At 44.0% G+C, this 142,786-nt stretch overlaps 5 protein-coding genes and 1 long non-coding RNA gene across 8 annotated transcripts in view; 4 read left to right on the top strand and 2 right to left on the bottom strand.

The window, feature by feature from the left end:
- The window catches only part of LOC148214104 (complement C2-like), a 22,876-nt gene extending 5,885 nt beyond the window's left edge, over positions 1–16,991 (top strand). Inside the window, 8 exon segments of the mRNA XM_088128581.1 lie at positions 211–308; positions 548–659; positions 3,960–4,110; positions 5,267–5,346; positions 9,765–9,856; positions 11,577–11,709; positions 13,335–13,384; positions 15,944–16,991. Coding sequence (XP_087984707.1) covers positions 211–308; positions 548–659; positions 3,960–4,110; positions 5,267–5,346; positions 9,765–9,856; positions 11,577–11,709; positions 13,335–13,384; positions 15,944–16,132 — 905 coding nt within the window. The 3' untranslated portion in view covers positions 16,133–16,991.
- Positions 16,992–20,917: 3,926 nt separating this feature from the next.
- LOC107326787 (complement factor B-like) lies at positions 20,918–56,136 on the top strand. Of its 2 annotated transcripts, none has more exons than XM_088128605.1 (18): positions 20,918–21,355; positions 26,111–26,320; positions 28,202–28,387; positions 28,923–29,096; positions 30,156–30,251; positions 32,881–33,017; positions 34,421–34,559; positions 38,761–38,913; positions 39,434–39,535; positions 42,342–42,479; positions 42,758–42,855; positions 49,880–50,000; positions 50,184–50,331; positions 50,777–50,856; positions 52,338–52,456; positions 53,926–54,058; positions 55,143–55,192; positions 55,820–56,136. In XM_088128605.1, exons 1-18 carry the CDS (start codon positions 21,298–21,300, stop codon positions 55,994–55,996), a joined length of 2,319 nt encoding a protein of 772 aa, XP_087984731.1. In that variant the 5' UTR covers positions 20,918–21,297; the 3' UTR covers positions 55,997–56,136. The 2 variants fall into 2 exon arrangements, with proteins under 2 accessions (XP_087984731.1, XP_087984730.1); XM_088128604.1 differs by having other exon boundaries at positions 20,920–21,355; positions 26,108–26,320.
- Positions 29,002–34,594, bottom strand: LOC148214103 (uncharacterized). The gene is made up of 3 exons (XR_015793498.1): positions 34,558–34,594; positions 31,014–31,116; positions 29,002–29,067 (listed from the first exon to the last, which is right to left on the bottom strand). It is a non-coding gene; the product is annotated as an uncharacterized LOC148214103 (long non-coding RNA).
- Positions 56,137–67,860: 11,724 nt separating the features above from the next.
- LOC103054626 (complement factor B-like) lies at positions 67,861–99,291 on the top strand. The gene is made up of 18 exons (XM_088128606.1): positions 67,861–67,968; positions 72,864–73,070; positions 74,839–75,024; positions 75,755–75,928; positions 76,844–76,927; positions 77,411–77,532; positions 79,342–79,480; positions 81,724–81,876; positions 83,658–83,759; positions 85,661–85,798; positions 87,387–87,484; positions 92,634–92,745; positions 92,947–93,091; positions 95,222–95,301; positions 96,000–96,118; positions 96,432–96,564; positions 98,598–98,647; positions 99,063–99,291. The coding sequence occupies exons 1-18, from the start codon at positions 67,911–67,913 to the stop codon at positions 99,237–99,239; spliced, it is 2,277 nt and encodes a 758-aa protein (XP_087984732.1). The 5' UTR covers positions 67,861–67,910; the 3' UTR covers positions 99,240–99,291.
- Positions 99,273–115,815, bottom strand: NELFE (negative elongation factor complex member E). 2 transcript variants are annotated; one of them, XM_088128608.1, is made up of 11 exons: positions 115,662–115,815; positions 111,247–111,342; positions 110,062–110,134; positions 109,810–109,955; positions 109,644–109,718; positions 108,422–108,456; positions 107,248–107,489; positions 106,248–106,392; positions 104,136–104,190; positions 103,728–103,830; positions 99,273–103,263 (listed from the first exon to the last, which is right to left on the bottom strand). In XM_088128608.1, the coding sequence occupies exons 2-11, from the start codon at positions 111,319–111,321 to the stop codon at positions 103,190–103,192; spliced, it is 1,023 nt and encodes a 340-aa protein (XP_087984734.1). In that variant the 5' UTR covers positions 111,322–111,342; positions 115,662–115,815; the 3' UTR covers positions 99,273–103,189. The 2 variants fall into 2 exon arrangements, with proteins under 2 accessions (XP_087984734.1, XP_087984733.1); XM_088128607.1 differs by lacking the exon at positions 115,662–115,815 and adding an exon at positions 115,379–115,538.
- Positions 115,816–116,192: 377 nt separating this feature from the next.
- SKIC2 (SKI2 subunit of superkiller complex) lies at positions 116,193–141,375 on the top strand. Its single transcript, XM_088128603.1, is given in 30 exon segments — positions 116,193–116,358; positions 116,960–117,078; positions 117,838–117,947; positions 118,215–118,332; positions 118,928–119,042; positions 119,344–119,418; positions 120,089–120,142; positions 120,568–120,791; positions 121,524–121,578; positions 121,581–121,666; positions 121,763–121,908; positions 122,821–122,967; positions 124,385–124,469; positions 124,857–124,963; positions 125,978–126,124; positions 127,112–127,211; positions 127,456–127,668; positions 128,149–128,259; positions 128,471–128,582; positions 129,174–129,292; positions 130,111–130,248; positions 130,973–131,110; positions 131,801–131,905; positions 132,924–133,086; positions 133,558–133,684; positions 134,787–134,997; positions 136,152–136,262; positions 137,644–137,862; positions 137,971–138,111; positions 140,643–141,375. Coding segments are annotated over 30 exon segments (3,816 nt in total). The 5' UTR covers positions 116,193–116,339; the 3' UTR covers positions 140,844–141,375.
- The last annotated feature ends 1,411 nt before the right edge of the window (positions 141,376–142,786 follow it).

The raw sequence follows: 142,786 nt of genomic DNA, 5'->3' as shown, positions 1-142,786 counted from the left end.
TCTAAAAAAAAAAGTGAGAAATTTTGTCACTAAACCAAGTCAATGGGGGCCTTGGGACGGAAGGCACATTGTGTTGGTGTGCTGAAAAAGTGATAGGCGATGTAGAGCTTGAACATCTGTGTAGAAAGGATACAACCCAGGGTGGAAAATGTCACGACTGATGATCATCAGTTTTCCCCCAGATTTGTTAATTTTCTAACCTAATCTTAGACCCCAGAGATTTGGAGGACATATGTGGTTTGGCAAACTACTCTGACAGCGCAAGATGGGATCAGAAGAGCCCGTGGCACGTGCTTCTGCAAAACACAGTGAGTACAGGGGATTCTCCATCGCTGCCCCCCAAGCCATTGTGATCTCTTTCCTCTTCCCAGATTTCTGTAGGGGCTTACAGGAGTGTGGCCCCCCGAGGTTAACTAGCTTTACCCCAGATAATTGGTCCCGTTGGATGGGTAAGGACGGGAATCTGAAGGGCCCCCAGATCAAGGAAGGCTGACCTACAGCACAATTCTGGGATGTTAACCTTACATTGAACTAATTTTTGCTCTAGCATCGTGCGGATTCTTCTTGCCGAGGCGCCTTGGTTTCAGACACCTGGGTTCTAACAGCTGCTCACTGCTTCAACAACCTGAATGACATATCTAGTTGGACGCTGGTTCTGGGTAAGATGCTATGGGGAAAAAACCAAACATGCATTCTATCATGGTTCTTGGTTCCAGCATAGTTCTGGGGTCTTCCCTTCTTTAGTGATTCTGAGGCATTGCTTTCCTGCGTTTAGCTGGGAACAGAATTTCGAAAACATCCATTCCATGCAACTATGAAATATTGGACTCCAGCATGATTTGTATGCTGCGCCCTCAACATATCTGGGGCCTTTCCAGAGAACAAGAAAACCCTAACGAAATAACACTCTAGAATTTAACTAAGAAGAAATAACAGAAGGAAGAGCCAGAGGGTCGGAGGGAGGAAACAAAAAAAGATGTAGTCCTGCTTCAGTGATGTTTGCTTGATGCTTGATTATAGACAGAGGCTTAGGGCCAAGCCTAACCATAGGTGGAGCAAGAAGCTGTGTATGATGGAACAGTAGTGGCCCTTGACTACAGGTAGTCTTCATCTTATGACCACAGTTGGGACTGGCACTTCCGTCGCTAAGTAGTATGGTCATTAAGTGAGATGCCCAATTTTAGAACCTTTTTGCCATGGTCGTTAAGTGAATCACACAGTCATTAAGTGAATCCAGCTTCCCCCATTGACTTTGCTTGTCAGAAGTCCCCTGAAAAGGTCACAAATGGCGATCATGTGACCCTCAGGATGCGGCAACTGTCATAAAGACACGCTGGTTGTCAAGCACCCGAATTTTGATCATGTGACTGCAGGGATGCTGTGGTGGTCATAAGTGCAAGGACTGGTTGTAAGTCACTTTTCAGTGCTGTCATAACTTTGAATGGTCATTAAATGAATGGTCGTAAGTTGAGGACTACCTGTATTTGTTTTGAATCTCCCCTGGCTTCATCTACCTTGGAAGACAGAGTTAGTAGGTAAAGCAACATGTCTTCCAAAGCTGACCTGCTACCTGCCAGTGCATTGGAGAAAGAAAAGTGCATTGGAGAAAGAAAGAGAAAGTGCACAGGGGTGAGCAGCTTTGGAGTCTGGAAGCTGCACTTAATGTTTTGGGGTGGGAAGAGGCTGCTGGCCAGACCAGGTGGGGCAGAACTACAGCACCAGTGTGGGCAGAACCAGAACAATTGGCTGTTGGGTGCGGTCTTTTCTGGCACAGTTTGGTTCTCTTTTTTCAAAACTCTATTTAGCATATTTGGGAACATATCCTAAAGTCTTCATGGGTTTTATACATGAACATGTTAGGAAATCACCCTGCTGATGTTTCCTAACTGCAGTGCTGAAATTCAGTGATGCAACTGGATTGAGGCCTCGGGGCACGAAAATCAGGGTGTTGGGCAGTCCTTGTACGATAGCTGGATCACCTGCGGTAGTCAGTGTTAACGTAAATTCTGGTTGGGTTCTGTAAGTCAAGTGAGGTTAGGGGTTGTGGGTGCGCCCTCTTTTTTCCAGGCAGCAAAATGTCCTGGTCCCACTGAATTTCTGGAACTATCTACTGTGTGTAGACATGATCATGGGTTTGTTGTTAGTTTTACCAAGGCAGGGGTTTAAAAAATGTAGCCCGTGCATCACATTCAGCCTCCTGTCATCTATTCTATGGGCTATGGAACCTTCCCAGGGTAGATAGGATCAACTATTCCACCCCCCCCCCTTTTTTTGGTGCGTTTTTTAAAGAGTCAGGAGATTCCGTTCAAGCCTTAAAGCCCATTTTACCCCTTAAAACCACCAGAATCCTGGCCCCGCCTACTTTTCTAATGCACCTCATCGCGCAAAGCCCAGTGCAGCCCTCGAACCCGCGGAAAGTGGTTGCAGGCCAAGAGAAGGAGGGAATGGACATTGCAGAGGTATTCAGTAGCTGCTTCCTTGTGGCAAAGTCCACCTGGATGTTTACTCACCTCCCTGTCTCATTCAGCAACGCTCCCACGCTTTCAATCTGGTGTATTGTTTCCTGTTCCATTGGGCAAGGGATTAATGATGAAATCCTGTGGAACGTATTTGTTTTCTTCAGGATGTCTACAGTCCGTACTTCAGTGGCTGCCCTCCGTTTTATTCTCTTTTGTTCGGGTGGTGGAACAAGGGGGAGATCACGCAAGAGCCATTAAGGGAAAAAATGAAAGGCAACTCAGTCCTGGGGAAAGGGGAGGCATGAGAAGGTGACTCAGAAGAACTCCACCATGACTGTGTTTGATTTAAGAAATGGCAGAGGTTTTCAAGATTCAGTTATTATGTCTGACAAGGATAAAGTAGCATTCCTAGAACCTTCCAGCTTCTTAACCCAACCAATCTCAAAGGACAAGTGGTGGCCGTCTCTCTGAAATGCTCTAGCACAGAAAAAAGCAGAAAAAAGGAGGCTCGCGAAATGACCCCAAGATCCCTTCCAACAGAGCAGAACAGCCAGCAGATCTTGGATGGATTTTTTTTTCCCCTGCAGATGCAAGGCATTTCCAGATTGAGGGCTCTCAGTCACAAAGCATTCCAGAGCTATTCTGTTTTTCCCTCGTGAACAGATTGTTGGGAAAACACTGATTTGGAAAATCAATCTGGACTCTGTGTATAATTCTGGGATGGAGGTAGCGCGAATGGAAAAGAAAAGTCGTAGCTGAAAGCATTTCGCTATCATAAGCAGTTTGTTCACGTGACATCTCAGCTAGAAAGCTCAGTTAGCAAGCATGCACAGAGCGCCATTTTAGTCCTCCCACATAGGGTTCTTCCACCTGAGATGATGTGATACTGTAGGGTACAGCCAAAGACCTGGTTCACATATTCCATTAAACCATCATTTGAATAACCATGATTTCTTAATAAAATACCATACCGTTCACCCAAGGACATGTACATGTAGAGGATGAGGTCAGGGTGGAAAATCAAGGTTGATATTTTCTCACTAATAGTCAAAGTCTGGGACCTCTGCTCTGCTTCACCAAAGGGGCGGGAGGCAAAAGATGGACACAGAGCAACTGAAGTACAACTGCATTAATTGGAATGTAGGACTTGGCCCTCAGATCAGTATAAATTGATTGCATTGCAGTGAAGAGTCCATCTTGGGGCCCCCAGCCAAAAGGTTTTTTCCGTTTTGTTAAATGACATTCCTTACAAGGAATATGAGTCTTGCATCTAGGGCACGCAAAGCAAGGACCTGTAGTTCATCCATCCATCTTCCTCCTACGAAAAAGGTTGAGATATCTTGGTGACCAGCTGGGCCCCTGAGAGTTTGATGCTGGCTGTCTTCTCATCAGCTCCAGAAATGGCAGGAAAAGAGTGAGGCAGTTCTTCCTGAAAGCAATGCAGTGTTTTACCGGAGAAAAGGTATGCGGAAGATCACTTATTCTTTCTCCCCTTCGCAGGAGGACAAACCAGGCTGCGGATAAAGAGGCGGATTGACCATGAATTATACAACATTCGGGCTAAGTCAGCCCAGGGCATCCAAGAATTCTATGACTATGATATCTCCCTCGTTGAACTGGAGAAACCTGTATCGTTTGGGGGGCGAATCAGGTATCGCGTCTCTTTGCCAGGGTCCTAAAGCTCATCTGGCATGTTCTGAACCATTTGTTGATTGACACTGATTATGCTGTTTGCACATCCCAACTGAAGCCTTGTTAAAGGAATCCAGTTCTGTTTTGTCTGCCAAGGCAGGGTCTTCCACTGGAAGCTCCTTTGCATCATGCTGTTACAGGTAGTCCTCATTTAGCAACCACCATTGGGACCGGCAACTTGGTCATTAAGCAAAGCAGTCACTAAATGAAACTGCAACTGTACTTATGATCTTACTTCAGCTTTCCTTTGCTCTACAAGCCTGCAAAGGTCATCAGGGCGAGGACTGGCTGCAAAGTTATTTTTTCATCTCTTTCGTAATTGCAAACAGTCATTATATGAGGCAGTCGCTAAGCGAGGGTGATGAATGATGAATGAGGCTTAATATTTTTGTGACCTCTTGACTCTCTATGTTTATTATAGTGAATGCTTGTGTTCTCATGTTGATTGTTTATTACTGACATGCTGCTGTTTTAATTACAATTTTTCTCTGTATTGCCTGTGCTGGCAGAAAGGCAGAGAAAGCCCTTTTTAATTTTTTAAGTAAATAAACAAACAGGTACCGGCTTTGGTGGTGAGCACTGTGGATTCTGTATCCCAAACAACAAGTGTGGCCAGTCAAGGGCCATCTGGCCACACTCCTTTGTGGTCCAAAGAACCCCCTTTGACTACAGCTTGGAATTTTTCTGGCCCAATTGCTGAAAATAATTTCTAGCCATTTTGACACAGAAACGGTAGCAAGAACCATGACACGGGCTTAACTGAGTTATAACAAACAGAAGATCTAGAACCCATCTGACTTCAAGGCCAAAAAAGTTGGAAAATTCCAGCTGGCCCTTGTTGTTGTTGTTTAGTCGTTAAGTCGTGTCCGACTCTCCGTGACCCCATGAACCATATTGCGCCAGGCCTTCTGGTCCTTCACTGCCTCCCTGAGTTTGCTCAGTTTCATGCTCATTGCTTCAGTGATGCTATCTAACCATCTCATCAGCTGGCCCTACCCAACTCAAATTACCACCCTGTCCTCCCTCATTTCTCTCGTCACCCACCCTGCTTACTGACACCCCCTGGATTTCTCCTAATGGTAATTGAATTAAACAGATCCATCTTTTCTTTCTAGGCCAATCTGCCTCCCTTGCACCGAAGGCGCCAACAGAGCCTTGAAGAAGAAGCCCGGGACGATGACATGCAGAGATCATGGTAAGGACACCAGGCTTCTCCAGACCTTGCACTGAGCTCCATTAGACCCTTGCTGAGCCAGTGTGGTATAGTGACCAAGATGTTGGTTCACATCCAACCCATGAAACTAGACTTAGCTCAGCCTATCTCGTACGGCTGTTGCAGTGGGGACAAAGTTGGAGGAGAAAGTGTTATCTCTGCTACTTTGAGCTGCTGGAGGACAAGATAGACACCATCATCATCGTTGCCATCATCATCATTTTTATTTATTTTATTAAAGTTACAAGCCATTGTGACACTGGGTGGTATACGGTATACAGATATTGAATGTGTATTGATTGCATTGCATGCGATAATGGGATGCTCAGAATCCCTACATTGAAACAACACTGCTGTATTTGGTAGAATAGCACTATTGGAGTGAGTGGATGGCTACAGTTTTTCTCCCAAATGTGTGGGGATTTTACTTTCTGTGAAGTTCAATAGTTGGGGGAGCCGTCAACGATAGTATCTCTCCGTCCTGTGAAGGTGGTACAACCCCGCCTTACTACTGTAGAGGGTTCATTCTACTGCATGTGGAAAATCTTCACGATGTGGAGGTAACACAACAAGGTTGGGAGTTATTTTTCAAGTGTGTTGCCTTTCTCCAAAAGAATAAACAAGTGGTGAGGGAAGATTTCTCTTCCTTGGTGGAAATATTTCTCACGTTGATGATACGAAGGCAGCAAGGACATCCAGGGTGGGGGCATCAAGGGCTTCAAGATGGCGGCTGCAACTGTGCAACTGAAGCCTGTTTTTTATCACGTGCGCCATATATAAAAAGAGGCAGGGCTTCTACTGCGTTGTGAAGGCCACTATGTTGCCTTTTTGACATTCCTCCCAGGGACACCCTGCGTTAGGAACTAGAGCTGGGCTGTTCTGTCAATATCAGTTCCTCACTTTTACAAAACTGCCACTATCATTCCTTCCCTTTTTGGAAATCTATTAGTATCAGTTCCTCTCCGTTTCTCAATTTTTGCAAATCTGTCACATTTGGCGTGTTATGCTTGCTTTTTATTTTTTTAATACGTGCACTCATTTGCCATGTGCTTTTGGGAATAGTTCCCCAAATATGCAGGTTTGGGTTGCAATTTTGTGAAACAGGCACGGGTTTTGCAAAACTATTTCTTCTCAGTTCATTATTTCCGTGCATCATTCTCATGAACGTGTGTCCTTTTGCTCTGATTGTCCCATAGAAACCTGCAAATTGCAGATAGCCAAGTTTCACTTTCTTTGTTCATTTGAACATTGAAATTAAATAAGTTCTTATTCCAATGCACTGGTTTCCCATCTCTAAGTAACAGCAAACAGTCTGCTAGCATGAGTTCTTCAATCTGCATGAAATAATATTTGCAAAAGGTGCAAAAAAGTTCAAGTGCATTTTAAAAAGAGCGTGCATATTAGGGAGCATTTATTTGTTTGTTTGTTTGTTTGTTTATGAGATTTAGATGACTGCCCATCTTATATGCCATAACTCCGGGTGGCTCACACCAAAAACAATAGGAATGTTAAAGAAACCTTCAAAACCAGCATCCAAGAAACAACTCAGGGACCCTAAACCAACACTCCCTAATATATAAACAACCACAGTCACTGGCTTTTTGTTGTTGTTGTTCAGTCGTTAAGTCGTGTCCAACTCTTTGTGACCCCATGAACCCCATCGCGCCAGGCCTTCCTGTCCCTCGCTGCCTCGCTGAGTTTGCTCAGTTTCATGCTCATTGCTTCAGTGATGCTATCTAACCATCTCATCCTCTGCTTCTAGCTTCCTCCTATTCTAACGCTTGAAGGCTAGAAGAATAGAGACCTGCCAGATCTCGGAGGGAAGATGTTCCACAGCAGACCAGCACTGTCCAGGGGCGGGCTACCCATCAAGAGTCAAATATGACACCTTTCCAGTTCCAAGGGGGCCAAAACCCAGGTCCATTCCATCTTGCTAAGGTTGAATTGGAGCTGGTTTGCCATCCAGCTCCGATCCCTTTTGATTCCCCAACCAGCTGTGACTCATGAACCCATCTTGCTAGGGTTGAGTTAGAGCTGGTTTCACAGCCAGATCCTCACAGCCTCCAGGCATTGGGTCAATGCCTGAATAGTATGACCTGCCCGGCCAAAGGTGAAGATACATAACTGAATATCACCCATATACGGATGATACCGCACCCTATGCCACCGAAAGACCTCACCCAGCGGTTTCACGCAGATGTTAAACAGGAACAGTAAGAAACCCAAGCTCTGAGGTTAAAACACTTGTTATTTCAGAGGAAGGATGAAGAAATTGTTCAGGACAAATATTGTAGAGAAATCACACACACTGAGCACATGGGTCTTGTTAGCCTTACAAGCAACCCGACCAGTTTCATTAGAACAGTGATTTTTTAATCAAAACCAAATCTTGCATCAGAGCCAGTTCTTCAGAAGAACAAGTTGTTTCTTCAAAAGGGGAAATTGTTCCGCTCTAGCTGCCTTTCTCCCTTCCGTTTTCTGAGGGCAGAAAATGAAAATCTGCTGCTTACTTTCTTGTATCATGTTTCTTACTTTCTTCATGCAGGAAAGACAAAAGCGTTTGGGTTTTTTTTGTTCGGGGACAGGTGGCAGGAGGAGGTATTAAAGGGAGAATGTGAGAAATGGATAAAAGTTACCCAGGGTAACAGGATTTACTCAGAAGTTACCCAATGAAAACCGTCTGGTACGATGGAGGATAGATGAGAAATATGTTCCTTCCTAAATAATGTTTTAATGAGTGATTTTTTTAAAAAATGGCCTGTAGGGATCAAAGGCTTTTTCCTGCTGTGTTCTAGTTGGAGAAAAAATGTTTTAAAGGGATAAGCCTACAAAACTAGCATTTTCCTTCAGGGTTCAGAATTGGCACCCAGCTGAGATTCATGTATATTGAAGCAGGATGCTAGTATTGAGAGTCAGGTGGCATACAAATTTAATTTAATTTAATTTAATTTAATTTAATTAATTTAATTTAATTTATGGTATGGTATGGTATGGTATGGTATGGTATGGTATGGTATGGTATGGTATGGTATGGTATGGTATGGTATGGTATGATTATACTGTTATGTTATGTTATGTTATGTTATGTTATGTTATGTTATGTTATGTTATGTTATATATTAATTATGACTCCAGTGACTACAAGTCATGGTCTTAAATTTCCCACAGTGCCTGAGAAGTGTTGCTTTTAGCTGTTCTTAAAAATGTTGAAAGGTGCTCAAGGCTACCCAACGCTTCTACAAATGATCCCATCGACAGAGTAGAGACAAAAGAACCCCCTCAAGTTGTACTGTGAAAAATGACTGATGATGATGATGATGATGATGATGATGATGATGATGATGATGATGATGATGATATGTCTTCAAATCACCGTTGACTCTTACTGACTTCATACATAGATTTTCTCCAGGATGATCTGTCCCCAGCCTGTTCCCTGAGGTCTTCCATCAACAGTCCATCCATTGCCACCGTAACGGAGTCCATCCACCTTGTTGCTGGTTGTCCTCTTCTCTATCTTTCCACCTTTCCCACCATTAGAACCTTCTCCATATGTTTTCCCCTCATTGGTTTGGTAATGGACCTCGCATATCTCCGTGGAGGTCATCCTCCATTAAGATCATCCTCTACATTTGTCCCCATCTCTGCCAGACACCTATGCTCCTCTGAGTCAACAGTTCCTTGGAAACAAACATTGGGCACATTTAAGAGAGCATTCAAACTTTATCTTTTTATCCACCATGCTGACTTCTGTTTGCATGGAGTTTTTGATGTAGCAAAGTATCAAAAGTTGAATCTTCCACTTGATCAGGATAAGGGGATTAACTAGCTAGCATGCCAGAATCCTGTTCATTACCCCAACTGCTCCATTTACAGCAGGGCATGATCAAGGAAACAAGAATGACTCAGACTTCAATAAGAAATTTTAACTCAAGAATCAGACATAAAGTACTGAATCTTGGAAACAGTGATAGATATCTCCAACCCTCTTTTATTGGTGAATTCATTAACGCAGAGAAGTTCCTTGAAAGTTTTGAATGTCTTCTCCCAGGACTTTCAGCAACCTGGACTGGGTATTGCTTAGCGGATACACCACAATTGTCTAGCGATCCTCTCGCTTATTTCTCAGCCTCACATCTCTCACATTTAGCACACAAGATTTCACTATCATGAAAAATCTTTCATAGCTGAATTAAAAGCTGGTTGAGTGTTAACACATTTCAGACCATGATGATGATAGGTTTGATTACTTTTTCTTGGATCCTGGGTGCCTTATTCTCTAGATGTATGCAAGAGGTATCCAATTCTAGATCATCTTTCTTGCTGTAACCTACTAGGTGCCTGAGCCCAGACATTCTTCTATCCAAACCCATAATTATATGTCTCTTTGTGCTTCACAGAGCTGGAGCTATTGAGTTTTGAGAAGGTGCCTGCCCAGTTCGTATCCTTGGATCACGAGAGAATGAATGTGCAGATCAAGACCAAAACAAGTGTAAGTGTTTGGTTCCCTACTCATGGGATTCTGGGTAATAAGTATCTGAAAGGGGAGAAGAAAATGAAGGTGGAAATGTATCTGAAAGGAGAGGGATGGGCGAATGTTCTTCCATGTCCCACCCCTTAGAAAATACCTTCCATGTCCCAGCCCAAATGAAAATTTGAAGATAGTTTTAAAGCAGATTTTTATGATGATATTGCTGCACTCATGTAAAAACTCATGCAGGGGCAGTAAGCTTAGTTGTATTCCAGATTTTGCAACATGTGGGACGAGTAGAAGCCTTTGGTGCTCCCAAAATGTGGTGGGAAAGCCTCTCTTCTCAAAGGTTGTTGCTTTATCATCAGAATGCTCCACCTTTTTCATCAGATGAAAGCAACTGATTGCTATGTACAAATGCCACGCATACACACCCACAAGTTATTCGGGAAACAAACCAACAAGAGAGAAAGCTGAGAAGTTTCTTCTGTTCAAGTTCACCTTTTTTCTGAATCCCACTAAAGCTCATTATGAAACCAAACCAAGAATTGTGGGTTTTTCAGATGCAGATCTGGCTAAAGAGAAAGTAAACAAAATTTGCCTTATACAAATAACTTCCAGGTATACAGTTTACAGGAATGGAGACAAATATAAATGCATATATTAGCTATAGTAACTGAGGGCTTTCCCCATTTGCAGTTAACCATGGCACAAACATATTCTGGAAATCTCATTTTTCTGTCCCCATGACATGCATTCATTTCATCCCCGGCCTATTTGTGAGACAGACTTAAACTGTCCTTAAAATCATATTTCCCCTCCTCAAGCTGACAGCATTGAAAGGCACCCTCAAATTCAATAAAATGTGTTAGGCTTTGTGGCTGTTACCTTGGAGGGAAGCAGAGGTCTATAGTGACTGGGAACAGGCAAGAAAAGGATGGGCCATGGGGCCAGTACATTTATGTTGACAGTTTTCTCTGACTCGGATGGATGGAGAACTCAGCAATTGTCAGCTTTAACAGGTAGACCAGATAAAGTAATTCTACTTTATTGTAAAGCTACATTAACAGAACCTTGCAAGTCTGAAAGCACAATTCTCCTCCCATCTCCTTTACCCTAGAGAAATTAGGGGGGGTCTCTTTTGAGCCTCTTCCCCTGCCCACTATCCAGTTGCAGGCTATGCTGCCACTTATCTGACCTTTCCCCATGCAGCATCTCTTCGCCCTGTTTCCCAAGGTCTTTCTCACATATCATTACAGCAATGAGGAAAATCTTAGTAGATGCCATAAATCATTAGTGAGGAACCTGCAGTGGGAAAAGGCCCTGAGGCACATGGATGGATGGATGGATGGATGGATGGATGGATGGATGGATGGATGGATGGACGGATGCTCTGTCCCCAACCTGGCCCTTTGGGTCTTCCAGTCAGTGTTCCCATCACCAAGTTCAAAGCATCAGTACTCTTTCTATTCTGCTTTTTTCAAAATCCAACACTTGGCTTTCATAGCAGGTCACTGGGAAAACCATATAGCTGAATCTTACTTTATTTCATTTTAATTTGGGTACATATTTTAAACCCACTCTGGCCAAGTTGCATGGTAAAGCGGGAGCGCCACCCTCTTCTCCGCACTGCCAAACAGCTTGACAGCTCCACACACACAGGAATAGGTGGAGAGCACTTGATCCAATGGCCTGACTAGCTATTCCAGCAACAGATCTGTTAACCTGTTGCTTCTTGCAGGGTCCCACGTGTATTTCTGGAGCTATTCAGAAGGGAATGATATATTCCAATGTGTCCAATGTCGTCGAAGTGGTGACAGACATATTCCTGTGCAGTGGAGAAGATAAGTCGTTGGAAACATCCACTTGCAAAGGTTATTTTACCTGCAAAAGAAGTGTGACTATATCCTCATTGTGTGTATAAGTGTGTATGTCAAGGAGGCAGGGTTACATTCTGGCAAAGCTATTTTATCCAAGTTGGAGTCACTAGACAAGGAGTGTTTGCGCCATTTCCACTCCCCAATCCTTTACAAATAGTTTGAGGCTGACCTGGGATTATTTTCATGGATGTTCTGATAATATCATAAACCAATCAGTGATCCCTTCAGTTACGCAACAGACAGAAGAAAGGAGCCAGGAACAGGATGCTGAACTTTGGATAGAAGAACTAGCAGGACCCAGCTGGATTGGACCCCTGGCCCATCTAGCCAGCAGTGTGCTTTCACAGTGGCCCACCAACCGCCCAAGGAAGCCCACTAGTCTCCCAGCAGATGGCCTTCGGAAGTAGTCCCATGGCCATCCAGGCTAATAGCCAGTGATCTCAGAGATGGGGACAAGGACCCACCAGTGGGATAATGGACCACTGAGAGATTCTACAGAGCTGCAGCATTGCAGATGGAAAAGCCAACTTTGCCTCAGGTTCAAATAAACCAGTGCAGAGCCAGGTGGGTAGGTCAGCAGTGGGGGGAAGAGAGATTGGAGGCATCATGTGGCTGGTCCCAGCTGGGCAAATATTTTCTAATAACAGAAGTCTTTCAGTCCAGGGAATTTCCTTACCACACTGAATCTATTCACTGATATTATGGCAACTTGCACTTGTATGACTCTTCCCCTCCCTCTCCAAACTTTCTAGTCCTTGCTATGAGCTGAGTGCCTGGTTCAGTGCCTTGTAGGTTTCAGACACCCAAAGGATCAGATGGGTGTAGGAATAATGCACATTTCCTAGCAGCTATGTAGAAATTTTGAGGGCCAGTTTGGTGTAATGGTTCAGGGCACTAGACTAGAAACCAGAAGACCATGACTTCTGGTCCTCCCTTAGACACAGAAGCTAACTGGTTGATGTTGGGGTAATCAGTCTCAGTGTTAGCCTGGAAAGTCAAAAAACATGTATCTACCAACCCACTCTGGACCAGCATGGAAGATTACGGTCCATAGCCTTCATCCTGCAGTGGATTGATTAATGAGGAGGAGGAGGAATTACACAATGCTTCCTCCATGGATCAGCTGGATGCCAGTTGACATAGCTTGCATCTTGATAACCAGAATAAACTTTACAGCTACTTTGCTATTTGGCTTTATCAACCACAGGATATCAACTGGCATTTCAAATGAAATAGTAGGAGCAAAGTTACCATGTTTAACCCAGAGGGACGAATTCTAAGAAGTATAATCTATGTGAGATAATCTGTTTTCATTTCTTTTTTTAAAAACGAACTATCAAAGGCTAGTGAAAAATAAAAATTGTCTTCCAGATTAAGTCAAGACATTAGGTCTGTAGGTTTAGAAGTTCTGTATCTTAACTGTCCCTATATGTAAAGATGGATCGCTGATTGGGAAAGAGAAAGAGATCTTCTCCTTCTGTTGTTCATCTAATCAGCAGTTAAGCATTGGCCAGTTTTGCAAGGTGTGAAAACAACATTTGAACTTTTCCTCCTGAAGGTGGCAGGAGGTGGTGAAGCTTGTCCCCTGTTTAAATTCCTTTCTTCTCCCACTTCTGCAGGTGAATCAGGCGGATCACTCTTTGTGGAAAGGAGAGAAAGACATTTTCAGGTAATGAATCTCATACTGGATTTGAATATGGCATGTACGGTAGCTGGAGATAGTAGATCAAAGCTCTCTTCAACTGGGCTCCACCCAGTCACACCTCAGATCCTACCTGTCACTAAGCCAGGATTTTTTAAATTGATGGTTTATTGAACAAGCCACGGTGGTGTGGCTTGACCATGACAGTTGTAACTTAGTTCAGTATGTAAACCTAGCCAGAGTCCTGCAACCTTCAGGGTGGTGGCGGTGGTGGTGGTGATTAGGTGATATACGGTCAGCCTCGCGGGGCAAACCAGATAGAAATCACAACCAGATGAGCTAATTCTACTTTTATTGTAAGGTTGCATGGACAAAATCTTGCAAGTCTGAAAGTACAATTCTCCCCTGTGTCCTTTACAGCCTGAGAAACTAGGGAGGGTCCCTTCTGAGCCTCTTGTCCCACCCGCTATCCAGCTGTGGGCTAAGCTGTCTCTTATCTGACCATTCCCTTGGCAGTGTCTCTTTGCCCAGTCACCCAAAGTCTTTCTCACATACCATTACACATACGTGAGGATCTCTTTCACTTTATCTCCATGATAGCATTTGAACCTCACTGCTGCTGGAGGGATAGGCCATAATTTTGTTTTCTCATTAGATTTATTTTACCCCCACTTTATCTCCACTGCTGCTAGAAGGAGTGGGTGAGGTTTTATTTATTTATTTATTAGATTTATAACCCTGCTGAGAGAAAGGGACTGGCCCAGTCACTCAATGAGTTTTTATGTCCGAGATGAACTAGAACCTGGGTCTTGTCATCAGTCCTGCACTGCAGGATTGTTAGAGTGGGATATGGAATAATCCAAAAATGAGACCAATGCAAAATGTGAATATAATTTAATGTTATTAAAGGGGTGATTATTTATTAGCCATGTTTCCTAGTGATCACTCATACAGTGAAAGAGGTTGTCTCTCTTTTGATGATGGACTTCTTAAGAGATCAGAGCTTCCATTGTGAATCCACACTTCAAAAATACTTCCTGATGTTGGTCAGCTTAGATCTTCCTTAGGACTCACCTTCCTGCTCTGTACTTGACAGGACTTTAAGTAAATCCTTTAGCTAATGGACAACAAGCCATTCTCTCAGAGACCTCAGTGTTCCCGTTATCTCTTTTTTTTGTAACCTAGAGTTAGTTCTGATATTCAGCTTTCCAGATGGGCAGCAAAACAGGTCTTAACAGGGCAGGCACAAGCTGTTCTCTGCTGTCCTAAATTCAGTGATCCAGAGAGATGGGAGGGCTCCTTTCATTGAGTGTCCTCAAGCAGAGGCAGAACAAGCCATTCACTTCCAGATAAATTCCTGCAGTGAAGAGGAGAATGGCTTGATGGCCTCAAGAGACCCTCAAGGATTCTGGGGTTATAAGGAAAGGGGCTTGGAAGGGAGAAGGGAAAAAATCTTCCCAAAAGTTGGCTTTGGAAGACGGGCATTCGGCTCTCTGGGATTCCCAGATGGGCACTCTTGTTCCAGCTTTAGATGCTGCAAGAAGAGTTTTTGCATGAAAAAAGGCAAAATTCTTCAGGCTGAGTGTTAGAAAAATCCTCCTAATAAGCCGGAAGCAGTGTTCAACAGTGAAGCCCATGAGATGGAAATAACAGGCTCCCATTTCCTGGATGTGTTCAGGCAGTGATTAGACAGCCTTCCATTGGATTTGCCTAACTTGGATTCTTGCACTAAGCAGAGGGGTGGTCTTGATGGCTCTATGAGCTTATTTCTCAAAACAGGGTTTTAAAAACTATTTATTTATTTATTTATCAAATTTGTCACCGCCCATCTCGTTGAAACAACTCTGGGCAGTTCCCTTTTTTTGACCTCACTCTTCTTTATTCTCCCGCAAACATTTCCCGTTCACCCCCCATTCATGCTTTACAGTGCTTAAAGTTAAGGTAAGTCAGGAAGGCAGAAGTTACAATAACAATGATCAGCCAACATCGGTGGTTGCAGAAATAAGAATAAAAATAAGAAATAAGGTAGGTATTGTATAGGTGATTCATTACAGTCACCACAGGCCTAGTGCAACACTTTATCCACTACACAACACTGGATTCTTAGGAGAGGAAATGCAAATGTGTATCTGGAGGAGGCTATTGTGTATCATATAGGCTATGTTTTAGAGGAGAGATGGGATGAAAAAGTCTCTGCAAGGGTCATTTTGCCCCTACTTCCACTACCACACGTTCAATTCATAAGTACCCATAGGGAAGCAAGGGGAGCAAGTCATGAACAGTTCATTATGACATCACAGTGTGAACTCTGCCTTGGACATGCATGGGTGTGATGTCACAATGGAAGGGTGGAACTTGCATATGATATCATGATGCACATGTTGACATCATGGTGGTTAGGAACGAACACCAATGGGTGTACCTATTGAAGATGGAAGCTTCCTTGATAAGATCCATCCCAGCTGAAAGAAAACCATAGTGAGATCTAGCTTGGCCAACAGCATTAATAACAACAGTTAGTGACTGACAGGATCAGATCCAGGTTATCTAGTTTAGTATTTACAATTCCTTTGTCTTTCCTGATAGGTGGGTGTGATCAGTTGGGGCACGTATGAGCCGTGCGCACAGAAGAAGAAAGATGACAACATGGAGATAATACGAGATCGTCCTAGTGAAGAACATAAACCACGAGATTTCTATATCAATCTCTTTCAAGTGCAGAATTGGTTAAGACAACATCTGGGCAAATCCCTGAGATTCATTCCCATGCAATGAACTTACTCTTAACCCCTTTCAGTATTTGCCAAGCCAGCAATCTCCATAATCATGCTTCCTAAAAATTACCTTGATGACCTCTGGTGATTCAACTATTTATATTCTCAGCAGAAGGATCCAGGCCTAATTCGGTGCAAAGCTCATCATGTCAAAGCCTTGAGTTCCTCCCACAGACATTGCAAAAATGCCAATCAGCTGAAAATAGAATTAAGCCAGCGATCACTTTCACAATATATTGTGACCTCTGTTTATCTTCTTCCAAGATCCTTGTATAATATTTATTCAAAAGTGAATCCCATTCCCCCAAAGCTTTCTCCTTGCTCTTTCTGCCCTGTTTATTATTACTTCTGGCAGAGCGCAGCAGCAGGATTACTATTAGATAAACTAATGGTCAATGGAGTAGTGCGTCTGACTCTTAATATCAATTCTTGTTTTCCCAGACAGAATGTCTGTCTGCATATAGTGCCATTAAGTAGTTTATTTTCATATGTTCTTTGGGTTATGATACTATTACTTAGCATGATGTATTTCATCATTTCCAAAGTGGCTATTGAATGAGAAGAGAAAGAACTTTGAGGAAACCAGTGAATCAGGAACTGATGCTAAGAGGCCACGCATTAGAAATTCCCAGGAAGCAATAAATAAGTCTGAAACAGGAAACAGGATGCTTTTAATTCAAAAGTTCTGAAGTGCCAGGAAGGTTTTGCTATTCTCTATCCTGTTCAGGTCAGCCTCTGTGGAGAGGGGCACGTCTTCTGACTCTGTGATCATGGCTGCCATCTTGACATGCACACGCACACACACATTTGTGAATGTCCTTGTTTAGCATCATCATTCCATTTTAAATTTGGACATCATTTAAGAAAGCAACACAAAATGAAGAGAAACGTGTCCCAGAAAACCTTAATGCTCTTCTTAATCAGTGACGTCTCTGAATTCTTTCTAAAAATAAACAAATAACCCAATACAGCCATTATGGATTTTTTTTTTTCCATCCAGGATCTAGTCTTGGTGCAAGTGAAGCGAGGTGGTATGTCTGCATATAGTTTCAGCAAGGAGTTAAGGGAAAGATGTTGGCAATGATTTTATGGTGGCATAAAGCTCTAATAAGAGCTTTCCATTTTTCCCCACCGCTGAGTAGAAGTTCTACTGAGTGGAAGTAGTATTTTCTTCTATGAGCAGAAGTTCTCTCCACCCATCCCTGAGTCAGCAGAAAAACAGACTGGCATGAAATTTGTTGTCCTCACTGCCAGTTCCGATCCTGGTTGTTTCATCACGCAACTTCCCTCCAAGGAAGAGATTTGAGCCACCTCAAGGCTGCCTTTGGATGGTGTTGGAATAAGAGGAAATGGATACCAGGACAGCTAAGGATGATTTATACCTGTCTTGTGGGCTTGGCATGATAAGAAAGCAACCTCAGGGGACCCAACTGAAAAAAGAAATTGCTACGTCATGCTTGTATCCTGAAGTGCTAGTGAGGAAAAGCTTAGAAGCTAAATTACAAGTATGAAAGATGTCCCTTGTGCTTGTTGCCCCTTTCCCTCCTCTTTACCTATGAAGCCAAAGGAAATAAAGGTTTGGGAACTGAATAGAAGTGGGTGTGCTTGCTGACAAAACAATGAGTTAGAATCATCATCCTGCTCATTCTTCAAACATGGACAGCAGTTGGACTTGGGACCCAGCAGGGCCAGGAATATCAAGGACAGGGACTGAGAAGGACCCACCATCTTGCCCCAAACAATGGATTCTTTCTCTTTTCTTTTAAAGGATAGTAAAGTTATACATTCATCAAATCATAGATAAAAAATACCAAACAAACCAAATACAATTAACTTGCATAAATAAAATTACACACCACACACACACACACAACAATGGATTCTAGATAGAGAAAGGCAATGGATTATCTGTAATAGTAGGGTCTTTGGCCTGCCAGAAGTTGTCTGAAATAGTTCCATCTATTTGGGATTATCCAGACCTAAAAGGTTTAGTTGGGAATGCTTTGTTCTTCAAAGCGCAGCTAAAAATCAGAAGTCTGGTAGTACCTTTTCAGACCTAGCAAATAGGATTAAAAATTATAAACAGGAGTATCCACTGGGTACGTATGTATGTATTTATTTATTTATTTATGGACAGTGAAGAAAGTTAAGGACAACAAATTCAACAACCCAACCCATTACATCTGAGGGCACAACAATTCCAATTTATAAGAAAACAACATTGACCCACAGAGATCACTTAACCTCTTGGCCTGAATGTCTGGATGAACAGCCAGGTCTTGTGAAAGGCTAACGGGGTCAAGGCCATCCAGATCTCTGGAGGGGTGCTGTTCCACAGGTCAGGCACTGCCTCAGAGAAGGCATGACTCCAACAAGATGACATTGTACAATGGAAGGGACCTGCAGCATTCCCTTCCTGTCCGATCTGATGGGGTGAGCAGGGAAGGTTGGAGATGGGACGAAAATTGTCCAGATTTGCTAGGTCCAGCAGTGGGCTCTTGAGAAGGGGGCAGAAAACTCTCTCTTTCAAGGTGGGCAGAACCAACCCCATCCTGCAGTGAAGCCACTGCATGGACCCAACCACATGTTGCCTCCCAGGAGACCCTAATTAACCAGGAGGAACATGGATCTAAAACCCGAAAGTACAGCTCCAAGGGCCCTGTTCATTTCATCAGTGCTAAGAGGTTCAAACATTTCCCAGATAACCAGATAAGGCCATTCCTCAGACAACTCCATAGGACTTCTACAGCCAGATCCCAACTTTAAGCAAATCTGAATGACTGTATCTGATAGATGCCTAGAGAAGTCCTCACAGCTGCCCTACAAGTCTTCCCCTTGTAGGAAGGAGTACCCAGGAGAGACTGAGTTATTCTAAACACAGCCATTAGTTGGTTCGCTGCAGATGCAGTATGATCAAAAAGTCAAAATGGTAGCCACGACGGTGTGATCAAAGTTTTGCATGTGCAACGCACATCAAAAATAGGTAGAACTTCAATCATGCCATCATGGCTGCCATCCCTGTGGACATCCCTGGGCATAAGCTTTCATGAATTACAGCTCACTTCATCAGATGCAACAGAAGCATATCTGTTTATTCAATTTGGATACCTGCCAGTTCCAATCAACTCTTTTAATAAAATGGGTTAGTCTGAAAAGGTGCTACTAGACTCCTCCTGTGGGTGATATAGACTAACAGGGCTCTCCTCCTATAAGGCACAGCTGGTGAATTATGCTGTAAGCTCAGCTTGCCTGGCTCTTAAAGGCACAATCTGGCTTCTTGACCTGGCTTGTTTTAGCTGGAAGAATCTGCTCTGGATAATTTGGTAAATAAGGCTTATAGCATAGAGGTTGGTTCAGCATCTGAACGTACTTGGAGGTCTACATGTCCAGAATCCTGCCCATAGCAAATTTTGCTGCCAGGCTCAGATTAAATTACAGTTCCCTTTATCCTTTGACACTTTTTTCATCCAAGTCTATAAACATACCAAAACAAAACTGATATCCTGACTTTTAGAACCTGGTTAACCTCAGGGGGCTAGCTATAGATCAACTCTTCCCATTTGGCCCGCTACTAGTTTCATGTTGCCAATATTTGATAACAAGGTCACGGTTTGGTGGTCCAATTATTTGCCAAGGGAAAAAGGAGAAAGTGGAAATGGTGTCGTGATAGGTCTTTGCAAAATGCAGCTCACATCCATTTCTATCATATCATTTAGCTCTAATACCACTAAATCCGCAAAAGGAAAACTTGGGAAACAATCTTATCCTATGGTATCACCTGCAAGAAAAAAGAAGAAGAAATTGCCCCCAGGTCTGAAAAGTTTGCTTGCTCCTCAACCTTGGATTAATTAAATGCAACATTTCAATCTCAGAAGTTCTCACTTTCCTACACGTATCCCAGCCAACCCTAGATCAAACCATTTTTTTTTTCCTTGTAATGTTTTTCAATACTAAGGTAGGTAGATTGTCTCAATCCAACTCATCTTTTCACCGGTAAGTGTCAAATACCATCATAAAGAATGTGTGAATTCTGTAGATTGTTTGCAGGTCAGCAGCACCATCTGTGGGGTGTACGTGTGTCTGCGTGTGTATGTGTGTGTCAACCTGCAATGCAAGCTCCGCAGCCTTTGAACTTGTGTGTGCAGAATCCATGGATGTACAAAAGGGGTAGGCCTTGCACGAGGCTCTGTCCTCTTTCTGATTTTGATGGCTTCTCCTTTCCCACCCCATCTGTCCCATAGATGCTGCTACAAGTTGGATAAAAAAAAAAAAATCAAATGTTTCTACGTTTTCATGGAGAATAGGAACGGAATTATGACCAATGGGGAACCATCTAATCAGCAGCACGTTGACCTGCAGTCATTAGTCGCACCGAACGCTGCTGTGACATTCTGTGTTTCTCGTTGAAAAGAATTGGTTCAGACCATGTGTCTCTCCTTGCCTTTGTTGCACTCCCTACCCCCAGGCAACCCTGAGATTAAGCCTTTATCAATTATCCTGATTCTAAACCAATTAAACTTCTTACTGTACTCAAAGTCCATACTGCTGAAGAACAGTCAGTCTTTAGAAATCATGTTTGATCTTCATGTGCCAGAAAGGAGCCATTGTATTATAGCTGGGCTTGATAAATACTGGAGCACTAGAAGAGCAAACAAGGGGGATGGGTGGGGATGGGTGGGGATGGGATGGGAGGGGATGGGGGTGAGCCTGAACCATGCGTCTGGGCTCCAGGTTAGCCCCATTGCTTAGCCATAGCAGAGACCTGATATACTCCAAGCCTCCAGTAACCCTCTGGCATAGTCCAGATTATAAAACTTTCCTCTGTAATGCATTCAAACTGGGAATTTCCCCACCAGCCTTTGCTCCTTTCCTGCCTCGGAGACACAGACCTGCCCTGAGTGTTTTCCCAAAAGCCTTGGGGATTCCTGTCCACCTGCTGGCCAACCTCTTCTTGCCTTCACCCCCTCCCACCCAACTCTAGAGTTGCTTCATGGGCTGTGCTATTTCCCAAAACTCAGCTGCTTTCTCGGGGTGGGGTTAGCCAACGACTCTTTGGAGGAAGGAAAATCAACATTTCATAAGCAGCTGCCCCACACTGGGGCGGTCACCACATTTGCAAAAGCAGCAGTGGAGAAGCTGAAAGACCCACCGAAAGGAGACGCAGGAATGCAGAGGCTTCACCCGCTCTTTTACATCGTCATCACCCTCGGGGCATTTGGCAGAGGTAAGCGAAAGGATTCAAGAAACAGCTGGTGAGGACTCCAGATGCCCAGGGCAGGGTTGTGCTTCAATGAAGCTAACGGTGCTTGAAGCCTGAAATGTCTCAGACTTTGGTTCTGTTGAAAACGATGCCGCAACGGCGTAGGAGAAGAATTATCACATAGAACGGCTGAAAACCATCCAGCTTTAAAGTTTTTTCTGGTTCCAATGTTGATACTATTTGCTATTTTCAGACTCTCCTCTTCTCCATTCTTAGCTACCTGTATTTTGCAGAACTGCTTTTTGGCACCTTAAAAATAAGGGATGGATGATCGGTTTAATTTTACCTGCTAAAAATATTCACTGCCCAACATTGGAAAACTCTAGAGAAGGTCACTGCCGAGATGTGATTTAACAAGGCCTCTTCCATTGCTACATTAGAAAAAATCCCAGACCAAGTTAAAATAATGAGACATCGGAGGCAGGAACCATAATTCTATCAAATTTGGATAGATTTTACAGTTTATCTCAATAGCAATAGAGTACAACATGGTCATATTTTATATATGATAAATTTGTGTGTGTCCAGGACCTGCCTCTTTACTGACTTTTTAGCAGAGTTTTTGTATTTTTTCTAATCTTCTTTGCTATGTATCTTGGAATCATCATGTTTGTTAATCATAGTTCCATAAAAATATTATCTCCAGCTGCTTTTTGACATGCAAAAGTATCGGATGGACGCCTCATAACGGTGGCAGCTGACAGGCAACGTTATGTGACAACTTCTCTGCTTTCGCACGTAACGCTTGTGAAAAGCCATCAAGCGATTGTCACGGAGAACTTTGGAATTGTGAGTCCAAGGCAGGGAGAAAGCTTTCAAAATGAATTCTGAGTTTTGAATTCATTCTCATGTCCTTTCTGAACTGCAAAATTGGAAAGGTCTGTTTCCAAATTTATTCTGATGCCTTGGATATATTTTAAAATGTTATGGGACTCATTTTAAAATATGAGTCTTTTACACAGGTGTGTATATTTGGTGCATACGCGGTAGGTTCCAGGGTTATTCTTACAAGGAAGTGTTTTCAGTATAAGGCATTTGTCGTTTTTGAAGCATGATGTGATCCCTTGGGGTTTTCCCTTTTCTTAGTACATGAACAAGCGATATACAGGCAAAGGCTTAAATGTTATTTATTTAATTAATCTTTTTTATTTAATTAATTTATACGGCCACCCATCTCAAATATACGACTCGGGGTGGCTCGCAACCATTAAAAACAAGATAAAACCATTATAGTCCTTCTTAAAAATAATTGCAGAGGAAAAGCGTAAGGTCGGAAAGACAGGTTTATAGTCTAGCTCTTTTCCTGATTTATGTGAAGATTTCTTTATCGGCTTCTGCACTTTAACAGCAGCTTGAAGTGATACAGGCCAAGCGTATCTCAGTAAGAATTAGGCTGAGACTTTACAGAAGTAAAGATAAAAAGTGGAGTGGTTATGTCCTTTTTCTTACAGACTGTAATCACTTTTTAAACCATTGATAGTGGTTTTTGTTTCTTTGGTCTCCTGTCGGAAACAAGACAGCGTAGGGCGTAAAAAGCTTTCACCTGTTGGCTTGAGCCTTACGGCCTTTCAGAACGGTCCTTCCTAAACAAAATTGGATTAACCATTAGACTAAGTACACTAAATTGCACGGTTGTTGACAGACCTACACCCCCCACCTGGGAATTTCCCAATTTGAAGACTGTATCACTGTTACACCATCCCTTTCTATGTGTGTGCGCACCGTTACATACACGCCAAAGATAAAACATCACTTGTATCTCGGGTGCGTAATCCGCAGCCCTCCAAACATTGCCGGACTTCATTTCCCAGCAGACCCCGGTGTACATGACTAAGGGTGAGGGATGCTGGGAGTTAAAGTCAGCCACACCAAAGGGCTGGACTGCTTCTCTCTTAAAGGGATGTACAGTAGTTGCTCACACGGGAGTCTTACCTCGTAATGCTGTCAGGGAAAAAACCACATTAAACACGGGAGGCAGACACACCATAAAACAAGTCACTTCAAAGTTCTAAAAGCTTTATTAAATGTTAGTTCAATAAGCAAGTAAAGTTCAACCAATAGCATACACGGTACCCCCTTAGATTCACATTGCAATGCCGACCAACTTGACCGCGCTGTCAGGTAGACAGCTTGACCAAGTGGGCACCGACCCCCTCATTGCAATCCTTTTTATCCTCAAACCACAAACCACAGACATGACTGCTAGGTTTAGCAACTGAACCATAACTTCCTTGGTGCTAATTTTACCATACTTTCCTGTTCTATTCGTCCCTGTCACGTCTTTTCCCATCAGCAAGTTGCTTAGTCTTGCATTTGACTTTTCCTGTCATTGCCCTACCGGTCACATTTTAGCTAACTTGGCTTTATTAAATGCATTCAAAACTATCATTAAAACATATAGAAGGCTACTAATAATTTTCCTCTCACAATGCATTGCGCTCCCAGCCTGCCCTCTCCATTCCAAACTTCACTGTGCCAAGCAGGGGCACCACAGCTGCCATCTTGACTTTTCTGAGCCCGTCCCCAGTAGATGTCTGAGGCCAGGTGGCAAGATTGCATCTGGGCCTCTCCTTGCAGTCTTGCAAACTCCAGCAGACGTTTGTGATTTTGGACAGCAAGGGAGCAGGGAATCTTGTCCCATGGAGCACATCCCATAGCCAAGGGAGAAGGGCAGGCACACGGGGCGGGGGCATCTTTCTTTCTGCAAAGTTGGGGCCCTGGTGCATTTTGCAGAATGTGGGGTTATAGAGCAAGGCTAATTTTGGATTGGGGAGGTGGGGGTTCAAATGCAAAGTGAGCCCACCCTCCCCCAATACAGCTCCTTGCAAAGAAGTAGGGAGACCAGTTCCCAGATTCCCAAACTGGTGTGACTCCAGATTGCCTTAGTACCAAGCTGCCTGAGGTAAAACAGCCCTGGGTTTCTTCTCCTCCCATGCCCCTTTTTCGTGGAGAATTCATAAAGGCAAGGTTGATCCGGAGCTTGGCGTAAAAAACGTAGCTCCTTGGGCTTCATGGTGAAGGAAGGGTGCCGGGGTTTAGTTACGGTAGATGCACCCGGTATATAACACCGCGACCCTCAGATCTTGGGTAATATTTTACAAAACCCTGAGCTGAGCTTTGCTTTTCAAAATAAGCTCTAAGGATCGGTTTTGCCTCAGAGAATGCCCCCAGCTCACAGCAGTTTTGCAAAGACAAACAAGGAAAATGATGTGAAAATCCTCTCATATGGTGGAACGTTGCAATGGGGCAGGACAAGGCCTAGAGTCCCTGGCCTAGCTCCTGATGTCCTCCCAAGGGAGTCAAAAAAGTCAAGATGGTGGCCACAGCCATGCAGTCAAACCCCGTCCCTTTTTGCAATGTGAGGAAAAAAGGGCTTCAATTGCTTCAGTTGTGGCTGCCATCTTGGCTTTTTTGACCCCCTCTTTGCAAACATCCCTGCCTTGTTGACAGTGTGTTGCTGAAGAATCTAAAGGAAGGAATCTTCTCTATAAACATTGGCTCCCTAGATGATTTCAAAACTTTTACATAGCAGTTGTGTCTGCACAACACACTGAGATCTGTAATCAGTTCGTGGGGTCCCCCATCACCATTTTGTCCCGCCCTTCACCAAATTACTGGATCAAAGCCCTGCCTTTTGCACATAAGAAAGGAGCTTCAGTTGTCCAGTTGCATCTGGCATCTTGACTTTTTTGACCCCCTTGGGGGCCCCTGATTGGCAGTTTAGCATTGCATTAGCTGGAATCTGAAACCAAGGCTTGTGGCTGACTTCAAATTCCGATTCCTCCAGAACGTTTCCCAGATTTTTAACCAGTCTTAAAAAAAAGAGTAGAAATGGAGAACAGTTACAAGAAGGAAAGAGGTTTTAGATGAGGAAGCCACAGTGATACCTCCCACCCCCATCCTTTGGAAGCTCCACAAGGCTGGTGACCGAGGCTCCTTCTTGGTGTGCTTAGGAACAATAACACTCATTCAAATGGTGTTATCTTTTCTGCAGGGACTGCTAGGAGTCAGGACTGGAAGCCACCAGGGAATCTGAGACAGAGGACAATTTCCTGATGCCAACAGCAGCATCAAAGAAACAATGAGAAGTTCTGTGCCCATGACTTCACCATATTAGTAGTGGACTACAAGGAGTTTAGAACAGTGTTTCTCAACCTTAGTGACTTTAAGACGCGTGGACTTCAACTCCCAGAATTCCCCAGCCAGCATGTTGGCTGGGGAATTCTGGGAGTTGAAGTCCACACATCTTAAAGTTGCTAAAATTGAGAAACACTGGTTTAGAAAGTCAGTTTGGGGTACTGGTTAAAAGTGCTAGACTAGAAATGCTGGCTGGGGAATTCTGGGAGTTGAAGTCCACACATCTTAAAGTTGGTAAGGTTGAGAAACCCTGGTTTGTTTAGAAAGTCAGTTTGGGGTACTGGTTAAAGGTACTAGACTAGAAACCATGAGACTGTGAGTCCTGCCATAGCCATGAAGCTAGAGCTGGGGGACTTTGGCCCCATCCCTTTCCCTCAGCCCGAGGGCAAACCACTTCTGAAAAATGTTGCCAGGAAAACTGCATGGACTTATCCCTGTAGTTGCCAGGAGTCAAGATTGACCTGCAGTCATCAAAACCAAAAATAAAATTCATACAGCCTAGAGGCTGGCCACTCAGGACGTAGAAAAGAGGTTATCACTGGAATCCTTTTAATGTTCTCTTGTGCTTCTTCCCACCAGAAGACGTGGATGCTGCCTGCGATGTCACAAACCTCACACCATTCAACATTTTAGGAGGCAGAACAGAAGTGCTGGAGAACGGCACAGCGCTTCAGTATATATGCCCGAATGGCCAATACCCATATCCTACCGAGTACCGGATTTGTAGTGGAACGAGATGGAGCACCATGAGAAACATAAATAAAATGATCGTCCACCAGGCCCGTTGCCGAGGTATGAGGGCATTCATAATTTCTAAATGAAAAGAAAGACCCTGTCAGTTGGCCTTGAAAGCAATGATACACTGAGGGGATGTCATGTTCTGGAGCTCATAGTTTTGGGGAGTTCTTCCAAATCTGTGAATCTAGTGGTGCCCTGAAGCCTACCGGAAGCTTATTTCTGTTACCAGGGATGCTGGGCATTTATTCCCAAGATCTGCCCTAACAGCTCTACCATCAAAAAATGGTATCTTCTCATGATGGAAATCTTTTTCCTCATCAAACTTTGTCTGACATCAAAGGAAATACTTTCTATGTGTAGATATAAATTGGATGGCCCTTATTGCCAAGTCCTGTTCTACCTCCATAACAAGGCCAGAAAATGTGTGGTCCTTTAAAACCACCATCTGTGACTCTCCTTAATGGTGGGATTGGGATAAGCGGATGTAAGTGGCTGCTTGAACGTGTATTGAGGTGCCACCAATGATGTGGCAGCCACAGAGATGCTCTACGCTTGTTACCTGTCAGGCTGTTCCTGAACACAACTTAGGTTGAATGCCTCTTTGAGAAAGGGGTGGTGCTCCTGCACTGAAAGAGGTAGTGGTGTGTTTATTTCTGAAGAGGTCATCCTTTGGTTCAGCCATTCTGGACAACTTCTGCCCCGTTTCCAACTGTCCCCTTAGGGGGAAGGTGACAGAGATGGTGGTAGGGTGACAACCACAGAAGATCCTGGATGTTTCCTAAATTCCTTTCAGTCTGGGTTCAGGCAACCCCATTGGTTGCTCTGATGGATGACCTGCAGTATGGCCTGAATGGAGGAAGTACAGTCTTGCTTCTCCTGCTCCTTGCTTCTCCTGTTGCTGGGTCTCTCAGTAACATTTGATATCATCAACCATGGTATCCTTTTGGCTGCCTGTAAGGGTTAGGGGCAATGTTTAGCAATGGTTCTGCTCCTTCAGGAGTGGTAGTTCCAGTTTGAGATGGGGGTAGAAGAGGTTGAGCCCTTGACCACTTCACTGTGGGATGCTTCATGCTAATCTCTCTCCATTCTTTTTAATATCTACATAAAACCATTGGGGGACATCGTCTGTCGATTCAGGGTGAGGTATCATCAGTACAATGATGATAACCATCTGTACATCACTACCCATGGCCATTGTCAGCCCCACTACAGCCATGCTGGGTTACTTCCCAGTTCCAGATTTGCTTTACAAAGGCCCATTTCAACATATTTCTCTCATCAGTCCTAGATAAGAACTTTTCGAAGCATTAATCCACTACTGGTATCTGTCCCTGTGACTATGGTGCCTTGAAACCCTTGACACATGTTTTCCTAGGCTGCATCTTCCATCGGGATATAAGGAAGGAATTTACAGATCCACTATGTTGGAGATTCCCAGGAAGAAATTATTTACTTTTTTTAAATTGCTATTAAGTCAAGGGCCCAGTTATTGTTAATGTAACCACCCTGACTATGTTAAGTTAATTGTATTTGATACTTGGGTACAAAGTATTTGTTGATTGACTGGCTAAAGGCAACAGGTAGATTACATGTATGATCTGGCAGTAGGCTATCAACTGTTTTACTTGGCTTCATTTTTCTTTCTAATGAAGATTTGTCTCTAGCCAAGCCACAACTGTGAAATTTTGGCCAAGTTCTGGCCTAGGAACCAAGTCAAGCCACGGAAAGTCTGAAGGTCTGTGATAAGGTATTGAGTTCCAGTTAGGGGAACTTGTCAACACCTCTGCCCATTTTCAGATGTCCACAGTCTTAGGACTGAATGCTCAAATAGCTCAAGAAGGAAAGGAGAGGATTAATTTGTTGAGATGGGGTGAGTTACAGAATATGACCATGAAGTACTCCATCCTACTTACTGATGTCTGCTATTCCTTTCAGATGTTCGTTGCCACAGGATTTTAGAATTTGAAAATGGTGACTATGAGCCCCGGCAGGCATATTACAATGTAAGCCAGAAGATCACGTTTACTTGCTACTCAGGGTACTCCATGGGGGGGTCTGAAGTCCGCACCTGCCTCCCCAATGGGAAATGGAGTGGAGAAACAACGATATGTGAAGACGGAAGTGAGTGTGACAGTTAATTGCATGCAAGACCTGCCAATCTTCTCACTTTAGACTTCCTTTTCTTTTTGGTCTTTGAAAAGACAGCGTCGGCTTTTGTCTTCCATCAGCTTCTATACTCAGTTGGTCACCTTACACTTAGCCAGAAATGAGCTCTATCTTAATTTGCTGAACAGAAGAATTACTTGGAGAATTAGGATCTCTAAATTAACTAAATCAGCATGCAAGAATTCAGTTCCTGGTCCAATTGAGATACTACTTAAAAGAGAAACCTGTCAATCAGTTTATCCCGCTAGATAGATTAAAAAACAGGCAATCTCTGGATGCTTGAAAAAAATAAGAAAAGTGTAAGTCATTAGCAACTTAGAGAATTCTTAGCTTTAAGAATGTAGCTTTAATTCTTGGCTTTTTGAGTTCTGACAGATATTTTATACATACATAGCTACATATTTGCTGTTATTTCATGCTGTTACATATTTCATGATGATAAATTGTCAAAATGACCATTTATAATGGTGTCCTCTCTTCTCCTACTTAGGTGGCCACTGCCCTAACCCAGGTATTCCGATTGGTGGCCAAAAAGAAGGCAATGAATATCGGATAGAGTACCGGGTCCGCTACCGTTGTGCGAGTAGTCTCATTCTTGTGGGATCCTCTGAACGGACTTGCCAAGAATCAGGAATCTGGAGTGGAACAGAACCAGAGTGTCGGCGTGAGCAAAGGGGATGGAATATCTGATGGGAGCTGAAAATTAGGGTTAAATGCTGAAAATGTGAACCCTGGGACTGTGAGAGGGGTTCCTGATTACCAGATTTATTGTGTAGCGATACCATACCTTCCATACAGTTTGGTTTCGTCGTTGCATTCAGGGGGTGGGTCAGAGGCAAGCTTCAGAGATAATGTCCAAACCATGGTTGGGTGACCATGAATGGATTTCTCTCTTGTTTTACTTGCTTTGTCATCCTCCTTACAAAATTCTTCCTAGCGTATTAAGACCTTTCTATTTCACAATTAGCAGGAAGCAGGATTTAAATGAGATTTTATGTAGTAGCTTAGAAAAAATGTGGGAAAAAATCTGTGGGGGAAAAAATAAGCCACAGATTTCTGTTGAAGCTAGTTGATGAACTTCACCCTAATGAACACTGTGGTTTCAACATCAAGATTGGGACAAATCTCAGAGCCTTCAAAACCAGTCAAAAATTCACAATAAATATCATTTTAGAGAATGTGCATCTGAAAAATAACAATTGTCTGAAAGCTGAATACAAAACCAGGGAAGAAACTTATCCTGGGGAACTTTCTTATACATGTATTTACAGTCAGGGGAATTCATTTAGTGTTTTATTAGATTTGTGCTATCAAAGAGTCTTTTGATTGTGGTGGATATCTATCAGATAAATAAGCAGGCAAGCTTTATGTAAAAAAAAGGACATCAAGAAAATGGGAGTAGAGAAAATTGTCTCAAAGAACATTTCAGTAATAACAGGGTATTTTTGCTAAAAACCATAGAGATTAAATGCATCACTAAAAACTGTATAGAACACTAGTATATTAATTACATATATAATGGCATATATAATGTCCATAAAATGGACCAGACTGATAGCACCAGAGAGTCTTCTATGTTTGTCACAAAGGGTCCCAGGGCAGCAGAATGTGCAACTTCCCTTCCTAATATTTTAATTGTGGTTTGCATAAAAATCAGCTCTATTTTTGTGCATCATCTTTTGATGTTCTGTTGCTAATTCAACCTCCTCCTGTTCTTTCCCAGAGCCATTTAGTTTTGATAGCCCACAAGAGGTTGCCTCCAAGTTCATCTCATCTTTGACGGAAACTGCTGAAGCTGCAGATGCTAATAGAAATGTCTGTAAGTCTTTGTAGATGGAACAGGCTTGGATCACTATAATTTTCCTCCTAGCATAATAAGAGCACAATTATGTTGTTAGATGCTCTCAATTCCTCTGAGTAGTAAAATATTCTAGGGCAATTTAATGGAATTTCATTTCAATATGGAAAGAGAGTGCGGAGGGCTTTTTTAGAAATTCCCTCTTCTTTCCATAAACATTCAAGGGAGTTGACCAACAGAACTCCCTTGCACTGATGATGTTACCTAGTTGGGTAATGAAACGTCTGCGAGCAGACAGCCAAGCTCAGAGAGCACCAAGGACTCTACAGTTCAACCCTGAGCTACATATATTCCCTTCTATAAGAATTGTTAAAAGCATCACCATTAAGACATTGTGTAATATTTTCCTGAATATAGAAGCAGATCACTAGTTGAGCAAAAATGGAAGGAAATATCAGGTTCCTCCAAGGCAGAAGATTCTACCCATAGTATCTTGGGCACCCCTCTTTCTCTGTGAACCCCATTTTCTCTCTGTGGATGTCTGTCAGACTACCAGTTGCTATTATTCATAGATGTATCTGTCTTCTGTCTTCTACCCTCATCAGAGTCTTACGCATGAGTTCTTTTTGTGGACTTCAGCTCAGAATTTGATACTATTATTCCAGAAATCCTTTACAACAAACTGATCCAGCTTACTGTGCCTGGCCCTACCTGTAGGTGGATAATCAGCTTTCTAACAGATAGGAAACAACACGTGAGGTTAGGCAAAACTATATCTAGTACCCGGTTAATCAGTACAGGTGCTCCTCAGGGATGTGTGCTCTCCCCGTTGCTTCTCTCCCTCTACACCAATGACTGCACCTCAAAAGACTCTTCTGTTAAAGTTCTGAAATTCGCAGATGATACAGCTGTCATTGGTCTCATTCGAAATGGAGATGAGTCAGCATACAGACGGGAGGTTCAACAACTGGTCTTGTGGTGCAGTCATAACAACTTGGAACTGAATACACTCAAAACTGTGGAGATGATTGTGGATTTTAGGAAGAACCCTTCTAATTCCCCTCTCCTTATTATACTTGACAGCCCAGTATCAGTAGTAGAGTCCTTCAAGTTCTTGGGTTCTATAATCTCCCAAGACCTGAAATGGATGCTTAACATCACAACCATCATCAAAAAGGCACAACAAAGAATGTTCTTCCTGCGTCAACTTAGGAAGTTTAAATTACCTCAGGAGCTTTTGGTACAGTTTTATAGAGGAACCATTGAGTCTGTTATCTGTTCCTCTATAACTGTCTGGTTTGACTTCACAACCAGATAGAGACTCCAACAGATAGTTAAGTCTGCAGAAAGAATAATTGCAACCCGCCTGCCTTCTATAGAAGATCTGTCTACTGTGAGGGTCAAAAGGTGGGCAGAGAAGATATCTTCAGATCCCTCTCATCCTTCTTCCCTCAGGACAGCGCTACAGAGCACCGTATGTTAAAACATCTAGACATCGGAACAGTTTTTTCCCTCATGCCATTGCTCTGCTGAACACCTAATTAATGCAGCATGACAAAGTGATTGACATTGCAAGATAAGATATGACTGCTGAGATGTGACTGATAATGTTCTGTTAAATGTGAATATATGCTAGACAATAGCTTCTCCTTTTAAAAATGAATATATGTTAGTCAATAGCCATAGTATTATTCTTCCTCCAATTCTCCTCTTCTGACTGCATAGTTTTAGTATATAACGTTATTACTTTTTATTATTCGTTATTTCCTGATGTTATGCAAACACATTGAGAGCTTATTGCACCGAAGTCAAATTCCTTGTATGTCTCATACTTGGCCAATAAAGTATTCTATTCTATTCTATTCTATTCTATTCTATTCTATTCTATTCTATTCTATTCTATTCTATTCTATTCTATTCTATTCTATTCTATTCTATTCTATTCTATCCTGACCAATACCACACTCTTGAAGCTCTGGGTAGAATCTCACCCCAAAATACAGAGATGTTACCAGATGTCAAGGGAATAGCTTCTAATTCTAGTTTCCATCAATGAAACTTGCACCAATATGTTGTAGTGCAGAGTGCTAATTAGCTGTACCTTCTTCAAGGTTATTTCATTCCAGTAGCACCTCCACCATCATGTTATAGTTTTCCCCTTCAGTGTTAAGCCAGTGTTTTGTATGTATTAAGCATGCTCAGTCATTGGGGTGCGTGAATATAGGGAGAGAGAGACTTGGCCATCCCCATTTTCGTAAAGAGTGTTGCATTTTTGCATATCTTGGCATCTTCATAGTCTGATGACTTGGCTCATCAAATGGACAATGCCACTTGGGCTACAGAATCAATAACACACCTGAGCTTCAGAAATTAAAAAAATGAATTGGGGCCTCAGATCAACTATTCCAGTTGATTGATTGATTGATTGATTGATTGACTGATTGATTGATTTGATTTGATATTTATTTATATTTCAAATTTGTCACTCCCCATCTTACTGCAGAGTGACTGTGGGCAGTTACAAATTGATTGATTGATTATATGCCATCAAGTTGCAATTCCTTGATTCCCTAGAAGGAATGTCCAATATGTCAAAATTGCACATAATTGGGGAAACAAGACATGAATTCTAGTTCTTTTCATCTCCCAGCCTCTACACAGAAGCGTAGGATTGTCATTAAGAAAGGCAGCACAATGAACATCTACTTTATCCTTGATGCCTCAAGAAGTATTTCTAAACAAAATTTCAAGGACACACGGAATGCTACAATCAAGTTGATTGAGAAGGTATGGAAAAGTCAGAAACTTTCTTTGCTCAGTGCTGTACCAAGGGGGCCCTGATACTAGTTCTAAACCAGTGTTTTTCAACCTTGGCGATTTTAAGACATGTGTACTTCAACTCCCAGAATTCCCTAGCCAGCATGGCTGGCTAGGCAATTCTGGGAGTTGAAGTCCACATGTCTTAAAGTTGTCAAGGTTGACATACAGTGTCTAAATGATGAAATTAAGGCAGGGATAAACAACATTTTAGATCAAGGGCACGCTGGAAATGTGGGGAGCCACTGAGAAATGACTGCTGCCCATTCTGGGCAGACATAAAATTCTCATTTGCTGGATGAATTAACTTCACAAAATATTCACTACCATCCCATAGGGACCTTTGTAAAGCTGAAAGCCATTCTGGCAAATAAAAACGAGGCTAAAGGCTAGTATAGTCTGCTTTGCAGCATGGCAATTTCTTTTTTATTATTATTTAAAACATATTTTTTTAGAAAAAACAGATGAAAAAGAGACAGTCTAGTGGAAACTAAGGGACATCCTAACCCTGAATTAAGGTCTAATCTCTTGAACAGGATGGCCAATATTTGAAATAGGTTCTGGTCTTTCTGTGGAGGTTTGAGAATGAAGGAGCAAAGTCATATGAATATGTGGAAGGGAAGATATGAACAGCATCAGATTTAAAAAGAGTTAGTTTTTAAGCTAAAGATCTTTGATCCTCCTTGCAGCACCTCTTGGTACTCTTTTTGATGATGGCTGCCAAAAATTGTGGCAAGGTTCGCTATCCTTTTGAGGTTTCCTTAGTCCTTCTACCTACTTGTCAATCCCTTGATAATTCATAGTTGCTCTTCGGTTATTTTTTCTTAAAACAAGAACAGTCAGATGGAATAGATTTATACTGAGGTATGTGCATCTCTAAGCAGCCTTCAGGTGGTTGAGGGGCTGAATACCAGACTAACATTCTTTATTGTTAGCTTCTCTGCTCAGATGGCTTGACTGCTGTTGTGCCTCACCAATGTGGCAACTTCGGCAAAGCTCTAGAATAGGGTATTGCAGGTTACAGAACGGAATGGAATGGAACGGAACAGAACAGAATAGAATAGGGTATTGCAGAAGTTACAGAACAGGGCAGTCTAGAACTTTGCAGTTCTAGAACAGGGCATTCCAGAACTTTGTGGATGTTGCCACATGGGTAAGCCTAAGTCAGTGAGAATAGGCCAGTGGGAGAGGCCTGGGATTTATAACCTTCCCTCACCAGCAAATGCTTGGGGGTGGGGAGACTTTGTGTGCCGAAGGGGAATAATGTCCTTTGAGAGATTCTCACATTGCCCTTGTGACTGGATGTTAACAAACTCAGGTGGAGAATGCAGTGTGAGTCATGCTTCTTCTTGCCTCCTGGCTTTCTTTTGTAGATTTCCAGTTATGACATCTCCCCCAATTACGGCATCGTCACTTTTGCCACCCACAGCAAAGAGATTTTGAACACAATGAATCCAAACAGCAGTGATGCGGCCTGGGTGATTGAACTAATGGAAAAAGTCAAACTTACCGGTAAGGCATATTCCTGATTTTTGCCAGGGAGATGGTTATTGTGTGGTCTCATATCCTTTCTATCAGAATTGTCCCAAATACCTACCCAGGGACACTTAATAAACCAATCCACCTCTAGTTTTTGCATTTTCTCTTGTTATCTTTCATTCTGTTTAGGGGAACCATAACAGCATTCTTCCAATTGACAGGTGCTGTTTCAGACTTCCTGCAATGAAACAAGACATTCCATTAGCAAAACGCGTCCATATTTTTACAATTCTCCAGTTACACCATCTACACCTGCAGCCTTACCATTTTTCAGCATTCTCACATTATTGATGACTTCCATTCAATGAAGTTTTTTTTTTGAACAGTAACATTTATTACATTCATTTCAAGTCCACTCTTTGACATATCACAGTCATACCACATGAAGCTTCAGTATAATCTTCCAGCATTCCTCCCTTCGTTTTCATCCCAAATCATTTCATCATTTTTTGTTTCTAATCACATTCAGGTCCTTGTTTAGAGCTCTTTACCCATTCTCCATATTTTCTTTGCACCAAAATTGCAATTCCTCTTTTAATCTTCAATATTCCTTATCATCCTTAACCATATTACTTGCAACTATTTTTTATCTCTAAACACATAATAAAAGAGCTATCTCTCATATTCATTTTTACAGCAATCATTCTCTAATACACATTTTTCTCATCCACAACCTTTTTCATTTCATAATACCACTAAGAAGCCTTTTTCATACTTCCAGTAAATAACTTCACACACTTACATGGCACTCTGTAACATTTTCCATTCTATTCCAAGTGGCTTCTGCCTCCTTAAGTCTTTTTCCTTACATTCCCTTTCCAATCATTCTACTGGGAATTGATCTATTTTCTAATTTTTGTATACACCACTAAGATATGATCTGTCTCAAGTTCAGAACCTCCCATCCCCCTTGTATCCTTTACAAATTATCTGCTTTTGTCATAAAAATGACAAATGACAAAAATCCCTTGGGACAGGATCGCGCCTGTGCATCCTCTCTTGGCCCATCACTCCCGGCGCTCCCCGTGGTTCACGGAGGAGTTGAGGGAGCTGAAAAGGGCTAAGAGACGGCTAGAGCGCCGCTGGCGGAAAACCCGGGACGAATCAGACCGAACACAGGTTAGAGCGGCTATTAAGGCCTACCTAGTGGCGGTAAGGGCAGCGAAACGTCAATATTTCTCCGCTCTTATGGCATCCTCAGAGTGTCGCCCTGCAGCCCTGTTTAGGGTCACCCGGGCCCTCCTGGGAAAAGGGGGGGTGGGGGACTACTTGCAGGATTGTGCAGAGGAATTTGCTGAACACCTGATGGATAAAATTGCTCAGATCCGTTCCCAGTTGGAAGCCAAGCGTGGAGTAGGTCCAGAAGAGTTGACCGGGGAGCGTTCTTGCCCAGTTATCTGGGAGCGGTTTGATCCTGTTGTCCCTGAGGAAGTGGACAGGGTCCACGGGGCTGTCAGCGCGACCACCTGTGATTTAGATCCGTGTCCCTCCTGGTTGGTTAGATCCACCAAGGAGGTGACCCTAGGGTGGGTCCTGGCAGTGGTTAATTCATCCTTGCAGGAGGGGGTGTTCCCGAAGCCTTTCAAAGAGGCTTTGGTCCGCCCTCTCCTCAAGAAACCGTCGCTAGACCCCACCCTCCTGGACAATTTTCGACAAGTCTCCCATCTCCCCTTTTTAGGGAAGGTGGTAGAAAAGGTGGTCGCGCGGCAGCTTCAGAGGATCCTGGAGGAAACGGATTATCTGGACCCCTATCAGTCAGGATTCAGGCCCGGTTATGGGACAGAAACAGCATTGGTCGCACTTTTAGATGATCTCTGGCGAGAGCGGGATGGGGGGAGTGCATCCATCCTTGCTCTTCTTGACCTCTCGGCGGCTTTCGATACCATCGACCATGGTATCCTTTTGGGTCGGCTGCAGGAGTTGGGGTTGGGTGGCACAATGCTGTCCTGGTTCAGCTCCTTTCTCCAAGGCCAAACCCAATCGGTGTTGATAGGGAGTGAGAAGTCCAGCCCCTGGCCCCTACTGTGTGGGGTGCCACAGGGGTCAGTGCTTTCACCGCTCCTATTTAATATCTACATGAAGCCGCTGGGTGAGATCATCCGACGCCATGGAGTGAGGTATCATCAGTATGCTGATGATACCCAACTATACATCTCCATCCCTGGTGCCTTAAGTGATGCTGTGACTACCCTTTTGCGGTGCCTGGAGGCTGTGGGGGCCTGGATGGGGGACAACAGGCTTCAGCTGAACCCTGGTAAGACGGAGTGGCTGTGGATACGGGGAGCCTCAAGATCTAGGACTTTGTCATCTTTGGTTCTTGACGGGGTTGCACTACCCCAGACAGACCCGGTGTGTAATTTGGGGGTTCTCCTGGACTCACGACTCCTGTTCGAAGAGTAGGTGGCAGTCGTGGCCAGGAGGGCCTTTGCACGACTTCGTGTCGTGCGGGAGTTGCACCCCTTCCTGGATCAGGGGGACCTCCGCACCGTCACTCATGCCCTGGTCACCTCTGGGTTGGACTACTGTAATGCGCTTTACATGGGGCTACCCTTGAAGAGTATCCGGAAGCTACAGCTGGTGCAGAATGCGGCGGCGCGGACAGTTCTTAATGCCCCTAGGAGGGCACATATAACACCGCTGTTGCGCGAGCTGCATTGGTTACCAGTTTGTTTCCGGGTCCAATTCAAGGTGTTGGTTATCACCTTTAAAGCCCTTCATGTCACAGGACCAGGTTATCTGAGGAACCGCCTCGCCCTGGTCACTTCAGCCCGTCCCACTCGGTCCAGCAGAAGGGGCAGGTTGCAGACCCCACCGGTCAGGGAATTTCGATTGGTGGAGTCTAGGCAGAGAGCCTTTTCTGCTGTAGTGCCCGCCCTATGGAACATCCTGCCTCCTGAGGTCTGGTGTGCCCCCTCCCTCATGGCCTTCAGGAAAGGTATTAAATCCTGGCTTTGCCAGAAGGCCTGGGGGCCAGAGGGGGGCTCGCACCTGTGGAGATGGCTGGTGGGATGATGGGTTGCCCCCCCCCCCCCAGCATCTTACAGATTTTTATAGGGCCAAAATTAGAGGAGGTTTTTTATGGTATTTTAATATGTTTTTAAATTATTTATAGTTTTTAGCCATCTTGGAGAGAATTGTATTTCTTCGTTTTTATTGTGAGCCACCCAGAGTCACCCGTGGGGGAGATGGGCGGCATACAAACCGAATAAATAAATAAATAAATAAATAAATAAATAAATATCATCAAAGTGATGATTTTACCAAATCAGTCATCCTCTGCACTGTGTATGCATGAATAGATTTACACTTCAACCATGTATTTGAAACCAACAGAGTTTTTTCTAAGATCACTCTTCTCGTTCCTTCTTGGATCTCCAAATGACCTAATAACATTTTCTGTACTCTTCCCTCCCCTTCCCACCAATACACTGATATCATCTAGCAGAAAAAATTCCGCCCAAATTGGATGCATTCAGAATATTGTTCAATTTTTTCCCAGAGTCATTCCTGGATCTTTCATTATCACCATCCACTGTAGTCTAACATGGAACTAATATCAGTCTATGATTCCTACTTTTATACTTATCCACAACAACCTAGAAGACCTGTTGCCCTTTTATTGATAGTTAAATCTACACCTTTACATGTTTACATGTATTCATCAACTGCACTCCTTAACATAACACTTTTTAGTAAGATAAAGGAGGTGTAGACTATGTTACCAATGTGGTTACGTGTCCATATGCAGCATAACCTAACTGTAAGACCAGAACTGGTCTGTTTTGGCATGTTTTGGCCAGAATATATCAAACTTAACCCAAGTCAAGCATGGTTTACCTCAAGTGTTTTCATGCAATTCTATGCAAGCTAGAATCTCTAGTCTACTTTATAGACTATTTTGGAAGCCAAGATATTGTTGCCTACATCCTACGAACTAGGAAGTATTAACACGCATTCAGAATGCTTAATAGCATAAGAAATCTTGAGGATGAAAAAAAATTCAACACTGAAGAATGGCAGCTGTTGATGTTTTTCTGAAGCGGGGTCTGAAGACCAGCTAGGTTATATTGCAGCTGCATGTGTAGCCTGAATACCGAATGAGATCTGCCAAGGCCAGCCAACTGCAAAGAGTGTATGTTCATTTTTCTCCTTCTCCTCCTTCTTTATTCTCTAGACCATAGGCAAAAGCCAGGAACCAACATCAACAAAGGCCTGCAAGCTGTCTATGAAATGATGGTCTCTCAGGAAGCTGATGAAAGGAGACGTAAATTAATCCCTCCTCCTATTTCCAATTCCACACGCCATGTGATCATCCTCATGAGTGATGGTAAGGAAACACACACACACACAAAACCTTACTTTGCTGGTAGGGTAGCTATTTTTTAATGTTTGTTTGAAAGAACTTTTATTATATCTATCAATATAAGGAATATATTCCCTACTTTGCAGCTTAAACTAGATCTACAGAGTGCTCAAATATTTCTTAGTATGTATATTCAGAAGAACTTGCTTTATATTTTTATCCTTTCCCCCTTCTCTTTCCCCTCATCCTCCAGAGTCTACTTACATCCCAGATTCAAGCCTCTTCCTATGTATGTAACCTCCTTTTTAGGTCAAGATCTCTACTTGGTCTTTAAATGATACATAAAAAAATGGTGGGGCTGGGAGAAATCTACGACTGGCTTAATTTTATTACAACGATTCAAATTCAGTTGAGTTGAATGGAGTGAATTATTTCTACAGTTCCATGGAACCTTTGGAATTGCTGTGGGGCCACATCCAAGGTTTTGAGGGGTGAATTGATCAAACACTACTGCCGTATAATAACTCATACTCTCATCCTTCAGGTGACTACAACATGGGTGGTGATCCAATTTCTGTCATTAGGGACATTAAGGAGTTCCTCAGGATAGGGAAATCCCGTTCGAATCCCCGCAATGAATACTTGGGTAAGTCCTGATGATGCATAGATTGGGAAGGAAATGAGGAGAAAAGTGCTTTGAACCATCATCATTACACAGCCAGAATTTCACAATGTTTTAAACCTTAAGCCACTGGCTTGTTGTTGTTGTTTTAATTCTATGATCCACTTCTTGCATCTTAACCCAAGGAACAATAGAGAGTAGATTATATCACAAAAGCAATTTCTGCATTCCCAGTTGAATATAACACCAAGTGAAATTAACACACAAATTGAATATAGTAGATTTGCCCTGAAGAAGGCCTCAGGCCTAGCCCAAGGAACTCCAAGAGACAATGCAAATTCAGTTCAGCTATGTTTATTAGCTACAACCTCTAGCAAGAATCTTCCCAGACTGAAACCCCAGTTCCCAAGTCAGCCAGTCACAACATGTGAATTCCCCAGGGAGGTGCCAGTCTCATCCTCTTGTAGCTCCCACGCTTCTCCGGCGAGCTAAGAAAATGTTTATCTCTCTGAGCCTTGCCTTCATAATTCCATTCCATCACAGGATGACTCTTCAGAAGAGTTCATTCCACTCCCTTCTTCGTAGCATCTGGAACAATTTCAGGCAGTGACAAACAAACCTTATTTGGGTGAGGAAATGATCTGACCTTGCAAAGGACTCAGAGTAGTGTTCTCATGTTCAGATAACAAATCAACTACTGTGAGGCAAAAATTAGGTCTAGCATATTTATCAGGCCAGTGATTAAACAACTCGGGACCATGGCTGCCATGGATGGTATGAATTATGGAGTTTTCCTAGACCCCAGACCCAGGACAAGGGAGTAGAAATCCCCCAGCACCAGTAGTTGGGGAGAGGCCTACACCAACCTAGTGACAAGATCCAGCTTCTCAGAAGCTGGGCTTCTGCTGGGCTGAAGGGTGGGCAGTACCCACACAGTATTCCCAACATATCCTTACAGCCCCACTTCACACAATGGCACTGACACCCTGCCACCTGTAGAGCAGTCACAGCTAAGGTTGGCACCACCTCCTGTCCCTGCCCACAATGGCAACCCAAGAACAAGGTCAACAGCAATCCAGTTTTCTAGGTTCAGGAATGCTGGATCAGAAGAAAGGACTCCATACAGAGTCTTATGTGGATGTGGACATCTATATAAATTAGATAGCTAGATGATAGATAGATGATAGGTAGGGAGAGGGAGAAGGAGAGGCAGGGGGGAGAGAGAGAGAGCCTTGCTGCCCCTTCAGTGCAGTTCATCTTGGCTAGCACAAACTCACATACAGTATAGGAGTATATTTGTCAGAGTGAGAGTCAATTTGGAGTAGTGGTTAAGGTACCAGCCTAGAAACTGGCATATCGTGCATTCTAGCCCCCACCCCTCCTTAAGCACAAAGCCCCTTCTCTCAGCCCTAGGAAGAAGGCAGTTGCAAAGCACTTACAAAAACCTTGCCAAGAGAAATGCAGGAACTTGTCCAGATAGTTGTCAGGAGTCAAGACTGACTTGAAGGCATACACACTGACACACAAATTGTTAGAGTACATCAGGAATGGACGAATCTGGAGTTTGCATAGAATTCAGTTCTATACATTACTCTCATAAATATATCATTTTTGTATGGACCTTTTTCCTAAAATATACTTTTTATTGTTGGTGAACTGCATTGCAGAATTTGGGGAACTGCAGATTTCAAATGATATTTGAGAATTTTGGTTCATGTATGGAAATTTTGGGGACGCGGTGGCGCAGAGGCTTAATGATGCTGAAAGTTGCCGGCCAGAAATGGTCGACACTTCAGCGGTTCGAGTCCAGCCTTTGCGTTAGCAGGGTGAGCTCCTGTTTCCTCCCCAGTTCCTGTAAACCCAACAGTTCAAAAACTCACGTGAGTAGATAAATGGGTACTCTCACTCCGGTGGGAGGAAAAATGCTGGCGGTGCCTTGCAAAAAGGAGTGGGGAGCAGTTGCCGGTAAGCGCGAAAAACCGCGCATGCCCGAAAAGGGCGCGAAGCAACGGAAACCCCACCTCCTGCGCTCGCCAGCTGGGCTCTGCTCTAGGAAGGAGGCATTGGCAAACCACTTCCGAAACACCTTGCCTTGAAACCTGCAAAAGGACTCGTCCAAGCAGTCACTGCAGAGTCGGTAACGACTGAGTGCTGATTAAAAAAAAAAAAAAATGGAAATTTTGGTTAAGATGTGTAAACCTCTTTAAGTTTGCATTCTGTGGAAATCTAAACAGGTTTGTCCTCCATCCTTCAAGAGGGTTACTACTCTTGTGTTGGTCTCCTTGCCGATTAAGAACGCACATAATTGCCTTGTTTAAAAGTATAGTGATTGGTCAGTGAGAGAATTCTGATGCTAGATTAAAACTCCTAAATGTGGGTGTTGAGGAGAAAATCAGAAGTTTCCAGGCTAGAAGTGAACATCACAGTTTAACAACCACTTGACTTCAAGGCCACCAAATGCCCTGACCAGTATCAGTCAATTCAGAAGTTCAGAAGAAAGGAGCTATGGGTTTAAACCCATACAAGTATAAAAGTAATTTACATCTTTGAAAATGGCAGCGGGCAACCAACTGTTCATTTTTGTCTTCAGTAAAGATTCTAATCTAGTCCAGCCAGGTGGGAGTCTCCTGCCCAAGCTAGTAGCTGATGAGTCAAGATAAGCCATAAAAGGTCTGGAGATTTTCGATTATAGCCAGGTTCTAGTCAGGAAGACAACAAAGATTGCAACACCTTGTTAAAGACTCACCACTACAAACTGCTGTTGCCTGTTTTTAATCAGGAACATTAGTATTTCTCTACTAACCTATGTTTCATCCATGCTTCCCTGCAGATATTTATGCCTTTGGTGTTGGGAGTATGGTCAACATGCAAAACATGAATGCTCTGGCATCAGATAAACCTAAAGAGAGGCATTTCTTCAAACTGAAGGACTTTCCAGATCTGCAAGAAGCCTTTGATAAAATGATTGGTAATTTGAATCTACATTTTGTTGATTTCATTGCATGCTTCTATAGGGCATTTAATCCTTCTCAGAAAACCATTGAGCTTAAGGACCTTCCCTCACAGAATTCTTCCCACTTTTCCTGTGGAGTGTGACTTCCCATTGCTACCTATCCTCTCTCTTTCCCTTCTCAACCTTCTCAAGTAATTCTTGGGTCATAGTCTCTTGCCTAACCTCCAGGCCATTATGCCCTCAGCTTTTATAGAAAATTCAAAGATTTGAGAAAAGTTCCTTTCTATTCCCAGATGAGAGTGAAACTTTGTCTATGTGTGGCTTGGGGAAAGAGCATAAAACAGCAGACGGTCAAATGAAAAATCCCTGGAACACCAAAATCACCATCAGGGTAAGGCTGGTCTTTGGAGCAGAATCGAGCTCAAAGAAGTACGCTTTCTTTAGTTATTATCTGATGAAGATTTGGCATTCCTCATTTCTTATGGGCTTTGTCCAGGATGTTTAATAGATTTTACATGTCTCGAAACTGCCGTTGGACAATATTGGAGTAAGGATGAAAATACTACTTTAACACCAGCATATGAAGCATTATTTAAGCCTGTCCTATCCATGGGCTGGGGATGAGTTGGAGGCAACTTGATGGGGACGTTGCAGAAAAAAGATGTGAACTGAGAAAAGAGAACCTATGAAGCTCAGGGTTGCATTGTGGAGTCCTTGGGGTTCTCTGAGCTTGGTTGTTTTCTTGCAGACGTTTCGTTACCCAGCTAGGCTAGCTAATTAGCCGGGTAACAAACATGTCTGCAAGAAAACAACCAAGCTTAGAGAACCCCAAGGACTCCACAAGATGTTAACTGGAATACAAGTGGGGAAAGCCTCTTAGACCAGCACTAACCAAATGAGTTTGGACAGCAACATTATTTTCCCCCCAAGGGAGCAAAACATTGAGCCTATAATTATACTTCTCCCAATTTTGTAAGCATTGTGAGCACAGCATGGCCTATTCAGCCATTACATGGGATTTATAAGGAAGCCAATGGTATGTGAGAGAGTCAGGTTTAGGTAGGTGAAATCCATTGAAGCAGAGGAGTCAAAGCAAAGTAGGCATGTTTATTTATTTATTTATTTATTTATTATTATATTTGTATACCACCTATCTCCCCCAATGGGTGACTCTGGGCAGCTCACAATTAAAATAAAAAACTCATAAACAATTAAAAATACCCCATAAATAATTAAAAGTAACGAATCCATTAAAAATCAAATGTAAAAACAAACCCTATACATAAATACTAAAAACATTCAAGATGATGGGGGGACAAAGTCAATTACTCCACAAGCCACCTCCACTGGTGCGAGCCCCCATCTGGCCCCCAGGTCTTCTGGCACAGCCAGGATTTCACCCCTTTCCTAAAGGCCATAGAGTGGGGGCACACCGCACCTCGGGAGGTAGGTTGTTCCACAGAGTGGGGGCCAGAGCAGAAAAGGCCCTCTTCCTAGATCCCACCAGTCAAAATTCCTTGACTGGTGGGGTCTGCAAACATGCCCCTTCTGCCGGACCGAGTGGGGTGGGCTGATATAACAGGGGCAAGACGGCTCCTCAGATAACGTGGTCCTGTGCCACAAAGGACTTTAAAGTTCATAACCAACACCTTGAATTGGACCTGGAAGCAAACTGGCAACCAATGCAGTTCGTGTAAGAACGGTGTTATACAGTCAGGTCCAGAAATATTGGGACATCGACACAATTCTAACATCTTTGGCTCTATACACCACCACAATGGATTTGGAATGAAACAAACACAATGTGCGTTAACTGCAGACTGTCAGCTTTAATTTGAGGGTATGTACATCCAACTCAGGTGAACGGTGTGGGAATTACAACAGTTTGCATATGTGCCTCCCACTTGTTAAGGGACCAAAAGTAATGGGACAGAATAATAATCATAAATCAAACTTTCCCTTTTTAATACTTGGTTGCAAATCCGTTGCAGTCAATCACAGCCTGAAGCCTGGAACGCATAGACATCACCAGACGCTGGGTTTCATCCCTGGTGATGCTCTGCCAGGCCTCTACTGCAACTGTCTTCAGTTCCTGCTTGTTCTTGGGGCATTTTCCCTTCAGTTTTGTCTTCAGCAAGTGAAATGCATGCTCAATGGGATTCAGGTCAGGTGATTGACTTGGCCATTGCATAACATTCCACTTCTGTCCCTTCAAAAACTCTTTGGTTGCTTTTGCAGTATGCTTTGGGTCATTGTCCATCTGTACTGTGAAGCGCCGTCCAATGAGTTCTGCAGCATTTGGCTGAATGTGAGCAGATAATATTGCCCGAAACACTGCAGAATTCATCCTGCTGCTTTTGTCAGCAGTCACATCATCAATAAATACAAGAGAACCACTTCCATTGGCAGCCATACATGCCCACGCCATGACACTACCACCACCATGCTTCACTGATGAGGTGGTATGCTTAGGATCATGAGCAGTTCCTTTCCTTCTCCATACTCTTCTCTTCCCATCACTCTGGTATAAGTTGATCTTGGTCTCATCTGTCCATAGGATGTTGTTCCAGAACTGTGAAGGCATTTTTAGATGTCGTTTGGCAAACTCTAATCTGGCCTTCCTGTTTTTGAGGCTCACCAATGGTTTACATCTTGTGGTGAACCCTCTGTATTCACTCTGGTGAAGTCTTCTTTTGATTGTTGACTTTGACACACATACACCTACCTCCTGGAGAGTGTTCTTGATCTGGCCAATTGTTGTGAAGGGTGTTTTCTTCACCAGGGAATGAATTCTTCGGTCATCCACCACAGTTGTTTTCCATTGTCTCCCGGGTCTTTTGGTGTTGCTGAGCTCACCGGTGTGTTCCTTCTTTTTGAGAATGTTCCAAACAGTTGTTTTGGCCACGCCTAATGTTCTTGCTATCTCTCTGATGGGTTTGTTTTGTTTCTTCAGCCTAATGATGGCTTGCTTCACTGATAGTGACAGCTCTTTGGATCTCATCTTGAGAGTTGACAGCAACAGATTCCACATGCAAATAGCACACTTGAAATGAACTCTGGGCCTTTTATCTGCACATTGTAATTGGGGTACTGAGGGGATATCACACACCTGGCCATGGAACAGCTGAGAAGCCAATTGTCCCATTACCTTTGGTCCCTTACCAAGCGGGAGGCACATATGCAGACTGTTGTAATTCCTACACCGTTCACCTGAGTTGGATGTACATACCCTCAAATTAAAGCTGACAGTCTGCAGTTAACGCACATTGTGTTTGTTTCATTCCAAATCCATTGTGGTGGTGTACAGAGCCAAAGATGTTAGAATTGTGTCGATGTCCCAATATTTCTGGACCTGACTGTATGTGCCCCCCAGGGGCATTCAGAACTGTCTGCGCTGCCACATTTTGCACCAGCTGTAGCTTCCAGATACCCTTCAAAGGTAGCCCCATGTAGAGCGCATTGCAGTAATCCAATCAGGAGGCGACCAGGGCATGAGTGACCATGCAGAGGGGCTCCTGATTGAGGAAGGGGTGTAACTGCTGCACAACACGAAGTTGTGCAAAGGCCCTCCTAGCCATGACTGCCACCTGCTCTTCAAACAGGAGTCATGAGTCCAGGAGGACCCCCAGATTATGCACCAGGTCTGTCTGGGGTAGTGCGACCCCCACGAGAACCAAAGACGACAAACTCCTAGGTCTTGAGGCTCCCTGTACCCACAGGCACTCCATCTTACCAGGGTTCAGTTGAAGCCTGTTATCCACCATCCAGGCCCCTACAGCTTCCAGGCACCGCGAGAGGGTAGCCACAGCATCACTTAGGTCACCCAGGATGGAGATGTATAATTGGGTATCTTCAGCATACTGATGATACCTCATCCCATGGTGCCGGATGATCTCACCCAACGGTTTCATGTAGATGTTAAATAGGAGCAGCGAGACCACTGAACCCTGAGGCACCCCACAAGTAGGGGCCTTGGGTTGGACCTCTCACTCTCTATCAACACCAATTGAGTTCGGCCTTGGAGAAAGGAGCTGAACCAGCACAGCACTGTGCCACCCAGCCCCAACTCCTGCAGCCAACCCAAAAGGATACCATGGTCGATGGTATCGAAAGCCGCTGAGAGGTCAAGAAGAGCAAGGATGGATGCACTACCGCCTTCCCACTCTCGCCAGAGATCATCCAAAAGTGCAACCAATGCTGTTTCTGTCCCATAACCGGACCTGAAACCTGACCAATAGGGGTCCAGATAATCCGTTTCCTCCAGGATCCTCTGAAGCTGCCACACGACCACCTTTTCCACCACCTTTCCTAGAAAGGGAAGGTGGGAGACTAGACAAAATTTGTCCAGAAGGGTGGGATCTTGTGATGGTTTCTTGAGGAGGGGGTGGACCAAAGCCTCCTTGAAAGGCTTCGGGAACACCCCCTCCTGTAAGGATGAATTGACCACCGCCAGTATCCACCCTAAAGTCACCTCCTTGGTGGCATTAACTAACCAGGAGGACAAGAATCTAGAATACAGGTAGCCACACTAACAGCCCCGAGGACCCTGTCCACTTCCTCAGGGGCAACAGGATCAAACCGTTCCCAGATAATTGGGTAAGAGTGTTTCCCAGGCAACTCCACTGGACCTGCTCACGCTTGGACTCCAACTGAGAATGGCCCTGAGCGATTTTATCTGTCAGGTGTTCAGCAATTCCTCTCCAAAGCCCTGTAAATAGTCCTCCAAGCCCTCCCTACCCAGGGGGGACCAAGTGATCCTGAACAGGGTTGCTGGGCAACACTCTGAGGATGCAATAAATACTGACATTTCGCCGCCCTTACCACCACTAGGTAGTCCTTAATAGCGGCTCTAACCCGTGTTTCGTCGGACTCATCCTTAGTTTTCTGCCAGAGGCACTCTAGATGTCTCTTAGCCCTTTTCAGCTCCCTTAACTCCTCTGTGAACCATGGGGAGTGCCAGGGGCGATGGGCCAAGAGAGGTGCGATCCTGTCCAAGGCCCCAGCCACCTCCTACTTCATTTTGCATGAAGTAGGTCAAATCCCATCACAGTCAAAGAATGTCAGGGTTGGAAGTGATCCTGAAGTTCATCTAGTCCAGACTTTACCCAGTGCAGGAACCCACTATGACAGCATGCCCAACCAATGGCCATCCAGCTTCTAAATGCCTCCAGTGAAGGATAGTCCACCCCTTCCCAAGGAAGCCTTGTGTCCCTGTTGAAAAGCTCTTACCATTTGGAAATGTTCTTGTTGTCCAATAGAAACCTGTTTCATTATAATTCCAACCCATAATTTCTTGTCCTGTCTGTTGGAAGAACTCTGAACAATTGTACCCTGTTTTCTACATGATCGCCCTCCACATATTTGAACAAAGCTATCATGTCTTCCTACAGTCTTATTTTCTCCAAGATAACATGCCCATTGGCTCCATCCGTTCCTCATCTGGTTTTCCTTCTTATCATCTTGATTGTTGACCTCTGGACATGCTGCAATCTGTCATAGTCCCTCCTAAAATGCAATGCCCAGACCTGGATGCAGAATAGAGAGGGATGGTGATTTTCCTTGATCTTGCCACTGTATTTGTTGGAGATGCAGATTCAGTGGCATTGACTCAGCAGCTCATGACCTCCCAATCACCAGGGACCAAAGAGAGAGTTAAGGGTTTACTTTATGTTCTCTCTTTGTCTGTAATTCTGCTTGCTCTTGGTCTAAGAGATAGTTATCTCATGTCGCTTCCTTCTGCATTTGCTCCCAGCACACATACATAGAGCACATGCTCCTTCTGGTAGGATGTACTGTAGTTAGCTAGGTGCTAGGCTTCGCTTATCCCTACCATATCTTTCTTGTCAATAAATCTCCTTTCTGTGAAGTTATAAAACCTGCTTCCCACATCATTGCTCAGGTCAAATTCCTGCCCTGAGGAACGCTATCCTGCACACATGGAACACTTCAACCTCCAGCAGGTTTACGAACTCTAGCCACTGAAGTAAATATTCAAAAGGTCTTTAAAGGAGAAAGCGTGAGTCTCCTGTGCAGCTAAAGGAAGTTCAGTAAAGTAAAGAAAGCAAACTTTAAGGAATGGAGTCAGGAAAGTTTCAGCCTGTAGAGAACCTGGAAGGACCAGAATTTTCCAGTCCTCTGATCATTTAAGATGAAAATGCCCCTGAAGTCTCAGTGAATTTCCTTTGTGCTGGACACAGAGAGATCCACGGGAGCAGGCAGGAGCTAAGAACCTGGGATCCTGCAAATGTCCAAACAGTCGGGATGACCTAGATAGCAGTGACTGACTCAATTATGATTATTATTGTGGGCAGAAAACTCTCTCAGACTTTTATAATAAAAGATTCACTGCTCTAAAGTGCATCTTTTCAAAAACTAGGCAACAAGTCCTTGCAGGAGTGGGAGAATCTAAGTCTGCATATAAATTAAAAAAAAAAAAAAAGACACTTCACATCAGCCTGAGAGACAAAGCATGTCTATAAAAGAAGAAATAAACGGGCAGAAGGCTGAGTGGCTTCATTTGTGTTTTGGCATCTGTCCTTTTGGAGAAGATAAAAACGGTCCATCTTGTGAGAAGTCACATTGTGGGGGACAGAAGAGAAATGCAGGTCAAAAGAGGCAAGGACATGGTGAGAGAACACCTAGCAGTTTTGAATAAATTCAAGTCCCTGGGACTGGATAAATTATACAAGTTCTCCAAAGCTGTGGAGGTGGAGATTTTGCCCTCTGCTTTTGTGGATGCTAGCAAGATCACATCTTCTGCATCCAAAATTCATCTCTGTTTCTTTCTCTTTTGTCTTAGTTCCTTCTGCCCCCTGTTTTTTTATAGGCTTCGAGTTCCATCTTTCTTAGCTAAGCGGGGTGGGGATGGTCTCTTGTTCCCTTGAAAAGTCTTAAAGAAGAAACACGTCCAACAATTTGTTCCCATGGAAGACCCCAGGTATTAACTCTCCCTTTTTTCAAGGCTAAGACCTTGGCGAAATATTACCTTAGGACAACTCTCCAGACAGTTACTATTTATTAAAAGATAGGAAACTTGTTTGGATTTAGTAACCCAATCAGATTTTCCAGACCTTTAATAACAGGATATATTTTCTACATCCTTGATTCTCTACTAGTGTGATTTTTGAAAGAGCATTACCCAGCAGTTATCCAAGGACCTGTAAAAAGTGGAAAAAGGCAGAAACTGTTGTAGCTGATTGCAACTGTTAGAGAGCAATCATTGCTCAGTGTATGGTACAGTAAGGTGGACCTAAGGCTATCCAATAGCACTTATAGGAAGACGTAACAACACTTCTTATTGAGTTAATGTTGAATATTGACTAGTCCTATTGAAAAGAATGGGATTTACTTCCAAGTAAATGTACATAGCATTATTTTGTGAATTATTCATAGTGATTTTTCTCTTCCAATCAAAGCGTGTTGGTGGAACAGGATTTGAGCACTGCAAAGGAACCCTGGTTTCCGAGTACTATATCTTGACAGCGGCTCACTGCTTCAGTATTGATGATGCAGCTGAGCAGATCACAGTCTCAATTGGTAAGCACAATTCTCTGTCAATAGGAAGCTAATAGGGTAGTCAGCTGACCAGGAAAAGACACATCTGGCTTGCTGTTTCAGAGTAGCCGATGGGCAGAGATCAGCTGAGGATCTCATCATCTGGTGATAAGCTATGCAGCCCAAGACAGCAGAAAGTCTATGTCTCATCTTCCTGTTTCCTAGGCAAAGACTACTTTTCTGTGGCTGCAATCGAAATCCACCCTGAATACACCATCGGAAAACTACGAGATCATGGAATCCCTGAATTCTATGATTATGATGTCGCCCTGATAAAACTTGGTAGAAAAGTTAAGTTCAGCATCTTTGCAAGGTGAGATCTTGCATGGACAAAGAGAGAGAGAGAAAGAGATGGCAGAGTACTTTCAATTCTGATTCAAAGGAATATTAGAATCAATCATAGATGAGATATTTGTTTTAATGTAGTTCTGTAAAATGTGAGTTTTTTATCTCTGTCTTTTATTGTCAAAAACAAGTTGGTTGTTTCATATTTAAAAGGCAAACTGATGGGGTGGTATGTTTTAAGTCAGTGTTTTTCCAACTTGGCAACTGTAAGATGTGTGGACTTCAACCCCCAGAATTCTCCAGCCAGCATGGTGCTTCCTGTCTTATTTTAGTTTGAAAGCAATTCTCACACCATTGTGGCCACTTTGCATAGGGAAGAAGCAGCCTGAACTTCCATTAGACAAGATGTGGGCTGAAGCTCAAGAGTCATGATGAGGTACAGTTGATGTCTCTCTGGTGCTTCTCCCTCACAGGCCAATTTGCTTACCATGTACACAAGGAACATCTCGAGCTCTGAGGAAGCCCCTTGCGGAGACCACATGTAAGGATCACGGTAAGAGAATTCTTTGTTTTCCAGCAGGAGCCAACGTGGGGCAGAAGGGCAGTACGTTCCATAGGCACCAAACCTTGGGTGCTTCCCCCAAAGGCTTGTGTTGTGCTGTTGAGCTGTCTCAAGATCAGTATCTTATGTGGGGTCCATCAAATCATTATCTTCCAATGATAACTCCACCAACCCATAGAAAATTCTGAAATGAGGGAAAAACACTGTCTTTTGATCGGTAGCTCTGATGGAATGACAGTCTAATTATGAGACTGGGGAGTGGAAGGCACACCTGTTAAGGGAGAAGGTTCCCCAAAAGACAATTAAGTCCTGGGAAAGAGGAAAGTGTGAGAAAGAAACTCAGAATAACTCCGCCTTGATTTTGTTAAGTATAAGTAGAGGTAGAGAAGGGCTTTGATAGGCTTTCAAGATTCTGTTACTGAAATAAAAATCATTCCCGAAATCCCACCAGTTCCAGTTTCCTGACCTTGCCTATCCAAAAGCTCTGACAGTAGCACAAGGAGACGTCTGGCTGGAAGCACCCATTTTTGCTTGCTTCGTGCCATCGTTTCAGTAGGGCGGAGTCGGTTCTCCAATAACATGGGGAGGTATATACCACCATAGAAAACCAAACGAAAGAATCTTAGACAAATGGCTTCTTAGCCTTTGCTCAAACCCATCTAATGAAGGAGAGCCCACCAGAAATGGTTTCACTGTTGAACTGTGTTTACTGTTAGAAAGTATTTTCTAATAGTAAACTGGAAATTAGCTACCTATCACTTAAATCCGTTAGTCCATGTCCTGCACTCTGAGGCAAGGGAGCACAGGTCTTGCAGAATATCCTTGCAGATGTTGTAAGAAGGCCTATCCCATCTCACCTCTTCCCCCAATTATTTTGTCTCAAGGCTGAACTGTCATGAGGTCTGTGAGAACAACCTTGGGAGAGAGGAGGAAGAGCTGCAGCCTAGACAATGGTCTGAGAAGAGACATCTGAGTCCAAAGAGGGGTGGGGGTGGAGAAAGCATCTCAGAACGGATCCTCCCTAGTTCTCTGGACAGTCAAGGCAGGGGAGGGGAGAAGGGCTTTCAGACTTGCAAGGTTTTGTTACTGTAACCTTACAATAAAGGTGGTGTTAGTACTCATGGTGTTGGTTTCCTGTCTGGACTACCTTGAAGGACTGACATAAATACTCAGCTCCTTCCACTTTGTTCATAGTTCCCTGATCATCTTTATTGCTCTTCTCCGAACCCGTTTTCTGAATTTCCCTGCATCGCTCTTGTAATGTGCTGCGCTGCATCCTAGAGTGATTCAATCTCATATGTGAATGGATTAGACGTGGGGCAAACTTGCTTGAAACCATTGTTGGCCATTGCTGGTCCATGGGATTGCTGATTCTTCCAGCACCTTCCCGTTTCTTCTTTCTCCCCACTAGATGTTCCTTTTCCCAGCCTTGGCAGTTCACTAACATCATTGCATATTGTTTGCTTTAACAGAGAATGCATTGCTGCCTGTGCGAAACGTTCTTTCTTTTTTTGTAACTGACTGTAAGTACAGAGATCAAGACACCTATGGGCTACTTCGCAGAACTGTGCAAATCAAGAATAGTGAAAAGGTAAGAGTTACTTTTGAGCAAGGAACCCTAACAAGATTAGGTGAAGTGAGGCTCCCTTAAGTCAAACCCAACTCCTGAGAACTTCCTTCCTTCCTGCCTGCCTGCCTGCCTGCCTATGCTGTAGTTGTCATAAAAATTACCAGAAATAATAAATAACAAAAATCCTGTAAAACATGAGTGGAGATAATGACACCCTCCTGCCATCTTGGCCTTTGTGACTCTTCCACAGACCCTGGTGGGAATACCATCATGTTATGAAATGGTAGGGGGGACAAAAATATAGAAATGAAATGCCAAAATTGCAGGGCGATCTCCCCGATCACATCAGCCCATTCCATTAGATCTGGCAAAGAAGGTGTGCTATGGGTTCCATCAGCCAGGGACTTGCATTTGGTGGGTCCGAGGAGGTGGGTCTTCTCTGCCATGGCTCCCTCCTTGTGGGACATTCTCTCCCCTGAAGTGAGGCTAGCCCCTTCCCTGCTGTCCTTTAGGAAGTCCCTCAAGACCTGGTTGAGTCATCAGGCTTAGGAGTCTTTGGGAACTGGAGACCTTCTTAGATGGCTCCATTATGATTGATATTCTGCTCTCTCTGTGGAGTTTGTATATTTTCAAGTCTAGATTTTAAATCTTTTTTTAAAATTTGTGATCATGTTTTTATTCTGGTAATAATCTTTTTATCTTTTTGTAATGCTTGTTTTTATTTACTATTTTATTTTAATAGTTGTACGCCACCCAGAGTCGCTTTGTGGGATAAATGTATCAATCAATCAATCAATCAATCAATCAATCAGCACCCCATAGTATTATATAGCCTGGCCTCACCTGCCTAATTAAAGTCATTCTTTGCAAATTGATAATTGGTTTGAAATGACCGACACCTTGGTTCTAACAGGATGCTAAAGCAAGGATGGCTAAGAGCATCCCTTAACATTTGCAAGGGCTGAGGGCCATGGGGGGGGGGGCAGTGGGATCATGATCCCATGGAGCAAGCTGTTCTTTTCTGGGGAATTTGGAGAGTTTTCACTAATAAGCCTAATTTAAGAGTTACCTCAGAATCGCTTGATGGTTGTGGTCTCCAAATGGTGGGAAGATGCTGTTACGTCAATAATAGACAGAGGGGGCTCTGAGATCTACAATCCCAGCCCTTGGGAGCTGGGTCTGCTTCTGGGACTGTAGGCTACCCACCTCTGTGCTTACCCTAAACTGGGACTTATTAAAGATTGCATTCACACAATCCCCAGTCCATCAAGGTATGGCTAAATGTGATGAGTGTATAATGTTCTTTTATGATAGTCTTCAGTGCAGGGTTTCTCAACCTCAGCAACTTTAAGCCGTGTGACTTCAACTCCCAGAATTCCCCAGCCAGCCATGGTTGGAGTCCACACGGCTTAAAGTTGCTGAGGTTCAGAAACCCTGCATTAGGGATATGTTCTGTTTTAATATTTCCTTTCCTTTTTTTTCCCCCTCAGAAAATGGCCTGTGAACAAGATGCTAGGAATGCCAAATTCTACAAAAACATTACTAACATCAAAGACATAGTCACTGACAGATTTCTCTGTACAGGGGGACAGGAACCGGTGCTGGACCCCAACACTTGCAAAGGTGAGGAATAATGGTCCTCTCTACCTCCTGGTTTCTTATCCCGGTAGGCCTCTAGAAACCAAGTCACCTCCAAAGCTTCCTATGAACCGATCTTGCAAGTCACAGTAGAGCAACATTTGCAGGAAGAAAGGGAATTGTTTATTCAAGATGATTAAGAATAGAAAAGGCAAAGAGATCCTTTGTTGGCAAAGATCTAGGAGAATGGCCTTCTGTTCCTTTTGGCTCTGTGCCCCACTTGCAACGTAGAGATACCTGGGAATAGAAAATTGCAGTTTGTACCTGTAACATTCACATGAACACAACAGCAGGTGTTAACGGATATATTCCTGTCTGAATATATATTTCCAGGCCTTTCAGTGTGAATGCAACAGTTTGTTAATATAACTATGCCCAAGAATTTAGAAGCAGCTTTTCTGATCCAGGCTGGTTAGTCTCAGATTGCACCAGCTTATAGGGATGGGTCAGCTTGAATGACAGGAAGTAGCATCTGGGTGAATTCCAAGCCATCCATGCGGCAGACAATCTGGGAGAATTGTTCATATTTGCAGCGTCTTTCCATGGTAAGTTATGTATGGTTCTTTGTATCATATAGACAGACACATCCATATATTGTAATATTCCAGTTCAGTCTTTCTCAAGCTTGGCAACTTTAAGATGTATGGACTTCAACTCCCAGAATTCTCCAGTCTGGGAGTTGAAGTCCACACATCTTAAAGTTGTCACAATTGAGAAACACTGTTCCAGTTATCTAGGAAAATCTGGAGAGGACTGTTTCTGGGAGAAGTTCTAATGAGACTCAGACTTCCCAAAAATTCATAGTCGTGCTGGTTGAGTTGGTTTATGCAGCTTCATAACCCATCAAATGTGATCATTAACAAGCTTTAGAGTATCACCAATCCACCCCTTTCCTCTAGCTTTTATGTTATCCTGTTTAGGAAATTAGAACCATGTCACTGCAGACCTGCATTTTGATACAGTTTGCCTGAAATTTTCCCATGAGTCGGATTCCCATGTTGGTTTCAGATCTGATCTCTCCATGCCCAATCGGCCCCTTGATTAAATCCCTTTTCCCTTTGGCTTGCAGGTGATTCTGGTGGTCCGCTCATTATTCAGAAAAGGTTGCGTTATATTCAGGTGAGTGGTTACCTAAGCTAAACTGCTAGACCACAACAGATGTGTCTTAATTGCCCTGATTAAACCTATCAGCTTCACGTCTTGTCCGTGATGAAATTCTTATTATCTTTATGCCATGTATAAGTCGACCGCATGTCCCCCAATTCCAAAAATTATCACAGAGGGTTCACATTGAGTGGAAATGTCAGTATGCAGCCATAATTTCATCATCTCTGATAAAACAAAGGAACGTAAGAGTTTTTTGTTTGTAGAGTCCTTGGCGTTCTCTGAATTACTCTAGAGTCCTTGGGGTTTTCCAGTTGTTGAGTTTTTTGTTTGTAGAGTGAAATAATACCTTCAAATCTTGTAAAGTACATTCTGTGTTAACAATGGCTATTAAATACAACTGTATAGAAAAACGTTCAATGTGATATGTGTTAGCCCTTTGTTTGTAGAGTTTTTTATTCGTAGAGTCCTTGGGATTCTCTGAATCACTGTAGAGCCCTTGGGATACTCTACAGTTCAACCCTGAGCTCCATATATTCTCTTCTATTAGTTTTTTGCTTATCTGATGATGGTTTCTTTCAGCGAAGCCTGTCAGACCCCAGCATCAGGTTTCTCACTGCTTTCCATCTCTTCCTTCGATAGGTCGGCGTGATCAGCTGGGGTGTAGTTGATGTCTGCAAAGGCCATTCTGCGACATGTGAGAAACCCTACGAATTCCAGAAAGGGAGCCCCTCCTTTGCCCGGGATTATCACATCAACCTCTTCAGAGTTATGCCATGGCTCAAAAAACAGCTGGCTGAGGAACTAGAGTTCATCTAGAGTAGACTCATTCTTCCCAGCCCACTAAGATGCTCTGTGTAAATAGAAATGATACCTTCCAATCTTGCAAAGCAAATTCTGTGCGAACAATGACTATTCCATGCGACTGTATAGAGAAACATTAAATGTGATATGTGTTAGCTCTCTGTTGATCTCCTGCGTTGGAATGGCTGGGTTTGGTGTCCTGGGCAGAGGTATCTGCAGGGGGGTCAAAAAAATCAAGATGGTGGCTGTGATTAAGGCCTTGCCCCTTTTGTATGCGTGGCTTTCCCTTCTGTGGGCATGTCTTTGGAGGATGGGGGGGGGGGAAGGACATTTATTTGTAGGTTTTCATTTGCAGGGGAAACTTGGCAAACCTCTTGCTGATTTCACCCAGTTTAAAAAAAAAAACAGAAAAACGGAACCTGTTTGAGAAAAAAAGAAACAATCCATATTTGTTCAGTTTTTCCTATCCTTGGTTTTTTTATTTGCTTATTTGTTTGTTATTGGAACCATTTATACGGCTGCCCATCTAGCAGAAGGGGAACGTGACAGGACTCTTACCAATTTTAACCACCTAAAAGGAAAAAAAATGGCGGCACGTCACCATTCTGCTGCAGATCCTCTACAGCAGGGTTTCTCAACCTCAGCAGCTTTACGATGTGTGGACTCCAACTCCCAGAATTCCCTGGCCAGCATCCACAACACTATAATAGCGTCTCCAGACAATATAACACCATTAAAAGGTATTAAATGCAATATCAGTGGGTGCATTGATGAAAAACAACTGAAGAAAATAACAAAATATTGTGCTTTACAAACTGAGGTTGAAAGATTATGAAGGGAAAAAAACCCAGCTGTCATACCCATTGCTGTCGGAGGTCTTGGTGTAATACCAAAAGGATTCACCAAATACTTAGATGTCTTAAGCTTACTGGACTAGATCCTACTAATTTTGCAAAAGAATACGCTACTTGGAACAACATGCATTTTATGGCAATATCTCCATGACACTTAGGTCCTTGGCTGTTAAGACCCAGTGGATTAGACTGTGATATTCATTAATGATAATAATAATAACAAATTATTATTTTCATCCATGGAACAGTGTTACTCATAGAGGCAGTAGAGCAGTGCTTGATAATCTGGATGCAGTTGACTTATTATAGGTACGGTAGTCCTTGGTTAACAGCCATTCGTTTAGCAACCATTCGAACAATGGTGCTTAACAAGGAGAATTATGACAGTTCCTCGTAGTTGTGGTAATTGCAGCATCTCCATGGTCCCCTTAAGCTGTACTGACTTCAACTCCCAGAATTCTGGCTGGGGAATTCTGGGAGTTGAAGTCCACCCATCTGAAAGTGGCCAGGTTTGAAAAATGCTGATCTATTGAAGCCCTCAGCAATGTGCAGGGGAACTAATTCAACCTTCCATGGGAAGTGGCTGTCAGCCTCTTCTTAAAAGCCTCCAGAGATGGGGAACCCACAATCATAAGTTGCATGGAAGGAGGCCTTCTCTCCACTCTCCTGGCCTCTCCCCTCTGTGGCAGAATCCACACAGGAGGTCAAAAGAGGCAAGATGGCAGTCAGGGCATGGTGATTGAAACCCAGCCCCCAACTAGTGAGACTTTGATCAATATCTGCAATTGTCATCTTGGCTCTTTTGACATCTCCACCCCTACCCCAGTTTCCATGGCCAGTGCTGTCCGGTCTGAGCCATAAACTGGCCCAACAGCAAATTTGCAGTCTGTCACTGCCTCCCCTAGGACTGTACGGCCTTGACTCTGCCTTTTGCGCCCAGTGTAACTTCCGGACTACACCTAGCCATTCATTGCTTTAAAGCAGTGGTTCCCAACCAAGGGCTATATGGCCTCCTGGGGCCCTAGGAAATTTCAAGGGGGCCACAGGTGAAAAACATGTAATGGGGGGCCACAGCATGTGCTGAGGGGTCCACAGGAAAGCAAAGTGTGCCATATGCAAATACCGTCCTGTTGACGCCAGAAAACACACCGGTTACTGTCCTGTGTCTATATCCAGCAGTGGGACCTGAGCAGGGAAGCCACAGGAGAAAAACAAGGTTGGAAGGGGAGCCACAGGTGAAAAAAGTTTGAAAAGCACTGCCTTAAAGCATCACACTAAGAATGCATGATGGCAGTCAAGGAATGAGGTTGTCAGCGTGAGTCACGGTGACTACTGCACCTTGGCCCAAAGTGGCTCACAGCCTTGATGCCAACCAAGGGTCTGGAAGCTGGAGGGCCAGGAGGTTCTCTGAACGCCCCCAAACTATGCAATGCCTGATATTAATGCTCACATTCTTTTCTTCTGATGGTATGGAAAAATATCCAACCATGTTTTTCATAGGAATTTTATGAAAAGTTTGAAAGAGAATCTAAACACTAACACAAACTCATACAGAATAAAGAAAACGAAGGGAGAAAAAGAGAGGGAAGAGAAAAAAGACAAACGTGCAGAAAGAAAAGATAAAAAGAAACAGAAAGAAGCTTCCTGATCTCCTTTGCAGCAAATACTAAGTATGATTGCAACGTTATTGCTACAGTTGCAAAAAAAGCTCACTTTTTTCTATTATCCATTACTATTTTTTTCTAATCGTCAAAACCACAAGACAGAAGTGCATTTTTTTCTGTTTCATGCAAAAAGTCTCTAAGGGGTTTCCAGTCAGCCATAAATGCAGATATTGTCTTTTCTTTAATCAAGGAAGTTAATTTAGCCATCTCTGCAAGTTCCATCATCTTCACCAGCCATTCCTCCATTGTGTGTAATGCCGAACCTTTCCATTTTTGACCATATAACAATCTCGCTGCAGTTGTCATATATAAAAACAAAGTTCCATGAAAAGAAAAACCTCTGGTTTCATCTGTACTTTAGTCTTTAAAATCTTCTGAATTACTGTATGTATTTGTGTCCAAATTTTTTTGGCATTTTTACAAAAAATATCCAACTGTAAAAAAACAGAAGTGATATAGCCCAGATAGTGTTTTAGCACTTCAAGAAAACCAAACCAATTCAAAGAAAGGTTTAATATGGATAAAAAGACAATTGGAATTGAAGAACATAAAACAGAATTTGAAACTGGATTGTGTACAAATGATGAACAGGTAATAGCAAAAAAGTATAAACTTTTGTTAAAATTCAAAATAGAAGAAGAACACGTTAAAGATTGCATGACAAAATGGGCTACTAATTTTGGATATAACATAGAGATCGACACTTGGGGGAGAATGTGAGTAACTGGTATTAAATTTACACTGTGTCACAATTTAAGGGAAAACTTTTATAAAATGATGTACCGCTGGTATATGACACCAGGGAAATTATCAATAATGTATAAAAGGTATTTCAAACCAGTATGGGAAATGTGAAAAACATGAGGGGACATTTTATCATGTATGGTGGATTTGTGACAAAGCTAAGAAATTTTGGATACATATAATGATGCAAAGGATCTTAAAGATTAACAGTGCTGAGAAACCAGAACTTTTTTTTATTGGGACTTATGGACAATGAATTAGAAAAGAGTCATGATAGATCGGTATTCTGTATGGTAACTGCAAGCAAGGTTATTGCACGCACAATGATGGAAGAATCATGAAATTCCCACAGTGGAGGAATGGATTGTGAAAATGGCAGAATTTGCAGAAATGGCAAAACTGCCCTGTTTGGTCAGAGAACAAACAACAAAAACGTTTTTGAAAGGTTGGGAACTTTATATGGACTTTTTGCTGAAAGAAGAAAAAACTGAATGGATGCTTTATGGATTTGAAGATTAAGAAAGATGGGGACTAAACAAGAGGATGAGGGGATTTGTAAAATATTTAAGGGGAGAAATAAGAATGTAATTATCTATTGAAAAGGAGGTTGGAAGTCACTTACATACTTATTAACTTCACTTTCCTTTTTCTTTCTTTTTTTCCTTGTACTTTGTTTTTCTTCCTTTTCTTTTGATTTGTCTTTTATTATATGAACATTCTTAATAAATATAAATTTTAAAAAAGAGAACCAAACCAAGCACTTTCTGGTAATCTGTGTGTGCACACGTGTACATGTTGTTTGTTCTGCGCATAAAGGTAGGATAATCACTTAACTGTACACATTTTTTGCATTACAGTTTTCCCCAAACCAGAATAATATCTCAATACAGGGGGGGGAAATTTCAAAATTATTGCCCTGAGAATGTCAGGAAACGGTGTAATAAGGGGAGGTTGGATAAATCATTATCCAAGTACACAAAACCTTCAGGTCACTGCCACCCCTGGAATCCTTGCCAGGATCTAAGAATTGCCTAATTTGAAGATCATCTCAATAGTACAGTTCCTTTCTTGGGAAGAGATGCCAGGGGGAATCATAGCCATTCACAGGGAGACAAATGAAGAAATGTTCATTGTAACGCAACTCTATGATTCACAGGGAATATCAGGAGTTGCATCATTTTCACATCGTTGCAGTTTGTATGAGATGAAAAGGGGGCATTTGGATTATAAATCCATAGGATTTAAGTTTTGCCACAGAACAGATTCTGGAAAGTACCACTTCAGCTTACAAATTGGGATAATATTTACGAAAGCTCTGACCTATAGTCAGAATCTCAGATGGGGCCAGTGTGTGAGAAATTGTGGGGAGGCCAACACTCAACACTATGCTGATGACACTACTAATAACTGAAAATGCAAATGATTTGCAAGCTCTAGTAAGGAGAATCAAGGAGCACAGTGAAAAAATGGGATTGAGATTAAATATAAAGACGATCAAATTAATGACAGTAGGAACAGCAACTAGTCTTGGAACTGAAAATGGAATTTTGAAGTGGTGGATAGCTTCTGCCTTTAACCATCAACAGTAAATGAACCAACAGTCAAGAAACACGTCACAGACAAGTAGTTGGTAGAATAGCCACGGAGGATTTGGAAAAGATATTGAAATGCTGGGATATGTCTGTACCTACAAGATCAGAATCATGCAGGCAATGGTTTTCCTTCTGACACCCTAGGGAAGCAAAAGTTGAACTCTGAAGAAACAAGACAGAAAGAATATTGATGCTTTTGAACTTTGGAGTGGGAGAAGACTCCTGAGAATACCATGGACAGCCAAGAAAATAAACAAATGGATCATTGACCAATTCTCACCCAAGACACAAATGACCAGATTCAAATTATCCTACTTTGGATATGTGAAGACCTAACTCTCTGGAGAAGGCTCTGATGCTAAGAAAGGTGGATGGAATCAGTTATAGTGGTGAAGTGTTGGAAGACATGAAGGCCCAGGTTAGGGACAGAGAAAATTTATTGATGTGGTTGCTATAAGTAGACACTGATTCGATGGCACATTATCAATCAATCAATCAGTCAATCAATCAATCAATCAATCAATCAATCAGCATTAAAGGGACCTGAATGAAAGAAATCTCTGTAGTTCTTGCTTCCTTGATCTTGCCCAGCTGTGTGGGACTTAACATAATGAGATTTTCCCCCTGCAAATGCTTATGATTGCACTTTGATGGCCCTGGGATCCACAGCTGTGACAGGGGTGTATGGCAGGTGTGCAGAGGTTAAACCTCATAACATACTGTTGTTCCAGTTTAAAAAATTAATTTAATGATGTTGAACGAATTAGTACAGGAATCATAGACAGACACAACGGTATTAACGAAATAAAATTACATCAAAATTAATAATCGTCATAATAAAAAATGAAAGAGGAAGGAGAAAATGATGCAAGGCAACTGTAACCACCCATGTTTAAGATCTTCAAAGGCTAATGACAACAAGGAAGAAGAAAGGTGTCAGATGGGAAGAGATGATGGGGGGAAAACAGAGATGGGATGTCTAGAAACCAAACCCAAGAGAATAACTGCCATAAAGAAGGAGTGTCCATGGAGTGTGGGTCAAAAAAGTCAACATGGTGGCTGCAACAGGGCAGTTGAAGCCCTGCCCCTTTTTATGTGTATTATTAAAAAGGGCATGGCTTTGATCATGGGCTGCAGGTACCACCTTAGGGTTTTGGTTTTTTTTTTAATTTCACCACCATCAGATGCCCCTTTATTCATGTGCTTGAGACACTTCAGACACAGGCTTGCCAAAGTAATCAAGGAAGTAGGCTTTCCAAACAAGCCATTGTTGTCTTGAACCACGGCAATTAAGCACTTGGAAATCCAAGTGATTATAGTAAGGGTGTGTGATGGCTGCGTTCACACGCCCCAATCAATTTTCCCTTCGGCTAGCCGAAACAAACAGGACCAACCCAATGATCAGAAAGACGCTCAACTTCTAAATTACCAGGGATTGTTAGCACTTGCGTCGATCCAAACAATAGCAGACGTCTACAATGACAGGATTAGCTATTCTGGAAGGGTTCCTGGGCTGGAAGACATTATATCCTGTCTGTTGATGCCTAGCCAAGTAGAAAAGCATCTTTTCCATGGGGTTGTTTCAGTATCTTATGATACGGCCAGGCTAACCTGTGAATTTACTTTTGTCGGTGCCCATCTCAGAACATAAGATGAAGGGGAGGTGTCACCCTCTCATTTAAAATCTAAGCTCAGGAGTTGAGAATAGAGAAAATACAAGTCTGGCTTTGAATTTAGTCGACAAATTCCTACGGCTGTGCAGGGATCCAGACCTCCAACTGAACTGGAGCACACATGGATGGCCACGTGACACCGGTTCACTTTAAAGTGAATTCATCTTCTCCCAGGTTGCATGGCAGGTCCATCGATCAAGGGTGTCCACAGGGAGGGCCAAAAACAGGTCAGGATGGAAGCCATGACCTCACAATCAAAGCCCCACCTCTTTTCTGCACCCTTGGCACCTGTGCAAGGGCAGGATAAGACACTACTCTTTTAAGGTGTTCCTTAAAAGGTAATACGTGAGTATCAACACACACTCCAAATTACTCGGCCTTTTGAATTTGCATCTCTGCAAAGGCCCCCTAATTGTTCTCAGGGCATAGGTAAACAGGCAACAGCGAGTGCGGCCAGAAAAAGGAAAAGCAATCCGCCTTTCCAAAATAAGAAATCTACCAGGTCATCGTTCTTTTAGATCAGGGTCCCTCAACCCTGGCAACGTGAAGACGGGTGGACTTCAACTCCCGGAATTCCCCATCCAGCTTTGCTGGCTGGGGAATTCTGGAGTTGAAGTCCACCCGTCTTCAAGTTGCCAAGGCTGAAGAACCCTGCTTTAGATTACTCCCTCAAGCCAACACCAGTGATAAAAACGAAGGCTCTAAAGCCGTGTCTCTCGGCCTTGGCGACTTTAAGATGGGTGGATTTAACTCCCAGAATTCCCCAGCCAGCCATGTATCTAATCACGCAGGCAATGCTTTTCCTTCTGACGCTAGGGAAGCAAAAGTTGGACTTTGAAGAAGCAGGATAGGAAGAGCATTGCCACTTTTGAACTTTGGTGTTGGAGAAGACTCCTGAGAATACCGTGGACAGCCAAGACAGCAAACCAATGGATCATCCAACCAACCACCCCAGAGTTCTCACTCCAGGCACAAAGGACCAGGCTCAAATTATCCTATTTCGGACCCACGATGTGAAAATCCAGTTCTCTGGAAAAGGCTCTAATGCTGAGAAAGGTGGAAGGAAAGAGAAGGAAAAGAGGACCAAGGGGGGAGGGACTCAGTTGCACTGGCAACAGGGGCACCCTTGGGAGACTTGAAGGACCAGGTTAGGGATAGATCGTGATGGAGAAAACTTATCTATGGGGTTGCTAGGAGTCGAAAGCAACTTGGCGGCCCGCAATCAGTCAAATTTTCAAAAAGCCTATCTGAGCAAACCGATTTCTTATCAAGAGAAAGAAGGTTTATTTCAGCCAGGCGTCAGCCGGCGTACCTTGGCAGCTTTTTCATACTTGCATTTTTGTCATCCGTAAAACTGGTTTGAGTTCTTAAATAAACACACGCCTGTTTCCTGAAACTATGGGATTCTGGCCAAGATAGCGGCAAGTGGGGGGATTAGTAGGACAACCGGGGCTGGAATGTAATGCCTGCAGTAGAAAAAAGCCTTCTATTCTATTCTTCATTCGTTTGGCTTCCCTGTTTGCCCTTCGTAAAAGTATTGGGTGGATGTGTAGATCATCCCATTTCAGTTCACACTGTGAGGTAAATATGGAGCAAAAAAGGAACTTAATCTTTACATGCTAATTTCAAATCCAAAGCATTGGCCAATTCGCACAATATCAGGAGTATCGTGGTCGAAAATGTCAGGAGGGCAGCTACCATGGGGCAAGCAAAGCTCTGCTTGTTTTTTGCGTGTATCGTAGAGCTTCGATCACACTGTTGGGGGCGCCATCTTGACTTTTTGCCCCACTCTGCAGACACCCCTGGACCTTATCCTGTTTTCTAAAGCAACAAAAGGATCTGGATTTATGGAACATATTAAGCCCCAAAAAACTTAACCAAGGTTAACAGTAACAAAGGTCAACATGTTGTATAAAGATAGCCTCTTAACTTTTACTGAAGTGTGTTGTGTGAATCTAGCTGAAGTGTTACACTGTGTTGGAATGAACTCTTACCAAGTTTGTTTCCAAGCTGGGAATAAAAACGCACAGCCAGTTGCTTGGAACAGAGATGAAGTTTATTTCATAACTGAGTCCATCAGTTGCTGCTGGTCATCTTCTTCTCTTTCTTTCCACCTTTCCCAGTATTACTGACCTCCAATTAGGCAGACAGGATACAGGTTGTCCTCGCTTAACAACCATTCATTTAGTGACTATTCAAAATTACAACGGTGCTAAAAAGTGACTTATGACTGGTTCTCACACTTACGATTGTCGCAGCATCCCCACAGTCACGTGATCAAAATTTAGGTGCTTGACAACCAGCTTGCACTTATGACGGTTGCAGTGTCCTGGGGTCACTTGATCGCCATTTGCAACCTTCCCAGGGGGCTTCCAACAAGGAAAGTCAATGTGGGAAGCTGGATTCACCTACCAACTGCGTGATTCGCTTAACGACCATGGTGGTTCACTTAACGGCCACTGCAAAAAAGATTGTAATATCAGGTTTGATTCACTTATCAGCTGCCCCACTTAACAACCAATTTTCTGGTCCCTACTGTAGTCATTAAGTGAGGACTACCTGTACTTTCTATTCCAAATTTCTTGCATGTTATCCAGACTTCACCCCAATGTAGTTGTTAAAATCTTAGCATCAACATTTAACATAAATACTGGGCAACAGCTTGCACACTGGGCAGAATCCTTTCCAGTCTACAAAATTATAATAATATGAAGCAGGCAGGACTTTATTTTTATCAGATGTCTGAAATATTTCCAGAAATTAAAAAAATCTATTTTCTCCTTAATTTTTAAATACCATTTTACATTTATTCCATCTTGTCCAGGGATCTTTTCAGATTTCATAATACCAGTATCATAGATATCCTGTGAGATTAATGGTGCAGCCAGCTCACCTGAGTGTACGTCTGAAATTTCTGAAAGATTTATTACATTTAAAAAAGCATTTGTCTGCTCATTTGCTATATCTACAAGTGCAGAACATGTTTTTTCTAGAATTCAGAAACCTGAAGATTAATTTCATTATAATTAATGTACTTTGTTCCTGAGGAAGGTCTCATTAAAGGTATTATTTTACTTCACTGCAAAAGTCTCAGATGTGAAGTCAAACAGTTTCCCTGGGTTTTTTCCCCCGTTCCCAAAACTTTTGTTTCACTTGTTTTGAAAAAATATATTGCATAACCAAAGCACAGAATTGGCCCAATTCCAGCTTGGTAAATCCGAAAGTGGTGAGACGCTCCTAAGCAATTTATAACCCAATCATTTCCTTTCAGCTGTTTCTGCTAGTAAAGAAAATAAATCTTTGCCAGTCTATTCAAAATAGTGGTTTCAGCTGAAAGAGGCACTTGAAGGAAGGAAGAAGGACTTGAAAGAAGTATTTGATCTGGCAGACTGTTTTACTATAGCAGTTGATACCAAGAAACTTCTGATTTTTGTTTGCTCAAAGATTTCCAACAGAAATCTTTTGGAATAGAATTCTTTTGCAAACCCTAACCTGAGTGTGCCAACTACCAACATCAAAATAACGAGAGCTTTGAAGAGTAAACCCTTCAACAAATAGGTGTAGCAAAGGGGCTACACATTCTGTGGATAGTTGTGATTTTTTCCCGATTTTTAGTAGATTTATTTCTTAAATCTACATCCTGTTCCACTTAAGAGCAATCCTGTGAGTAGGTTGGGATGAAGGAAAGGGACTGACCCAGGGTCTCCCATGGAGCTTCCATGGCTGAAGGGGGAGCAGAACCTGGGTCCAAGGAAGCTTCTATGGCTAAGGGGGGAACTGAAGCAATTACAGGTAGTCCTCACTTAACAACCATTCATTTAGTGACCGCTACAACGTGTTAAAAAAAGTGACTTGCAGTCATGTGATCACCATTTGCCACCTCCTACCAGCTTTCCCATTGACTTTGCTTGTCTGAAGCTGGCAGTGAAGGTTGCCCACGGCAATCATGTAACCATGGGATGCTGTGATGTCATACTTGCAAGCCAGTTGCTGAGAGCCCAAATTGCGATCACATGACCACAGGGATGCTGCAATGGCTGCAACTATGAGGACTGGTCATAAGCCTCATTCAGCGCCGTTGTAACTTCGAACGGTTGCTGAACAAGTGGTCATTTGCTGAGGACTACCTGCAAAGGCTTTGGAACTGTATGGCACCTTTTATTTCCCAAGTCTCAATAAAGCCAAATAAAAAGACTTGAGACGAGGCTTCTTTAAGATAACAGATGTATTTTGATCAAGACACAGCTGGGTGACCCCAATCAACACATTAACAAAAGATGTTGATGGAACCACACCTCACAAAACGAACATCAGAGGCTTTATAGACATTTAGATCTGTAATCAGATAGTACATCCCCTCATACCCATACAAGGGATTTTTGGGACGGTCTGAGCAAGTGAAAGGTGGTTCTTAGGAAGGTAAACTTAAATGTAACTTTTTCTTCTGGTTACCAAGGGAATGGGATACCAGATTCTTCTTATCTTTCTCTAGAATGTAGGGCCTCACAACTGTTGCAAAAAGCTTGGTACAACAAACAGCTTGTACTCGGCTAATTGCTTATTCGAAGACAATCGGGCATTCAGCAAAGAGATGGGGGGGGGGAGAAACCAGTGCTCTTTACAAAACAAAAGCAAGTTAACCCTTTAGAAATAAAATAGAGTGCACTGTTACAGGTATGGTTATACATTATGTGAAGCATATATATATATTTCATATATATATAAAAAATATAAAATTGTGTATCAAAATAATGCCCTTCAGAACTATAAGTAATAGAAACCATAGATAAGCAACAGAAGATAGATACAGTAGATATAAGAGAAACAGGATAGGAAACAGCGAGTACATCATTTCTAGACATAAGAGAACAACATCCTTTATTTTTAACCGAAGTCTCTCGTCTGGTTCGTAAAGATATTTATTTTTATCATAAAAATCCCAATTGCAAAACAATGGTGGGTCTCCCTGCCCTTGACCGGTGCCATCGCCCAAAGGAAACCAACCACAGGAAGATTTCTAGGAATGTTAAAACCAGATCTGAATGCAGGAAAGTGCCAGTGAGGGTTGCCTGGCCTGGCAAAACTGGGCGAGGCCCACGAAGGGAGGAGTTTGGGGTTTTAAAGGTTAAAATATCTGTCTGACCTGCCCCTTTCACACATTGGCCTAAACCAACTAATAATTTAAGATAAGCAGGATTTCAGCCCTCGGCTGACTGTTCGTCACCTGAGATGGGTATAAGTGGGTTTAGCTTGCCTTTTCCCAAAACTCAGCTGCTTTCTCAGGGAGGGGTTAGCCTGTCACATGAGTGGGAGAAAGCCAAAACTTTTGTAACTCCCTAGCAGAATTGCATTCCTCCTGCTCTGGTGAAAAGAGGAGCAGGGGAAAGAGAAAGGAAGCAGGAATGCAGCTCCTTGGCCGGGCTCTCCACCTTCTCCTCTTGCTGGGGGCATTTTCGGCAGGTAGGGTGTGACATTCCAGAGCCAGCTGCGCAATTGCCCCACAGCTGGGACGGGGTGACTTTGTCCTATCCCCCTGCTTATCAGGAGCCTGCGAAACCTTTCGGCTAGAAGAACGAAAGCTTCCCTTCCATCGTCCTTCAGTGAATCGGGGCATGCTCGAAGAGTTCGCTCTCCAAGCGTTTTCCCCAAAAAGCTGAGGGCAACGTTCGCAGCACCGAATCTCCCCTTGCGCGATAGTCCGTATCCCCGTTCGATGTTTTCTATCCCCCTTCCGTCTTGAGTCATTTTGGTATTTCATGGGGAAGAAGCAATAGGGGTTCGTCGGGGGGGGGGGATGATGGGCTTTTGGTAGGGTGGATTTTAATTGTGTAAGCCGCCCGGAGTAACCATATGGGAGTTGGGTGGTGTATACATTTGTTTCGTAAATTAATGCAGAAATAAATCTTTGGTTGCATGGCAATAGGTAGGGTTGTGGATCAAGGGCTAGGGCACATCAGCTTCAAGTCTACCTCAGCTATGGAAACCCAGTCAGAGATATGGGGCTAGGCACTCTCTCAGCCCAGCCTACCTTACAGGGTGGTTTTCTGGGGATAAAATGAAGAGAGATCCCCATGTAAGTTGCCTTATGGATTAATAGTGATGAAGATGATGATGCAACCATGTTCTGGGTCCCTGAGTGACCCCTAAGGTGACCATGATACATTCACTGGCACCCACCAAATTCCCTGCTCTACCTAATTTTATTCCCTTACATTGCTTTAATTTTAAAAAATGAATGGGAAGGAAGCGTATGGTCAAAGCACTCCCCTCCCAAGCATAAACTATATTTTGGATGACGTTTGGAAGCCCCAAGTAGACCCCCAGTCTGAGGAAATAAATCAGTGAGTGGATGCAGCCCCAAAAGCTTGATTTGCTTTCTAGTAAATGGTGGTTTGGGGATTGGCTATGCCCACCGTGGCAGCCATTTTGCAAGAACGTCCATAACCTCCCTGCAGTATTTCAAATGGGACCCAAAGTTGGGGACTCTCTCCATTACAGGAGACTGCAATAGAAGGAGAAAGAGAAGGTCACACCATCAGCTTAGCTGAAAAGGTAATCAAGGTTTGACTCCTGCACCAGCTGACTCCTGTAAGAGCTCTGCAAGTAAAACTTGAGTCCAGTTCTGCTTTCTTCCTCCTCCCTCCCCGTGCCTCTTCCTTTTATATTGTCTTTCAGTCTGTAAGCATCAGAGGAGGGACCATTTGACGCCCTAATTATAGACCGCTCAATTTGAAAGGTATCAAATCTTCAATCAAATGTTACCATTTTAATTTGACACACCCTCAGCATTTTAAGTTGCAGAATTGCAACGGGAGGCAATTTGCTAATTTAAAAGCGCTTCTGCTGTCATACTTCAGAGATGTTTTATTTCAAGGAGTGTGGTATCCAGAGATTGGTCTGCTTTGAATTTGCTCGGGTCGTGGAGAGAGAGGTAATTTCGAACTGGGATGATCTGAAAAGGGGGAAGCCCAAATTTGGATCAGTATTTTTGGGGGGCAATGAAAAGATTGAAAACAGGTTATGGGCATTCCTTCCCCTCCCTTTATCAGCGGTAGTTGTAGGAGGTGCTTGTATTTTATTCTGCATCATGAACTAAGTGTTCTCTGTGTGTATTTGTGGGCATTTGGGCATTTTCTCCCCAGGAACTCATCAGGGTATGTGCATCCATATTACCTGTATGTGTGAGGTTGCCTCTGTGCGTGTGTCCTTTCTGTTGCCTCTGTGTATGCTCATGCATAGCTGTCAGCCCCACCAGGTAGGCCAGACCAGGAAATCAACTCCACAGGAAGACCAGAACTCCTTTTACTGAGATTGGCTGCAATAACAGAGTCTGGCAACTCTGATTGTGTTGTACCTCCTTTCCCCTGTGCTCCTGTAAATCAGGAAGGTGTCTGCCTGCATCACTTCTGAATGTTAACTTCTTACTCTGGACTTAAAAAGGGTTTCAGCCCCTTTTGCCTAGGTAAGGATTCTTGTGCATTTCCATTGTAACGATATGTGGGAAAGACCTTGGGAGACGGGGCGAAGAGATGCTGCCTAGTGAATGGTCAGATAAGAGAGGGCGTAGCCCATAGCTGCATAGCGGGTGGGGAAAGAGGCTCAGAAGGGACCCTCCCTAGTTTCTCGGGCTGTAAAGGAGACGGTGGGCGATTTGTACTTTGAGACTTGCAAGATTCTGTTCATGTAGCTTTACAATAAAATAGAATTAGCTTATCTGGTTGCGTTTCCTGTCTGGTCTACCGGACCTCCATCAAGGTCATCTTCTTGACTCTACGGTAGCCCAGGGCATCCTGCAGATATGCCACTGTGGGTCACATGGCCAGGAAGGAGGTGGGCTTAAGCATGATGGTACTGCCAATATTCTGACCCACTGCCCAGCAGCCTCTCCCATAGAGATGCCTTGAGGAAAATGGTTCCTGGATTTTATTTTATTTTTTTGCAGATCTAGCTCGTTTTCAAACTCACTCTGCTCACTTTTGCTGGCTTCTCCCTCACCCCTATTTTGGTCTCATTCAGGTCTGTTTTCAGAGTTATCTTGCTGGTGGACAGGCAATCAGAGTCCCCAGCCCCTTGACGTCCCGTTAGTCATCTCCCTGCAGAGGTCTATTTTTGAATTGATAGAAGAGTATTTTGTTACAAGAATCTAGACTAAAGATTACACAAAGTTTACTGAATGTGAAGGTCCCTGACCCTCCTGACTGATGGGCTCTTTGGCTGGGGAATTTCCCCATCTGAAAACTGTGTTGACATTGCGATATCTGCCCTGGCCGGGAAGTGTGAGTCAAGTCAGTAGAAAAAGGAGAAGGACCTGCCAGCTTGGACTGGACGGCTTAATTCTGAACATTTGCCATGTAATCAAATATGATTTGCTACATACAATCTCTTTTTTCCTCCTCTTTTTATTTATTTTATGAGTACCCAGTTAACAAAACATGCTTTAATCTTAAAAAAAATAGAAAAAAGACAACCCCAAACAAACTAAAAATGAAAGAAAAGGAAGAGGGGAAAAAAACAGCCCACCTTATATTTTATACTTATCAATAGTGACTGGTTTACTAATGAATTCACTACTATAATACAAACAGTACTAAATATTATTGTGAAATATCACAACATCTCTGCCATAGTAACACACATTGCTGCATCCTTTGATCAGTAGAAAATCTTGCCTTTTCCAAAACAAAGACATCGCACAATTCCAAGAATCGGTCTTTGACGTCTGAAATAATTACATTTCCAACTTTTCAGTATGATTCTTTTAGCCACCCCCTATGCTCAAAACAGGTATTCCTCGACTTATGATGGTGATTGGGATTGGAATTTCTGTCGCTAAGCAATGTGGTTGCACTTTCTGGCCTTTCTGGCCCTGCGGTCCCAGTTGCCTTTGTCTTTAACTGAATCCCACAGTCGTTAGATGAGGCGACTTCCTGCCAACTTCCCACTACCAAAGTCAATGGGGAAGCCAGCAGGAAATTGCAAGTCCCAGGCTGGCAGACAGGTACGTGGCTGCTGCTGGATGGGGGAGGGAGCGAGGAGGTGTGCAGGGGTGTGGGGAAGACTGGTGAGGGTGCATGAAAGGCATGGGTCAAGTAGGGTGCATGAGGGTGTGAGAGGATGTGAGAGGTGAGGCACAGGTTAGGGAGGGTGCACAAGGGTGTGAGGGGGCATGCAAGAAGTGTAGTGCAGGTCAGGGAGGGTGTGTGAGGGTGCAGCATGGGTTGGAGAGAGTGCATGGGGTGTGAGGGTATGTGTGGGGATGTGTGTGAGCTCAGCAGGGCTGGGGGAGGGTGCGCAGGGGGGGAGACTCACCCCAGCAATTTGCAACCTTCTCTGCCAGCTTCCCCACTGACTTTCTAGGGAAGCTGGGAGGGAAGACTGCAAACAGCGACCACATGATCCCAGGGCGCTGCAACTGGTTGTAAGTGCAAACTGGTTGCCAAGTGCCCAGATCATGATCACTTGACCGGAGGAGTGTTGGGGTGGCCAGAACTGCAAGTATCAGTCATAATCACCATTTGTACAATGCCGTCATAACTTAGAACAGTTGCTAAACTAATGGTCGTAGGTCGAGGACTACCTGTACAACCATAGTTCCTGATTAAGCAATCAGATTCCAGCTTTAGTATATAGTTCCATTCATGAAGAGCATGATTTCTCCCAATCTTTTCAGATGCTTAACCATTCTTTGCTTGGGTATTTTATTATTTATTTATTTATTTGCTTAGCACACTTATATGGCCACCCATTTTGTTGAACATGGCTCTGGGTAGTGTACAACAGCAATTCAAAGGATATCACAACCATCAAAACACTTCAAACAATGAACATGATAAAAATAAATGAAAAAGCAAGATTGTGGGTATCCCTCCAGGACCGGAATTCAGAGATGTTGTCCCCATTACCTCCAGTGTCTGTAATGCATCTTCATGCCTGATAATTAAAACAAAAATGTAAATATCCCAGGAAGCTCCCAGATCACGGGTGGACCTGAATCTGGATGTCCCCAGGACCAGTCGAACATCCTCACCACTGACCTACCCTTTCGACTTTCTACTGTGCTTTTGTAATGGATGGCGTGAGCGGGGAAGATTCTGGGATGGAGGTTCAAGGTTGTCAGGAGGGGGGAGAGGCATTCCAGGGCAAGCGCCTTCTCAGCCCGCAGCAAGAGTGTGGGAAGACGAAGAGGATGAGGCTGGCCCCTCCCTAGAGGCTCACGGGATGTACCCACTAGTTGCTTTGGCATAGGTTGAGTCTGGCGAGATTCTGTCTATTAGGTGCGAGCTAATAAAGGAACTGAACTGCACTGGATTGCCTCGTCGCGGTTCTTGGGCTGAACCCGACCCCTTTCTTTCTAGATATGGTGGATGGTGCCTGTGATCCCAAAGCTGCTGAGATTGTAGGGGGCACGTATTCTCTACTGGAAGATGGAACCATATTGATATATGACTGTCCTCAGGGGCAATATCCGTATCCGACACGATTCCGGGTTTGCGATCATGGCCTCCAGTGGCGCCCCATGACCGACAAGAACAAGAGGATTGTCCAGCAGGCTGTGTGTCAAGGTACATTGGTTCATTTCTCAACAGAGAGGCTTTGTGTAACATCTCCCCTCTTCCCCTCCGACGTCATTGCCACCCAAGTCCAGCGCCTTCCACCAGATGCCTTTTGTAACTGTATACAGGGGGTCACTTGCGGCTCAAGCTTTCTCAAAGTGCAAAAATATGTTTGGGGTGGAGCATTACTTTTCTTTCTTTATTGAAAACATTTATAAAGCCGCCCATCTTAAAAACAACCCTGGGCGGTTGATAACCAATAAAACAATATCGAACAGAACAGAACAGAACAGAACAGAACAGAACAGAATAGAAGGACCAATAGGCTGAAGAATAGCTTCTATCCTAGAGCTGCAACTATACTGAATTCTACCGTATAGTGCAGTGTTAATGCAGCATCAGGGGTTGTGCAATATGGAATGTGAAGGTTGTGTTATATGTGTTTTATGTGTGTTATGTGTTTTATGTGTTCTATGGTTTTTATATTTTTAAAGCTGCACTGGGGTGGCATTTAATTTCGTTGTACGAGAAGTACAATGACAATAAAGATTACAATTACAATTACAATTACAATAAAAGCTAAAAAGAAAAAACCTGGTGCTCCAGCCCCACTGCTCTCAGGCACCCATGTTATCCTCCCACCCTGACCTCGCCTATCCCAATGCCTGGCGGAAGAGCCAGGCTTTAAGAGATCTCTGGAAGTGGGGAGGGTGTTCCAGAGGGCAGGGGCTGCAATGGAAAAGGCACTCTTCCGAGGATCCACGAGATGGCAATGTTTAAGGGAAGGGGCCTGGAGCGTGCCTACCCTATCCGCTCTAGTGATACTGACAGATGTCCTCAGGGAGAGGCGGTCTTGCAGATCACCTGGTCCCAGGCCATGTAGGGTTTTCAAGGTAATAACCAGCACCTTGAATTGCACCCGGAAGAAAACTGGGAGCCAGCACAGCTCACACAACAGGAGTGCAATATGGGTTCGGGATGCCCAATACTGGGCATGCCATTGCATTCTGGACCAGTTGTCACTTCTGGGTGGCCCTCAAAGGCAGCCCCATGTAGAAAGTGTTGCAGTAATCCAAATGGGAAGTGACCGAGGTGTGAATGACCCCATAACAAGCTCTTCCTCTTCCCCGTGGCCCAAGGGGAATTTTGTTTACAACAGGCAGCCAGTCGTATGCTTGGAAGGACATGAAAGAATGGGAAATGAGGAAGTGGAAGCATCTTGGAGGAAGAAGTGGTTGGCTGAAGCCCCAAACAGATCCATCCTGCACTCCAATTGTTGTTGTCGGTTTTGCTTGTCATTTGCTGATCTCTGCAATTAAAGATCCTAAGAATGGAACAGGGGAGGAAGTAAATATTTGGTAACTTTCCATGCGCAGAGAAAGAGCTGAGTTACATCCCATCCTGGTGCCCTTTCAATTCTGATGGGGACTTTAGAAAGCATCGGGGAGTCTTGCCATCAGTGGTCTACATTTTAAATACTGGAAGCCTTGAGACCTGAAGTTGGGAGGGTCTTCAGCTTCATAGACTATCAAAAGCAGGGCATGAAGGAGAAGAGTCGTGTTTGCGTTAGACAGAATATCTAATATTCCTAATATCACTTCCTTCACTGTTCCTTCAAGGCAGGTCACAGCCTGTGGAATTCATTGTGGCTTCACAGTTGTAATGGTCTCAGATGAGCAGGACCGGAATGATGGTGAAGGGTGGAACTGGAAGGAGATGAAGCAGGGCCTGGATAGAATATGCAGACAAATTTACTGATATTTCTTCTTTCATCCAGATGTCCGTTGTGTGAGGCCTCTCGAATTTCAAAATGGCCTATATGAGCCTTTGCAGCATTATTACAATGTAAGTCAGGAGTTGAGGTTTACTTGCTACGATGGATACACACTGCGTGGACCCCAGATACGTACCTGTCTCCCCAGTGGGAAATGGAGTGGAGAAATAGCCATCTGTGATGATGGAAGTGAGTCTGTCTATCAGTTGTGATCAAGATCTACTGTTTCTTCCATTGGGGGAATGTATACATCAGTGTTTCTCAACCATGGGAACTTTAAGATGTGTGGACTTCAACTCCCAGAAATCCCCAGCCAGCCATGCTGGCTGGGGAATTCTGGGTGTTGAAGTCCACACATCTTAAAGTTGCCAAGGTTGAGAAACACTGGATCAGACTATTATCCCATATATTTGATAGATGTTACATTTGCAGAGTGGGGAGGAAGGCATAATATATTACAAGACCATTTTGTTAGTTTATGCTTCAGTGTCCTGGGAGAACTTAAAACATGGGTGAATTCTATAACCAAGTTACGTGTATTGTGTGAATATAGTCACAGTCTAGACCAGTGTTTCTCAACCTTGGGAGCTTTAAGCTGTATGGACTTCAACTCCCAGAATTCCCCAGCCACCATGTTGGCTGGGGAATTCTGAGAGTTGAAGTCTATACAGCTTAACGTTGCCAAGGCTGAGAAACATTGGTCTAAAATGACAGAATTCATAATCAGTGATGTGTTGGATTTATCAAGGAATTTTATCATGCTTAGCATGATATTGATGACACATTGCCTTGTTTGATGATTTAGGTTTCACGGTTTACCACCTTGAATCCTCGGCGCGTGGTGATACAAAAATATAATTTATAAATCAATCAATCAATCAGTGTGTGATTTCTCCCCCCTTCCCAATCTTTTTCTCAGCTGGTCATTGTCCTGATCCAGGAATTCCAATTGGTGCTCACAAGGATGGCATGGAGTACCGGTCAGGGAGCTCGGTCCGTTACCAATGTTATAGAGAGTTGTCCCTCATTGGATCCAAGGAACGCGTTTGCCAAAACTTAGGAACTTGGAGTGGATCAGAACCAGAATGTCGAAGTGAGCAAATAGGATAGGGTGGGAAAGACTGAGCTTAAGAGTCTGAAAAGGTGGATCTAGAACGGTCATTGTTTTCTTTTTTGCCATCATTTATGCAATTATTATTATTTTTTCTACCCTGCTGTTTCCTGTTATTGGGTACTTCACCCATTCACCCATTCTCCAAAGTTTCTCAGAGACCATGGGTAGAGGTTTGGCAAGGCCACAGTTACTCCCTTCTAGGATGAAATCCATTTGGCCTGGAGATTGAATTGACTTAAAATCAAAAGGAATTCCTGACTATGTTACTGTTGAATTCAAGATGGACTCTTGCTTCTTTAACCTGTTCTTCACAATTTCCCAGGACTGAGTTGTCATTTACTTTCTCTGAATAGTTCTTTCATTTGTTCATCAAGGTTACTCCTCTACATTCTTGTAGCAGAATGGTAACAAATGTGACTGACTAGGGGTTAGAAGATGGGGGGTATACCTATATTTATCTGAAATAGTCAATCAGAACAACTTTGATACCATCCACTAGAGCAGTGTTTCTCAACCTCAGAAACTTTAAGATGGGTGGACTTCAACTCCCAGATTTCCCCAGTCAGCTGGGGAATTCTGGGAGTTGAAGTCCATACATCTTAAAGTTGCCTACGTTGAGAAACACTCCACTAGACTCACCTGACTGCCTCCAGTGTAACAGGTGGCACAGTATAAATGGTTGTCTTATGAGTGACCATCTCAATTGTGGCCAGCCATTTTGTGGAAATGGCTTGTTATGCTCTTAAACATCCCAGTGTGTCCACAGGCCCAAGAGGTGAGGGATCCAACCTGTAGTCTTTGTTGGAGTTGTTAAGACAAACAATGTTCAAAGAATCCTGCACAACAAAAGAACACTAGTAAACAAGTTCACTGTCTCCTTCTTTCCTTCCCCAGGCCCATTCACCTTTGACTCTAAAGAAGACATCTCCACCAAGTTCCTTCCATCCCTCACTGAAGTTGCTGTGTCTGCCAGCCAAGGTAGTAATAGCCTTAAGTTTTTGTGAGTGTTGTGGGATGGGAGATGAGACTGGCACATCATTTTCCACTGTTCTTTAATTGGAAAGATATCATTTTCTCTAATCCTTGGTAGAAGTACTACTTGTTGAACATTCTGATACTATTGTGCACGTCTGACAGGTGGCTTGCTGTCAGGCAGGCCAAGTCAGGAAACAGACTGAGCAAGGATCTTGAAAGCTTGCCAGTTTCCCTCCACCCCACCTTATGCCAAGCAGAATCAAGGCGGGGGGAGATGTTCCATGGGCATCTTCAGGGGGAGCAAGTGAGAAAAAGGAGAATGATGATGTCACGGTGCAAACCCCATGCCTTATGTACTTGCATTGAACATGAGGACATAAGTACAAAAAGCAGGAATTTTGTCATGACACACATTTTCAGATTGTTGCACCCTCATGTTTGGTAGCCTGTTTTTAAAAATGGGTTTAATTATTTTCTTCCTACCAGGAGCATCAGCTAACAACAGAAGCGACCCACTTAACATCTACTTTGTCCTTGATTCCTCACAAAGCTTTGGTACAGCAACAGTCACAAAGGCTAAGGAAGTGTTGGTCAAGTTAATCGAGAAGGTATGTTCTGTTCAGAAAGCTTCCTTGACCCGGTTTGCTTCAACAAAACTGAAAGCAGCTTGAACTACCAGGCCTATGCTCCTGGACTGCCAATACTCCTAGAAAGCTCTAGTGGTAAGTGGAGGAAGGGAAGACAGGTTATGGGAAGATGGGGATGAAGTCATTTTTTGCCAAGAACCAAGAGATAGAAATTGCCTTGCTAAGTAGGCAACAAACATCTATGCAGTCCATCTCTCCTGAAGCATGGTATAAATCAGTGTTTCTCAACCTTGGCAGTTTGAAGTTGTATGGACTTCAACTCCCAGAATTCCCCAGCCAGCCATGCTCAGCCAGCCAACTGCCAAGGTTGAGAAAACACTGGTATAAATTATAAAAGAAAGTAATAAAAGACAGGAACAAATTCTAAGACAGAGCCTGAGGCTCAGAAGCACTGAATGCAAATACTAGATAAAACCAGGAAGGGACAAGTTCAGAGCAACAGTTGATGATAGGGAGTGGTTGGCTTGTCAGTGTCTTTCTCACATAGTTCTGGGGGTGTCCATGGGGGTGGGTGCAAAAAAGTTACACAGCTGCCATCTCGACTTTTTTGAAACCCCTCTCCCCCCTGGACTCCCTTGCATAGTTTATTATTATTATTCTCATTATGTAGGTATCACTTTTAAAGATATAACAACCGTCACAAGGTGGGACCCAACCGTAAGGCAAAAGGTAATAGAGCTGAAAGCAGTTTCTTAAGTGCGGGCTTCTCAGGATGAATAGATGGGCAAGGAGAGATCCCTGGAGTCAGCTGACCAAGTATGCTAGCAGGCTGTCCTACAACCTCGATGGCGTGTGGCCAACATACAGAGCTTGATTGGCCAGGCGTTCTATAGAAGCAAATACTGCATGTGAAGGAAGCCATGATAGTTGTCTGTGGAGATGGAATGTCAGCCTGACTCTTGAGGAGGGGAATGTCAACCTAGAAAGGGAGGAGCTTCACATAAGATTGCTAAGTCCTGGGGATGTGGAAAGCTGGTTTAGAAACTCAAAATAACACTGCCTTGATTTTGCTAGGTATAAGTTGTAGTAATGACAAGCGCTGATAGGCTTTCAAGATTCTGTTACAATACCCTAGCAGCAATAAAGGTCATTCCAAAAATCCCATTGGTTCCTGTTTATTGATCTTGCCTATCTTGAAGGGCATCTGTTGAGACCCCTGGTTTTTCAATCACAGATGATGATGATGAGCTATCAAGTCGTTTTTGACTCCTACCGACCACACAGATTTTCTCCATGGCAATCTATCCGTAACCTGTTCTTTCAAGGCTCCTTTCAGTCACTGGTGCCTTGCAAACTGAATCCAGGAATTTCTATGTTAAAACACTTCATTTTTTTAAAATAATAACTTCATTAAATTTTAAAAACAGAAAGATAAAAACTACAAGAGCTAATAATTAAGAAAAAGAATAGAAGAAAAGAAAGAATAAAGAGAAAGAAGGAAAGCAGAAGTGCAGAAAAAGAAAAAGAAAGAAATAGAAATACAAAAAAGGAATGACTTCCGACTTCTTTTACAGCAGATATAAATCATACATTACACTCATACTCTAAGATTAAACTTAACATCCATTTTTTCTATAATCTATTAATTTTACTAATCATTAAATCAATATATCATAATTTCATTTTTTTCCATTTCCCGCAAAAAGTCCAATAAGTCAAAACACCTTAGATTGTTTGCTTTTTTGCAACTTAAAGCAAAATTTATCAAAAGAGGTTGAATGTATTCTCTCTCATATGGATTTCTCCTAATCCCTTGGCTTTCTCTTTTAGATCTCCAGCTATGACCTCCTTCCCAATTATGGCATTGTTACTTTTGCCACTGAGAGCAGAACTGTTCTATCTACTGTTGATCCACAGAGTAGCAATACTGTCTGGGTGATCGAAAAGCTGAGTTCCCTTAGCAGTGACGGTGAGCATGCTGGGCAGAAGAAAGAAATGTAAAGATATTTGTGCAGTGGTAGACAGGACTTGGAGCTTCTGCAACATGGCTGCCAAAGGCCTTGTGCATGAGGGTAGAAAAAATTATTGCATTTTCCAACATAGATGTATGCAAAGATCACAACACAAAAACAATCATGATATCTATCAGAACTTCATGGCCAGTAATATCTATAGCCCTTTAGCATGGAAGCATAATACAGGTATTCCTTGATTAGCAACCACAGTTGGGACCAGCAACTCCATCACTAAGCAACACAGTCGCTAAGTGAAACATCACATGACTGCGATGGGCTTATGACATCACTTCCCCTTTGGTCGTTAAGTGAAACATCACACGACCGCAACTGCTGGCTTCTCCATTGACTCTGCTTGTCAGAAGCTGGCTGTGAAGCACGCAAATGGTGATCAGGTGACTGTGGGATGCAGTGACAGTCATAAATGTGAGGTCTGATCGTAAAGTTACTTTTTCAGTGCTGTCATAACTTTGAATGGTTGCTAAGCAGAGCAGTTATTAAACGAGGTCTTCCTGTATAGCAATCTAGTTCAAATAACATTAACAACATTGCAATAATATTCTGAGGCCAGTTTGGTGGAGTGGTGAAGGCATCAGGTTAGAAACTGGGAGACTGTGAGTTCTAGTCCTGCCTTGGGCACAATGCCAGCTGGGTGACGCTGGGCCAGTCCTATCTCTCAGCCCCGGGAAGAAGGAGAAGGCAAGGGCAAACCACTTCTGAAATCTTGCCAAGAAATTTGTAGTGACATCCCTATTTGAATAAGCTGTATCTGTTAAAATACTGTAAAATCTTTCCAGCATAACCTGTTCCTGAAAAGTCATATGGTTGTAAAACAATAACTCAGATTACCTAACAGCTTCAGTGAGGGGGATAAAAACAGGCCATTGATTTGCATACAGTTGCTATGAGATAATGTCCATCTAGAACAGTGTTGCTCAAAAGTGTGATCCGAGGACTCTTGGGGGGGTCTGCAAAATCAAATTATTTTTGCAGCCTATGTTGAAAAATAATACAATATTAAAATCCCATCAAACAATTGTGAGAAGCGGTAGCAGCAGTGAATGCGTCAATTTTCGTTTTGAATGTGGTCAGTATCAATAAATATAACCCATACAAACAAAAGCTCTTTTGGGGTCCTCCATCATTTTTAAGAATGGAAAGGGGTCCTGAGAGAGAAAAGTTTAAGAAACACTGCTGTAGAGCAGGGTTCCTCAATCTTGGCAACTTTAAGATGGGTGGACTTCAACTCCCAGAATTCCCCAGCCAGCAAGGCTGGCTGAGGAATTCTGGGAGTTGAAGTCCACCCATCTTAAAGTTGCCAAGGTTGAGGAACCCTGCTCTAGAGGATCAAATTTAGACATTGCTACTATGACTTGAACAGAAATGTTCTCACTGTAAGAACCAGGAACTGGTGTTCCTCCTCCGTCTGCTGACCAAATGCTGCTGCTAAATTCAAGGCACCTCCTGTTCTCTCCCCCTTGTGCTTCTTTATATTTAATCCAGGTTTGGACTGGGAGGGTCTTTAAACAGAAGGCGCCTTCCAGTGGAGCATAGTTCTCCACATCGAGGGCCCTCCTCTGCAAAGTTAGAGCCGTGAGCATCCTAGAGTTTTGCAGGGCTTTCTGGAATTCAATTAGCTAACAAGGCTACTTGGAGAAAAAGAGAGAATTAACGTTGCCCTATGAACAAGGGTTCTGAATACACGCTCTCCTCATTTAGCAACCTCAATCCATTCCAGCCATTTCGTTGTTAAGAAAAATAGTCGCTAAGCAAACAGGTGACTGAGAGAAAGAGAGAGGCTGCAAAGATCACTGGTTGCTGCCGTCTCGTTCAGATAAAGTTCTGTCATACAGTGTCCTGTGCCTGACCCATTCCTCCCCCCCCCCACTTTTTTTGCCCCCTCACAGAGCGGAGAGTTTGCCTAAACAAGTTATCTCTTCCTGAGCTGCTTTTCTCCTCAGTGCAGCAGTTTCCTAAAAAGTGCTTCCTGCAAGTTAACAAGCTCAGCTCTGTGACTTAGTTGATTAGAACCCCTGAACAGCTTGGGCTGCTACCTGAAACTGACCAGACCTTAATCAGTTTCACACTGAAGGCTTTTGTGATCAGATACATGAAATTTGGTTGTAAATGTCCACATTGGGACTTGTTAAGGGTCACCAACTAGTGCACCATTCAACTGTGCATTTTTGTTTTCTAGTACACAAGCTGAAGCCTGGAACCAACATCAGAAAAGGCTTTCAATCCGTCTATGAGATGATGGTTTTGCAGGACTTGAAAGAGAAGCAGCAGGGGCTGAACCCCACTCCTGTAACCTCCACAGTACATCATATCATTATCGTCCTAACTGATGGTGAGCAATTCAAGAGGAAAATGCAAACCCTTAAGTTCCTTTGGTTGCTCTTGTTCTGTCGTTTCAGAAAGCATTCTTTTTAGATTACCTTAAAAAAAATCATAAGAGGAGCCAGCAATTAAGGGCTTCAACTTCTCTGCCTGGAAAGGAAGGAAGGGAGGGAGGGAGGGAGGGAAGGAGAGAGAGAGAGGGAGGAGGGAGGGAGGGACGGAAAGAAAGCGATGAAAGAAAGAAAAGAAAGAGAAAAGAAAGAGAGAAAGAGAAAGAGAGAAATCAAGACAGAAACAGACAGATAGAAAGACAAAGACAGAGAGACAGAAAGAGAGAAAGAGACAGAGAGACAGAAAGAAAGGATTATTTATTGACCCCCAAACATCTATTATATGAAAATAATTTAATAAATACTACTTTAACTAATAGTACTACAAATAACAATAGCAACATTGAACCCTGGAGGTTGATGACCACTCCGGACAACCCCGTCCTGTGCCATATAGGGCTTTATCGGTAACAGCCAGCACCTTGAATAGCAATTTGGCCAAAGTCTCCTGAGATCACTGAACTTTGAAAGACTGGCCATTTGTATTTTACTTTGATTAAGAGTGGCAGAGGGCTTACAGGGTGGCGAATCTTGGTTCATCATATTTATTCTATTTACTGAAAGTACGTATTTCCTAGTTTGCCATCCAATATCACACAACATTTGAGTGTTCTTCAGCAGATGTAATGTTCAGCTCCCGTCTTCCAAAAAGCAGCTTTTTTAGAGGACTGAAGGTCAATGAAACGTGTTGGTGTGCCAAAGTACAGTGGTGCCTCGGGTCACGAACGCTGCTGTTCACGACCAGTTCGGGTCACGAACAGCTCCGTTCACAAAATCTTGCTTCCGTTCGCCAACGCCGGATCGGGTGACGAACAGGACCCATGGCCATTTTCCCTCCCGTGGCACGTGGTCGTGGCTTCCTGAAGGGAGGGGGACTCTCCCCCCGAGCAATAACCGCCTCCCCACCCGCCTTCCTGTCCTCCGCGCCAGAAGTCGCCTCGAGCAAGGTTAGCGTTCTCTCTCTTCGTACTGTACTTTGTGTCATATTTTTGTGGTTTAAAAAAACAACAACATATGGTTCAGAACGGATTAACCGTATTTACATTGAACCTTAGGGGGAAATTTGATTCGGGTCGCGACGCGAATTAAGTTCGTGAACCGAGGGACCACTGTATTATTATTAGATGTATATCCCGCTTTTATTTTGTTGAACTCAAGGCAGCATATATAATGCTCCCACCCCAACAACATTTTCCTCACGACAGCAAGCCGGTGAGGTAGGCCGTAGGAACTTCCATTTGGCAGAGGCAGCGCGTGGATCTCTGCGCAGGTGTGTCTGTCAAAAAATCGAGGGGGCAGCCACGCCTCCCATGGAAGCCACACCCCTCTGTGTGCATTGGTGCACCTGAAAAGGGGCAGGGCTTTGTTCGTGCGGTTGTGGCTACATCTTGACTTTTTTGCGCCCCACCCCGTGGATGCCCCTGGCAACTAGGCCTCTGTGGATACCAGATCTGAAGGCAAACAAAGGCCTTGCTTAAGGCTGCCTCAAGACCTACTGAAAATAGGGTGCTTTTGGAAAAGGTTGGAAATAGAATCCAGGACTGGACGGATGTTTTTTGGTTCGACAAGGCTGTTGCGTAATCTGTTGATTCCATTCCGCTCCATTCGTCCCCACCCCACCCCAAATATAGCAGGCCAGCTCAGCAAAACGGCGCTCTGCAATAATAGTTTCTTTCTCTAGGCAACTACAACATGGGGGGTTCCCCAGCTTCTGCTGTCCAGCTTATGAAGGAGTTGCTTAACACTGGGAGACCTTCCCCAAACTCTCATGATGATTATTTGGGTAAGATCATGATGGATCCCTGGGCAGCTCCGTTTCGCCTTGTTTGCATTTCACCGCAGTGACTCAAGCCGCAGCCCCTGGGGGCCGTGATTATTTTCTTTTATTAATGTGAATTTGCCTTACTGTGATCATTTTGAAGGGAAAAGGTATGTAAATAATTGTATCAGTATTCTTTCTTGATAATACTTATATTTTCTATATCCTTTTAAATACAGATTTGAAAGGATATAGAAATATGGTTAAAAAGGGAGAAAGAGAAAAAAAACTCTTCCAGTAAAATATAGGTGGATAACTTACTAGCCTTGAATAACCAGCTGATCTGAAGTATCCTGTGGCTAATATAGTCTAATACACCATTAATGACTTAGAGTAATATAGACATTTCAGGCCTCCATTAAATTGTAAAAATATTCATTAGTCTGATTAAAATCAATAAGAAAAAGAAAAACTATAAAGAATAAAGAATACATTGAAAAGTTACTATAAATAATATGTAGATTATATATCTGATTAAAATATGAACTCTAGAACCCGCATTTGGGATGTGGTACAATGTTATTGTCCAGTCTCTGGATCATAGAGCATTTTAAATCTTCTTCTCCTCCACAATTTTAATTGTGGATTTGAACTGATGAAAATCTCTTCTTTGGGGAGTTACTTTATTGGAAAGAGATAAAACCATGTACAGAAAACTCTAAAGTAGAGTCTCTGATTCATGGAACAAATGTTGCACACCAGCTGTCTGGTGATAATATTTCTTTATTTCTTTATCAAATTTGTCACCGCCCATCTCGTCGAAATGACTCTGGGCAGTTTACAGCAGAGATGAAATCAATTAAAATACACTATAAAATATAATGTGTATGTTCATCCACAAGGAATTCAGTGGACTTTTTTTCTTGCTCAGTGGTGGATGTATAGAACATAGGGAATGGCCTTGAAGGACCGGAGGAAGAGCCGCTACCAAGGCAATGGTCAGATAAGTTAAGAGGGGCTTGACCCGGGCCAAGAAAATAATTGGAAAAAACGTCCCTAGTTCACACAAATATAAAATGAGGGAGAGGGAAGCACATTCAGACTTGCAAGATTTTATTACTATAGCTGTTATAATAAAGGTAATCCTGATCTACATGGCATGGGTTTCTTAGTCTGGTGTATCTTATAGGGTTGACAGTGGCAAACTGGTTCCAGGTAAGTGTAAGGGGCCATATGCCAGCAACAAACAGGTCTATAACCCAGATTGGATGAGAACCTCCCCACTGATGAGGATGTCTTATGAATTGCATTAAGCCCATCATCAGGAGATGACTCATGACCAGTTTTAATTAAACAAGGCTATAGGATGTGAAATATTTGTACCAGAAATTCCCCTGGAAGCCGTGGTAGTAAATTCCCCTGCAAAAGAATCTGTGACGAGATCTGGCATTAATAACTGTATGACATTATCCTTCCTGGAAATCCGGAAAAAGGGAATGACAGCTAATCATCATGGTTGTATGGAATCTTTAAGTTCAGAAGCTATCAACCACTATGTCTGCCTCTCATCTGCTGTTATTGGGCTTCCTAGATGCTGCTTCAAGTCTATCTGCAGAATCCGTGGTTTCATCAAAACAACACAATGAGCTTTGTGATGCTGTGATCCTTACATACTTGTGTGCAACATCGTGACCTTCATTTTCTCCTTTCCTCCCCTTGTCCCCTCTGTGGATGCTAATGGCTGGCTGGTAGGCCACCACAGGACACCAGCAAACCTCCTTCAGCAAAGCTTTTGGACGTGTTGTCTGAAAGCATTTTCCTGCAATGCAGTGATGATGACTTACTGTGTAGCAGCTGCCTGGTTTCACTCTGGCACCATGGTATTTCTCTCCTTAACTTATCTTTCTGTCCACATTTGCATCTAGATATTTATGTCTTTGGTCATGGCCACATCGTCAACACAGAAACTATTAATGAGTTGGCTTCTCACAAACCCAATGAGAGACACAGCTTCATTTTGAAGGACTTGGATGAGCTACAAGAGGCCTTGGAGGAAAAAATGGGTAATTTGAACTTTCATTTCACTGATTTCATGACTTATCTACTTGGCCCTGACACTCAACATTTTCTTTTCCAGAAAAGGAGGGAGTTAGAAGTTTCCATCTCCTCTTCCCCATTTTTTATTTTTTTTCCTTTTTGATCCTCAAGCAGATTCTCTCTCAGGAATGTATTCCCTTATGAAGTTTTCTATTGAACATTGTGGTGAAGAATTGAGGGACACATCTAGGATAGACATTTGCATTTATAGATAGCACTGACCAGGCCTCTGGACTTGGAGATAATCCCACAGTTCCCAAACTGTGGGTCGCGCTGCCCCAGAGTGCCCCAGTGAATTCACAAGGGTGCTGCGGGATATTTTAGTACTTATGAAATTGAACTTGCTGTGGCTCCCTCAGGTGCTGCAGTGCAGAGTTTGGGAACTGCTAGAGATGCCATGAACTGAGAAAGTTTGAGAACTTCTGGGATAAACCGTTTGCCTTGAATACGCATGTATTCATTCATTCATTCATTCATTCATTCATTCATTCATTCATTCATTCATTCATTCATGCAATTTATTTAGCCACTCATCTCACATATGTCACTCATACCTTTTAACTAAAACATCAAGTAATCAATCAACTTTCCCACATGTATACATTACTCAGGGACCTGCTGTAGAGGAAAAATCTGGTCTGCCCATCCCTTGCCCAGCCTACAGCTGCACTACACATCCCAGTTTTTACTTACTGTCTCCTCTCATCCACTCCCATCAAAATTCTGCCAAACACCTTCCAGACACACTTAATGCTTAATCTCCCTTTAGTGGTTGCATTCATTCTTACTGCTATTCCAGGTACAGGGGAAGAGTAATGACATTCTTCTCATCAACAGGCAATTGTCACACACACAGGAAACAAGTCACACAGCCCTGCCACCAGCAAATGACAGCCATATTTTAACATTTCTCCACTTATACCCTCCACGCCAGAACGACAATAGGTCATGTGGCTTTAAAGCAAAATGAAAGAATTGAGCGGCATCAGCGGAGAAAGGATAGAAATCTGAGATCAGCAAACTTTTCAGTATATGGGTGCCATCCTGCAACTTTGCATGGCATCATAGACTAATAGTAATCATTTTCCATGCCTCGGATATCACTAGATCTCATGCATTTTCACCTGAAGTCTCAGGAGAACACTGAGATCTTATGAGATTTGGCAATCTCAAGAGAATTTGGCAACTTTTATACTTTTTCAATGTAAATGTTTAACTTGGGGGTTCGGTAGGTACCATCTTGAGGTTTTGAGGATGTGTGGTCATCCATCCATGGGCACCATGTTGCCAATCCCGGTTATAAAGCCTTCTGTGGTTGAGGAATAAAAGTGTGGGGGGGCCAGTATAGGAACTGTCCATCCACTTTGCTCTGTTTCCATCTTCCTCCTCCCAGGGAATCCTGAGGCTGTGGATGTCATTTGTTTCCAACTTTACGTACTGTCCTTTCTAGGAATCCAGAAGTCCCACCTATCTGTCTCCCTTCCAGTCTGCTCATCTCCTCCTGCTTTTTTCTAGGAAGTTCTACCTTCCAAAAATATGTCTTTCTATTCCCAGGTGAAGATGAGTCTTTGCCCATATGTGGTTTCTCCCTGGGACCAGAAGCAGAAGATGACATTCAGAAGTACCCCTGGTTTGCCAGAGTCGCCATTAATGTAAGACCAAGTAGAACCAGGATAGATATGTTTTTTATGGGCATAAGGCCAGCACAAAAACCACTTATTACGAAAATCGAGCCAATCCAGTAAAAATAACTTGAGCTGCAAAACCTGACCAGACAAAACCTAAAACCAGAAATCATTAAAAGAGGCCAATGACATAAAAGGGGTGTCTATAAAGCCTACAGTAAGGAAAAAGATAAAATTATAGAATATGAAAAGGCAGCTATCTAGCTGAAACAAATTGGACAAATCAGAAGATTAATCAGGTTATTCATTCATTCATTCATTCATTCATTCATTCATTCATTCATTCATTCATTCATTTTTGAACTTATATACTGCCCATCTCTCCCAGAGGGTGACTCTGGGCGGCTTATCATTGAAAAAAGGCTATATTAGGCAAAAAGAGAAAATACAAAAATAAATAATAACAAGTAGCAGATGAAACAGTAAAAGCAAAATTACAATTAACATGAAAGCTGTGAAAATCCACATTTGAAATGTTGAGAGCACATACAGGATACACTCAAAAAATGGGTGACAGGTGAGGCTTGCTTGTTGATAAAGTGGCTGCTGTGAAAGACTTTCCTGTTCACAAAACAGTCCTTTCCCACAAGGGGAACTAGACCCCATAATATTTTCTATTATCCCCATGGCACCTTTATGGAGTCAAAAACCAATGCTGCAAATCAACGCGATTGAAGTTGGAGCTTTATGTGGCAGCGTGGCAACCTTCTATTTTTTAAGAGTCTTTTTTAAAAAGTTGATGGGCCACCAGAGGAAGTATCTAGTGCAGCATTTCTCAACCTTGGCAACTTTAAGGCGTGTGGACCAACTCCCAGCTGGCTGGGGGAATTCTGGGAGTTGAAGTCCACACGCCTTAAAGTTGCCAAGGTTGAGAAACGCTGTTCTAGTGCAACATTGATACTTGTGAATACAGTGCTGATTACCCCGATCCATTTTCAAATGGAGTCCAAAAAATAAGTCTGCAAACTCTCCATGGACAGGGAGTCCCCAGTTTAAGAATGAGCTCTGTTCCCAAGATCTGTCCTTAAGTTGAATTTGTACGTAAGCCAGATCAGTATTATTGTATAATACTGCATAAGTAGTATTGGGTAATGAACTCAAACCATTGTGTATTTAACTCAAATCACTGTGTATTGAACTCAAATTTTGCAAAAAAAGGCTCCATTCTTAACTATGGGCCATCTGTAAACCGGGTGTTCTTAACCCGAGGACTCCCTGTATTTGGTTTAATGCATTCAGGTGGATTCATCTCCCAAACAATCATCAGTTTGGAGGTGAGAAATTGCTGTGTCGATGTGTCCAACCATGTCCCCAACCCAGCTGCATAAGCGAGCATTTTGTTTCCAGAATGGTTTGCCCAAATCATTCCACCTACAGCAAGTATTTTAATTCAGAAATGTTTGCCCAAATCTTACACGGATTCCCTATGGATGTTTGGAGGGATTTAATAGATTGCCATGGCTACTCAGCATCCTTCACTTTAGCGCAGTGCTTCTCAGCGTTGGCGGCTTGAAGACGTGTGAACTTCAACTCCCATCTTGAGCTAAACTCCATCACTGTTTGCTCTTCCCTGAGATATTGCACTGGAAATGTCTACTCTGTGCAATTTGTAGTTCTCTGTATATTGCTGAACTTCAGCTCTCAGCAGTCTCAGCCAGCATGGCTAATCGATGCTGAAATGGTAGCTTAGCAACATTTGCATGACAAAGAACTGTTGCTGAGTGGTTCATAACTGGGCAGCTGTCAATCAAGCTCAAGGCATAAGCAAAACTCTGCATTCCAGGCATGACGTGTGCCAACATTTCCTGGACCATTTCATTTTTCTCTTGAACAAGGGGATCTAAGACAAAACATGGAACCTTCCATACCTCAAATGCAGAATTTTGCACATAACTGTATAGCAACGAAATGTCTGGCAAAATGCCCTTGGTTCATGCTTCACCAATGCAAGATACACGTGCCATTGCTAAGGCAGATCCCTTCAGGTATATCAATATACCACAGCTTCCTGGGATCTGATTTGCTTTCCTTAACTGTCCTTGCTGCTTTCCATGATGATTGGGTTGGTTCTAAGGTCCAACTCAGTGTTTCTCAAACTTGGCAACTTAAGATGGGTGGACTTCAACTCCCAGAATTCTCAGGTCCAGCTCAGTGTTCTAAGGTCCAACTCAGTGTTTCTCAAACCTGGCAATTTTAAGATGGGTGGACTTCAACTCCCAGAATTCTCAGGTCCAGCTCAGTGTTTCTCAAACTTGGCAAGTGTTCTAAGGTCCAACTCAGTGTTTCTCAAACTTGGCAATTTTAAGATGGGTGGACTTCAACTCCCAGAATTCTCAGGTCCAGCTCAGTGTTTCTCAAACTTGGCAAGTGTTCTAAAGTCCAACTAAGTGTTCTAAGGTCCAACTCAGTGTTTCTCAAACTTAGCAACTTAAGATGTGTGGACTTCAGCTCTCAGAATTCTCAGGTCCAACTAAGTGTTCTAAGGTCCAACTCAGTGTTTCTCAAACTTGGCAACTTTAAGATGGGTGGACTTCAACTCCCAGAATTCTCAGGTCCAGCTCAGTGTTTCTCAAACTTGGCAAGTGTTCTAAAGTCCAACTAAGTGTTCTAAGGTCCAACTCAGTGTTTCTCAAACTTGGCAACTTAAGATGTGTGGACTTCAACTCTCAGAATTCTCAGGTCCAACTAAGTGTTCTAAGGTCCAACTCAGTGTTTCTCAAACTTGGCAACTTTAAGATGGGTGGACTTCAACTCCCAGAATTCTCAGGTCCAACTAAGTGTTCTAAGGTCCAACTCAGTGTTTCTCAAACTTGGCAACTTTAAGATGGGTGGACTTCAACTCTCAGAATTCTCAGGTCCAACTAAGTGTTCTAAGGTCCAACTCAGTGTTTCTCAAACTTGGCAACTTTAAGATGGGTGGACTTCAACTCTCAGAATTCTCAGGTCCAACTAAGTGTTCTAAGGTCCAACTCAGTGTTTCTCAAACCTGGCAATTTTAAGATGGGTGGACTTCAACTCCCAGAATTCTCAGGTCCAGCTCAGTGTTTCTCAAACTTGGCAAGTGTTCTAAAGTCCAACTAAGTGTTCTAAGGTCCAACTCAGTGTTTCTCAAACTTGGCAACTTTAAGATGGGTGGACTTCAACTCTCAGAATTCTCAGGTCCAACTAAGTGTTCTAAGGTCCAACTCAGTGTTTCTCAAACTTGGCAACTTTAAGATGTGTGGACTTCAACTCTCAGAATTCTCAGGTCCAACTAAGTGTTCTAAGGTCCAACTCAGTGTTTCTCAAACTTGGCAACTTTAAGATGGGTGGACTTCAACTCTCAGAATTCTCAGGTCCAACTAAGTGTTCTAAGGTCCAACTCAGTGTTTCTCAAACTTGGCAACTTTAAGATGTGTGGACTTCAACTCTCAGAATTCTCAGGTCCAACTAAGTGTCCTAAGGTCCAACTCAGTGTTTCTCAAACTTGGCAACTTTAAGATGGGTGGACTTCAACTCTCAGAATTCTCAGGTCCAACTAAGTGTTCTAAGGTCCAACTCAGTGTTTCTCAAACCTGGCAATTTTAAGATGGGTGGACTTCAACTCCCAGAATTCTCAGGTCCAGCTCAGTGTTTCTCAAACTTGGCAAGTGTTCTAAAGTCCAACTAAGTGTTCTAAGGTCCAACTCAGTGTTTCTCAAACCTGGCAATTTTAAGATGGGTGGACTTCAACTCCCAGAATTCTCAGGTCCAGCTCAGTGTTCTAAGGTCCAACTCAGTGTTTCTCAAACTTGGCAACTTTAAGATGGGTGGACTTCAATTCCCAGAATTCCCCATCCAGCATGCTGGCTGGGGAATTCTGGGAATTGAAGTCCACCCATCTTAAAGTTGCCAAGTTTGAGAAACACTGGTCAAACTCAATGGGATCTCCTCCAATGCTGCCATTTTTCAGTCCAAAATATCTGCTGTGAAAGGACTTACTAATGGGGTATCCGGGTTGTGCAGAGGCCTAGACTCAAAGGGGAACAGGGGATTTGGAGCACATAAGGGCACCTGTTGGCAGCTCCTCAAAATGCTGTGTCTTTCTGTGGGCTGGCACAGTAGCTCTTGGCAGTTGCCACACCATCTTGGGAAAAGATGCATCTGAACCAAGGAGGTACCAACAAGCATTATGTAAGCAACCCCACATGCTTTTTCCACTTCAGATCCTGTCTGCTGCTTAGCTGTTGTTAACAACTGGAGGCAATATCTCTACCAAACTGAAAAAAGACAGCCTATTCTGGAAACAGGTTTCAGCAGAAGTAGGCTGACCCAAGAAGGCGTAGCCCAACCTACTCCAAAATGGTGCCTCCCCTACATTTGTTGGACTACAACTCCAAGAATGCTGGCCGGACGTGCTAGGGGTTGTGTAATCCAACACATTTAGAGCATGCCAAGTTGGGGAAGGCTGGTGTAGGTGATAGCTGGAAATCATTGGATTTATCTCCCCTGATCTTCCCCAGACACAAAACTATACCAAAGTTTGGTCTAAGAAGCAAAACTATACCAGAGTTTGGTCTAAGAGATAGTGCTGACCTTCCCTTCTGCAAGAAATGAGGAACAGGGGTCTCCTCTGGTGTTAATGTAGTGCTTACCTGTGCTGAAGGAAGGGTGAGACTCTCCTCAAGAGGTTGATTGGAAATGATAAGAGATCACATCTCTCCATCCAGAGACCCAAAGACCACCCTCTACTACCACAAAGCACTGAAATACTCATTGGGAACATGCGTAAAAACGGCATTCAGTGGTTACTCTTGCTCTCTACCTTTCTGCTGTGACAAGAATAGGCCTCCTTAATCAGGCCAAGATCCATCTCAGTCCAGCACTTTGTGTTCCTTCAACGCCTCCATGGTGCTCACAAGGAGGAGAGACAGGCAAGTTCCTTTCCCACCCTTTTTTCTGACCTGGCATTTGGAGACACGCTACCCCCAGTCTAAAGTAACACTGAGTCTTTAAGGCCAATAGATGTTGATGCGCCTCTTCTGTATAAACTTATCCAATCCCCTGGCTTTGTCGAATGGCAAGAGACTCTGAAGCTCTAAGGTGAGACTGCTGCTGTTCTCTGTGATCCAGGGTGATTTTCACTTCCAAATTTTAGGAACCACTGCAAGAAATCTGCAAGGGAGTCATTATCACTGAGCAGTACATCTTGACAGCGGCCCACTGCTTGGCCAGGATTGATCGGATTGAAGATATCAGTGTCATCCTTGGTAAGCCACATTCTCGCGTGGGGCATGGGGATAGGAGGAAGAAGGGATGGATTACTAACTGGTGAAAAAAGACTTGTCTGCTTTGTTCTTACTTAACCGTAAGTAGCAATGGTTTCCCTTCCCATTGTTCCGTTACTACAATGGCCTCCATCATCTGAGAAGGTTTCCAGGACATTCACATTTTCTCTGTTTCTTCTTTAGGAACCACCCACTTTGCAGTAGCTGAAATCCGACGCCACCCGGAGTACAATAATCAGAAACTACAAAATAAGGGCATCCAGGAATTTTATGATTATGACGTGGCCCTGGTCAAACTCACCAAAAAACACCTACCATATTTTGCAAGGTGAATTGAAAGGAGATGAGGGGGAGAGTGCTGTAAATGCTGGCTCTGTTATTGTCCCTTTCATTTGCTAGTTAAAAGTTGCTCAGGTAGGAGGGCTGAGAAACAACACATGTGTTACCTTAGGCAGGAGATAGGGAGTAAAAAGAGTGAGAATGTGGTTAATACTCCAATAAAATATGTTTCCAGGAGCTATATACTTGGAAAGTAATGTGAGAAGGGTGTGCAAAACATTCTGATTTCAAAATATTCAAAATGTTCTGGAACAAAACACTCTAAGCTACAGCGTTTTGTTCTGAATTTGAACAAAATAAGGCATTTCATTCCATGTAGTTTCAAGCGCTCTGCCATCAGCTTCTCATAGCAAACATGCTTCCTTTTTATTTGCTGCCAATTTGCTACGAGAATGTAATGGTTTTAGTTAAAAATAATACACTTGGCCAATATTTCTATAGGTAGGGTGGTCGACGGTGTTTAGAATGGTCTATGCTAGGGGTACTGCATCTGTTCTTGCTCTCCTTGCTCTCTTGGTGGCCTTGGATACCATTGACCATGGTGGTATCCTTCTGGATTGGCTCCGTGGGTTGAGAGCAGGTGGCACAGTATTGAGCTGGTTCTCTTCCTTCCTATGGGGCTGGTACCAGGCAGTGTTAATTGGGAGTGAGAAGTCCAACTCACAGCCCCTCTATGCGGGGTGCTGCAGGGTGTGGTGCTCTCTCCATTCCTATTTAACATCTACATGAAGCTGCTGGGTGAGATCATCCATCGCCATGGGGCTAGGTATCATCAGTATGCTGATGATACACAATTATACATCTCTGCCCCTGGCAAACTAACCAACGCTGTTGATGTCCTGTCCCGGCTGTGGGGTCAGGATGGGGAACAACAGGTTCAGTCGAACCCTGGCAAGACAGTGGCTCTGGGTTTTGGGGCCTACTGGATGTGGGACTTTACCATCTTTGATTCTGGATGGGGTCGCACTACCCCAGGCAGACTCAGTGCACAATCTGGGGGTCCTTCTAGACCGAGGAGTCCTGCTGAAAGAACAGGTGGCAGTCCTGGCTAGGAGGGCCTTTGCACAGCTTCCTGTTACGTGCCAGTTGTGCCTTTTCCTGGACCATGAGGCTCTATTCACAATCACTTGCATCCTGGTCATCCCAAGAGTGGATTGCTGTAATGTGCTCTACGTGGGCTGCCCTTGAAGAGTATCTGGAAGCTTCAGCTGGTGCGCAGACAGTTCTGTGTGCCTCTAGGATGGCCCATGTCATACATCTGTTCCGGGAGCTGCATTGGCTGCTAGTCTGCTTCTGGGTACAATTCAAGGTGCTGGTTCTGACCTTTAAAGCCCTACATGGCATGGGACCAGGTTATTTGAGGGACCACCTGTTCCCGATCACATCTTCCTGTTCCATCAGGTCCAGCAGGAGGGGTATGTTGTGGGTCCCGTCTGCTAAAGAATTCTATCTGACAGAGCCCAGACAACGTGCCTTTTCTGCTGCGGTTCCCACCCTCTGGAACATCATCTCCCCCTCAAGGTGAGGTTAGCCCCATCCCTATTAACCTTTCGGAAGGCCCTGAAAATGTGGTTCTTCCAGCAACCTTGGGATCCCATGGGGAGCCTCCGGGATGGTTGTATTGCGTTTAGATGGGTGTTCTCCTGCAATCTTGTTTTCCTTATCTTATTTATCTTGTTTTCATTTATTTTTTTTAAGTGTTTTTAATAGCTGTGATATTGTTTTAACTATTGGTTGTACGCCGCCCAGAGTCACATTTAGTGAGTTGGGCGGCTGTATAAATGTGTTGAATGAATGAATGAATGAATGAATGAATGAATGAATGAATGAATGAATGAATGAATGCCCTACTTATTTGCTGCCTTGGGATGAAAAACAAGGGAAAAGGGGCTTGTTTCGGATTCTCATTGTTCCTTGTTTTTGTTTGTTTGTTTTGTCCTGGAGAGTATAACTCACTGAAATGTTCTGAAAGATTCTTCCAAGGGGGATGTTTTGTTCTGACTTGAAATAAAATATTTTTTTACTGTTCTGTGCATCTCCCTAATTATATGACGTGGACCCTCTCGTTGGAGACCTTGCAATGACCTCTATCCTCTCTGCTACTACCCCCTTCCTACAGGCCGGTCTGCCTCCCGTGCACGGTAGAAACCACTCGGATTCTCAGAAAGCCACATCCGCAGACCACTTGTAAGGATCATGGTAAGAAGACGCCAAGTGTTCAGTTCTCGGTAGAGACAGAAAACATTTTAGCATCCCGAGTTATGAATAAAGTAAACTCTTGATTTAACGGACTAGTAGAGGGAAAGGGGTGCCCGTTCAAACTGAATGTCTTTTAAATTCAGTGTTTATCCTCCTCCTAACAACAACAAGAATGAAGAGAGCAAGGCTGGTGTGGATCTTCTGCTCTCTCCCCTCAGTAGCCTGCCTGTTCCCCCAAACATCCCAGCCCCTTCCTTCCCTCTTCCCCACAGCTGTCACCACATAGGCCATCCGCCCTCCCCGCCTCCATTTTCCCAATTCCATCTCTCATTTGCCTGCCCTCAGCCCCCAGCGATGTCCACAGTGGCATATTATGTCCACTAATCCAAAATGTGCTAAACTGAGGTTTGTTAACTTGACTCTCTATGGAACTATGAACCTAGGTGTGGCAAAGATTCAGGGCTACACTCCTGTTTTCTTTGCCAGCTCCACGTTGCTGGCCTCTTCCAGCTTTACTGATTAGACCACCTCTCGGGAACATGGGAGGAGGGGGTGAAAGTTTAACACAATCTCAAGGGCTTCTGGGCTTGTCCCATATTTGTCCACTGAAAACCTGGTTCTCCTCCTCCATCACTCCTTCGTAGATTAATCGCTTGCCAGTGCTCACCATCCTGCTTTACCTTTCTTGTTTTTTCTAGAGGAAGAACTCCTGTATGATGGGAATATTCCTTCTCTTTTCATAACCAACTGTGAATATAGCCATGGCCAGAAATCTGGATTGCGCCAGAGAGATGTGTGGATCAAGAATGGGGAAAAGGTGCTAACCGGGGACTCAGTTTGAGCGAGGGCCAGTTACATCATTAGCCATTCGGCAATAGTGAAAACACGAAGATGCGTTTGCTATCATATATGACAGAGTCCTGCTACCAATGTCACACAGGTAGCAAACCTGTCTCCAGACCAGCTGTCCTCTAGCCGGTCTCCCTCAAGATGTGTTGTCAGTACAACTCTCAGAGTTCCCCAACAACCATCTTGGCTTAGGACCTGAAGATATTTGGGGTCAACAGCTTCTAGGCCTCCTGGATGTGTCCACTGTTTCCCTAAATCCACATCTCCATTTCTCTCTTCAGAAAATTGCCTGCACCTTGGATGCCAAGAAAGCCAGCCAATATGAGAAGATTGCAAACATCTTGGAGTTGGTGACTGAACACTTCTTTTGCACAGGAAGCACTGATCCCCCGGTGGACCCCAACGTTTGTTTAGGTAAGCAGCATTAGCACCTCAATTTTTTTCCCTTCTCTTTAGGCACCAGGAAGTATAGGAGCTCCCAAGACACCAAGTGACCTAGCCCCAATCTTAGCTTCACTAGGTAGATCACATAAAAAAATCAATTCCACAGGAAGGCTAAAACTACTTTTATTGAAACTGGCTGTAATAACAGAATCTTGGAAGTCTGATACTGCTGTACCTCCTCCTCCTCGTTATACCCCAATAGACCAAGGAGGCATCTGCCTCAGCCTCTTCCAAGTGTTATCTTGTTGTCCTGGACTTCAAAAATGTTTCAGCCCTTTTGCCTAGGCAACCATTCTTGCATCAGGTAATGTTCTTTACTCTCGGCACCAGGGTTTCAGAGCAGGGATACTTCTTCAACAGGGAGAGGGGGCAGGAGGTTTTGGAAGAGTTCTTTAGGATAATAAAACGTTGGCTTCTTTGAAAAGAACCCTAGTTGTGTCAGCCCTGTAAAGATCTTCTGGAACAATCCTCCAAAGGGGAACAAGGGTCTTGGGAATGTTCACCTGAACAACAAGAATGACTGGCATTCTGTTCAAAGATGAGCCCAGTCTTTTTTGTCTGTATAAACATTGCAGGAATAAAGAATGTGTTGCCTTCCAGATGTTGCTAAACTAGAGTTCCCAGCATCCTTCATTACTGGGGATTATTGCTGGCTACGGCTGCTGGCAGCATCTGGAAGATCATAGCCCCTCTCCCCTGCTTATTGGGTCTACAGCCCAAAGGCCCAGGTCTTTGAAGCATCTAGCCCACTTACATATGGCAGCTTTTCTAATACAAGCTGCAGACTTGCCCACCTCCTCCGTTCCCAAGTCCCAAAATTCAGTGCTGTGCAGGACTATAGTGGAAGCTTCGGCCTTGAAGGATTTTTAGGAAGAAGGGAATCCCACGTGCAATATTTTCAAGCCAAGGATTACAATTGCCCTCGGATGAAAGGCCATGTAAAGCTGTGGACTAGACTGGGGAGAAAGATTCTGTGCCCTGGAAGAAGGTAGAACAAACTACCATGTTTTTATCAGGAAAACAACACTGATGCATCTCCACCGTGTGATGGCCCAAACCGGAGCTGAGAGTTGACTTTACACGTAATTAAAATGAAATTAAAGGATTAAACCTGGTTGAAAACTGAACTCTGCATGCCAATTTGATGGCAACACTTGGAGGGGTTCCTGGAACTACTGAACCAAGATTTCTGCCAGTAGGCTGTGCACCTGTTTTCTAAAATTCTTGGGTTGCCGGCTAATTTAGAATTTGCAGGATGCAGAACATTAGAGGAGGTGCCAGGACTGAAATAAACAAGATCAAGTTTATTAACGTTGTCCCTATTAATTACATAGAGCGCCAGGGGTTCTTCCCCAATCTGCCATAGTGACCCCAAACGGGCAGGGACAGTCTCTGGAATTTGACTCACAAAGGGGTTGCTTTTGCTGGGCAAGTTTTATAGCCCTTCCACCTCTCCCTCCCTCTCCACCCCAGTGTTGCTTCATTTAGGGATCAGCAAGGGGAGGTTAGATATTCATGAGGATTAAGTGTCTAGCAGGTATTGGGCACTGCCAGGACAAGAGGGCAAGAGTTAGAGCAGAAAGTTTGTTATCTCGCAGCTCGCAAGAGTAAATAGGAAGAAGCAGCTTGTCTAAGTAACCTCTCTTCCAGAGTTAATTTAAAAATGCAGGTCATTCACCGGACAGTACTTCTTGGCAGCCAAGGATGGATCATCTGCAAGATTGCTTCCCTTGGACCACACGTGGTCTTCATATGACATGCTGGAAACCTCCCAGAGGGTTTTGAAACACAGCTTTCTAGTCACTTGGGTTGTGGAGTGAATACCCAAGGAGGAATATTAACAATTCAATCCTTTCTCGTTCACTACTTTTAAAAATTAGAACCTTTTTTGGTGTCTGAAATGCTGGGGAAAGCTGGCTTCTGGTACACTGTTCAGGTTTAGATCCCAGCTGTGCGCAGCCAGCTAACTCCTTGGCTAAGCCCCTTGGTTCTCTTGCTTGCAGATGATGCTGGTGGTCCACTCCTCATTCAGAGAAGGCTACGTTACATCCAGGTGAGCAGTTGCTTGAGCCAAACCCAGCCTCTTCCCTGTCAAACAGACAAACATTCCTGTCCTCAAATATAAGCAGCTTATTCCTTAAAGCCATTAGTAATGGGGAAGGCATGTGGTCCAGTTTTACTATTTTGGGTCCCAACCACGGGCAGCCACATTGGTTGATGAACCAAAATGATTTGTATGCCCTGCTTAGCTATGGCTTTCTTCCCACTGGAGCAGTTATTTTCAAACTTGGCCAGTTCAAGATGTGTGGACTTCAACTCCCAGAATTCCCCAGCCAGCATGGCTGGCTGGGGAATTCTGGGAGTTGAAGTCCACACATCTTGAATTGGCCAAGTTTGAAAAACACTGCACTGGATTCTGTCAAGCTTTACAGCCATGGTTCTTTCTCCATCTTTCTCTCCTTCTCTAGTTGGGTGTGATGAGTTGGAGCGTGGCTGACGCTTGCAAAGGTAATGTATCATTACCGTGTGACTCGGAGCCTGAAAAGCAGCCGCCCCTCCCCTACACCAGGGATTTCTACATCAACATCTTCAAAATCCTACCTTGGCTCAAGGAGCAATTGAGAGAGGATCTGCATTTCCTGTAAACTGGCTCTTCCCATCGCACATGAGATGTTTTGAATAAATGGATCAAATATCTCCATGTCCCTTTAATTGAATGCAATATTAATAATTGTGTATTAAATGTCAGGGAGGGAGGGAGGCATACACACGCAGGTGAGTGATTTTATCCCTAATTGCATGACATCTTAAGCCAAAAACCTGGTTAAAATAACGTAATCCCTTAAGTGAAGCTAAGGAACCTTTACCCAACCTAGTGCCATCTAGTTGTACTGGGACTGCAACTCCCAGAACATCTAGCCATAGTAAAGAGCCACTATTTTGGATTTACACAACCAGGATTTGCAAACAAATGTTGGTTCCTATAAAGCCAGTGACACCATTCCAGGTTCTGATGAGATGCTAAGCCCCCAACTCTGGTGACAGAATGGCACATGGTGGAGAGAGGAAAGATAGCAACCCATTTGTGTGTGTTAACAGGACTTTTGGCTTAGTCTGCCACAAACACAGACTTTCCAACTCTGGTGGGAGTGGAGGTTGAGGCTATAAGGAGAACCACGTGTAGACGGATTGACACCAGGCATATTCCACACATCAACAACTTGTATCTGCCAAATAATTCTTTTTCAGAAATTCCAAGAAATGACAACTGTGTTAATTCATATTATACCCCATTAAAATGGCATTACAGGAATCAAAGCCTTTCTGGCTTGTGATGGCTTATGATCAAATTGGCATATATTCCCACAATCCGTTAGCCAATTGTTTCATTTCCAAGTTCTCGGCTAAACTGAAGAGCTTCCAAGTCTTCATGCTGGCGTAGCTTTGTTGTCTATTTTTCCCGAGACATATGCAACATAACAAAATAATTCAATGTTTGTGAGCTGCCAGATTTACTACAGCAAAACACTGGAAAACAGAAGTACACCTTTACGTGCACATCCATAAAGCTATTCCCTTTCTGGGTATGCAACATTATGTGCCACACAGAAAATAAGGAAGAACTAGTAAGCAAAGGAAATGGAAGGCGCGAAATAAGAGAAAACGCAGCTAACACCGCTACAAACACCGTTCTCTATACTTCTCCGTATCCTTGCAAACCATCATTCCTTCCACCACCTTCATACACAGATTCACACGTTCCCTTTTTATTTTTAAACTTACATTTTTCCTCTTGAAGATCTCATCAAATTAGTCCAGCCACAACTCCATCCTTGCCTCCTGTTGTTCTGCTATTTGATCTTCATTCTCTCTGTCAAATCACTTTAACGTCCTTCTTTCATACGAGTCACTCACGTTTAGCTTCATTCCACCTTCAGGAGACATCCTGGGCCTGTTTCTTCTTGTGTCAAAACACAGACTTAAGTAACCCATTCCCCCTACATCCCACTGTGACATTTTTGCAGTTCTCACTGCCATCCAAAAGGGGGCAGAAGCGTGCTCTCATACAGTTATTTTCAATTTTTCAACATTCTTTTGGGGCAACAGATCACAACCTACCAACATTTGCACATTGTAAACTTTCTCTGTGGCTCCCCCCCCCGCCTTTAATAAATATTCTACCAATACCGAAATACTTGCTCTAGTTTTTTTGCCTTTTATATATAACTCGCAATTATTTATTCCATCTCCTCTCAAACAGAACTATTCTTTTTTTTTTCCTGCCTTTTGTGCATGTGTGATTGTTGTGTTGATTTATGGGTTGACCATTTTATAAAGTAGAATTATTTTTTAAGCTGAATGGTACTGTTGAAGTTTAATTCATTGTCCTTATCTAGGAAGCCACCAAGTGCCTTCAAACTGTGGTGGGAGAGAAGTATGATAAATAAACAAATAAGCAATCTTGGCTTTTGATACATACATTTTAAACTGATACTCATCATGGTATCATACAGCTTATCTAATGTTCACTGCAAATACAGGTAGTCCTCACTTAATGATGCTAATTGGGACTGGAAACTCTGTCAAGTGATGTGGTCGTTGAGCGCAACGTCACGTGACCGTGCCACTTTATGATGGCATTTCCAGCAGCAGGCTTAAGTGAGGACTGCGCAGGTCATTAAGCAAGGACTTCATGTGATTGCAACTTCTGACTTCCTGCCAGCTTCCCCATTGACTTTGCTTGTGGGAAGGTCGGAAATGGCGATCATGTGACCGCAGGATGTTGCAACGGTTGGAAATGTGGGCCGGTCACTGAGTGCCCAAATCGCAATCATGTGACCGTGAGGATGTCACATGGGTTTTAAGTACAAGGACCAGTCGCAAGTATCACTCATTCAGTGCCGTTGTAATTTTGAATGGTCGCTGAATGAGTGGTCATTAAGCAAGGACTACCTGTAATTGGAATTCGCAGCCAACATGTCATTCTGAATATACAAAAGTATCTGCACATTCAAGTTCCCAATCAACACAACTCTACTATCACAAGCATTTCTTACATATTTTCCATAAATACATTAAATAACCAAGGGGGCATCACACATCTTTGTCTTACTTCCTGTTCGTTTGCTAAGCATTCCATTTATTCACACACATGCTTTGCTCCCATTGTATCCTGGTCTTATTCCAATCAATAATTTCCAATTCTGAATTTGCAGAAACTTTCCATACCTCAAGCCTATTTGCTTTACCAATGCACTTTTATCTATCAACAAACTAAAATAAACATTTCTACCGTTCATACATTTCTCAGTAACTGTCAGCCCAACAAGGTAGACCAGACTAAGGGACCAATACCATATAGGACAGGAAATGTTTATTGGAACATCTAAAGTAACAGAATCTTGCAAGTCTGAATGTGCTTCCCCCTCTCTCACTTTATCTTCATGTGAACTTGAAGATAGGAGGGGCATGCCTGAGATATTTTCTCATGTTATTTCCTTGGCGGAGCCCAAGCCCCTCTTATGATTGTTCCCTTGGTAGGAGCTCCTCCTCCTGTCCTTCAAAGCCATTCCCTCTACAGTAACCCGCTTTGCCTTTGTATCAGGAGTAACAGGATTCTTCCAATTGTCAGGCACAGATGCAGTCACATAGCCCTTCCACGAGCAAACTGCATCCGTGTTTTAACATTTCTCCAGCTACATCATCTTAGCATTTTTCAACGTTCTCACAGTACCTATTCTTTCCTTTTCATCCATTTTTCTTTGCCATAAACATATATAACATTTATTTCCGTTCCCTTTGACAAACTATTTTCATCTTTAAGTTTTCTCCTCGTTAAACAGCCTCTTCCATCTCATCACTCTGAGTATCCTTTCCCATACTCCCATTAGCATAATTCCACGCACTTCTGTGTCCCTCCGTAGCACAATTCTTCTCCCTGTTCCAAGCATATTCAAATATCCTCATGCTTTACACCTACTATCCATTCATTTGGTTGGGAGATTAATCTATCTTCTCATACTTTTCATTCAGAACTTTTACTTTCTCTTCTTCCAGTCCTTTAATGACTTATGCTTAAATCACAGGATTCAAAACCAACTGGCCTTTTTTCTATGTAGATGATCATCATGTTATCCCCAAACTTTGCTTGATGCTTGGCTAATTCTGAAGCTAATGAATTGTTTTTGTTATCAAACTAAATTGTATTCACTGTCTTTCTAGCCTGGTGGCCTCAACCTTCCTTTCTTTCAGCAGCATAGCGTCGATGAAAACAATCACTTCATTTTCTGTTGTTAAGTCACATTCAGAAAGAACCGAGTATCTACAGCAAATAATTCAGGGAACTGATGGTCCATCTACATTTTCTTTTAGACCATCCCCTGCATTTATAGAATCAAGCTGTTTCCCAAGCTGGGGAAGCACTGAGGTTCAAGCTTGTGTTAAAGGCACTTGGAAGAAAAGGACACAGCACTTTTCGAAGCCTCAGTCCTAAACTGGAATTAGCACGGTGCAAAAAGTTTTTAAAAGCCAATGTTTATTTGAATCTTTTAAGTGAACAAGGCAAAGAGAAGATGGGGATCGGTGTTCCTACACTTCAAAAGTTATCCTCTTTGTAAATAACCTGGGATCGCTTGTCTCGATGAGAACCATTTATGGTGTTTATCACGGCTGAAAAGGAAATGAAAGACGTCAGTGACCCCAGCAAAAGATAAATAGCTTTTGGCTTCTCCCACTTCTCCCGCTTTACCTCCAAAGAGAAACATGCAAAGCACATGGAGATGAGTGGAAGTGGGCATAAGTCCCCTCTCCCCGCAACTTTAATTTCGGATACAGAAATGTTTTGGGAATGACTTGATCTTGGGTCCTCTGATGCCAGACCCTAATTACCAGTGAGGCCTAGGCATGTTTATTTAGTCCCCGTCTTAGGTTTTCAAGCACAAGCAGGGACAATGTAGAACAGCACCTAGATGGAGCCCCAAGCAACTGCATGAGTGGAAAACATTGTTTGGGCTGCTTTGAGTGTAAAGAAAAAATTGGCCTGGGGACCTTGTTGGGCATACGCATCTGCCCTCAGAGGCTTTGCACCCCCTTCCTGGCACTTCTCATGCTTCCGTCTACATCCACATCCTCACCCAAAGTTCCCCAGACGGAGTTGCCGACAGCCACATCCAACATGGGCTGCTTGCGAGCGATGCTGACCGTCAGCTTCACATCTTCCACGACGGTACCGTTGAGCTGTGAGGAGACAAGACACCCAATTGCTCAAGAGCCCAGACCAGCTTTGAGAAAAGAAAGAGAGACTTGCCTGTCTCGTAAAGGCCAGTAAGACTTGACCAAGCCAAGGTCCATCATCCTACAATGATGTCTGGCATCAGAGCAACAAAAAAAGGGGGAGGGGCTGATCCCCGATATAATGCGATCATTAGAACCCGCTGCTCGGCCAACTGCAAAGAGTAAAAAATGATGGAGGGAGCTGGGGCTCCAGCATCGTTCCTCCTGTTTTGCTTCTGCCATCTGTAAGAAAATGCCTTCTCCAATACCTGAGCAGTCGCTCGGTCTGCTGATTCGATCTTGTCATAGGTGACGAAAGCACAGCTGAGGGTGGGAAAAGAAGAGAACAGTTAGTGAGGGTAATGGAGAGGAGGTCCCCAGGTGGCTAACTGCTCAGTGGCCCAAGGCGCTATTTATCGAGAAGCCGCGGTCCATGTGGGTGGCGACCCAAAGTTGCAAATCTCTGTCCCTCTGTCCCAAATGGAAGGAGAAGCAGAGGAAGGGGAGGGGAAGGAGGGGGAACAAGGCCACTAAGCAGTTAAAGCGGACTTCTCAAGCTTTCTGCAATTATGGAATTAATTTCTGCAATTAAATAAACATTTGAAAGTGCAGGGACTAGAGAGGCCCATGGAGGGGCAGTAAGAGGAGTCAAAAATTGAAGAGAGTGGCTGCGACCACACAACTGGTTGCAGTTTACAACCATTCCTCACATTTATGGCCATTATAACATCCTGTGGTCAAGAGATAGCCATTCAGGCACTCCACAACTGGCGTGCATCTCGTGGTCACATGATCGCCATTTGCAAGATTCACAACCCTTTTTTTAAAAAATCAATTTTTGGCCCCCTTGTAGTTGGTCCTATCAAGGACCACTGAATTCAGTCATCCGTAAACGTACCCTCCCTACATTCTGGTCTTTAAGAACATGGGAGTTTACATTTTTCAGCAAATAAGATAGTGATTGTTACTGCACGTGTATATGCATTCCCATCCCCTCCATTTAAAAAAAAAAAAAATTAACATGTTTTGTGTACTAAAAATGTAATCCAAGATTAAGTATTTATCACTTGCATTATTTTGTGTAACTGATGCCATATGGCAACGACTCTCAGCCTAACCTTGTTGGTCAAAATCATTCTTTAATAGAAATCTTTTAAATGCTAAGCCTTCTGTATCAGAAAGAGAGGTCAGCTGTTTGGGGGTGAATGTGGGGAGGCAAAGACAGGGGCTGAGCCAGTGAATGTGCTCTGGCTGGCAACCACGTGGAGGAGGCAATGGACCACCTGATGGTTCACTATAAACCCCAGGATTCAAGGGACAAAAAAAGCTTGTTTGAACTAATTTTTCTTTATTTAATCTACTTTAAAGTGCCCAAGGAACACAATACCCACGTCTGCAGCATGGCTGAAGGAACCAAAGAACCAAGTCTCTTCTTTCCAACCCATGAATTCTTTGCTTCAGCTAAAACCCCAACTCTAGTTTGAGGAATATGGCTAAGCCGTATCTAATTTTGGTTTTACTGAATAGACCACATCAGTGGATCGACACACAAAGCTAAGCCATGAAGTATGATTTACAAGGCACGATGGCAAGGCCAGACAACATCCTAAACCCAAAGGAAGCTAGTCATCCCGAGAGGACCTACTCGGGATCCCACCTTTCACCTCTCAAGGTGAAAGAAATGCAGGCCAGAAAACAGAAATGCAGCAGTGGTCCTGACAGTGTGGACTCTGCTTCTCCCAGCAGAGCACCAGGTCCCTTCACTCCTGGCATTTCAAAGACACCAAAAAAGCTTCTTTATCAGCAGGCGTTCAATGGCAAACCCAGTGATCACCAGGTGGCCCTTTAGCCTTTGATGCAATTTTAACTGGGGGTGGGCAGTTGTGGTTTGAGGAATGTTTTGATTTTATATTTGATGTTTTCACTCTAAAACACCCAGAATCTATAGAAGTCCATCCCATCTCAGCAGTAGGTGGGATCTCAGCCCATGACCCAGGAGGGCAGAAATTGTTGCATGGGAAATATCAATCCCCTTCAAGATTATTTCAACGTTATCTTCTCCCAATGGCTAGCAAAGCAATACTAGAGAAGATTCCTCAATTCTGGATGCAGATCCTTGTCCATATCTACGCAATCCTGAGAAACAGATCCGTAGATTATGGACAATATAGCACGATGGGATAAACTTCCGGATAACTGTAACATCATTTGTATTCTGAGGTAGTGGAAATGAGGCAGCCGTCTTGAAGATGGCCACGGTTCCCTTAAAGAGATGAGTGAATTGTTTGGCAAGATTCTGCTTCATTTTCATGCAAATTTCCACTGAGGGCATCATTTGGACTTTCTTCTGAGAGCCCGCCCACCTTCTTCCCGGCACTCACTTGCGGAAGTTGTCTACCGAGAGGTCAATGATGTTCCCAAAGGCCGAGAAAGCCGTACTCAACATGGCCTCATTCATATTTGCCCCATACACATACACCGTATTCCCTTTGCGGGGGACACGCCAGTCGGGGAAACTATCTGATCCTGGGTAACGAAGGGAAAAAAAAGCTCAGAAAAAGATTGTACCTCAATTCTGCCAGAGCCCTGCAAATTACACAGAACACCAAATCTTCTTCTCTTTTCTCTCGCAGAATCAATATCCCATATATACTCACATATAAGCCCATCTGTGTATAAGGTGGCCCTCAAATTTTTAACCAAAATACTGTGAAAAATGTGCCACCTGCGGATAAGCCGACCCTTGAAATTTTTGTTTGCTTTAAATTTCACAATAGGCTTATCCGTGGGTAATCCACGCATTATCCATTTTTCATAGTATTTTGGTTAAAAATTTGAGGGCCAGCTTATACACAGATGGGCTTATATGCAGGTACTTTAAACAACTATTACTGTATATACATGCGGATAAGCCAAACCCAATTTTGGGGGTGTATTTTGGCACCTGAAATTCTCAACTTATTTACGAGGATATACGGTACTCTGGGTCCCAATCAAACTCTTGCCATTGCCAAGTATGTTAATGGCTTATTTCTCACATTTATTTCCTGCTGATTACAATGCCCAGCTATACTACTAAATGGCTGGATTCCACTATCGGTAAACTGGGATTCCAGCTCAATCCAACAGTCCACTGCATGGATCCTGCAGGCATCAATTTAGCTGGGAAATGGGTGCTCTCCGGTTGGCATATATCTACTTGTTTTTTTAATTCTGTGACCAGCCACGCCAAGAGAGCAGCCATTTAAGGAATGTGCATGTCCATCCCCCATGGTCCTCACATGTTCTCCGTCATCTGTATATGCCCACCTGCTTCAAAGTAAGAGGACTCCTAATCTATACTATCCACATTGCCCTTCAGAAGACCCAAGTATTTCTTACGGCGGAAGCCTTCTCTGTCCCGCTCACGCCCTCGATCCCGATCTCGGTCCCGGTCTCTGTCTCGGTCCCGGTCTCTGTCTCGATCTCTGTCCCGGTCCCTACTCCTGTCCCGGCTCCGATCCCGGTCACAGTCCCTCTCGTGACCATGCAGACTTTCACTCTGGTCTGGTTCTTTGTCTGGATCCCTGCCTTCTTCTGTCTCCTTCTCGGGATCTCGCAGACAATCACTGGGACTCACAAAGCTAGGAGAGAGCATGGAAGGAGGAGAATTGATTCCCCAGAGGCTGCAGAATCTGAAGCAGGACCTGCGAGAGGACCCTTGGCATCTAGTTCCCCAAATCAGAGCTACGGGGCACAGGAGGAAATAGATGCCATGAAATACAACACTTGGTCTTGTAGGCAAACAAGAGTCAACATTGACATAATTGCCTTCATGTTTTGCTTCCGGCTTTTGAGTATCAAATGTCATGCCACTTGCCTTTTCTTTCTTCCCATTTGCTTGCAGCAAACTTTCAAAACTGTTTTCAGTTATTAACGTCTGTTATCATTCCCCAAATACCTTGCAAATTACTACTTTTAGCAACGTCATTCTCACTTGTTACATTTGATTTCCATCAGATCTCTTCCATCCCTCGGGGTAACCCTTTTGCCATAATAAACATGATGCCCCTTACAGTCTCATTAGACTCTGTTGATGTTCTTTTTAAAGGATTGTCATTTGTTTAAAAAAAAAAAAATAGGGCAGTTTTTCACCTACACACATCATTTAGTTCAGTGTTTTGCACATCTGAACTACAGGCCAGCAAATATCCAAATCGGTTGATAAAGTCCTGGGTGGTTTGCATGAATCAGTGCTAGAAATATGCATCTATGTGTGGAAAAAGAATGAGTTCTAGCTTTTAGAATCAATTCTTAGGCTCCGAATTCTTTAAGTGCATATTTTTCACAGTGAGGAACCTTTCAATCTATTTAGTCTCAACTAAAATCACCAAAAGAAGAAAGTTACACTAAACAGTGATTGCCATGCCTCAGTACAAAAGCACTACAGTTACTACAACCCAATCGTTATCATCTGGATTTCTCCAGTGACTGAATAGATTCTGCTTGCCAAAGTTGGCATCAATGAGGGCAATTATCATGATAGTACCATAATAATGATATGAATGGAACCAACCTCTCATACAGATACTTCCTTTGGGGGCGCCGGGCCTAAAATGAAACATTTTAAAAAAAAGATGGCTTATTAAGTGTGAAATTACAAGTTAACATCATTTAGCAAATCCTGTGTTGAAATCAGGAAATAATCTTTAGCCAGCATGACCAAGGGCTGGCAGAAGAATGAGAGTTTGGTGTAATACTTAAGGTACTGTATTGAACTAAAAACCAGAAGACAGGGAAGTCAGATTCTCCTTTAAGCACAGAGGCCAACTGGATGACTTTGGGCCAGTCCCTCTCTCTCAGCCCAACCCACCTCATGGGATTGTTGTGGTGGGGAAAATAGGAGGTAGGAGGATTACAGGTAGTCCTTGCTTACCAACTACCTTGTTTAGCAACTGTTCAAAGGTACAACAGTTGAAAAAACCCAGCTTTACAACCATTCCTCACATTTATGGCCATTATAACATCCTGTGGTCAAGAGATAGCCATTCAGGCACTCCACAACTGGTGTGCATCCCGTGGTCACATGATCGCCATTTGCAAGATTCACAACCAGCTTCCAACAAGCAGAATTAACAGAGAACGCGGAAGTGAAATCGCAAGTTGCAGTCACATGATGTCTTAACAGAAGTGGAAGTGACATCATAAATTCGGCGCAATCACATGATTTTTCACTTAGCAACCATGGAGCTTAGCAATGGAGTTGCCAGTCCCAATTATGGTCAGTAAGCGAGGACTACCTGTACATGCACTGCCTTGAGTTGGGAGTGGGATGTAAATCTAATGTTGAGGTGGGATGTAAATCTAATGTTTAAAAATCTGAATAGCTTTGGGCTGTGAGAAGTCACTGTGAGTGTAAACATGGGGCAGGGGTGGAGGAATTGTGGCTAGCTGAAAACTGAAGAACATTTCTTCAGCATTCATTTTATCCTAAGAAAGGATTGTGCAACATTCTTGGAAATGTTTTGATTTTTTGTTACTTCCCACAATGCATTTCCACACCCTCTATTTCCACCATACCAGTCTATCCCAGGATAAAGAACAGGTGAAAGCATTAAAAGCTCTTACAGATCCATCACCAGGGGAACCCAAGGATATCAGCACTTCACAGAAGTTGGGTGGAGCCCCATCAAAGTGTCACATCTGGGACTGTATATTCCAAACCACTGAAGGAGAAACAAGCAAGCTCTGCCCTAATCAATTTCCCACCCTTATTTGGGGAATTGTATCTCAGGTACCTCTCGGGAATCATCATCTGCTGAGACGCTGCGCTGAAAAGGCTGGTAAGTTGGGGCAGATCCTTTCTTGGTCTCCTAAAGACAAACAAGCATTAAAAGCAAGCTAAAAGCAATCCTGACCCACTATACTGGTTCTCCTGCACCTCCTTGCATTAACCCAGCTTACTTTTGGCTTCCCCTTCCGAGTCCGAGAGCGCTTGAACCCCGAGTTCTTGTTCTCGGCTTTAATAGCACTGATGGCCCCCGTTTTCACCAGCATCTTGGCTTGTTCTGTAGCTGTTGCAGTGTCTACTACTGGCTGATCTGAGATGGCTGGAAACAAGAAAGAAAGGAAAAAACTGCTGTCCCCAAATGGATGATCTTTGCAGGAGGGCACCTCCCTCACAGCAGCCCACCTTTTCTCAAAAGTCCAACTTACAACGCTTAATTCCTCCCTGGATTGCCTGACTGGTTGAACCCTGTTGCTTTTTTAAGGCCATGAGAGCCTTTTTCTGGATTGGAAGAAGAAAAAATAAAGTCAGTCAAAGATATGCATAGTCCAACCTCCCTTCCTTTCCAAAAATCACTATTGCGTAGACAATTTATTTCCTATTGCACTAAACTACTGCAATAAATTTGGATTTCTGACTTCCAAATGGTTTACAGTGGCTAGAGCAACAACTACATATCTGTCTTTCCTAAAGCAAAACAAAGCAAACAACATGAAAAACAGGAATGACTTAAAAAAAAGAAAAGTGTAAGGCTTCAGTTCTGATAACAACATATATATTCAGAAATACCCTTTGCCTTTCTTAATTTCCAATACTCATTTCATACCTCACGAAAAGCCATTAAATAGCTTGTTTACTTGGGCTTATACCAATATGTGAAGTTAAGACCTGGTGGTTTGTAAATAAAACTATTATTTATCAGTCTGTTGAATAAGCCATTCTGGCTTGTTCAGTAAATCATGGTTAAAACAAATGACTGCTGAGGTTATATCAGAATCCATGCTTCAGTCCTGTGGAATCTATTATTACTATTATTGCTGTGGTGGTGGTGGTTGGTGGTACAGCCAGCCAGATGTTTAGGCTGGATTTGGCATTTTTATCCACCTATTGAGTCCTTCCCAAGGCCCTGGGATAGGTAAATGTTGTTTGAGGGTGTTAAAAAGATATGGTTGCAGGATGTCAGCTGTTCCAAGTAAAGCTGCCTTTTGCAATGGACTGATGGTGATTTTGTCACTGCCGATGGTCTTCAAGTGGTGCTCCAGAGGTTTTGGGATTGCACTCAAGGTGCCTATAACTATTGGTACTATCTTTGCTTTCTTTTGCCATAGTTGCTCTATTTCTATTTGCAGGTCTTTGTATTTTGTGATTTCTCCAGTTCTTTCTCTTCTCTTATTTACTATATTCACCAGCTAGATCACTGTAGCTGACTCCTGCAGCCGTACATTAAGGCGGGTGAATATAGTACATAATTATAATAATAATAGATTCCACGGGCCTGGAGCCTACCTGCCCAACTAACTTATCATTATATCAGGTTCCCAAGATCCATTCAGTCCCTTTCTCTGTCTACCCTCATGAGGATATTTTTCATCCTCAAGCTGACACAATCTGACCTTTTTCTTGAGTTTGGCAAATTTCTTCTGTAGAGCCTCCTCATCTTCTGTTAGGCCAGGTGGCAAAACAATCATGATGGAATGGTACGGTATTGCCTAGAATGAGAAATCAAGGAAGGAATCAGTCAGGTGAAGCTTGGTGGTTGGCTACTGATGGGCATACAGGCAGGCAGGGCATCCTCAGGATTAGCAAATACATTTTAATATATTTTATTGTTGTACTGAATATTCATATATGTTATTGTTGCCTTTTTTTGTAATTTATAACCCTGCAATTTCTATTTTTTAAAGCAAGCATATTACTGTACATGTATTACAATATCTTTCAAATACTATTTATGTTTTATGTTATGGTACTTGTGGAATTAATGTATATTTTATATTGTATTTTAATTGATTTTATCTCCTCTATAAACTCCCCAGAGTCGCTTTTTAACAAGATGGGTGGTGACTACATACATACATGCATGCATACCTACCTACCTCCTGCCTTTCCTTCAGGAGCTCAAGATGATGTCCATAGCACTCCCCCCTCCCATTTTTCTCTGCAACAACCACCCTGGGAGGTAGGTTGGACTGAGAGAAAGTAAGTGGCCCAAAGTTATTCAGGGAGCTTCTGTGGCCAAGGGGTTACCAGAATCTGGGTCTCCCCACTCCCAGGTGATAGACCCATACAATCTAACTAGAAACACAGTATATGCCTAAAATATATCATCATGAGAGCCACTTTGGCCTAACAATTAAGGTGCTGGATTAGGAGCAGGAAAACCTGAGTTCTAGTCCTGCCTGAGGCACAGATAGTGGCTGGGTGACTTTGGGCCAGTCCTTTCCTCTCAGCCCGAGGAAGAAGGTAAACCACTTCAGAAAATCTTGCCAAGAAAACTGCATGGCCTGTCCATATAGTTGCCAGCACTCCAGAATGACTCACAGGCACACGCAACATCCCTGCCCCCCCATACAGCATAACCAAAGTGCTTCCATCAAAAAAGAACTACAGTGGTACCTCGGTTCACGAACGCTTCTGTTCACGAACAATTCGGTTTGCGACCAGCACCGTTTGCAAAATTTTGCTTCCGTTCACAAACTCCGCATCGGGTGACGAACACGACCCGCGGCCATTTTCCCTGCTCTGACACGTGGTCGTGGCTTCCTGTAGGGAGGGGGACTCTCCCTCCAAACAATAACCGCCTCCCCACCCGCCTTCCTGTCCTCCACGCCAGAAGTCGCCTCAAGCAAGGTTAGCGTTCTCTCTCTTCATACTGTACTTTGTTTCATATTTTTGTGGTTTAAAAAAAAAATACATATGGTTCAGAACAGATTAACCGTATTTACACTGAAACTTATGGGAAAATTTGATTCGGTTGGCGACCAAAATTGGTTGGCGACCACATTCGTAGGGGTCAGAACGGATTAACCGTATTTACATTGAACCTTATGGGAAAATTTGATTCGGTTTGCGACCAATTCGGTTCACGACCAGAGTTGCGGAACGAATTAAGTTCATGAACCGAGGTACCACTGTACTTCAAACATACATCAGCCTATATTTTTATTTACTTATATTTCAAATTTAGTCACCGCCCATCTCACTCAAGGAGCCACCTGAATTTGCAATAAAACAAGAATAAACACTAATTAAAATACAATAAAAACAGTGTACATAAATAAATAATGTATTCCAAGGAATTGATGGTAAATGAAAGTTATTAACCTACGGGAGTGTCTTCAGGGTGTCAGCCACCTCCAGGGTTGTTTACCTTTCCTCATGACCCTTTTTATGTGTTTATGTATGTGTGTGTGTGTGTGTGTGTGTGTGTGTGTATATATATATATATATATATATATATATATATATATTCTATATGCTAGAACAATGTTTCTTAAAGTGTGGTCCCCAAAAGACCCTCTCAGGGGTCCGCAAAATCAAAATTATTTGTCAGCCTATGTTGAAAAATAATACAATATTAAAATCCCATCAAACAACCGTGCGAAGCAGCAGCAGCAGCAGCAGCAGCAGCAGCAGCAGCAGCAGCAGCAGCAGCAAATATCAATTTTAATTCTGAATATGGTCAACATTGATAAATATAACCCATACAACAAGAGCTCTTTTGGGATCCTCCATAATTTTTAAAAGTGGGAAGGGGCTCTGAGAGAAAAAAGTTTGAGAAATACTGCGTTAGAAGAACATGATGAAAATCCTGGGTACAATAGATAAGTAAAGGAATATAGGATGCTTTATGGATAAAGTTTCCATTACAATTTGCAACTCTTAGAAATGTTCAAAGCACGGCTACCTACTTAATTATTTGTCCTATTAACTATTCATTTATTCGTTCAATTTATATAGCCGCCCACCTCAAATGCATGACTGGGAAGCTTATAACAATTAAAAGCACCACAGAGAAAACAACAGAATCTTAAAAACATATAAAACATATATAGAACCTTATAAAAAAAACCAGATAATCCACACCTGAGTTATAAAAAAAACAATCAACACTCAACACAATCACTGTTCAGATTCTACTGCACATCCAGGTCTCCAAGCCTGGTAGCAAATCACATCTTCAAGGCCTCACAAAAGGCCAACGGGATCAGGGGCCAAACTGATCTTTGGGGGGGGGTGATGTTCCAAAGGCTGGGGGCCAAGACAGAAAAGGCTTTCTTCCTGGGTGCTGCCAGATGGCATCCCCTAACAGACAGGACCTCATGCCTCTCCGACCTGCCCTAATGGGATGGGTAGACGTAACCAGGGAGAGGCAGGCCCTCAAATAACCTGGCCCCATTCCATAAAGAGTTTTATAGGTCATCACCAGCACCTCAAATTGAACCCGGGAGCCAAGAGGCAGCCAGTGCAGTCCATGGAGCAGAGGTATAATGTGTGCTGACTGAAGAGTGCACATAACTACTCGCCCAGCCCCATTCTGCACCAGTTGTACCTTCCAGATGCTCTTCAAGGGCAGCCCCATGTAGACCGTGTTGCAGTAGCCCATTTTGAAAGTGACCAAGGCATGAGTGACCTGAGAAGAGCCTCCCACTCCAAGAACGGGCACAACTAGCACACAACACCAACTTCTGCAAAGGCTCTCCTGGCCACAGCTGCTACCTACTTGAGCAGGAGCCGTGAGTCCAGGAGGACCCCCAAATTGCACCCAGATTCTGCTTAGGGCAGTGCAACCCCATCCAGAACAAGAGATGGCAAGTCCCCAGAAGCAGGGGGCCCCAAAACCCAAAGCCCCTCAGCCTCTGTAGGGCTGAGCTGTTCCCCACCCAAACCCCCACAAGCCTCCAAGCACGGAGACAGGACCTCCACAGCACCCGGGGCAGAGATGTAAAGCCGGGTATCCCCAACGTACTGCCGAAGCCTCACCCCAGGCCATCAGATGACCTCACTCGGCAGCTTCAGGTAGACGTCCAACAGGAGCAGAGCCAGCGCCAATCCTTTACGTACTGCAACACTTCCTTCGTACTACAACTCTCCGCAGCCGAGAGCAATATACAGTCCAACGAATCAAAAGTTATTGGACATCCCAGGAATACAGACTGCCCGCACGGATTCCCCCTCATGACACCATCCTCACGACCACCGGCAACCCGAAGCAGCCCGATTCCCTCCGCCCAGGCCCGGGCCCCCAAACGCCCACTGAAAAAGCCGCGATTTCAAAGTCTCCTGAGGAACGGAGGGGGGCGCGGCGCCTGTACCCGAGGCGAGGCCTTCCCCGGCGGGGGGGGGGGCGGGGATCTGCCGGATACTCGCCGCGATTCCCTCGTGGTGCAGTTCACAGCCGAGACCCCCCCCTCCCCGCAGCGCCAAGCCAAGGTTCCCTCACGCCTGGGTTCCTTCATTCATCCGACGGAGGCGTCGCCCACCTGCGGCGGCGGCGGCGGCGGCGGCTGCTGCCTGGGTGGCAAGAGACTCAAACGGAGCTCGGCGGACCCCTTCCCCGGGCTCGGGCCTGCCTTTTCCTTTCGTGCCCCTATGAAAGGGGCAGCCCCTCTCTGGGCAGCGGGGGGGGGTCCCGACCTTAGCTAAGAGGAGCTCCCTGGATGTCGCTGCAGCCGCTAAGGATTTCGCACGCCGCGTAACCGCCGGGTCCCCCCGCTCCCCCTGGCCCGCGCTGCCGGGACTCACCTCCGGGCTCGCAATCCTGCAAGGGCGCCAAAGCGGGGGCAGCCGCAAGCTCGGCCTCGCCTCCTCCCGCCGCCTCGAAACCCCGCGGGCAGCGCAGGGCAACGCAGCGTTCCGCTCCGAGCCCTCCCAGGGTGCACCGCGCCCTCCCAGGGTGCACCGCGAGCCAGGCCAGCTGCTTTCCCCGCGGAGCGGGGCCGAGCCGTCCCGGGATGCATTGCGGCTCAGGCCAATGCGGAGCGGAGCGGCGGCTTGGCACCCTCGCTTCGATTTTTTCTCCACTCACCGGTTGTTTCTGTTTTTCCGGCTTGCCTTTCAGGCCAGACCCTTCCCAAGATGGAAGAGGAGGAGGGAGAGGAAGAGTGGGGAGGCTTAATTTGCATACGGCGCCCAGCAACGCGAAAGCTATTGGCTGATAATAAAGGAAGTTGACTTTGGAGGCACGAGGGCGGAAAAATAAGAAAGGAGAACGGAGGGGGCGTTCTGGATTTGCATATTAGGCTGTCATTGGCTGGACCATATACAACGATGACGTTCGAAGCACGGGAAGATCCGAAACCAAACAGTTTTTTTTACAGTATTTGAATACCCAACTGCTCATTGGCTGGCTTTGGGGTGTGGCGGAACAGTCGGGTAATGAAGCACTTTTAATTTGCATACCGCCCTGGCATTAGACAGCTGCTGTTGCTTCGTTAGCCAATCCGTCCCTCGTTCGAATCGAAATCCATTTTCTCCCAACCAGGCTTCCGCCCTTCGTTCGATTGACCAATCCCATTTCACTTCCGGTTGCTGAAGTGTGGCAAACAGTGTTTACCGTCAGCCTGAGAAACAGGGATTACGGCAACTTGTACGGGCGCGCCTTCAACTGCCCTTCCTTTTGATGCGAGGGAAGGTTCCGCCCTCACGATGACAGCCCGGAGGGAGAGCTTCCGGGTCAGCCCACGGGCGAACCGTGGCAGCTGAGATGGAGCTGGAGAGGATAGGTGAGGACGGGGCAGAGACCCTCCTGCGTCTGACTGTCTTAACTAACATAACGGAGCCTTTTTACACCTCCTGTCCTAATTGCTTATCATTTTCCTAAAATCCGTTTAAAATGCTTAAGAGAGCCTTTCCCACCCAATTGTCCTCCAGAGCTAGGGGACTGCAACCCCCATACTCCCCAGCCTGCACTTGCAGTGGCTTGGAATTATGGGGGTCGTAGTCCAACCTACCTGCCTGCAGAAAGCTGATTGAGGATCCCCTTTCAATTCAAAACGGGTAAGAAATCTTGCCAGAGGTGAAACAATAACAAATCGATAAAGCAGGAAGAAACAGCACTAAATAAGGAGGACAGAACGGGAGTCCCAGAACTTTGGCCCAAAGCCTTGTGCACGGCAGGTAGAAATCTGGGCAGCTCTACAAAGTCCACATGATCGTGGCCTGAATTCATGACCTTGCCAGCTTTCAGATTTTGATCCCCGCCTGTGGATCCCTCCGTCTGTGAGTTCTATTATTCTAAAGCAGCATCAACAGGAGCGCAGTTATGGCTGAAGGGTGGTGATCAATTGTTTCAACATATCTTTGCCTCATTGTCTCTCCTTCAAGTCCTCCCTCCCCGGGGACCTTTAGAGTTGCCTCTCTCCATTCTGGAGGTTGGATGTGCTGGTCGTTTTGAGCTCATCACCCAAGAGGGACCCACCAAAGAGGGATTCCCGTTGACCACGGTAAGTACAGTAGCCCTTCCTGTCCAGAAAGGAGAGGCAAAACCACGGTGTAGTTTGTCGGGTTTTGACCTAGCAGGTTGTGCAGACTCAGCCACTGTGGTTGGTAATCTGTAGGTTTTGGCTTAGCGTGAGTCAGCCCAGCCAACGGCAGTTTAAAATAATAGTCTTCTTGGCAAGTAAGGATCAAAAGGATAAAGATGGCTTTGAATCAAGCTTGGGGAGACTCAGATTCTAGTCCCGTGTCAGCCACAGAAACTTCCTGTGGGATTTTGGGCCAGTCCCTCTCTCTAGGGCTGAGAGCCAGTGTGAAGTAGTGGAAAACGTGCTGGACTACGAGTGGAGAGGCCCAGGTTCTAGTCCACCCTGAGCCATGGAGGCTCCCTGGGGAACTTTGGGTCAAGTCATTCCCCTCAGCCCAACCTACCTCACAGAGCAGATGTGGGAAGAATTAGGAAGAAGGTGTGCAGTGTATGCTGCCTTGAGCTCCTGTAGATTTATTTGTCAGAATAACATCTGTTATTCTGACAAATAAATCTAGCAAATCTAACAGTGTTTCCTTGGCAACAGTACAGAAGTGATTTGCCATGAATGTTTTTCATCCTCCCAGCATATCCTACAGCTCTGGCAGTCCCTGGTAGTCTCTCATCCAAGGACTAGCTATTCCCAGCCCTGCCTAGCTTCTGACTGCAGCAAATACGTTTTATGGATGTAGTTAATAAGAAATGATACATCTTCCCTCACTTTTGCCCACCTCCCCAGTTGCCACATGGGCTGCCCCCTTATGCTGAGGATCTGGCCTCGGAATTGGAGCAGCATTACCTCAGTAGCCCAGAATGGCTTCCCATCCATGACTTTGAAAGATCTCACAGGTGAGTTTATTTATCAAATTTGTCACCGCCCATCTCGTTTATTTGTATATCAAATTTGTCACCGCCCAGCTCATTATTTATTTGTATATCACATTTGTCACAGGGAGCTGCTGGGTTTTAAAGAGTTCCCAGTGGCTGGGATGGTCACTGGCAGGTTGGAGTAGGAGTGAGAAAAGCTCTGGGTGGGGTGGGTAGGGGGATCAGCTGCAGCAGAGGGAGGGGCATGGGAGCTGAAATAGTTTAACTCCACCTCTTCTCCTGAGTCAGGTTCTGGCCCCGAGAGAAAAACATCCAGTCACTCTTTGCACTGGAGGTCACGCCTGTGCACTCCACCCTCCAGGCTGAGCGCAATCCTACCACGGGGGAGCTGCTGGGTTTTAAAGAGGTGAGATATGCTTTCTTCCCCTGCAGCCCCGAACAACCCTTTCAGTAATGAGTTCTAGGGAAAAGGGTGAACAGCTAGGGAACACATTTAAATAAAAAAGATGGGGGGGTGGCTGAGAACAGCAATAAGTAGCACCATAGTGTTGTTATGTCCCTGGAAGGGTGAGGCTGGGATTTTAAACAAACTGCTTCTGGTGGGCTATCTGCCATTGGATTTCAGTGGTGCCACCTTAGGAAGACTCACGACGAGGTAGCCTGTCTGTATTGTGTGGGCTCATTGACCAATACAGTTCTGTAATCCAGAGCTAGCTATGCCAACTGGGAGAAATCTTATTGCATCTCTGCAGCCTTGAACCATCAGTCCACCCAAGAGGCAATCTGCTGCCTGCCAAATGTTTTGGAGTACAGCACCCAGGATGCCTGGCCATTAGTCATGCTAACTGAAGTAGATGGAAGTTGTAGTCCAGGCATGTGTAGAAAATACCTCCCCACTGTGTTAATAGTAAGAATGTCAGCTATCAGAAGAAAGTAGTGTTCTCTGCGTGCGCATGTGTGAAAGAGAGATAAAGCTCTCCCTCTTATGACTTCAATTCTAGGCACTTGTGGACAACATGGGATTATCAGCCAAGAATTCTCTTTCCTTCCAGCGAGCGCCTGGTCCTCCATCCGAGTCTCTGCGAGGCAGTGCCACCAATTATCCCTTCTGGCCAGGTGCGGGTCTCCTGTTTCTGCTCTCTGAGGCACCAATTTATAACTCCGAAGGCAGAGCCATGGACAGGAACAAACTGAAATCAAGGAACAGTGTTTGGTTCACTGTTGGGGGCCTTAGAAGTTTTTTATGGGTTGTAGATCGCTTCTTTTTATATTGTTTTTGCAATTAGTTGGCCTTAGTATTCTTCTCATGTGTCTAATTGGGTTACAGAATACGTGTTTTCTTTTTGCAGGATTTTGCCCTAGGGGCAACCAAGCCCCTCACCACTAATAATCTGCTCTTTTAACACAATCTCTCCAGGTGGGATAGATGAGCCTAGCCTGGAACTGATTAAGGCGCAGGAAGATAAGGAAGAGGACATTGATTTTGAGAAAGGTAACGTGAGCATATTCCAGCCAGTGGCTCTACTCATATGCCTTTGTTTAAACCCCAACCATTCTAGTTTTTAATGCCATCTGCCCTCTGTTTGACAAGGTTCACAAAATGTAGTTTATTCCATTTACGATGCACAGGGATAGAGAAGATAGGAAAGCGGGATTTGGAGCAGAAGAACTGCCGTGGGGTTATCTCTGATCTATGTTACCTGGGCACATTCTGATTCCATTAACAAAGAATGATCTGGACAAGAATCAAATAGAAATAGAAGTGAAATAACTAGCCAGAGGCCCTTTGCTAGCACTTAAAATCACTGTGGTAAAGCGAATGTGCAAAAGAAAATAGATACTGAATAGACTGTGTTTCATGGTAGATGTATTGATAGCATTTTAATCCATCTGAAAAGATTCCTGGAACGGCTTAGGTCAGTGTTTTGCAACCTTGGCAACGTCCAGGTGTGCGGACTTCACTTCCCAGAATTCTCATCAATGGGTATGCTGGCTCTGGAATTCTGGGATTTGAGGTTTACACATCTGGAAATTGCTAAGGTTGGGAAACACTGGCTTAGATATATCCAGTAATAAACTAGATTGCCCTTGCCTGCAAGCTTAACGTTGAAGACATGGTGTAATCTTGGCAGCTGCTTCATGCTTTTCTGTTTCCCTCTCAGATTTGCTGACAGTGCCACCTGGATGGAAGAAAGGGGTGGAGTTTGCCAAACAAGGTATAGCAAAATCAAAGTGTCAAATAGTAAAATCAAAATGATGGCTGCTACAATTAAGGGAGTGCAAATCATCTCAAGGTTGTAAGGTTTTTGCCAAAAGTGTTCTGGCCTTGAAACCATCTGGCCTGGTCTTCATTTCACTGTTGGACTGTTCTGTTTCAAGCACAGAGCATTTCTGATCAGGTCAGAACATCCATGTTTATAACCTCCTTTTACAGCATTATTACAAGTGTGACCACCAACCAAAAAATATTGGGGGCTCTTTAGCTGGAAGAATCCAGGCAGCTCATAAAGGGTGTGTCAGCATTAAAGCAACTGTCTTTCCTAGAATTTATAAGCAGGACTTACCTGAAAAAGCCCTAAAGGTTTCTCCTTCTAGATTTCTTCAATAAAGGGTTCAGGCTTTTCTCCTTCTGCCTCTTCAGAGATCATGACCTCCCCAGGATTGCTGAACTTGACCAATTTGCTGGGGGCTCTGGACACCTTTGAACTGGAGGCCGCCAGTGATGAAGAAGGCAAAGAGAAGACTGAGGAAATGGAGAAGAGGAGGAAGAAAGGGAAGAGTAAGGGAGCAAAGGAAGAAGAGATCCCCCCAGCAGAACCAGCACCATTGCAGAGGGTGAACAGCTTGGAGGAACTGGTCCTTAAGGTAGGAATGTGTCTGCATACAGGTTTGTTTTCATGCGGGTATGGTGATATGAAATGTAGGAGCCCAACATCAGAAGAAAGAAAGAGCAAAAGGCAGGGTATATCAAACTATAGAATTGGAATAGAGAAACTGGTGCTCAGATATAGGTGACCTGCAGCTCCCAGCATCTTCCTGCTTTGGTCCAGCAACATCTGGAAAGCTCTAGAGAAATGGGAAAGGTGAAACAGGGATGACGGGTGTTGGGACCAAGTGGCTTTCCTGGACTGGGGTGGCTAAGAAATGAGGTGCTGCTGGGAAGTGAAACTATTGTAGCCAATGGTTGGATATTTGCTTCCAAGGCTGCATTAGAATATCATGATAAACCATGGCTAACATGAAGAGAAGGTGCCTTCCCTTACTCCTCCTCTGCCCAGCCTCTCAGTTGTGGGGAGATTATTTTATTGAGGTGATTTTATTCTCCCTGGAATTTAGTCTGTGGCCCATACCTTGAACTGTAACTGATCGTGACTCTGGTTTGTTTTGAAACAAGCTAGCTGTATCAACTGTGGCTTGGAAGCTTTTTGATGGGTAGAAGCAAAGAGAACGCCTTTAAATGTTTCTGTATTCTGAAGGTAGCTATAAGCCTGCGTGATTTAGAACTGTTGTGTTAGCTTTGGAAAACAGCTTGGTAGAATTCCATATTCTTTTATTAGCTGCTTTCACCCATCCTTGGCCTGTCTGCCTTGTTCTCAGGAGGTGACACCCATCCCCAAATCAGCCCCACAGGCTGCTCCTACCCCTGCTGCTGAGCCCCTAAAGAACAGTGGGCTGTCCTGGTAGATGTTAGTTCTCCTGTGGACGATTTCTACAAGCTGATTCCTGATCCAGCTTTCAAGGTAAACCACCAGTTCTGATGGGCTGTTGGGAGTAGAAAGAGAGAACTGTGTTTTGATATGCTAAACTTCCCCCTCCCCCCTTCCCCCCCCCCCCAGTGGCCTTTTGAGCCTGATGTTTTCCAGAAACAGGCAATTCTCCACTTGGAGAAGCATGATTCAGTCTTTGTTGCTGCCCACACCTCTGCTGGAAAGACTGTAGTGGCTGAGTACGCCATTGCTCTGTCGCAGAAGCACATGACGCGGTGAGAGTATCCTTGTTTATTTATTTTATTAATCAAATTTATATGGCCGCCCATCTCACAGAGTGACTCTGGGCAGCGTACAACAGTTCAATAAAACAGTGTTTCCTATGTTGGTTTGGGTTGTACTTTCAAGTACAACTTGGCCCTCTTGACCCAAGTGCACATGATGGGTGTAAAAGATTGGTCAGTTTGGTGTTAAAATCAGTTTACTGGCCCCTGATCTGCCAAGAGTTAAAATTAGGAACAGATATTTTGACTTTGAATTACACATTTTACAACTCTTCATCCATTATGTAGCTTGTTTTTTGTTTCCTAATGAGTTTTAACTCAGCATTCTTTCTGTAGGTGATTTGTATTATTTTGGTACTATTACTATTACAATTATTCCAATTATTTGGAAATAATTCAGAATCAGATTTTTTTTTCTGTAATCTCTGTTGTTAATTGCTATTGAAGGTTAAGTTACTCTTCCCTTGACACTTAAGACACTGACAGCTTAAATGTGTAAATTTGCAACATCCCCTTTAGCCTTTTTAATAATTCCAATATTCTTGACAACTGTCATGGGAACTGCCTGGGATTATCTAATGTAGAGATGGGGATCCTGTGCCATTGAGGGGTTGTGAAACTCTTGCTAGCCCAGCCAGCATGGCCAGTGGTCAAGGATGATAGGAGTTTTAGCCCAGTGACATCTGGAGCACCACAGATATTCCCTCTTTGCTTTGTAGGTAGCCTGACATTGAGTGATATTCTGAAGAATGTGTTTTCCTGTTCCACCTCAGCCAGGAAGTCTCCATTCTTCTTTTATGTCAGTCTGTTTATGAATAGAAGTACTTACGATATTCTTCAGATTACCCTAGAGTCCAAGATCTTCCAAATGTCTCATTCTTTCCCTTCTGCCTCCTATTGCAGTACCATCTACACATCCCCCATCAAAGCGCTTTCCAACCAGAAGTTTCGGGATTTCAAGAACACCTTTGGGGACGTTGGCCTGTTGACAGGAGACGTCCAGCTGCATCCAGACGCCTCCTGCCTCATCATGACAACCGAGATCCTTAGGTGAGGACTAAGCTGAAGAGAGGAGGCTGTATCTCAGGCAAGGGGTGGGCAGGATGGCTGGAAGATACAATGAGGCATGAACTTAGGGGCTTCACTGTTTATTCACATGTGGTTCTAAGCAGTTTTGGAGGGTTTGCTAAGTGGATGAACCCAGATGTTTTAAGAAAGCAACACTCTATACTTATGGTTCCAAACATAGGCTTGAGAGTAGATATGGTGAAGTTTCAGAAGCTGGAGCTTGATTCTTCCAACAATCAGTGTATATCTACATCTCTACCTAATGTACCTAAGGGTTAGTAAAAGTTGAATATTGGAGGAGGAGAGCCATGTTAGCCTACAATAGCCAACAATCAGGAGGTGTCAGGCAGTACCTTTTCCGCTTAATAAAATGTTTTAGTCGAAAAAGGCGCTACTTGAGTTCTTCTGATCAAAAGCTGAAGACAGAGTCTAGAGTCATGTATCTGAAATGGACGGCTATATAAATCAAATAAATAAATAAATAATATTGTGCAAAAATCCTCCAGTGTAACGCAGCTGCACAAAGGGCTGTTTGCAAAAGACCTGCTCCATTGTATGTCAGTCAACCTCTCCATCCGGTCAAGACTTTGAGTGTCATCTCAGACTGGGACCGCGGAGGCTGAGAATTCTGGGATTGGGTTCACGGTCATATGGAATCATAATATGGTTTACTCGATTTGGGTTTAGTATAATGTGTGAACGCTGCCCCTGTGATTGTAAACCATGCTTGAGGGCTTAGCATTTGGTATGGTTTAGGCCACTGTGGCCTGTCCAACAATCCTTGGTCTACACTGAGGTTTTTCGAACTGGGTTCCATGGACCCCTTAATCCTGCAACACATATTTGAATACTAGTTAATAAATACTACTCTGCAAGGGAGAAGGGGAAAGAATTTTCTATCCTTGCAGGTAGGTGTTTTTCCCCTTAGACCAGGGGTCCCCAAACTCTTCAGTTCATCGATCCCTTCATGAAGTTTCAGATTGTTCATCGAGCCGCCAAACATTTATTATATGAAAACTATTTAGTAAAGCATAGCTAAAATGTCTGCATTGCTCACACATATCCTGGTGATTGATTCAGTTACCAGTGAAATGCCAGGATAATAAATTTACACAGTAGGACAGCTCCAGGAAAAAAAAAAAATCTAGTCCAGTATCTGTTTCATCACATGTGTGCTCTGTATCTGCTGGTTTGGCATGTTCTATTTTCCTTTGAAAGCAGTACACGTATCAGCCACAGATTTGACCTTTTTGGTTCAGTAATCCTTCCTCAAACTGAAATTCCTTCACACTTTAATAATTAATCAGGGACAAACTGACATCCCAAATCTTTCAGGCGGTTCTTGCTCAGAACAATAATGCTGTCCTGGAATGCCATTTCCTTTTTCTTATTTACAAAGGTCTATGCTCTATAACGGGTCCGATGTCCTCAGAGACCTAGAATGGGTGATCTTTGATGAAGTGCATTACATTAATGACTCTGAGGTAAGAGGAAAACCGAGGACTAAGTCATGGGAGAGAGGAAAACATGGGTACCTGAACAATCGGGGGTATTGAGTTCGGGCTAGTGGAAACTCATTGGCTTCTTGAATGTTCTGAAGATGGTATCCAACCCATTGCCCTCTTTCTGCTTCTCAATATAAAAGTGGGAATGCTTGTGTCCTTCACTGTGTTGTCATGAAAGTGAGAGAGAATCTATGTATCAAAAGCCATTTCTTTTGATATATGCTTATTTAGGGAAGGGCAGTGCTACATGTCTACGCACTCCTTAGTCAGGACTTTGCATCGTCCCTTCATTCATTCATAGCAAGAAGTCAACAGGTATCCCTCTTCTGATGCTCAGGGTCAGTCTTGTCTTTTTTTTCTCCTCAGCGTGGTGTGGTTTGGGAAGAGGTCCTCATCATGTTGCCAGACCATGTAAATATAATTTTGCTGAGTGCCACTGTCCCCAACACCCTGGAGTTTGCTGACTGGATCGGGTAAGCAGGGCCCTGCAGCCCATCTAGGCCTCCATTCCATGTTTTCAGATGTTTCTGTGATCCAAATACTTACCTTCCTATCTTGTAGCTGCTGATTATGGGCGAAGGACATCTAGAAACAATACTATAGCTCCCTGTGGCCTTCACTGTAGCAATTTGTCTAGTCCCCTTTAGAAGCCATCTGGGCCAGAGGTTGGCAATATAGTCTCTGTGGGTGTCAGAGGCTTCTTGACATCCCTATCACAGTGTCTGTGGCAATGTTTCTCAACCTTGGGCACTTTAAGATGTGTGGACTTCAACTCCCAGAATTCCCCAGCCAGCCATGCTGGCTGGGAACTCTGGGAATTGAAGTCCACACATCTTAGTGCCCAAGGTTGAAAAAGACTGGTCTGTGGGAATCCCAATAAAAATTTAAATTCAGAATGAAAAAATGTCTCAAATCTTGTGGAACTGCTAATTCTTGCAAGCCTTTTGCCCGAGACCTTGTAAGATAGATAGATAGATAGATAGATAGATAGATAGATAGATAGATAGATAGATAGATAGATAGATAGATAGATAGATTCTTGCAAAATATCAGCTTCTTCAAGCAAGACGTTGGGTGAGATGTCATCCATTTTTAAACAATGAGTTAATGTTTGGGGCTGGACACTTGCAATGTGGTTGCTGACCCTGATCTAAGCTGTGTCTGCGTCAGGTAGAAATGAATTCCCCCCTTGAAGAATTCTGGGGAAGCTCTGCCTTTCAGAAGCTGCTGAACCTTGATGATCAAATCCAAGCCTTTTGAACTGGATTAATTCCAGTTTCACAGTTTTCAATTATGCTGTCTTGCTTTTGATTGTTAATCATTTTGACAGCTGCATAAGGTGGAATGGCAAGGAATAACACACTGAGATATAAATATAAAGTAAAAAGGGGGACATCTGGATACACTCTCTGGACAGCATGGCTTTGGGGAGGGGAGGGAAAAGCTCAGCAAAATAGCACTGTCTGTGGGGTTCCTGCCTTTGACAGGAGAATCAAGCGGAAGAAGATTTATGTGATCAGCACGCTGAAGCGCCCTGTTCCACTGGAGCATTATCTGTACACGGGCAATAGCCAGAAGACGCAGAACGAGCTCTTCCTCCTGGTGGACGCCCGTGGGACGTTCCTTACGAAAGGGTAGGCTCGGGAGTGACAGAGGATCTCTTCTAATACCTGCTAAGCCAGCTTCCCCTTCCCAACTCCCCTGGGCGTGAAAGCTATCTTGATTTGTTAGTGATAAAAAACGCCAGTGGTGGAAGCGTTGCTGAGCTTTAGTCATAGGCATATAACCCGTCTCAAACGATGCTCTGTTTCATTCTTTGCTGCAGCAGGAGATAGCCTCTGTTTTGGCCCCAGGATGTGGCTGGGCAACCTTTTCATAACTAGTTGAGTCAGCAATGAGGGACTCAAAGTAAGCAGGCCAGGAGTTGAATGGTGGGGATAACATGGGGCATGCTGGCTGAGGAATTCTGGGAGTTGAAGTCGGCTCATCTTAAAGTTGCCAAGGTTGAGAAACACTGGCATGGGGCAACGTTTCTCAACCTTGGCAACTTTAAGATGTGTGGACTTCAACTCCCAGAATTCCCCATGCTAGCTGGGGAATTCTGGGAGTTGAAGTCCACACATCTTAAAGTTGCCAAGGTTGAGAAACCTTGGTACGGGGAATTCCAAATTCATTTTTAGTTTTGTTTTTAAAGCCTTAAGCCTATTTCAGTGTTTATAGTGCAAGCGCTGGGCAAGCATACTTTTGATTTCTCAGCAGTTGTGCTCAGAAGGAGATTATAGGGAATTGCAAAAATGTCCCCTGTTTCTGCCGTAGAACACCTGTGTGTGTGTGTGTGTGTGTGTGTGTGTGAAATCCCCTGTTAAGCTCTACCAGCTCATGGCCAAGACAGCCTGCATTAGTCAGTTTTTTTGCAACATAGGAAAACATATGTCACCTAGATCTGGGTTACTCAACCTCAGCAACTTTAAGATGGGTGGACTTCAACTCTCAGAAATCTGGGAGTTGAAGTCCACCCATCTTAAAGTTGCTGAGGTTGAGGAAGCCTGACCTAGATGTTCTCTATTATAATGTATAATAACATCCCTTTCATGCGTCCTCTCCCTCTGTTAACCTTTCAGGTATTATGATGCTGTAGATGCCAAAAAGGATCGAGCTAGCAAGCATTCCCAGACCTTTGGGGCCAAACAGCCAATGCATCTAGGAGCTGGGCCAGGCCAGGTGGGCTGGATTAAGTTTGATACGGGTAGGAGTTTGTATTGGTGGACAAAATATGAGCCGATGGCTTAATCCTTTCCTTGCCTAAAAAGAGTCAGTTAAAATAATATCCCAAGAGGTATATCCAGATTTATGGATGTCTCCCCATGCTCTCATCTGTGGTGAGGAAGGGAGAGTTACACTGAAAGAGAAGAAGAAGGTGGGGTGAGACATCTAGTCCTAGAGCAAACCTCTGGAATTCCCCCAGGACAAGAACATCTGGCTGTCCCTCATTGACATGCTGCGCAAGAAGGACCAACTGCCGGTGGTCGCCTTCACGTTCTCTCGCAATCGCTGTGACGAAAACGCCTCCATGCTAACCACTGTTGATCTGACCACAACGACTGAGAAAAGCGAGATTCACATCTTCTTCCAGAAGTGCATCTCCCGATTGAAGGGTACAGATCGGCAGCTGCCTCAGGTGAGAAAAGAAGAGATTAATAGGGTCAGCTTTGCAGTGTAGCCGGTGTGGGAGTTGAGCCTCAGGGCCTCAACGGTTGCCAAGAGGAAGAGGAACTGTCAGGTTTAGCCCAAAGAACTCCAAGAGACAATGCAAATTCAGTTCTGCTGTGTTTATTAGCTACAACCTCTAGACAGAATCTCCCCAGACTGAACCCTAGCTCCCAAGCCAGCCAGCCACAACACCATGAATTCCTCAGGGAGGTGCCAGCCTCATCCTCTTGAACTTCCCACACTCCTGCAGTGAACTAAGAACACGCTTATCTCCCTGAGCCTGGCCTTCATAATTCCATTCCATCACAGGGACAGAAGTTAAGGAGAAGGGATAATGAGAAATGTACGAAGTCTTTTCTACCACCAGCCCTGGATTTCAGCATGAAATTAAGTTGGCAGTTGGACAACATGGTTACTAGAAAACTAACCTGTGGGTTTTTCCCCTCAGGTTCTTCACATGGTAGACCTCTTGAAGCGTGGGATTGGGGTACATCACAGTGGCATCCTGCCCATCCTCAAGGAGGTAGTGGAGATGCTTTTCAGCAAAGGCCTTGTCAAGGTATGTCCCATAGACCAGACTTCCCCAATCTTGTGCCTCCAGGTGGTTGGAACACTCCCACAATCCCTGGTCATCTGGCTGGAGGACTACAGAGAAGAAACATAACCCTCTGGAAAGTGTCAGGCTGAAGAAGGCTCCTATAAGCCATTCTGGCAATTGCCAGGAGGGGCAGGTGGAATCTCTTCATCTTTCTCCTTCCTTTCTGGTCTAGATCCTCTTTGCCACAGAGACTTTCGCCATGGGGGTGAACATGCCAGCAAGGACTGTGGTTTTCAATTCAGTTCGTAAACATGATGGTGCTAATTTCCGGGACCTGGTGCCAGGTAGGAGTGGAGGAGCGTGTTTCATGATGAGCCTTTTTTGGGAGTGCGGGGGGGCGGGTTGGTAAGTAGGATGACCAGATCTTCTACAGACAAAACATCTATCTGCCCTTCTCTTGCACATCATCTCCCTCTTCCCTCCTCCAGCTTTTTGTCTTAGCTGACTGTTTATCTTGTCACTGTCTGCCGTGAAACCTTTAAAGATGGCACATCCCTCGGGGATCTCCTAGAGCCACTGATATGTCTTGTAGATAAAATAGCATCCGGCCAATTCATTCTGTCTGCTTATGATATTTTTTGGCCACTTTGAGACCAGGAACGTACATACAGCAACAGCAGCACAACTATGCTGGTTTCCTCCCCAAAGGAAAGTGAAAATAGCTTGTCCTTTTTAGCGGCAGGCCCCTATATGACAAGAGGCAAAAGGGATAACATTCTAGCAGAGCATACAGAGATGAGGTCTCATTTGTCAGCCGTGCTCAGACAAGAATGAAGTTTGTGTTGTTTTCCTTCTGGGTGTCTATCCCTTATTTGATGGCAGTGGTGGTTACTAGCAGCCAGCCACGTATCTCTCTTTCTTCCGCATCCAAATAGCCGAATACATCCAGATGGCAGGCCGGGCAGGGCGTCGAGGTCTTGACACCACCGGGATGGTGATTATCCTGTGCAAAAACCAAGTGCCTGAAATGGCTGACCTTCATCGCATGATGTTGGTGAGTGATTGGGGTGTGCTTTTCCAGCTTCACTGCGGTTGCTTAAGTCTTGAAATATTTGGGTTGAAATTACAGCTAGTAATAAGCTTTCTTCTGGCTGAGGCTGAAAGTTGATTGCAACCTTGTTAAGGACAGCCAGAACCTTCTGGGTCCAAGAATCAGATGTCTGCTGCTTCAGCTTGGACATTCTGTTTCATTATCTTAGCTGATCGATGGACATGTATTCCATGCATTGGTCTAATTCTTTATTAAAGCCATCCATACTTTGGGTTTGTCTGAATATTAAACAAATTTGCACGATCCTTAACGTTGTGTCATTTTGCCATTTCTTGGTTTAGTTTGGTTAATTGGTTATGAAGAGGCGTACGGAGCTCTAAGAGGCTTCAAAGCAGTGTTTCTCAACCTTGGCAACTTTAAGATGTGTGGACTTCAACTCCCAGAATTCCCCAGCCAACATGCTAGCTGGGGATTTCTGGGAGTTGAAGTCCACCCATTTTAAAGTTGCCAAGGTTGAGAAACACTGCCCCAGAGTGATGCTCCTCCTGCATTGGAAGTACTATATAACAATCCCTGGAGAGTTTTCGAAGATTCATGGCTATTGCACATTCAAACCTTTTTTTCCACAGTCATAAGGGGTTGAGACCTGGTTGGTCTCAAGCTCTTAGGAAGTTAAATCCAGGGGCCATTGTTCTTTTTCCAAAGGGTTCAAGTGTATGCGTGTCTTTGCCTACTGCATTGCCAACCCATCATCTCTTATAGTATCTTCTAGGAAAATCTGCTTTGCCGCCTCCTTGTCTGACCCTAGGCTGTTTCTTTAGGGCAAGCCTACTCAGTTGCAGTCTCAGTTCCGCCTGACTTACACTATGATCCTAAACCTGTTGAGAGTGGAGGCACTCCGAGTGGAAGATATGATGAAGAGAAGCTTCTCCGAGTTCCACACCCGGAAGGACAGCAAGGTGTGGTGGGTGGCTTGGGGAAAAGATGGCAAATTGAGGTAGCTACTGGAAAGACTCAAAGATGCTTGAGAGGAGTCCAGGGCAGCATCCTAACGTTTTCTGGGAAGGAAGAGTGAGGCGGTGGGAGGATAATGGAAAAGAAGTGTGTATTAGGATCCTGAAGGACTCTCCCTCTTTTAAGGCAGAAGGCTGCCTGGAAGAAAATGGAGGCTGAGTAAGGAAATAATACAGGGAGTAGAGGAGAAAGAAATTGTAGAAGTCTGTTGATTGGAGGACCCTCTCTTAAGTCAAGAAGATGAAACCTAAGCTGCTATGGGCAATCAAGTCCCCCCATCTGGCAGTGATTTTCCAAAGATGTACCAGAGACTTGTTCTCATTTGGCATCAAGGACTGAACCTCGAACTTGCTGTGCACATAGCAGTTGCTCCTCCATAAGCTAGATAGCCAGCCCATCTGGACAACCCAAAAAGATTTCCTAGGCCTTCTGTGGTGGGTGTGTTCACCTGATGTGCTAGCCCATTAAACCATTGGGCTGGGTACATGCAGCGTGCTGAATCCATAAATTGACCATTTCTGCTGTGTTCACACAACACATGGAGCCACAGTAGCCAATCCTGGTATGCAGCTTCTTTATGTTCAGAATGGTTCGGAGCTGGGTGGGAAGGAGAAGGCAAGGCTTAGGATACTCCATGGCTTTGCTTCACCATTTGCCTCTCCTCTCCAGGTCTATGAACACAGAATCACCCAGCTGAGTAGCATGTTGGCCAGCATGGAAGTCCCAGACACATCAAGACAGCTTGGTGACTTACAAGAGTATTATTCTGTAGTCAGAGAACTGCAAGAGATACGGGAGCGCATACAGGTACTGACTGGAGGAATTGGGACGTAAGGTTCTTTTTTCACCTCTTGGAATTGTCCTGTTTCAGATCCTAGGCAGGTATCATTCTGAGACAGTCTTTCCCAATCTAGTATCCTGCTGTTGAATTGGGACTGCAGGTCCACACATTTTAGGAGTCACAGGCCTGACCCTTTTGGGCTTTCATAAGGCTTTAAAGACCTAGCCGTGTGCTCGGGGCTGGGGCCTCGAATGTGTTAAGGGCCCTGTCTCTTGACTCTATTGATAATTATCATAATAGTTTTTTCGGCTTCTGTATATATATTAGTTTTTATATTGTTTTTAACTGTTTTTATTGTTTTAGAATTGTTCGCTGCCCAGAGTCACTTGGTTGAGACGGGTGGCTGTAGAAATTAAATAAATAAATAAAATTAATAAAAACATCTGGAGCATTTTAGGTTGGGATGGAAAGGAAAGGCGTTCCATTCCAGTTTTCTCCAATCTTGTCCTTTCCAAGTATATTGAGCAACAACTTACATCATACTCATCCACCTCGTCCATCAACCCTGCTGGTTGGGAGTGATGAGAATTGTGGTTTAATGTGCCTGGAAAGAATCAAGTTGAGGAAAATGGAATGATAAATTGTTCTTCTTTGAAGTCCACTCATGGGTGGGAAGATGCATTTCTTGCCTTCATATATGGGTTTCTCCCTTTCAGAGGCGAGTAATGGAATCGGTGAATGGACTGAAAGCCCTTTCTGTGGGGCGAGTGATTGTGGTGAACCACCAAGAGCACAAGAATGCCCTGGGAATGATCTTGCAGGTAGGTCCCATTGTTCCCACACTTAATCACACTAGCCTGCTCCAGACTGGCGCTTTACAGATGAAATGGAAGGACCAGCTTGGGAAAGGCTCTATCACATACTAAGCTAAGGAACCCTAAGTCATTCAATCCTCTAACCCAGTGTTTCTCAACCTTGGCAACTTTAATATTTGTCGACTTCAACTCCCAGAATTCCCCAGCCAGCATGCTGTACGTGCTCCTTGTTTCTGTATAGTTTTTTTTTTTTAATACCTGGTGAATTGACTTAAATTCAGTGAGATTCTCCTCTGGCAAGGTCTATACAGGTAGTCCTCATTTAGCAACTGCCTCTTTTAGTGACCACTTGCAGTTACAACAACAATGAAAAAATAACTTTGCGACCAGTCCTCACATTTATGACTTTTGCAGGTCTGTAAAGCAAAGGAAAGCTGAAGAATCATAAACACAGTCATGGTTTCACTTAGCAACTGCTTCGCTTAACGATCGAGTTGCCCGTCCCCATTGTGGTCACTAAATCAGGACTATCTGTATAGGATTCCAGTATTTATTGGACATGATAAAAGTAACAGCTTGAGTTGAACTTGGCTCCTGTCTATCTAGATTCCCTGGCATTGATGTGGAAGTGATCTGCCTTTGCCTTCTTCCAGAGCGTTTCTTTTATTGTTTTGTTATCCCAACTAGCCTATAGCCCCAGGATTCCCAAAGGCCTCTCATCCAAGTGCTAATCAGGCCAGACTGTTCAGCTTTTTTTTTTTTTTTGAGATAGCCAGGTTTAATGGTGCTGCCACTAGCTGTGATATATTAATTGGATAAGGCCCTACTAAATGCGCCACACTTCTCGGGCAGCATCTCCTTTTCTAAGAACGTCTTGAAGCTCACAGCATCCCATCTTGCGATGCAGTTGCCCCCCGTAATTGGGACTGAATTTGGAAAAGAGAGTTGCAGCTGGTTTCTGCCTAACGTGGAAGTTGGGCCTGGTGGCTCTTGGGTGCCATTTTGAAATCAAGATCTTGACCAGGTTTCTTCAGACTCAGCCAATCGGGTCTTCAGCACTTTGGTGATGTGTGAGAAGAACTCCATGGAGCGGGACTTGGCTGAAGAACGGGAGTTGAATCCTGCTGCTGCTGCTGAAGTGCCTCTGCCTGAGGATCTTCTGCACATGAAGCTCTTCCTTCCTGAAGGTTACACAATGGGAACTCAGAGCAGGAGTTATTTGAGGGCAGGAGGATGGGGAGGGGGCAGAATTCGTTGAGGATCTTGCAAGGGAAGCCCAACAGGACCTCTTTAAGATAACGTACAAGCATAATTATGCCTGTTCAATATTCCAAATGTTTGAAGAATTTGGAGGAGATGACAAATGCCTGTCCCAAAGAGATGTGGCGATGCAGTCAAAGATTGCTGAGAAGGATTTCCTTCAGGAGAGTTAGAAACTGAACAGTCTGACTTCCCACACTTCTAAGTCGCAGCTGCTCAAGAAAGTTTCCCAGACCAGTGTTTCTCAACCTTGGCAGCTTGAAGATGTGTGGACCTCAACTCCCAGAATTCCCAGCCGGCCTTGCTAGCTGGGGAATTCTGGGAGTTGAAGTCCACACATCTTCAAGTTGCCAAGGTTGAGAAACACTGTCCCAGACTCTTTCTCCTCTCCCTCTCAGGCCCCTGTGGACATACCATAAAGAAGCTGGGCCCAGCAGATATTCTGGGAATCACAACAAAAACCCTTCGTGTTAATGCCGAGCGTATCCTGGAGGATTTCAGGAAACGACAAATGCCCAGGTTCAGGTGAGCTGAGAAGCTAAATGTGCTGTTTCTTCTGATCCAGCAAGAGGGCCATGCTTCAGATTGTGTCAGATAAGGAACGTTGGCTTGTGGTACCTTGGAGGAGGGCCTCTTCTGTCATGGCACCTGCCCTCTGGAACACCATCCCTCCAGACAAGGGTTTCTCAACCTTAGCAACTTTAGGACATGTGGACCAACTCCCAGAATTCTGGGAGTTGAAGTCCACACGTCTTAAAGTTGCCATGGTTGAGAAACACTGCTCTACACATTAGATTGGCCCTGTCCCTGTTGGCCTTCCATGAGTCTCTGAAGCCGTGGCTCTGTGCTTGAACCCGGAGCCTCAGGTGTGAGACGGAGCCAGTTGCTTGGTGATGTTGATTGCTTGTTGGCTTTTATCCTCTTCTGGCTGCTAAGGGGTTATGTTTTTGTATTTGTTTTGTATTGTTGGTAATATTGTTAGCTGCTCCGAGTCATTCATTTGAGATGCGCAGCCATATAAGTCTACTAAATAAATAAACGTGCCTGGGAAATGGTGTTTACATGTGGGAACTCGGAAAGACAACCTTCCTCAGGTTTGCATTCCAACAACCTGGAGCTTAGTTGTTGCAAAAAAAAACCTGACAACCTGGAGCATAAGAAGGAGGAGGAGGTACAGGTTGATTGGGCAGGCCTCTGTGTGCACACATCCAGGGTTTTTCCTCTCAATTTCTATGAGTTATGTATCACTGCTTCTTTGAAGCTGGTTGCCAGATGTTTGGGGCCGATCCGGTCTCTGCTAAGCGTGTTCCTGTCACATAGTAACATAGGAAAGCAGGGACCATTATGCCCAAACACTTTTTAAAGAGCCAAAATCTTGCGATCTCATCAGAGAAGATTAAAACCACATGAAAGTTGGTGACCTCATAGTAATTTAGACATGGTTTATCTAGCTTTTTAAGTTTGGTGAGTGCCACACTCCTGATTCCTAAGCTAAGGTGACAACTCAAAAGAGATGTTGGAAGGATTCAGAGTACCCAGTTGCTGGAGACACCAGTTCCTAGATGTCAGGCATTCAAAACCTACTGTGGGCTCTTCCTTCCCTTCCACCCCGACTCGCCATCTGCAGGAATGACCCACCTGGGCCATCGGCAGCCACAGCAACTCAGGAGCTGCTGCGTTTAGCTGAGGGCGCTCAGGAAGGCCTCCCACTTCTGGATCCCGTGAACGACCTTCAGCTGAAGAATCTGGAGGTGGTAGAGAGCACGATCCGGGCCCGTGGTCTGGAGGAACTGTTGCCAGGGTTCCAGTGTGTGCACAGCCCCCTCTTCCACATGGAGGTCAGTTCAGGGCTGGCATTTTGTGGGCAGGTTTGGAATAGGAGGCAGGGCAGGGGGGACTGGCTTGGTACAGTTCAAAAGGAAGGGGAGCAATGGGTGTATTTATTTCAGGTGCCATCCCCCTTGCCATCCTTTTTCCCCAAACAGTAAACCACACCTGTTCACCCAGGTATCTATGGGTTAGCAACTCCTCCAGGATCAGATTTGCCTTTAAGTTTGCCTCTTACTTGTTTTTCTTTTCTGAGTGTTTGTTTTTTTTAATTAATATCATTTTTATTCTTTTTGAAGCACTGTTGGTCCTGTTGGGATGGTTTGTTGTATTTTTTTTTCCTGTGCCTTGTAAACTGCTCTGGCCTCTGCTGAGAACAACAGCAGTGTAGAAATAAAACCGCACAGGATTCGGCGGAAGGCAGGTAGCACATGCCTGCATTTTAGCTTCTCACGGCTGGTAAACGTAAAGACAATGAGCTCATGCATATTTATTTCAATTTTAATTGTATCTATCCAACCAACTTTCTATCCATCTATCCATCCATCCATCATCTGTCCATCCATCCATCCATCCATCCATCCATCCATCCATCCATCCAACCATCTATCATCTATCCATCCATCCATCCATCCATCCATCCATCCATCCATCCATCATCTATCCATCCATCATCTATCCATCCATCCATCCATCCATCCATCCATCCATCCATCCATCCATCCATCCAGGCACCTACCTACCTACCCATCCATCCATCCATCTCAGATTTTTCTTCAGTCTGTAGAATGGTTGCAGTAGGCCAGTTGCAGAATTCACCTGGTCTTTGTGCTTTTCCCCACTCCTCCGCTAGAGATTTGAGTGCTCCCCAAGGCAAAGCTTGGAGGGAAGAGGAGCTGTGTCCTTTGAGAAGAAGCAGTCTCTTTGGGTTTCCTTTGAACAGGGAGTTGCAGCCCAGATGTACTTCCTCTTTCCCAGGAAGGTTAACAAATATTCAGACAGACTCCCCCAGCCTGGCCCCTTCCCGTTGCAATGAGCAGCATTCCCTCCTCCCATGCCATGGTGGCTGGGGAAAATGGGTGTTATCATTCTGCACAAGAAAGAGGGTATCAGATTTGTTTACAGCCCTTCTCTCACCTTTTGGATCTCCTTCTTTCCCCTCCAGTTTGTACGCTTCCGAGAGCGCCAACAGGTGTTGGAGGAACTAGAGCGGCTGCGCTACCTGTTGTCAGACCAGTCCCTTCTCTTGCTGCCTGAGTATCACCAGCGTGTCGAAGTGAGTACCTCTCTGCAGCTGGATCAAACCAATGGCCAAGGGCTAAGAAATGGAGGTGTCCTGTGCAGAGCTGGGCCAAGGAGCAGGCCAGGGAAACCCGGTTAATCCCCCAAGGGTTTCAGACTCTCTAATGCAGTGTCTCAATCTTAGCAACTTTAGGACCGGTAGACTTCAACTCCCAGAATTCCCCAGCCAGCAAGGCTGGCTGGGGAATTCTGGGAGTTGAAGTTTACCGGTCTTAAAGTTGCCAAGATTGAGAAACACTGCTCTAGTGTGATGGCTACGGAGTGTTACCTTTTCCCACAGAGCAGCCACTGCCTAGGAATGAAGGATCAGGGGAATTAGTGAGTGTGTTCCCACCAGCCAGCCAGCTTTGCTCCTGGGTTTGACATTCCAAATCCCCATTTTAAAGACATGCACTTAGACAGCAGTATAAATGGGCTTACAGGTAGTCCTCACTTAACAACCATTACTTCGGTGATTGTTTGAAGCGACAAGGGTGCTGAACAAAGGGACTTACAACTGGTCCTCGCACTTACAAACATCGCAGCACCCCCACAGTCATGTGATCGCAATCTGGGTGCTTGGCAACCAGCTCATACTTATGATGGTTGCAGCATCTCGGGGACACATGATCGCCATTTGCGACCTTCCCAGCTGGTTTCCGGCAAGCAAAGTCAATGGAGAACTGTGTGTTTCACTTAATGGCCATTGTGATTAGCTTAATAACCACTGCAAAAAAGATTGTAAAATTGGGTGCAACTCACTTAACAACTGCCCCACTTAACAACAACTTTTCCAGTCCCTATTGTGTTATTAAGCGAGGACTACCTGTAATATCATTTTTAAGAGAAATATAATCAAGACTGTTCCTTCCAACCCCCTCCCCAAGAAAATACAGAAAATCCTGGTTTCTGCTAATGTTGTATGGTCATTTGACCCCCTGCAGCCTTTCTCCTTCTCCCAAAATGTTTACTGTAACTCCCCAGCCCCAAACGATGCCCATTCGGCCTATTTGGTTGAGCTTGGCACCAACCCAAATGGTTGTATTATTTGTGGGGAGAGCAGAGGGCTGGAAGAGAGGGCTGCGCCTTCTCAGTGGTCTTCTTCAGTGGTCTTGGGGCCAGTTCTGCCCCTCCCCTCTTCATTTCTCCTAGTCAACTTTCCATCTCTTCTGCCTTCCCCCCACCTTCCACCTCAGATAAGGGCTCCTCTTGCCTGGGTAGGAAAAGGATATCTGGACACTGGTACAGCAGGTCCCCATTGTGAATTCATGTTCATGGAAGCATCAAAGGGAGTGTGTTCTCTTTGTTCTCCAAATAAGCGTAGCCAGAGGTGGGGCTGGTTGAGCCTTTTCAGTCTCCACTTCCGGTCCGTTCAGGTCTTGCGTTCCCTGGGCTACATCAACGAAGGAGGAGCCGTGGAGCTCAAGGGGAGCGTGGCCCGTCAGATCAGCAACCATGAGTTGCTCCTGACGCAGCTGCTTCTGGACAATGCCCTGACCGACCTGCGGCCAGAGGAGATCGTGGCCTTACTGAGCTGCACAGTGTGCCAGGTCCGCACCCAAGTGGAGCCCCAGCTCCCCTCTGTCCTTCAGAAGGTGAGTAGGTGGTGGAAGATGGGAGGGATGCAGGGGAGGGCTTGAGCTGTCCTTTAGGTTAGGGGCTCCTGAACGAATCTCCAGCCTCTCCCCCTCTTCCCCCCTCAGGGCATACAGCACATCCGGTCGGTGGCCGAAGAGATCGCCCTGCTGCAGCGCAAGTGCGGCCTGCAAGAATCGGTTGAGGATTTTGTGGAGCAGTACAAATTTGGGCTGGTGGAAGTGGTTTACGAATGGGCCCGTGGCATGGTAAGGGTTCAGGCTCCACCCATTCCCTCCCAGCTGGGGTTTGCTCATCCCATGGGAACCCTCTTTCACTCTCCTACTCTAAGACAAACAGAGCTCCCCTATTTGTAGAGCTAGTCAAGCAAGATTGCTTCTTCCCTATAGCTGACCATTTGGAGCTTTGACTGAAAGGCAGTGTAAAACAATGAGACAAGTTGAGGAGCCCACAGGACACGGTAACAGAAAAAGGGTGGTTGCCTGTCAGGAATGGACTATCTAAGTAACTTTCCTGCAGACCAGAAAGTGTCCATCACTTCCCTACAGAGTCATTAGATCAGTGTTTCTCAACCTTCGAAACTTCAAGATGTGTGGACTTCAACTCCCAGAATCCTATCTATCTATCTATCTATCTATCTATCTATCTATCTATCTATCTATCTATCTATCTATCCATCCATCCATCCATCCATCCATCCATCCATCCATCCATCCTCTATCCATCCATCCATCCATCATCTATCTATCTATCTATCTATCTATCTATCTATCTATCTATCTATCTATCTATCCATCCATCCATCCATCCATCCATCCATCCATCCATCCATCATCTATCTATCTACATCCATCCATCCATCCATCCATCCATCCATCCATCATCCATCCATCATCTATCCATCTATCCATCCATCCATCCATCCATCATCTATCCATCCACCCATCCATCCATCCATCCATCCATCCATCCATCATCCATCCATCCATCCATCCATCCATCCATCCATCCATCCATCCATCTATCTATCTATCTATCTATCTATCTATCTATCTATCTATCCATCCATCCATCCATCCATCCATCCATCCATCATCCATCCATCATCTATCCATCCACCCATCCATCCATCCATCATCCATCCATCCATCTATCTATCTATCTATCTATCTATCTATCTATCTATCTATCTATCTATCTATATCTATCCATCCATCCATCCATCCATCCATCCATCCATCATCCATCCATCATCTATCCATCCATCCATCCATCCATCCATCCATCAATCATCTATCCACCCACCCACCCACCCACCCACCCATCCATCCATCCATCCATCCATCATCCATCCATCCATCCATCCATCCATCCATCCATCCATCCATCCATCTATCTATCCGTCCATCCACCCACCCATCCATCCAACCATCTATCATCTATCCATCCAACCATCTATCATCTATCCATCCATCCATCCATCCATCCATCCATCCATCCATCATCTATCCATCTATCCATCTATCCATCTATCCATCTATCCATCTATCCATCTATCTATCCATCTATCTATCTATCTATCTATCTATCTATCTATCTATCTATCCATCCATCCATCCATCCATCCATCCATCCATCCATCCATCCATCCATCCATCCATCATCTATCTATCCATCTATCCATGGATTCTGGGGAATTCTGGGAGCTGAAGTCCAACACATCTTGAAGTTTCCAAGGTTGAGAAACACTGCATTGGATGATCTTAAGCAAGACCTGTCACTCAGACTTCACTGATCCTGCTTGCAAGTTGTGGACATTAGTGATCTAACTTGCAGACTGGGTTTGCACAACATGTTAGCCCATGGTTGTATTTATTTTATTTTTATTTTATTTATGCAATTTCTGTAGCCACCCATCTCAATCGCAGTGACTCTGGGCGGTGGTTTATTTAATCATGGTCTACAAGAATCAACCAGTAGTCTGGGTTCTAACTGCTCACTTGGATCCCAGACAAGTTCCATTTTATCCTACCATGTTAAGTTAGACGTAGCCACTGAAACAGTTACATTTTAATTGAGCGGTATTGCCAAAAAGTTGTTGTAACTTTCCCAGCCTGTGCTTTCCAGGTGGCCTAAACTATGCTGATAAGAAATGATGGGAATTGTAATCCAATGCATCTGGGGGTTTAGGTTGGGGGTGGTTAGTTAGGTAACTGACTTGCCTTGGAAATTGTATGTAAACGGCTGCTGTCCCTTGTATGGGAAGCCTAGAGAATCTGGCATGAATTTGACTCAACCCAATGTTCAGGTAGAGCAGGAATACATTCAGCTTTTGAACAACGTGCCCAGGGCCACATTCCACAAAAAGTGGAAATGCAAGGACTGATTTAATTGAAATGAATTAATGAAACACATTTAGCAGGATTGATTCCCCCTGTATGATAGCTCAGTGGCAAATTTCGAGAAGACCTTGGGGGACCACCTGCAGTCCTGGGTCCACATCTTGTGCTTTTGGGATGGAAGGAGGGGACAGGGGGAAGCCACCGCTGTGAAAACGAGCCCTTTGGAATTCAAGATCGTAACAAAATGTACCTGATGCTGGAGGGCAGGCAAGGCATCCTGAAGCAACATGGTCTTAAACGGGTTCCACTTTTAATGCCCACCTTCCCCAGGCGTAAAAAACAGAGCTTCCATCCCCTTCCACCTTCCAGCTACCAGCCTAAGAAATAGGGGACCCCTAAGTCCTGAGCATCTTATTTTCCCTCTGTGCCCTCACCAGCCCTTTGCCGAGATCGCCCGCCTGACAGACGTGCAGGAAGGCATCATCGTCCGCTGCATTCAGCGCCTGGATGAAACCTGTCGCGAGATGCGCAACGCCGCCCGGGTGACAGGGGAGCCGACCCTGCACGCAAAGATGGAAGCTGCCTCCAACATGATCAAGAGAGACATTGTCTTTGCTGCTAGTCTCTACACCCAGTGAGTGGAGATGCTGGCTGGACCGGATCCCTTTTGACATCCTGGAAACTTCTCTCTCTTATTCTGACCTCTAAGAGGTTACAATGCGTCTTCAGATATAAACAATAAAAATATGCACTTGGGCCAAACAAGGGGAGTTGGTGGCACATCCTTAGGTAGCAAAGGATGAAGGCCTGATAGGCTGACACCTCCTTTGCCGGAAGGAACGATGCTCCATCCTGTCTCCTGTCTGCTGGCCCCTTTCCTCTGATAACTGGATTGACGCTAGGTCCGGCGTGTTTAACCAGAAGCCGCTGGTTAGCTTGTACTTCTCCCAAAAAATCCCATAGTTCTGCACTGAGGCAAAACATAAAATATAGAAGGGGGCAACGGGGAGAGGTATCTGACTTAACAAAAATACCTGTGAGAAGGGACTGGAGTTTAGTTGATCCCAGGCAGAACGTGAGCCAGCAGTGTGTTGCAGCAAAAGGTGTGGGGGGGGGGGAACTTGTGTGAGTTCAGAACGTATTAAAAGAATTCTACATTCTAAGACTTAAGTCTAAACTGCTGAGTGTTTTTCTGCTCTTTTTTGGGGGGGCACCTTTAAGTCAGCTTTGACTCCTAGCAACTGCCTGGACAAGGGCCTGTAGTTTCCTTGGCAAGATTTTTGGAAATGGTTTGCCTTGTTCTTCTTCCTAGGACTGAGGGAGAGTGATTGGCCCAAAGTCACCCAGCTTGGCATCATGTCTAAGGCAGGACTACAACTCAGCTTCTACCCTGGTGTCTTTAACCACTACACCAAACTGGCTCTCTTTTGCATTTATTATATCTCATTAAAATACAGTATTCAGTTCTAGTCTAGCAGAAGATGGACAGTTGGATGGAAATATTGAAAATGCACTGCAGTGGTTAGCCTGGAGACCTGAAGTCTAAGAAGGACCAATTCTAGCAACCCTCTAGTGCTCTCACATAGCATCCTTGCCCCAGAAAATACATGAATTCTACTAAACTAAGTTGAAGAACATAGATTTCAGTTGAACAGGAGGAACATTAATAGCCCTTTGATAACAGTGTCCTTTATTAATAGAGGCAGGTGGCCTCGCCCTTCTTGGATGTCTCCACCGAGAAGCTGGAGAGCTCTCTTTGAGGGGTGATGGGCTTATAGATGACTTGTTCTCTGATACATTGCTTCTGCCTGAAACTTTCTACATGTTAGTGGGATTGTAGTAGAATTGGTAGGGGTACATTTGAAACCAGGACACATCACCTTGAAGCACAGATTGACCACACTGGAGGCAAAGACAGACCTGAAGAAGAGTAGAGTTGCAGCCCTTCTTCATAGACTGATGCAAATTAGAATCAATTAGGATCTGTATTTGATTGGATGGAGCAGCCAAGCATCTCATTGGATGCAACATATTGTGTGTGTGGCATGGTCAGTGAGGCTGTTAGGGTGTAACTAGGAGGTAATGAGGCAGGACTACAAAGACAATGAAGTTTTGAAAGAACACAGGCAATTATGCCACAGACATAGTTTCTTTTTAGGGAGTTATGTTCTTTTGGCTACCCAGGATCTTTCTCCCAGTTTATCAGTATTTCTTAACCTTGTGTTTTATGGCTGAGCTGACAAGTTTAGTTTCCCTGGGAAAGTGTTTTTGTCATGGGGTAGTTGCCCAATTTGATGCCATATAGCTGAGCCGGTGCTTTGTTTTCCCTGGGAAGATGTATTTGGGTAAGGGGCTTTTAACTTGTCTCCCACTCCCCACAATCTCCTACAGAACTAATTTGAGGATTCATCCAAGCAGTCAAGTACTGGCTAAACTGGGGTTCAGTGGAATCCCAGAATGACCTTGAAGGTCATCTAAACCAGTGTTTCTCAAACTTGGCAACTTTAAGATGTGTGGACTTCAACTCCCAGAATTCTGGGAGTTGGCTGGGGCTGGAGAATTCTGGGAGTTGAAGTCCACA

Source organism: Python bivittatus, unplaced genomic scaffold (assembly GCF_059951505.1).
Source record: "Python bivittatus isolate LINGU-HERP-01145 unplaced genomic scaffold, Pbiv_v1 ctg000750_np1212, whole genome shotgun sequence".
NCBI classification, from domain to species: domain Eukaryota; kingdom Metazoa; phylum Chordata; class Lepidosauria; order Squamata; family Pythonidae; genus Python; species Python bivittatus.
Note: the sequence above shows the minus strand (reverse complement) of the source record. Positions and strands in the feature narration are given on the sequence as shown.

What these genes read in the sequence shown, in the direction of transcription:
- LOC107326787 (XM_088128604.1), top strand. Translation starts at nt 21,298, where the DNA reads ATGCAGAGGCTTCACCCGCTCTTTTACATCGTCATCACCCTCGGGGCA. An exon ending in CAATCAAGTTGATTGAGAAG is followed by an intron (nt 33,018 to 34,420) that starts GTATGGAAAAGT and finishes TTTCTTTTGTAG; the next exon opens with ATTTCCAGTTATGACATCTC. An exon ending in GGAAAAAGTCAAACTTACCG is followed by an intron (nt 34,560 to 38,760) that starts GTAAGGCATATT and finishes TTTATTCTCTAG; the next exon opens with ACCATAGGCAAAAGCCAGGA.
- LOC103054626 (XM_088128606.1), top strand. Translation starts at nt 67,911, where the DNA reads ATGCAGCTCCTTGGCCGGGCTCTCCACCTTCTCCTCTTGCTGGGGGCA. An exon ending in GAGTTCCCTTAGCAGTGACG is followed by an intron (nt 79,481 to 81,723) that starts GTGAGCATGCTG and finishes TTTGTTTTCTAG; the next exon opens with TACACAAGCTGAAGCCTGGA. An exon ending in AGATATCAGTGTCATCCTTG is followed by an intron (nt 92,746 to 92,946) that starts GTAAGCCACATT and finishes TTTCTTCTTTAG; the next exon opens with GAACCACCCACTTTGCAGTA.
- NELFE (XM_088128608.1), bottom strand. Translation starts at nt 111,321, where the DNA reads ATGATTGTTTTGCCACCTGGCCTAACAGAAGATGAGGAGGCTCTACAG. An exon ending in TTGCCAAACTCAAGAAAAAG is followed by an intron (nt 110,135 to 111,246) that starts GTCAGATTGTGT and finishes CTTCCAATCCAG; the next exon opens with AAAAAGGCTCTCATGGCCTT. An exon ending in GGACAGAGAAGGCTTCCGCC is followed by an intron (nt 106,393 to 107,247) that starts GTAAGAAATACT and finishes TTCGTTACCCAG; the next exon opens with GATCAGATAGTTTCCCCGAC.